The sequence below is a fragment of the Trichogramma pretiosum genome, unplaced genomic scaffold (assembly GCF_000599845.2).
Source record: "Trichogramma pretiosum strain Unisexual culture from Peru unplaced genomic scaffold, Tpre_2.0 scaffold20, whole genome shotgun sequence".
Classification (NCBI taxonomy): Eukaryota; Metazoa; Arthropoda; class Insecta; order Hymenoptera; family Trichogrammatidae; genus Trichogramma; species Trichogramma pretiosum.
Window position 1 is genome coordinate 1668671 of NW_019641696.1, and position 144179 is coordinate 1812849.

The 144179-nt window shown below is 40.4% G+C and overlaps 5 protein-coding genes across 11 annotated transcripts in view; 1 reads left to right on the forward strand and 4 right to left on the reverse strand.

Annotated features, from left to right (window-relative positions):
• The first annotated feature begins 1676 nt into the window (after positions 1–1676).
• LOC106656540 (potassium voltage-gated channel protein Shal) lies at positions 1677–109055 on the forward strand. 5 transcript variants are annotated; one of them, XM_023462136.1, is made up of 7 exons: positions 1677–2823; positions 46683–46845; positions 79024–79212; positions 91182–91343; positions 97541–97651; positions 105016–105469; positions 108382–109055. In XM_023462136.1, the coding sequence occupies exons 1-6, from the start codon at positions 1709–1711 to the stop codon at positions 105235–105237; spliced, it is 1962 nt and encodes a 653-aa protein (XP_023317904.1). In that variant the 5' UTR covers positions 1677–1708; the 3' UTR covers positions 105238–105469; positions 108382–109055. The 5 variants fall into 5 exon arrangements, with proteins under 5 accessions (XP_023317904.1, XP_014233058.1, XP_014233055.1 ...); XM_014377572.2 differs by lacking the exon at positions 97541–97651 and adding an exon at positions 102260–102346; XM_014377569.2 differs by lacking the exon at positions 97541–97651.
• Positions 55418–58917, reverse strand: LOC111694340. The gene is made up of 2 exons (XM_023462139.1): positions 57975–58917; positions 55418–57903 (listed from the first exon to the last, which is right to left on the reverse strand). The coding sequence occupies exons 1-2, from the start codon at positions 58663–58665 to the stop codon at positions 57302–57304; spliced, it is 1293 nt and encodes a 430-aa protein (XP_023317907.1). The 5' UTR covers positions 58666–58917; the 3' UTR covers positions 55418–57301.
• LOC106656542 lies at positions 62659–71880 on the reverse strand. Of its 3 annotated transcripts, none has more exons than XM_014377574.1 (3): positions 71835–71880; positions 64064–64780; positions 62659–63997 (listed from the first exon to the last, which is right to left on the reverse strand). In XM_014377574.1, exons 2-3 carry the CDS (start codon positions 64743–64745, stop codon positions 63378–63380), a joined length of 1302 nt encoding a protein of 433 aa, XP_014233060.1. In that variant the 5' UTR covers positions 64746–64780; positions 71835–71880; the 3' UTR covers positions 62659–63377. The 3 variants fall into 3 exon arrangements, with proteins under 3 accessions (XP_014233060.1, XP_014233059.1, XP_014233061.1); XM_014377573.1 differs by lacking the exon at positions 71835–71880 and adding an exon at positions 64963–65049; XM_014377575.1 differs by lacking the exon at positions 71835–71880 and adding an exon at positions 64850–64929.
• Positions 109056–115557: 6502 nt separating the features above from the next.
• Positions 115558–121374, reverse strand: LOC106656466 (glycine receptor subunit alpha-4). Its single transcript, XM_014377465.2, has 8 exons — positions 121301–121374; positions 120950–121081; positions 119417–119591; positions 119095–119321; positions 118932–119014; positions 118522–118833; positions 117402–117607; positions 115558–115984 (listed from the first exon to the last, which is right to left on the reverse strand). The coding sequence occupies exons 1-8, from the start codon at positions 121372–121374 to the stop codon at positions 115796–115798; spliced, it is 1398 nt and encodes a 465-aa protein (XP_014232951.1). The 3' UTR covers positions 115558–115795.
• Positions 121375–128360: 6986 nt separating this feature from the next.
• The window catches only part of LOC106656465, a 187788-nt gene continuing 171969 nt past the window's right edge, over positions 128361–144179 (reverse strand). The window contains exons 12-16 of the mRNA XM_023462110.1: positions 143802–143869; positions 142313–142520; positions 141927–142072; positions 141386–141520; positions 128361–128942 (exon numbers count right to left, since the gene is read on the reverse strand). Coding sequence (XP_023317878.1) covers positions 128709–128942; positions 141386–141520; positions 141927–142072; positions 142313–142520; positions 143802–143869 — 791 coding nt within the window. The 3' untranslated portion in view covers positions 128361–128708. The remainder of the gene's footprint in view (positions 128943–141385; positions 141521–141926; positions 142073–142312; positions 142521–143801; positions 143870–144179) is intronic.

Sequence of the window (144179 nt, forward strand, 5' to 3'; positions counted from 1 at the left end):
GGGAACGACTTTACGCGCGTATATGTATACATAAAAAAAAAAGCTCGATTGTATACGCGGTGTGGTGTTGATAGTAGTAGGTGTCTGTGCGGTGGTGGTGTGTGTTTTTGGTGTCGATACATATACGGCGCGAGACACGCTCGTAAAAAAGAAAAATAAATAAAATATCATAATATATCGCCTCACTTTTTAGAGAAGCTGTGTTTTCCGGGGAGAAAAAGAGTCCTCCTTTTAACCCCTCCTCGACTAAAAAGAGTGCGCGCGTGGTCAAATGCCCCGTCGTCGTTCGTGTCTATATAGACAACTGCACCCCGTCGTCGACTGCACACACCACTGAAAGCCTCGCGCGTTCTTGTGCTGGCTACTGGTGCTGCTGAACCCACCAACGCCGCCGCTGCAGCCGCTCTGACACCACCCTCCTTCTGCCGTCCTCTGTCTGTCTGTCTGTCTGTTTCTCGAGTGATCAAAAAGTAAAAAAATTAAAAATGAAAAAAAAAGAATTTCCAATCCTCGATTACCATAATAATATAAATAAATAAATGTGAAAAAAAAATTTATCGATAGCATATCTGTGAGTGAGCTTACACCTGTCTCTCTGTTCCGTGTGTTGCATCGACCTTTCCCGCGCCTCGTTGTTGTAAACGTGTGCGTGTAGTAAAAATACAAAACAAACGTACGCATCTCTCCATCTCTCGCACACGCAGAGCAGAAAGCAGCAGCAGAAGAAGCAACGGCCGCAGAGAGCAGCCAGAAGCCAGCAGAGCAGCACACAACCAGCAGCAGAGCTCTTTCTGCTACATATCGATCCGCGCGTGCGGCTGCAAGCTCTCGCTCCTCTATAGCGTCCCGCAGAGGCAGCAGCAGCAGCAGCAGCATCAGTGTCAGAGGCTGTGGTGTACGGCTCCGCTGCTCACGACCTCTCGGAGTCAGATATATATACACACACACAGACATCGGAGTGCGAATAGAGCAAAATAAATTATATATTTAAAGTAGATAAAAATTTTTAGAAAATCAAGAGCGCCATGATACGACGTCGTCGTCGGCGTGTGGCTGTAAAAATCGCCAGATAGCCAGTTGTGTGTCTGTGTATGTTAACTACTTCTGTATAGAAGGTGTGTGTGTGTGAGAAAATAAAGCAAAGCCAACAGGCTGTTGGAGAGCCGAGGCATGCAAGATAAAGGTTAGGGTCAGTGGTCTATATTCTCTACTATCGGCTGACTCTCGAGCTGTTGCTGCAGTTTAATAATAAGTAAAAAAAAAAAAAAAAGGGTACACAACATACCGCACCAGAGACAGAGAGAAAGAGTTCAATCGCATCCGAGATGCTGCCGAAGACTGGCGGTAAAATCGGTGGAAGGAGGCAATGTTACTGGCTGCTCAGAGTGAGACGAAGACACCCCGCTCCGGTAAAGTTTACCACAACGACGTGTCCTCGTCCCGAATGACCCAAGTGTTATGAAAATCGTTGCGATCGGTGTGTAAATCGTATGATAAAAAGTATACATAAATTTGTATCGTTATAATTGTTGGGTGCGCGAGTGCCGAATTAATACAAAAGAAATGTGCGACGTGCGTGACATAAAGATCAATTAAAAAAAAAAAAAAAACAAAGTAGCATGCGGCGGGACAGCCACCATCTGTAATAATACTCGAGTGNTCCAAAAAAAAAAAAAAAAAAAAAACTAAGTAAGCCAGCAGCGCGGCCATGGCATCGGTAGCGGCCTGGCTGCCGTTCGCTCGGGCCGCGGCGATCGGCTGGGTGCCGATCGCCACTCATCCCCTGCCGCCGCCGCCCATCCCCAAGGATCGTCGCAAGGCCGACGACGAGAAGCTCCTGATCAACGTGTCGGGCCGGCGCTTCGAGACCTGGCGCAACACCCTCGAGAAGTATCCGGACACGCTGCTGGGCTCGAACGAGCGCGAGTTCTTCTACGACGACGAGACGCGCGAGTACTTCTTCGATCGCGACCCCGACATATTCCGCCACATACTCAATTATTATCGCACGGGCAAGCTGCACTATCCGAAGCACGAGTGCCTGACCTCGTACGACGAGGAGCTGGCGTTCTTCGGCATACTGCCGGACGTGATCGGCGACTGCTGCTACGAGGACTATCGGGATCGCAAGCGCGAGAACGCCGAGCGCCTCATGGACGACAAGCTGTCGGAGAACGGCGAGCAGAATCTCCAGCAGCTCACGGACATGCGCGAGAAGATGTGGCGCGCCTTCCAGAATCCGCACATATCCACGGCCGCGCTCGTCTTCTACTACGTCACGGGCTTCTTCATCGCCGTCTCGGTGCTGGCCAACGTCGTGGAGACGGTGCCGTGCGGCAATCGGCCGGGCCGCGCCGGCACTCTGAGCTGCGGCGAGCGCTACAAGATCGTCTTCTTCTGCCTGGACACGGCGTGCGTGATGATCTTCACGGCCGAGTATCTGCTGCGACTGTTCGCGGCCCCGAGCCGCTGCAAGTTCGCCAGATCGGTCATGTCCATCATCGACGTCGTGGCCATTCTGCCCTATTACATCGGGCTCGGTATCACGGACAACGACGACGTGTCGGGGGCCTTCGTCACCCTCCGGGTGTTTCGCGTGTTTCGCATCTTCAAGTTCTCGCGCCACTCGCAGGGATTGAGGATCCTCGGCTACACGCTCAAGAGCTGCGCCAGCGAGCTCGGCTTTCTCGTGTTCTCGCTGGCCATGGCGATCATCATATTCGCCACGGTGATGTTTTACGCGGAGAAGAACGTCGACGGGACGAACTTCACCTCGATACCGGCGGCCTTCTGGTACACCATCGTCACCATGACCACGCTCGGGTGAGTATATAGAGTAAAATCTATCAGGCTATAATGAATATCCGAATCAAATTTTGCGGCTAATACGCGGAGGGGTCAAAGCTTGCAAGCTCGACGACGACGACGAATACATAAAAGAAAAAAAAACGAAGGAAATAAGCGAGTAGTCGGTTTATATAGAGAGCTGCTGCTGTTGGTACATAAATGTCTGACGTCAGTCGTGTTATAAGCTCTCTTGCGCTTCAAACACATTCAGCACACTCACACACACGCACACACATATATACGGACTGCACCATGTGCCGCAGCCAGGACAGGTCCAAGCCAAGCTTTAAAGCGCGCAGCAATTCAAGGAGTGTAGTATATATAGCGATGCGATGCGCGCACGCACTCGTCGTCGTCGTTCACTTTTCTCTATACATATACACGACGAGCGAGAGACGCGAGACGCTTTCTCGCTGGCTCGCTCTTGCGTGTACGTGTATGCGTGTGTGTGTGCTATATATCGCTATTACTACTGCCACCTACTATACATACTATTTTACACAAAGTCGGTCAAGTTCGCGCGCGCACTCCAAGCAGCAGCAGGCGAGGAACTGCTGCTTCTCTCTCTCTCTCTCTCTCCATATATACAACGTTATACGTATACGCGCGCGGCACTTTATGAACTACGTATATGTACTTTTTATTCTTGAAAGGAGCTTTTTTTTTGCATCGAGTCGCGCTCGTCCTCCCCCTTTTTTTTACGTAAAAAAAAAGCAGAGATTCGATTCCGCGCATGCAGCAGCAGCAGCATCAGCGTTCGTTGGCCGGGCGCGCATTCATTATCGCGCATCGTTATTTATATTTATTTTTGACTTTTCGATTCCTACAGAATGGATAAATCTTATATATACCGAGCGGGTGAAAAACGTATTAAATCCGCGAGCTTTTCCTCTCTTATATATGCGAGCTCTCTTCTTCTAGCTATATAAGCTCATAGATAAGCGCGCGCGCGCGCGCGAGATTTAATTAAAAATCGGAGTCGAGCACAGAAAGCTCCACCGGGGGTGCGTTTGTCCGTACGTGTCTGTGTATACGTATGTGTGTGTGCGCGTGGTGCAGAGAGAGAGAGAGAGAGCAAGCATGCATAATTAATGCGGATTTCGTAAAATATATGTGCGTATGTGTGTGCGTGTGTTCGTTGAATCGAGGCTATTTGTCACTCGCGCCATATATGTGCACGTAAACCTAGAGCGCCGTTTAATGCTATTATACACCACCATGGCCCAGGCTAATTGTTTTTCCAGACATACATCGTATCGATTAACGAATCTTTTTCACCCTTTGACACGATAAAATTTCTTTATCGGAATAAAAGATTCGCGTATACGACGAATAAATAAATGTAATAAGTTCAGAAAATATATAGGAGAAAGGAGGGATAGAGAAAGTCGGTAGTGTGCAGAATATAGCGTATATATAGCGTACACACACGGCTCTTACCTCTCTTCAAGTAATTGGCTCCATGTAAAGCGCCTCGAGCTCAGCCGCCGCCGTCGTCTTCTTCTTCTTCTCTACTCTACACATCCATACGTATACACAAACATACACGTACATACGTATTATAGCTGCTGTTCTGCTCCGCTTGGTGTATTTTTAACCCTTTTGCACCTTATATATCTCACTATCTCTATCTCTCTCTTTTTTGCATGTGCTACAAAGCTCGTCATAAAAAAAAACACACACATATCATACGATAATGATCCATATGTTGTCATATGCGTATCTTGTTTTTCATACCCTTGAATAATACACATTATTATTTGTACTTTGATGCCGCACTTTGTGGGTGTGTGTGTGTGTGTGTGTGTGTTCAAAGTCAAATCCGAGAACGAAACGGATCTTATTATCAAAAGCTCGATGTAATGCAATACGCGCGCTGCTGCAGCTCCAAGTTTCGTTTTGCTAAAGGACTGCGCCGCCGCCGCCAGTAGTAGAGTTGATCTTGCCCTTCAACAACACAAAGTCCTTATCAACAATTTTGTAGGGCTTCCGTTACAATCATCGTAGCGCACTCGACGCAGCGCGTTGCTCGAGTTTTCACTTTTTCATATCGATATATTATTCGAACTTGACATTCCCCGAGCCCTTGAAAACAAAAGATTCGCTCGCTCGCGCGCACGCAGCAGCTGTGTGTACTACTTATCATCAACAATTTTTATGGCTTTCGTTGGCAATCAGCCGCTCGCTCGTCTAGCGAAGTTTATCGTTTTCCATATTAAATTATCCGAGCAAGAGAAGTATAATTTGAACTTAACATTGGCGCCCTTGAAAACGCGCGTCAAGGTAGACGCAAAGACGGTAGGTATCTGTCTGTGGGCTCCTCTGGCTCTCGTGATCGACAGACGTAGCTACTTCTGGCTTTTCCAGGGGCAAAAGTACATAATTGCAATTATAATCGAGTTGCGAGAAGCGAGTTTGTAAACGGGAAAGCCGTTGTAACGCTTCCCCGCACGAGCGATGTATACACATACGTATAGGCAAATTATAATATGGAACTGGAATCGAAGAAGTACATTTGATATCTGTCTTGACCTTTATCGCTAGCTGGCTCAAAGGTGCGCCACGTGTGGCTCGATACAACGTCATCAACTCGTCGTCGTCGTCGTCGTCGTCGTCGCAGTACGCAAATGAATATTTTCGAAACTTCTTTCGCTGCTGCTGCGCAGGGGTTTCGCTTGATATATAACACGGGCTCGAGTTAAAATTGAAAGTCGTATATGCGCGTACCTCAATCTATCTCTCTAGAGCTCTAGATTTTTCCCCCATATACACCTACTTTTCGATGCTCGCTGCTGCTGCTGCTACTGCTGCTGTGGCGCGCGGATGAGAGAGTGTCAAAGTGCGGATTATCCAGGCGAAATGAGCGACACGGGGCGAGGGATTAAGAACGAGCTAGCTGCGCCAGCGCGAAAAATGAATCGAGTACAATAGTGTGCCGCCCGAAATCTCGAGTACAAACAAAACTCCCCCGAAGCTGCATGCGCGAATGCTTCGAGCGAGCTTTTTGCAAGCTCTCGCGTAGCGTCGAGTCAATTGCTGCGCGCGCGCGCCAAGTATTTCAATAATGGAAAGATTTTTTAATGAACTATTCGCGCGAGCAGACCCGCGAGTTTCATAACTTTCTGTATTACAAAAATTGCGTATCGAAATTTTTGAAATCGTCGGCGTCATCGATTTCATTGATCGACGCGCTGCAGATATAAGTACGTATAGTAATTAGCACCTCGCGCTTTTTTTGACTCGGGCAGGAATGCAGTATGAAAATTTAATGCACGAGCTGCAAAATTTACAAAATATGCGCACCTCGCGCTTGGCTCGTTTAATTGCGTAGATGTATTATATAACTACTCCATACTTCGTGCTGCAGGGAAAAACACACAAGGGCTCGGCGGGACGCTCGCGCGAAATTCCTCAAGAGAGTTGAGCAAAAGATACATGTATTATATATATATATATATATATATATATATATATATACGCGCAGCGGACTTTTCGTACTGGTGTACGAACCGTATAGTACACACACGTATATACGTGTGTATGTATGCGTGCGCGGTGTATTATATACATAAAAGACCAAGCAGCTGCTATACCGCTCGGCTGGGCGGTTGGTGTGCTTTTAACGCGGTTAGCGTGATTAGTAAACTCGGTGACCAGTTTCGGGGAGGGCTCCTTTGCTGCCATCGTCGGTTTTGCAACGGCACACAACACACAAACACACATACGAGGCACATAAATACGATCAAGCGAGCGAGGTAAACTTTATTTCAAAGAAATTACACATCTATGTGGTTTATACGTTGTTGCCTCGACTATTTTTCTTTTTGTTCGTAGAAAACAGCTTCGAGCTTGCAGTCGCAGCCCTTTCGCTGCTTAATTATTCACCAATCGTCGTTCGCGTTCTCATTCCTTATTCTGCTGCTCCCTGCTACCACCGAGCAGCGAACGTTTTGGCATTAACGCAGAACTCGTGTTTATGTCTAATTCGCCCTTTGCTCGGTAAGCGTTTAAGTTCGCGTCGTCGTGCGGTGACGATCTACCCGCGCGCGATATTACCACCGCGTGCTGAACTGCTACCAGAGCTAGCTATATAGCTATAGCTAGCTACTACCAAGCTGCCAAATGGCCCTTGGCACTGGCTTTCGGCCTCTAGCTGAGGGTTTATTGCGATTACATCCCTTTAAAAAATTTGTCTCCCTCCGCAAAGATGCTTCAGCTCTCTGCCGAAAACGAATGCGTATAAATAGGAAAAAAGCTCGAAAAGCGTAACCGCGCGCGCGTTTAAATGGAAATAAATCCGTGCGCGCGGCGCCGAAAGTTGCTACACATGAAAAACGAGGTATTACGACGTAATACATCGATATGTAAGCGAGCGATCGCCGTGTGCAAGCTCTATGAATTTTAATGAATGGCTCGCTCTCGCTCGAGCGATCGATTTATGCTCGGGTCTGTGCCGTACAAAAAAAAGCTCAGCCCGAGGTACGCACGCGGGCATATCACATACGCATTTGGGTTTTGGCGAAAAATACATTATATTTTTTTTATTTTTTTTTCTCGACCACTGCGCGCAATTCACATACTGCAGGCGCGTTACATTACATACGTACGCGCTCGCAAGCTCGCTCGCGTTGGCTCGCATCCAAACTGATGCACTTAAAGCCGAGCTAGACACGAGACGCGAGCTGCACGAGACGTCTTCTAGTATAGCGGCCAGCGACGGCGGCGGCGGAGGCCGACGAGTTGATGTATGCGCGCACACAATTTCCCGCCGCCACCCGCGAGCTTGGAGCGAGAGAGAGGGAGAGAGAATATCGACACGATCATCCACGCGCAATGGCAAAAACGAGCTTCGAGATATTTTATCACACGCACACCCAGAAACCCATATTACATATCGTCGGCGCGTGTGCATAAATGGCATGTATAACGAGAGGTTGAAATCGTACTGCTGCGCGAAAGTTTAAACACGTGCGGCGCGGCGAGCTTTCAAAGGAGGTTTCGAGTTACATAAGATTACTTGTATGTACGTGCGTGTGTACGTGTATGTGTGGGATGAAAGCTGCTGCATAACATGAGGAAGAGACGGGGAGGGGGGCACAACAGGTGCACACATCCGAGGCACACGAAGTACATGGCAGCAGAGACCATGATGCCGAGCGCTGATGACGACGAGCCGTATAGGTGTTACCCACACACACACACATACGCCCACCTACTCGATGCACATGCACAGAAACGCGCATATTACATAATAATACACGTAAATATCCGCCGCGTGTAAACCTCCGAGCTCTTTCGCGTATTATATTACTCGCCGCGAGGGGTATTATATGTTATTTTTCGGGGGGATATGTAAATGCGACGGGATACGACGACGACTGCTGCTGCGATTGCCTTAATTACGCGTTTCGCGGTTATTTTATCCCTTCGTGTTTATAATACAATGCGCACAGCGAGGGTTTATCGCATCTCTCTCTCTCTCTTGGATGATCGCGTTCTATAACATTGATTAAAGTGTTGCTCCATTATAATTTAATACGATCGTCGATGATTATTTTATTTTACAATTCAATTTTTCGTCGAATAAAACGAATGCCCTCGAAGCTTACCGACGCAATTTCCAGCTGAAAAACTCGTGAACACTTTTTTTTAATTTTATTTTTGCAGTATCGAGTATCAATTTTTGCACTCTAGGTGACGACTATTTTTAGTTTTTATTTTCGGCGCGGTATACAACATTTTATTTTATAGCCCTCGCCCACCCCGAAAAAGAAAAAGGAGAGGAACGTACGCGTATGGAGCGCCGTTGAAGGGTAGGCGAAAACTTTTTTGTTGTACGCATGGTTCGCGAGCACTCGTCACGTTTTGAAAAACGTAATTCAATTTACCATACCGTTGGTCGATATGGCTGGCAAAAATATACACGTACACAATAATGCACTCATGTTTCGAAAAACATTTAGCCCCCCCTTTCAACGTTGGAGATGCGCGCTTGTCGAGCAGCAGGATATGAAAAGTTTTATAAAAAGATGCCTTAAATTTGATTTAATAATTCAATAATTCAACATAGAAGTGTATCCTCGAGTCATATAACGATTAATTAAAAAAGAAAAGCAGTAGTAGCAGAAGTATTCGTGAAAAAACTATTTAAAGAAAACGAGCCCGCGTGCATACGCGGCTCTCTTTTTTATAATCAAAACGTTTCCTCGAGCAGACATTTACTCTCTTTCTCTCTCTCTCTCTCTCGTCGGTTGTGAATTTATACTCCGCCGACCTGTTTGCGAACGAAGAATAATAGCGAACTCTACAAGCTATTTATGTACATCATTTTTTCTTCTTTTCCTTTTTCTCTCTCTCTCTCTCTCTCTCAATCTCGACGTCACGTGTACTCTTCTACTATACCCCGGCTCGGTGGTGCGCTTCATGTAAATGTACACACGTTTTTCTCTCTTTGCAACTCATCGAGAGAATATTTTTTCCCCAGCTCGTTCGCAAATAACATACATGTCTCTGCACTTTTAACCGCGCGTATGACCACACCAACGCACATCATATACGTGTGAGTGTGTGTGTGAGTGTATCGTTCGACGAGAGCCGAGCATCGAGCTTTTGTGCGCGCAAAACTACAGATATAAAAGTGAGATACGTCGTACAGATACTTCAAGTGGGGGCGCGTTTGAACTTTGAAACAGCTACCATGTAGGACTCGCCGAGCACTGTATCTAATGTAAATAGTATAGTTTTCAAGAGCACAGTGCGTACTTATACCTCCTTTTTTCCCCCTATCTCTCGCGAATGCATAAAGTTTATTTTCTATTGTTTTCTTTCCGAAACTCGATACTCTCTCGAACGAACGAACGTACGAAACGTAACGTGCAGCATGTTTATGAATTTCGAAGTTTGCATTCGCTGCTGCAACTAATAAATACATATACGCGCGGCTGGAACGTGGACGACGCGAGACGACGACGACGACGACGACGACGACGACGTGGCTCGTGTGTATTATACGGAGCTTGTAACTTTGTGTTACTGCTGCTGCTGCTACTGCAGCCGAGAGAGAGAGAAACGAGTATAGTAACTGCAATACAAAGATTAGGAAAGATAACGCAGGTGGTGGTGGAGGCAGCAGACATCCTTGTTTGTCCTAGTTTCTACTTATGTAGAAAGGCGAGCTATATACACGCACACAAAGCGTAGTAGTATACATACGAATATACAAACGATGGTTTTGAACTCGTCACACTCGCGCGGCGCGCAATTCTCGTCTTACTTGCCGTATAATACAATAGGCAGACGTATCTACTACGCTTCGTTTTGACATTTTACGAGGCACATTTTGTTTTGTATATGTACGCAAGATGCTGCGTGTTGCTTTAATCGATAAGTTTTTATTAGTTCATAGAGAGAAAAAAAAGCTCGACGCTATTAGCAGGATACGCTTTCTTTTTATAAATATAACGCGAGAAGAAATTGCATATGTGTACGAGAGTCGGAGGCACCTTGAAAATTGCATTATTATACACCTTACTTTCCATCGCACCATCCCTTGTCATTATCATATCCGTACATAGTATGTGTATGCGTGTCCCTGTCAGTGTGTGTGTGTGTGTGTGTGTGTGTGTATGCGTGCGTGTGAGCATAGTATGCGATTAGACTCTCCGGCGATGTGATGCAATTACCGATATCAAGCCTTTCTCTCTCAACGGCGTGGCAGCGGCGGCTCTCGAAATAGCCTTCTCTATAAGGGAAGAGGATGTGCTTATATTTATAACAGTTTCACCTTGTCAGCTCGTTATAATAATATATATCCACCGTCGACGACGACGACGACGACGACGGCCAGGCGCGCGCAAACGATGGCTGCGTGATTTTTCAAAATGATAGTGCGATCTTTTAACGTCGATAAATTGATGTTGTTTGTTTTTTAGTATATTCAATTTATTTTAATCTTTTTTTTATCTTCGATTTTGGCTGAGATGAGTGGATTATCACTCTCTCTCCGTAAAACGTGTAAAGAGCCCAAGAATGCGGCACCAAGAAAAGAACGAGGAAAGTCAAGTTAAATCGTATAAAAGCTTTGTGCTGCATCAAGAAAAAGAAGCGGCTCTGTTAAAAAAAAAAAAAAAGGAACACAGCGATCATTTGTTCCGCCGCCGTTGCTATTCGCTATACTACCTACCTACCTACTACGTACTACGTACCGAGGAAAAAACCTCCAGGCTATCAAAGGTTAGAAAAGGATATGAGCTCGTGGGTATATATAGCATCGAGGGAAGGATAAGGAGAAAGGGGGGGTGGGGCGGGGGAGAGCTACATACAAACTTGCGGCTTTCTGCAGCTTTTCTATCTAAGTGCGCTTAATTTTACAGAGAAGAGAGAGAGAGAGGGGAATTTTCGCAGAACCCGAAGAGAAAATAGCTGAGTAACTGCTTACTCTTTTGAGAGATTTTCATTTTATTTAACCTTTTTTCGTGCTCTCATCTCTACCTTCCTTGCCGAGAGAGTACGAGTTCGTTTGTCGATGTTTGATGTTTAATCATATCGATTGCTGCTCCTGCTGCTGCTGCGGGAGCTCCGCATCGATCGAAAGCAAAGAAAAATAAAAAAAAGCTTAACTTTCATTAATTTTCAGTTCAAGGCGCTGCTGGCTAGATTAGAGACGGAATATATATAAATTCATCTCCCCGACTCGCAAGAAATAAGTATAATTCAAATCTTTTCTCGCTCCTTAGAGTGGGTATAAGAATGGGCGGGATATAAGGAAAAAAACCGCAGGAGCGCGCGCGCGCGAGCTAGCTGCTAGGAATATAAAATCCAATTAGAGCCCCACACGCAGAGAGGCGGCGCTTTAAGTCCTTTAAAAATTCATGTTCACGCCGGGGCGAGAGAGAGAGAGAGAGAGAGAAAGGCTTCTAGCTCCGAATGTTTCCTTGGGATATTACGCGCGGGGTGCATTATTTTTCCTTTCCTTTTTTCTCTTTGCGAGAGCAGTAGTGCAGCAGCAGCTGATACATGGGCGAAACGTGCCGATTTTACGCTTCCACGCATACGCTGACCCAAGCTCAGCTCGCGCAGCTGCAAGCTCCGATCTCGGTTCTCTCTCTCTCTCTCTCTGCCGCCTCAAGTAGTAGTAGTCTCGAGACGGGAAATAAGAATTTGACCTCTCTCGGTTTGTGCGAAAAAAAAAGGAAAAGGAAAAATGATTTGATTAAAAGATTTTCATACGTCGAGGTGTATATACCAAGTCCACGTGTATCCAGAAACGATATTGTTTATTTGTGACACATCGAATCGATATTATGAACGGCGCGAACTTCAGGAAAAATGTAGGATAAGGTATCGTTTGTAAATGTCAAGTAGCTTAAAATAACGGATATCGCGCGTATACTTGTGTTTTATTATTCATCGCTTGCATCTGACCTCGAATGCATACAGCAGCAGCAGCAGCGGCAGCTGTGACTCGAGCTAAAGCTTATTTTCGTATATACGAAGAAACAAAAAATTAATAATAAATAAACAAAATCAGCCGCGTATTTGCTGACCGATAAATCAGCTTCTTATTAAATAAATCATCGATAGTGATATTTTTTATCTCGACTTCGCACCCTCGATGTGCGCGACGAAGAGCCGCGATGATTCGATAATTGGCACAGACTGCCAGAGACGAGAGAGCTTTTACACGTACACGTTTTTCGGTCGCTTTTCTTTGACGTAATTCGAGAGCGCGCGCGCATAACTTGCTGGCTGTATACCCCTCTCTCCGCCGCGTTGACATTGGCTTTGGAACGGTCCATAAGAGAGAGAGAAAGAGTACAATCACCCGCCTCCCTTTCGCGCAACGTACTTTTCCGAACTCAAAAATTGTTTTCCTTTTTTTTTTTTTAATTAATCAAATTCGAGGTATGTATATAGAGATTCAACATATTTTCGAGTGTCGTGATAATTGGCCCAAACGGGCACTGACTGCAAGCTTAGCAAAGAGGCGTGCGTAAATTTCTATAATCCACGCCATTATGAACTTCGCTCTCTTTTTTGCTCGCTCCTGCAACTATAACTCGTGCCTCTAAAAAGCTCTACGAGTTGTAATCAAAAATATAATCAAAAGCTCCGACTCCCCGGGCACTACTACTACTAAAACCTACCACTAGCTGCACTCGATATAATTGGGATTTTCACCGATATATACATTTTTTTTCCTTTCACTAGCTCGCTCGCTCTCGTGATTTGAAACACTGCGAAAAAAAAAGGGAAAATTGTATAAAAAGAAATTTCGAAATTTCATTGAAAACTGGAGAAAGAGAGAGAGAGAGAGAGAGAGACAGGTATATAGTAGCAGTAGCTGGAAAGCGCAGCAGCGAGCATAGAGCACGACACGATCAAAACTCGCCACGTATATACTGCCGTCGGTGTCGCCGTGATACGCGACGAGGCAATTCAGCTGTAAACGTGCCGCACATGCGGTACCTGCAGCAGCACATAGTGCACTTACACACATACACATACGTATAATACCGGTGTAACTGTATAGAAGCGCATATAGCCTGGTACAAAACCAGCAGCAGCTCGTCGGTGCGGTAACGTTGCCTATACGTGATGCCAGTGCCTCGAATTACACGCACACGTAGATCGAGTCCGGACCATGTCCGCCATTGTGTGCGCGATCGCAGTAATAATAACGCTGCGCTCTTTGCGCCATTACATATATACATATGCTGCTGTTGGTATACGCGAAACGCTTTTGAGGAAAGAGAGAGAGAGAGAGATGCTGATGCATGCAGAAATCGATCGCGCGCACGTGATGCGCGCCTTTCGCGCGATATATAACGCGCACCCAGACATTGTGTGCTACATGCACGGACTAGGACGCTTAGAGAGAGAGAGAGAGAGAGAGAGAGAGAGCTTGACCGCTGCTGACACGGAGAGCCCCAAATATTATACCTACGTACAGAGAGAATACAGGTGATTTATTCGCACATCGGAGACAACCTCGTGTTCGTGCCACATATTATATATATATATATGCGAATCTCAATACATGCTGCTGCTAAGCATATATATGCCACTCGCGTCGCGCCGATGATGTATCGGTACTCCCGCGCGCTCCGTATAATAATATAAGCTAGAGAAAACGCCCGAGAGAGCTAGCGAGAGCCGCGCCGTACTCGAATCTATTATTATATCGGCTTGATATGCGCTACATACGCGTATACGTACTCCGGAAAGGGAGGCGCGCGGCGGAAATGATACGATATTACAATACGAGTTACGTAATGCCAGCGGTGCGGCGACGACCCGGAGCTTGACTATCGACTCGTTTTTTTTTTTTATTTATCTATCTTTCTATCTATCTGTAAAAAATCGCTAACGATCTTCCCGACACGAACAATTTCTTTTTACGCTATACTGCACTATATAGGTGGAAGTTTCTTTTTATTTTTCTCGTCGCAGCAGTCCATTCCTATAGCCGCGCGCGCGCGCGCCCATTAACCAAAAGTCCGAGAGCTTTAGACTCTGTCTGTCTCTCTCTCTCTCTCTCACGCTGCGATCATTTGGTTTATAAACACGAAAAGGGTGGTTCTAGTGGGCTCGATTTCGTATACATATACCTTATATACCACCCGATAATATACCTTATTGTTTGATCTGTATATATATCGCTATATTATATATTAAGTTATGCGTGGCACACATGAAGCTCTCTGGATCTGTAAATAATACGTACGAACAGCGTAGTTGCCTTGCAGTTTTTATTTTAACATGCTGCTGCTGCTGGCGTCAACGACAACGACAACGACGACGACGAAAAAGGCAATTTTATTTGCTCCGCGGGGGAAAAAAAAATCTTCTCTTGGTCTCTCTCTCTCTCCTCGAATCGAATTAGGCCAGACAAATAAAGGCTCTCGCTCATATCGATCGATCGCTGCTCGATTCTCTCAGCTGCGCGCTTATTACGACGACGACGACGACGACGCGCGCCAATGCAGAAATAAAAGCAGCGAGCACGCGTATATAGCCCAAGCTGTATACATTGGCAGAGTGGGAAAGAGAGAGAGAGAGAGAAAGAGTGAAGTAACGATGATAACCGTGAATAGATAATAGAAATGAGAAAAAAAAGGAGCTCCGAGAGTTTTCCTCCGCGTCCATAGAGAAGAAGCGTAAGCATACACACACACGCACAAACAACTACCACGACGATGACGACGACGATGACGATAACACGTAAAAAGTATATAAGAGCGCAAGAGAGAGAGAGGGAGAGACTTTTACTAATAATGTGGGTTAAAGAAAATAAATCGCACAGCAGCAGCTTGCGGCTACGACGAGCTTATAATCCAGCGCGCAAGGGGAGAGAGAGAGCGATATTTCCATTGTTATGAAATTTAATAAACGCAAAAAATCGATTTTACATTCACATCTTTTCCCGATGCACAAGAGCCGCGCTCGCTCGCGCATACGTACGTATAGCTATCCTCGGTATTTTTATTTTTATTTTCACATTTTTGTTGCCTTCGACGACGACGACGACGACGACGATGACAACGACAAAAAATCTTATAACGACGCGGAGCCGACCTTATATACACACACACGAACGCAACAAAACAACGTAGCAGCAGCAGCAGTAGCGACGAAGAGACGCGAAGGGGGTATGGAGAGAGCTGGAGGGAAGATGTATCACAGCAGCAGCAACAGTAGCAGCAGCAGCTGTGCGCGAGCTTGCGCGCTGCTGCTGCAAGTCGCTACACATAAAACGACGATAATCCGCGGAAATAGAATTTTTTAACAACCCCCTCGCGGCGCTGCAACGGAACGCGCAGTGGTGGAGTAGTATAGCAGCAGCAGCAGCAGCAGCTCTGTTTATACGTATATATACTGGGTAGAGAGAAAGAGAGACGTGTGCCCTAGCCTGACATATTGTGCGTTATGTGGAATGCGCGTGACATTACCTCCTCCCTCTCACTCACTGCTACCTGCCTCGTATTATATACATACAGTTGCATTTCGAGATGTGTGCAGCAGCAGCAGCAGCAAAAAGAGAGAGATAGAGAGAAAGGGGAGTAAAATTTCAAGCTCGCGAGCGCGCGTGGCAGACGTATTAAATAACTTTTACGTTGCTGCGCGCGACGACGAACTTTTTTGTTCTTGCTGCTCATACGCCGAGCGTATGCTGCTGCTGTCGCGCTTGCTTGGCTCTCGGGTCGTACTCTTTTCTTTCTTTGCTACGCGCGCGCGTATACGGTATTCGAGAAACGAACTTGAAATATCGCTTTCGTATAACTCTGATGGATTTGTTGTTGGTAAAGAATAAAAAATGAAAAAAAAATAAAATAAAAAAATGAGGAACGCGAAATAGCACGTTTCTTTGTGGCTGCGAGCTGCTGCTGCTGCGCGGCACGTGTGCGTTTTTATTTTTATTTTTATTTTTCTCCGTATGTATTACGAGCTCACTGATCTCGAGGAGCCTAGCACCGTTGTAAAATCGACGCACGCGTTTTTCGTTACTTTTGTGACGGAGATTTTCTGAGTTGAGGTTGAATTCGATATAATATTCGAATGAACCTGGCCTCGATACGACGAGTACCTCTAGAGCAGCAGCTCGCAGCAGCAACAGCTACTCGAAGGGAAACGAAGGTATACACTGCTGATGAGATTTTCGCGCGTATCGTTGCAACCTGTGCAGCCGCGTGACACAGAGAGAGATATATACTCGATTCTTTTTTTAGCGCGCGCGAAACGTGATATATATGTGTGTAAAAAAAGGAGGCATACAAGTACGTGTGTGCTCTCGCTCTCTTATGGAGGAGACATTGAAAGCTGAAAATCCTGGGCAAAATTTGAGACCTCAAGGTCGCGACATCACCCCACCCAAGGATGTTTGATCTTCGTACAATACGGAAAAGCTGGCGATTGAATTTTTAATTTCGAATGTTATTCTACACTATTTACATGGTCGTTGGAAATGAAAATTCGAGCCTCCGTTGATCCTTGGCGGTGTCATCTATTTAGAGGTCTATTATTTTTTTGAGATTCTCATTTTTCAATGTACCTATACTCGTTAAGATCGAAGATTGAGTTAGATACCACCGTACCACTTTTTAACCACATAAGCCCATTGGAGCGTGGGCTGAAATATCGAACGCTCGAATTGCTTTTCTCGATTCCGCGCGAGAAATGTAGCGGAAACTTTGGTGCGGTCTTGTTTATTCGTAATATACCGATGTATAAATAAGTTAGGAAACTTTTTTCACGCGTTGTTTTTTTTTTCATGTATACGGTCTATCGACTCACAAATTACTAAGAGATGATGAAAAAAAAAGAATGCGGGCGCTCGCGCATACACACGTCTGCCTATTAGTTGGATAATATAGATCGAATTAGCTCTCGGGCATGCTGCTGTCGAGTTTTCGATTTATACGGTTTAAATTAAAACAAAAAAAAGAAAGAGAGATAGAAAAAAAAAATTTACAGAAAATCCTCGGCTTTGCGAGTGCATCGAACGCGCGGTGGGGTGGCTAGCAGTAGTGGCAAGTGCGTGTGATGCACTGTATATCGGGAGATAAAATAAAGACCATACACAACACAACACAACATACATAGAGTATAGTGTGTCGAACAATTTGCGCGCAGTTTTTTTCCTTCTCCCCGACACGTGTAGTATAGGTACGTGTGCATATATATGAGCTTGCAGTCGCCCGACCTCGTTATAATATTGTCAAACTTTCTTTTTTCGCGCGCGTGTGTGTACATCCAAATTTTTTGCAGGCAGGCGCGTGTGCATCGCATCTTTGTTGGTGAATGTTTTTTTTTTTTTTTTTTTTTTGAGATATATAGGTCGGGTAAAAAACTGTTTTCCTTTAGCGCGCGTGGGAAAAATTACATATCTCCAAGCTAGCTACAGCTAGCTCCGCGTGTAAGGCTCTTTTCACGTTTTCCCGGCGTACGTATAACGCGAGAATAGATACATATATATAAGAGCGTGCGCGCTAGGATTACTTTTTTGCTGACGCTCGCGCAAAATCGCATAATACGCCAGAAGAGAGAATCGTTCGGGGGGTTATACCGTGAGACCACCCCCGCCGGAGTTTAATTGACTTTTTCGCTTTTAATTAAGTGATATTCTCGGGGACGAAGCTGCTGCTGCAGAATGTTTGTGTGTGAGCGCGAGAGCACGTCGTTTTTTTTTTTTTTTTTTTTTTTTTATTTTTTGCGAACCGAACGAATCCTGAGATTTCGACTCGTCTCGCTGCAAGCTCGTGTATACGCACTGGCTCAACGAACGAATAGATTTGAACTCTGTGCTCTGTGCACTCTCGACGCAATGCTTGCCACGCGACGGAGGAGGTCATAACAGTCGTCGTCGTCGTCGTCGTCGAGCGAGCGATCGTAATCTTTTACTTTTCGCCTCGTCTCGAGAGCCGCGCGCGTTTCCTCGCGTCGAATTGCGTAATTTCCTCGCGAGACACAATCAACGAGCGAAATTCTTTACGACGCACTCGAGGAGAGTACGAAACTTTTAGGGGACATAGCTCTCGGCAAAACGGATATAATGTACAAACGAGAGAGAAGAGTTTGTATCGTTTGTACATTTGACGTTTCGCGGTATATATGATACTTTGGCGAATATAATGTTTGAGGATCGCGTAATGACGAGTTAAGCTCTTTACCCAATTGTTTGTTTATGTACGATGACGGCTACGATGACTCGAAAAATCGATCTGTTTGCCCGAGGATTAGTTTACGATTCCACGGTCGCTGATAATATGCGTATACGAGTAAACAAATAAGAGATTCATGCGGAGCGTACGTACGAATTAATACTCTAACGAGGGGGCCGTGCGTAGGGTCACTTCGATTACGCGTGTATTCGATGATTGCTCGCAATCAAGACACAATGATGTCGCAAAGCTTTAAGCTTCTGAATCGTGTGCAAGGGGGCGGGGGGGATCGACGACGAGGCACGCAAGAATTATTATTAAATGTAGGTTAAGTTAATATTGAGAATCATTATGGCTTAGCACAGATTCGACTCTTCTCTCTCTCCACTCTCCCCGTGCGCAGGAGGGGGCGTATTGGTGGGCCAATTGAGCCTCTTATCCGATATACGCCACGCGCAATATATATCGCACGAAGATGAATGAATGGTCTCCTTTCCTTCTTCTCCTTCTTTTCTTTTCTTTTCTTTTTTTTTTTTATTTTTTTGCTCGCTCCCATTCCAGCGAGCTGTGCAGCAGCAGTATAGCAAAGCGGTTGGTTGCGCGCATTGTCGTTTTTCCTCTCTCGCGCCGCTTGCGCTGCACCTACCTATATGCTATACCTACCCGCTTGTGTGTTGCAGCTCGTTTTCCTATATATATGTACAGCACAAGAGAGAGAGAGAGAGAGAGATACAGAAACTCTTGAGCGCAGTGTGCAGCAGTGATTGATAGCGGAAGATTTGCCTGGTGATACCGATTGCTTTCGGGAAGAGAGATATATTCTCTCTTCTTTTTTTTCGCTCTCTCTCTCTCTCGCGGATGAGAATTACGCGTGATTGATTAGCTCGGCTGCTGCTGCTGCTGCTGCTCCCGTATACGTACGTACCTACATTCGAACTGCGCGGATAGTATGAGAATAAGCCTCGAAACGAATGAATCACTTTTTTTTCTAGTTTCTCTTTCACTCTTTCTCCTGGCGAAAATTCAGCAATTCCATCTTTTCCTTTTTTCGTGTGTGTGTGTGTGTGTGTGTGTGTGTCGAGATAAAAATTGTAGTCCCGTGTCCCATCGTTCGTACACGCGCGCTCGCGATATCTCGCGAGTAACATAATCAACTGCTCGCGCGACACAGCAGCAGCAGCACGCAACAGCAGATACACACAGCGAGAGAAGACGTAGTCGTGGTAGTAGTAGCTAGTACACTCGAGAGTTTTAATTAATTTGCTTCATCTCTTCGCCTCGCTTATAAATACATTATGCTACGACACCTTCGCTCGCGCGCGCGCGGTTGCTTTAATTAAATCTACAAGTTATTCCGGCGCGTTGCGTTTCGTGGTTGTATAAGCACAGTTTAGTATTTTCGTCGTCTTCGAGCTATGCGTAAGGTATGCGTAGTCGTGGCGAAAAAAAAAACAAACGCCTCGAGTAATCATTACTTCCGAGCGCGCGCGCGGGGGGGCGCACGCCTTACCCAGTTTTCTCGTGAATAAATTGTAGCATTGCATTGCCGCGTTCGGCGCTTGCGCATCGCGCGCGCGGCTACCTATAGACGTAGAGCGCGTTACGCTTCAAACGGAATTTATCGGGTATAACTCTCCGACAGAGAGAGAGAGAGAGAGAGAGAGAAAAAAGACAACACGCGATAATATTAATATTCAGTTGGAGCGACGTATACAAACGGCAGCTTGAGTTTGTGTCGTCGAAAGCTTTACTCTTGCAGAAGCACATAGGTGCGCCCGCCGCAAGCTCTCTCTCTCTCTCTCTCTCTCTCTCTCTTATATTCGCGAGTTTACAAATGAATACGCTAGATGCGGATTTGCAATTTCTATGAAATTTGTTGCTGAAGTTTCGAGTATCGGCGAATGATAATTTCTCGTGGGAAAGAAATAAAGAAAAAAGTCGACCGGCAGTAAATCTCATTTGTATCGAGAGGAGAGCGAAGCAAAAAAAAAAAAGACAAGCGCGAAATGCGTTATGTATCCGGGTGAGAGAGAAAAAATGTTTACTCGCTGCTACTGCTGCTACTGAAAAACATCGATATCCGAGACTGGGAAAATTTTTTCGTGTTCCCGAATAAATCGCGCGTTCACAGAGACAATTACGATACGCGAAAAGTTACATTTTTAAGGAAAGAAAGTAGTACATAGTAGCTGAGAGAGAAGAAAAAAAATCTCAGCCCAAAAACACTCTCTCGCGCGCCCGTCGTCGTCTGTCGAGTTATCTTTTATTTGCCAGAGCTGCGCAGCGGTAGTAGGGCAATAGACGTGTAAAGGGCACACTGCTATCATATATATCTATATCTATATATATCTAGCTGTTACTATGCTCGTTCAAAAAGTCGCGCAAAACTTCTTACGCCCATCAAGAGCGAAGTTCCACGTCGTCGTCGTCGTCGTCGTCGTCGTTGGCCTCGTTTCGGCTATTCCCCAAAAAGCAGCTAACGACTTTTGGCTTTTTACTCCACCTCCCCCAAGGCGCTACTACTACTACTACTTCGAGGCTACTACTCTGTACTACAGCTGCTGGTGCTGCTGGTCTTTCTCTCGCTCACTCACTCCTCTCGCGCTCGGTCATTCTATGTTAAATGTGTTTTCCTCTAGCTCAAGCGCGCGCGCGCGCCGATGAGGTCAAATTTTCCGCTCTCCTGCGGAAATGATTGCAGTGCTGCCGAGGCTGTGCCGCTGCTTATTTTTTTTCCCTCCCCGACGACGCGCGGTTGCTGCGAAACACAGCAGCAGCAGAAGCAGCAGAGATATGACGCACGTGGAGTACGCGCGACGGGGCGAGGAGAGAGAGAGAGAGAGAGGATGAGAAATCGAAAATCTCTTTCCTCATTATATTCGCGAGCGCGCGCGCGTTCTCCCTTTAGGATGTGCACGTCAACGATTTTAACATGATCAAAGTGCAAAGTCATGCCCATGCAGCCCTGTGAGCCCCCGCTGAACGTGCGCCAGCTTTACATAAGCTTTGTCGTATGTATAGAGAGAGAGAGAGAGAGAAAGAAAGAGACAATAGGACGTCAAAATGCTATTATCGACGGTGAGATTTTTATATAAATTCCTCGTTTTTTTGCCTTTCTTTTATCGCTTTTTATTTTTTATTTATTCGTTTTTCACCGATAATATATATTATTATTATTTTTTTCAATATAACGCACTCCTCTTTCTGGCTCGCGCAAAGGAAACGACAATATCATCGATAAAATAAATCATTCAGTCTCTCTTTCTCTCTCTCTGTATCTTTGTACCGCGCAAAAAGCGTGCTGGATCTTGTTTCGGGTCGGGCACACTTTGTGTATGGAAGACAAGGAAGAAAAAAAAAATAAAGGACGCAAAAAGCTCGCGCGTGGATACATATCTTTTTTGCGCGCGCGAAATGCGATTGTTAAACAGGAATATGATCCGCATGTGTGCGGAGCGCGCGTGCGACTCTGCGGACGCACACGTGTGCAACAGCACAAATATATACACGCACACACACACACCCGAGGCAAAGGTGGCAAAGGGATTGATTTATACATTTTATATTGTACCAATATGGCTGTAGCCGAAGATAAGGATGAGCTTTAGCGCGCTGTATGAAGCCAAAGCTCGGCGTAGATCCTCGGATATAATAACGACACGTGTCGAGAGAGAGAGAGAGAAAGCTTTTGAGAGATAGACGATGATGTATAAATTTTCCATATGCTGCAAGGTCATATTTGTGCGAGCCTTCGATTGGCTTCTTTAAGGATGAATTAAAATACGCATGGAATACGCACACGCGCGGCAGAGGAAACTTGATTCCCGTACGGCACACGGCTCTGATCCGGCATACGTGTGCGCGGCCCGGATTTTTTTTTTCATTGTTATGAATTTTTTTTCAACTCTTACCTTGGCATTTTTACAGTTATATCGCACCTGCGGAGTAAATTAAATTGATACAAACGCGCGCGCGTGAATGACGCACATGTGCGCATTGAACAAAAAAAGTACACGCGTACGCTGCTACGCGCTGATAAATTCCACGGGAGCTTGCGCGGGCGGTGCTTTTCACTCGCTCTGTAGGGAGGGTCACGCATCTACACGTGCGACTGTATAATAATCAAATGCCGCGCAGCACGTCGCGCATTCACGCATTTGGCGTTGATTAATTCGGCCCCCAACGTGTATGCATGCGTGCAGCACCGGTGGCAAAAGCTCCCGCAAGCACATGCATACGTATGTACGGCTTGATCGATGCTATAGCTCTCGAGTGCACATAAAACTTTCACTTTGAATTCGAGCACACTTTTTTCGGGTAAGTATAAAAGCCAAGAGAGAGAGAGAGAGAGAGAGCAGAGAGTAGAGCTGACGTTACTTTTTAATATACAAAGTAACGCGCCATCTAATGTATGGCAAATGCGCGCCGTAGCGAGCGCGAGTTTAGCGTATTGCATTTGTGTGTGCAGCATACAGCCGGCGTCGCATACACACGCATAATACAAGTCAACGATATTCTCTGTGTGTGTCCCAGAATCTTACTTGCCATGCGTATATAATGCGAAAAATAGAGCGTCGCGTGCGTCAGATTAATACTGCGCGGAGAGAGAGCTGCTAGAGGGAGAGGAGAATATGAGCTAATTCTGTGATGGCCGCATTAAATCGGCTACATAAGCATTCGCTGCTGCGCTCGCAGGCGCGAATTCTCGCAATACAGAGAGAGAGAGAGAGAGAGAGAGAGAGAGAGAGAGAGAGAGAAAGCGAGAAATCGATCATCCGCGTCTTCAGGGACAATTAAATCAGCTCTGTGCGTGTGTCTGTCTATCTTCGTCGTGGATGCTCGAGGCTCTCGCAAGCACGTGTATATGGAGTGACGTTTGCAAGCTCGATACAATAATACGCATAGACGTGTTTTGTTTGCGCCGCTGCCCCTTTATCTCGGAATATCGAAGTTTTGCTGCTGCTGCTGCTGCGAGATGACACGTTGATTCTCTCACGCCTTAGACTGCGTGACGTTTGTTGCTCGCAGCAGCAACAGTATCAACTATCTCAATTCATCGACGATAATATGTATAAGAGGATGAAACTGGGCTATCTGATCGATATATATATATATATATATATATACGTGTATACGCCGAGTGCGCGCCCTTCGCGATTCGAAAATAAGTTGGTGTCTATCTCTACGACACGAAAAATGCTTCGTTCATGATCTCGATGTGTGTGTGTGTGTATATTTCGGTGGGTATGCGAGCGCATGTTTGCGGGATATCTCTTACCCGAAAATGGATTCAGCCTGGATCGTATATAGACTACCGCTGTACGTCTCCTGACCCACTATTCGCTCTCACTCTGCTGGCCTGCAGTGTTCTCTTGAGACTCTCTCTCGCTCTCGCAGCAGCAGCACACGGTAGCCTGACTTCGAATATGTACTCGCGCGAATGCTGAATAAAGTAGCTCTCGCATGTTTACCAGTAAAAATAAAAAAAAATAGGAAAAAAGAAAAGAAAAGTAACTTTTTATTTCTCGAGCCCTGCCGCCGCTCCACCGGGGCTGTTTGTTCGTTCGGCCGTTCATCCCGAAAACTTATACGTATCCCATTTCAGGGAGGATTTGAAACTTTCACGAGATATCGCGAGCTTTTCCATTATGTATATTATAATATAGCTTATATATAAATACGGCGCGGTGGGCGAGCCGAACCGTGACGTTTCGTTGTACGAAGAAGAAAATAACGATCCACGCGGAGTAATTGACAGCGTGTATAAACGAAAAGTTCCAGCGGATATAAATTGGAATGAACTCGCGAGAAATGGACTTATCTCTTCCTCTCTTCTATATGCCACGCATCAAAAACGATGAATTATATTCCATAGATCGTGTATCCCCGATAGATCAGCTAATCAGCGATAGCTTATAATAAACCCCGGCAAGAATAACGTCGTCGAGCGTAACTCTCGAAGGGCTATAAAGGGTTAGCAACGAGAGAGAGAGAGATGACAACGTTATTATAACGATCGTAATTGCGCATAGAAGCGTAGAAGGGCAGCAGCAACAACAAAGCAGCAGCAGCAGCTGTTCTTGTCAGGCAGCCCTCTCGACTTATCATGAATATTACAAGTAATATCACAGCAGCAGCAGCAGAGGAAGGAGATCCATAGGAGCTAGTCAAGTGTGCGCGTGGGTCGCGCGTCGCTCGGCAAGAAGTCGAGCTTTTCTTCGCGTTACATATTTTCCATATATATATAAATCTTGAACAGCGTATATATAATATACAAGTGAAACTGCTGGGACACGCTCAAACGCGTACGTTTAATTTTGTAAAAAAGAAATTCCGAGATGAGCTTTAACGACGTTGTAACTATAACTACTGCGTCGAGTGCGCGGAAAAAAAAAGGAAAAGCAGAAAAATGTCACATCGCACATACAGATATATATAACGATTCATTCAGCTCGTTCTTGCAGCTTGGGTATAAGGGTGCACATTATGACTCTATTTGCGTATCCATTATGAAGGTAGCTTTGTTTGTCGTTGGGCTGTTCCAACACAGTGTCTGCTGCTCGCGCGACAAAGGTCTTTGCTGTCTTCCTGTGTATCTGTGTGTGTGTGTGTATGTCAATGTTGGCAGCTTAACAGGTTTTTCGGCTCGCTCGCGCAGTACGATGAACTTGAAATCTTAGTAAATTGTATATACACAGCGGTGTATATCATAAGTATATATAAGACGCTCATCCTGCAGCAGTAATTTGTACGTGTCTGCAAAATTTCGGGCTCCTATATATGTATATAATATAATCGGTATATAACCTCGCGAACGATCGAGCGAATTTACTGCGGCCGTACATAGTATAAGGCATATCTTCTGCTGCGTACGATGCACGACTTTTTAGAAGGACGGACGGCAGCCCCCCCCTCGAACCAGCTGCACTCATAGATTGATTTATATCGTATGTATATGCTGTACGTAGTGGATCGCATGCCACGCGTCGACCGTGATCCTATCAGTGGTCAGTGGCGGCAGCCTTAGTTGGAAAAGTTAATTAAAGCTTCCAAAATCGTGTGCGAATCGTTCGCATAAAGCTCCTATAGGTGGTATAGAGATTTGCAAAAATCTCGTCAGCGATCGCACTGTATGTCTGCATACAGCTTGGATGGGTGTGCGTGTGTGTGATTCTTTTATTATCCTTCTTTTTTTTTCAGCGAACTTTACAAATGAATTGATTGTTTCTTTTTTTTCACACATAAACATAGCACATAGAACCATCCCACCCAAAGAGCCTCGCGATTATTCTTCGCGATTTGATCATGTTGAAAGTACCTTTACCACTGTAATACAAACGCCGCTTGCGCACGTGAGCTTTTGCCCCCCACAATAAAGAAAAAAGGCCTCGCGAAGGTATTATATATATATATATATATAAATGCGCCTTGCGGGCTCGAGCGAGGAGAGGGCCGAGTACTTTAAATTATACTTTTATTTTCACTCTAATGTTTTAATAACACGATGAAGTCTTTTATTAATTTCTCTTTGGCAACGAAAAAAAAAAGAAAAAAATGCAGTTTAAATTTGTAGTTTTAGTTCTTTTTTTTTTATTTTACTCCAGTATATAGTTGCTATCCTGCTGTACGTATATGGTAGCTGGCGAATTCGATACCTTGAGCAGCAGAGGCAGCGCTTGAAACTCGAGCGAGTCACGCGATGGATAATATTGCTGCTGCTCTTACTATATACTTCACAATTTTCGAAATGTCAGAACGGCAAGGCGCGCGTACTGGCTAATTCGTTAAATTAATATATACGTCAAGAAAAAGCTCGTCGCGTCCTGTTGCGCTGGTACTGCTGATGCTCGTTTCTTACTACGCTGAATTGGTACATTTTTGTTTTTTAATAAAAAAAAAAAAATAAAAAAAAAAAAACGATAATATATTAATCTCGTTCATCTACCAGGCTCTCTCCGTCCGATCGATCGTTCCTATATAGATACCGCAATACGCGATAATATATTCGAAATCTTGGCTTATTTTTTCATTCCTTATGTGCAGCTGCTGCGCCAGAGTATAGTGAAAATCTATGCAAACGTTTCGCTTTGTTTATACGTGTAAACGCTGCTGCTGCTTCTGCTGTGCCGTAATAGCTGCAGCTGTATTATACGGCGCATATACCTTACTACTACTGTATGTGCGTGTGTGTGTGTGTGTGTGTGTGTGTGTGTATACGGTCAGAGCCAATGGATGCGACTCACACACGCACACATAACTGCTCTGCTGCGCTATATTATCGATCGAAAAAGTAGCTCTGAACTTATCCGTCCGTATGCGCTCTACGTTACACAAGCTCGATTCTAGCTATTTTTGGTTCTCTCTCGCGTGTGTGCGTTTTCGAATTTATCTGCCTGGCGAAAAGCAAATTCTTTTTATTTACGCATAAATCCTCGGCCGGGCCGAACTATTTTCGCCGGTGTGTTCGAGCGCGCGCGCGCTATACGTACAAAACACGCGGCGATTGGTATTTGTTCTTCGATTTTCTTCCTTTTATTTTTTTGGCTCTTTCGTGGAGCTTTGCGTGTTGTTGCATTTTCCAATATTTTTCGTACGTACGTACGTACACGCGCGCAGGCGTATTTATTGGAAAAAATTATTATTGAAAAAAAAAGGAGCTCGACGAGATAAGGCGTAAAATGCAGCGGTGTACAAATAAAAGTATAAAAAAGAAGTGCCGAAGGATTATCACGCGAGCTCGTAAACATTAAACGCGTTAATTAGTGCGCTTAAGAAAATCAGCAGTCCACCCACCCACGTACGCGTCTTCTTAACTCTCTCTCTCTCTCTCTATCTCTCTTTTTCTTTCTTTCTTTCGTCGTTTAACAACTCGAAAGTAATCCCTCTTCCTCGCAGTGCTGCAGACCGCACACCAGGGGCTGCGCGAGTCTCAAAACGTTTAGCTTAGTCTACTTTTTCTTGTCTTCGTTTCTTTGCTTTTTTTTTGTCACAGACATATGTGGCGCGCGAATTTGAAACATCGGAGCTGTAGCTGTGTTACATAGCCCAAACCACAGCTTGAGACTCGCTGTCATGATTCACGCGTGCTTTTTTTTTTTTTTCAACACATATACTTACTCAGAGGCGCGTGTACTCTCGCGTATCACCCGCCGCCACGTACTAAAGTATATGAATAAGTGGAAAAAAAGAAGAGGAATTTCTTCTGTGCGCCGCGCTGCGCTTGGCGTTATTCTCAAGAACGTCCTTTTACCACTTCTAAGCACCGTCTTTTTGCGTGTGTACAAATTATCAAAGCTACTCAGAGCAGACGCACACGCTCGGCTAGAGCATTTTTTTTTTTAATTTTCCACTTTTTTTTATTTAGGAGGAGAAAATTGTTTTAATTACATCCTCGGCCGTTTACGCGCATACACGTCGTGTCCAAGGATGTTTATAAAGCCGAGAATGGGAAAACGAGGTCGGTACGTACACGACGGTGGTTTGTGTGTGCGGAGGCATGGATTTATAAAAGCTCGCGGCAAGCTCGGCGCGCTGAAAAGTAGCAACGACGCGAAAGGATAATTAGTCAATTTCGTTAGCTTCTTAATTTTACTCAAGGACTTGGATGGAAAATTGTTAAGACTCTCTGCTGAGTAAAAGGCAATGTATTATATAACAGCCGAGTCCTCGGCTGCTAACACACACACACACACACACACATGCCAGTTGAGTAGCATTAACCGCATTACAAGGAATGTAATTTTTCACCCGCAGCTCTGACGTTTTTCTCTCTCTCTCTCTCTCTTTCTTTTCTCTTATACCACTACACGGGCCTTTGGACGTGGCGTTCGCGAGCCCGAGACAAGTTGAAAAAAAGGATTTACCTTAAGACTGATCGATCATAATCCGCTTGGCACGCAAGAGAAAGAGAGAGAGAGACTCGAAATAGCCCGTATATACACCAAACATTTGCGCTCGCACGTATACGTATACTTACATGCGAGTGCACTGCCACATATACATACACAATACTATACGTGCGTTATAAATAATACAAGTTGAATATTCCGCAGTGCGTTTCATAAATAACACTCGTCTCGCGCGAGCCGCCCAGTGCGCCGCGTCGCCTAGTAGTAGTAGTAGTAGTAGTAGCAGCTGTAATATATATATGGTTCGGCCAGTGACTTCGTTGCATTAATCATCGGCCTAATAGCGTATATATAAGCAGAGAGGCGCTTATACTACTATACGTATGTGTGTGTGTTCGTGTGTGTGTGTGCTCGCGCTGGTCGCCGAACTGCAAATTACTTTATTACTCGCGTGCGTATATATATGTATACATAATTATTATACGTATACTATAATATAATTAGCGATAGTCGAGCGATTGTTACGGATAATTAGCCGCCGCTGCTACGCGCGACAAGGCGGTCCTCTCCCCTACCGTGTCTCGCGCTTGTTATTATCGTTATTATTACGCGGACACAATATTTGGTTGAATGATTTTACAATACGTAACCCCTCCATCTCCATGGCAGGTGGATGATCATCATCAAAGTGTATATTACAGCGTGTGCGTGGGTGGCTTAACAGCGAGCGAACGAGGGCCCAACGGAGCGCGACGACGACCGAATTGATATATTTTAGAAAATACAAAATATGGTAGAGACATTTTGCCAAACTTGCGTAACGGCGCGAAATGTAATGGCGATTGCAGCGATGTTTTAACGCTATATTGCGCTTGTTATCACGCGTATTGACCATTGCTCCGAGCGGATCGCTGACTGTCCGGGGGCAGTTTTACTCCGTGCGGATGCGTCCAAGGCAAAGGATGATTGATAATACGTTTTTTTTTTCTCTTCTTCCCCTTTTTCTTCTCTTTCACTCACTCGCTCTCTGTATCTAAAGCTCTTTCTCTCTGTGTGTTGCTGACGTCAAACATTTCACAAACGTATATACGTACACGTACACACGGACGCGTGGCTCGCTCTGGTCTCTCGGTGCAGCTTGCAGCGCAGCTCCCTTTCTCTCTTGTGGGTCATTGAATTGTTTCTTTATCGTAATTTTTTACGTTTGCGAATGCTATGGTAGGTATATAGCGCACGCGTAGACGAGAAATGTTGGTTCATGCGAAAAATTGCTAGGTACGTTGGTTCGTTTGTGCGTGCTTTTTTTTCACCGCGGAGATATGAAGCTTGAAAAAAAACAAGAATTATCGACCCACGTGGATAGTTTTGAGGTTGATTTAATGTAATTACGTTGCATAAATTCGTACTCTTTTTTTTCTCGGGGAATGAATTCTTTTGTAATTTGGGAGTTGTAAATAGTCGAAGAGATAATTTTTTCCATATTTATAATGTGTAAATTATCGTATTTTAATTTTGACCCAAAAATGACAATTGAATATTTTCAAAAAATTCAGACAAGTTTTCAATCAATTTGAATATGATAGTACTGCTTTTAACTGCCACCACTAGGTGTCGAGTACTTTAAAATCTGTAAACCCGCAAGTGGCAAAGTCAAAATAATTATAAATTAAAGCGCGACTTCATATAATATATGCTTGCACTGCTTTTAACTTTCACCACGCAACTTCAATACAAAAAAAAATGACCGGTTCATGTTTCTTCTATCATTAATGGTTATCATACTCAAATTAACTATCTCATTGTAATTGACGTTTTACGTATCAAAAGTGTAAAATTAAAAACAACCATTGAAAGTATGTTTAAATGGTAATTTCAAAATGATCGAAGCAACGAAAACGTGGAGCATCGCAACGTAGCCGTAAAAGATTGAAAATAAAACGTTACACTTTTTTCTTTAGTATATGCCAAGTTCTAATGGCATTTTCATGTTAAAAAAAATTGTTTTCGTTGCCCAAAAGCAAGTCATAAAATGTTGAGAATTCTTAAATTATTCATTCTTTTTTGCTCAATATAAATAACACATTTACTCAATATCGATAAAGCTATCTTAAGCTTTGAGAAGTAAGTGATACGTCAATAATATTTCGTAAAATCATTTCTTCCAAATCACTGAAATTAAATGGGATTTGAGAGCTGCGCACACACGTACATAGATAGAGTAAGTAAAAGAGAGAGAAAAAAAAACAGTTACAAATGCCGCTGACCTAGTTGACTTATATCTACGTGTCTGTGTATATATATCTTACACGTCTCTTATCGCGCGCGAAAAGAGTAGGTATATATACCTCCCGACGACTCGTTCTTTTTTCTCTCAAGAGAGTAAAGAGCGTAATATTAATCGGATCTATCGAGTTCGCATCGTCGTCGTCGTCGTCGTCGTCGTGCGGTGGTGTCGATGACATCTCTCTCTGTCTCTTTTTTAACTCCGTGCACGAGTCTGCAGACGCGCGCAAGTGTGCCAGAGAGCAGATTTTTCATATTATATACGCGGGGCATAATTATACCTTTCGCCCGACCGAGACTGAGAAGCTTCAAGAATGAGATTTTTCTATTTACTTTTTTTTTTATATTTCCACACGCCCGAGACAAAAGAGTAGTTTGCCGAGGCTTTTGTATATAAATTCGTACCAGGCGACAAAAGTTTCGAGTCTTTGCCTTTATGTCCTCGATTTTTTTTTATTTTTTCTGACAATCGTTGCAGCGATGTTTTTTTTCCACTTTATTCTTCATAAAGTGCCTAACTTAGATTCGTGTGATCAGCTACGATTACGATGCCTTATGAGAGGAAAAAAAGTCTCATTTTTTAAAAGCACGAGGCATTTAAGTTGAGTACAATCACTCAACGTTCAATAAATGTTTACTCGGTTAGCTTATCCGAACTTTTTCATTCTTCCCATTCTCCCTACGCACTGCGAAACGTTTCATCTGTTCTCTCATTTAGTATAGTTCACGCTACTCGGTCGGTGTCGCGCGCACAGATCGATCGAAGCTCTCTGCGCGCAAGATGTGTTATTCCCGTTCCCATTCACTGTCTCTGCTCGATGTGCTATCCACGCGCAGCGGCAGCAGCAGCAGCAGCAGCAGTGTCAATGGGATCACTTCGCATTGAAAAACTCCGACGTTCAAAATTCAAGCTCGAAGAGCTTTGCTTCGGAAAATTTGCTCTATCGCGCTAGCGTCGATCGTTATCCAAGATAATCACAATGAACGCACATCGATGCTACGCATTGGATTTTTTTTCAACATTAATAATTCGGTAATGATCAACAAATAATTTTTCAAATTTTTTTAATTTCGTTACCAATTGAATGGCTTTTTTGTCGATTTTGCCGTTGAAATTATGCAAAAAATATTAAGTGCACTTTGCATGACTTGAATGAAAATTTCATTCTTTCAAAACATAAGCCACTTTTGACTTGAAGCCCGCTAGATGGCGAGTGCATTTAGATGTAAATCATCAAGTGACAAAGTAAAAATATTCATATAAATATTCCAAATTATTCGTCAAAATTGATGACAGTTTATTCGAAGTCGTAGCCTATTTCTTATTGTATTTTATTGCACAATCCAATACAAATATTATTCTAAAAGCCATAAAAATTATAAATACTACTATATCTATCGCTGTGAAAGTTAGTTTTGATTGTTTGCTCTAAGATCTCTTGGCTGTACTAGTCTTTTTTGCGGAATTGTGGATATTTTTGTATACATGTAAAACAAATTCTACGCTCGTATTCTCGTGTATAATTGTTTGGCAATATTATATAGAGGCTTGAGTGGGGATGAGAATGATGTAAATAATATAGTTATAAGGTAGATTAAGGGAACAGTTAGCAAAAGTATACTAGAAGAGAAACATCGTGATAGAGACATTAAATGTTGTTTCTTATATTATTACTAGTATTGATAGTACATAAGTAGTTTTTAGTTTGAAAAAAGGAAAAATAATTATAATTTCTTATATTATTACAGAAAAACATGTATGTTTCTATCATTTAAACCCTTCAAGTTACTCACACTATTATATACATTTTTTCGGGAATTAGTGCGTAACGTGTGAATGATCTATGAATCTGTCGAGAACCTAGAGATTGATTTTTACACTCGAACGGTTGTAAACAGAGAAGATACATCAGAGGCATATTTTTAGAAAATTTTTGTAATGATCGCATGTGGTTCTCATCTTTTTTTGCGGAACTGTGAACAGGTACTAAAATCGTTCTTTGACTTTTACAATTTTTTTTTCTGATACTTGCAGATTTATACATGAATGCACTCGTCATCTAGCAAGGAAGATTTTAACCAGTAAAAATTTTATAAAAAAATAATAAGGTTCAAACCTTCACCGCAAGATGACGAGTTTCTTAATTTGTAAATCTGCAAGTAGCATAGTAAAACTAGTGATACAAGTCAAGGTAAAAAACTTTACAATTTTTGTAAATACAAAGTCCAATGACATTGACAGATTAAACAAAAGATAGCCATATAACATTGAGCATTTTTACCAGGAGCTAAAATAATCAGATATTTTGTAAGGAATTCATGCAGCTTGCGATCGCGTCAACTTCAATTACCGTCTAACTCCTTGATTCGAGGCTCTCGCAAATACATATAAAAGCGCTGACCCCTTTGCAAGCACACGAATACAACGTCACCGATTCGATTTTCTCGATAATTTTTCTCAGCTCACATAATTTCGTCGAACTCATCCGTGATCAGCGATTCCTTGTTCCCCTCTCTCGCCGAATACATAACAGCCCGGGATGAATTAAGCAGCAGCTATTCATCATCGCGTGCGCCTCGTGGATTTTCAATCAAAACTTTGGCCCAAGGCTGAACTCGCGCGCGCATTTTCCGCCCAATTCTTGTCACGTGGTACGGTATAGTACGTATAGTGGACTGAAGCACGCCGCGCGCGAAACAATTATATGCCCGCGTACACACACACACACACACAAACAGGCCGAATTGCGACGACCCGCTGTCAGTTCGCGAGATATTACTATTAAATCGACTTGACGTGCATCAGAAAAGCGGGGATGGGGGACGATAAATTTTGTTGCTATGTGTACCGGTCGGAATCGGTTTCTTTCAATTCCGCGAGCGGTCGAATGAGCGAGAGAGAAGTTTTAATCTATTTTTCGACTTGACTTGAATGGAAATGTGTTATTTTATTTGACGAACGCGACTCGTGTGTTTATGAAATTTTTATTTATATATAGTCGGTTATAGTGGTGGAAAAGCAAATAAAATATTATAAAAGCTTCTATCAAATGAAAAGAGAAGGATAAAAACGTTGTGGAAATTAAAATATTCAAATTTTACGAGCTCCTGGGTACACTTCAAAATTATTTTTTGCGCGTACGTGAGAACGCAAGTTTCTCATTATATTTTTGACGAAATTTAAAAAAAAAGCCTTAATTGAGTAACATTGGCATCGTAAAATACACGCGTTGCAGTAGAGATTTTTTTTTACCCCAAGCGCGCGCGTTAAAAGTAAGTCTCGATCTTTTAATACGCGAAACAGCCATTTTCTTTTATTTTTTTAGAAATAATCCTCGCGCGCGCCCGAGAAATAAGAAAAAGCCATTAAAAGCGTTACGGGGGAAAGTAAAGGTAAAACAAAAAGAAAAAAGAAAAATCCAGCTAATTTTTCAGTCACAAAATAGATAATTCCTCTTTAAAATTCGCTCATGTAATATGTAAGACTTGGCCTTGCGAGTTTTTAATAATCAAGCCTCAATTAGCAGCGTAAAACGCGCGCGCGCACAAAAGTCCAGGGCAAAAGCAGGCAGTCGTCGCTGCTTTTCATTTTAACGTACGATTTATATATAATTTTTCTCCTCGCTCGGCGCTCGTTGAGCGGGGGGGGAAGAGAGAAAAAAAGTTTTTGACGCGGGGTCGACTTCTCTTTTTATTTCTCTCTCTCTCTCTCTCTCTCATTTTCCTTCAAAGTACAGGTCATAATACAACGTTAAGTCCGTAATATTAATTTGATTAAAAACTTATTTGAAAGCAATTAATTTTTCTCCTCGGACGCGCGCAGCGATTTTTGCGTCAGTCCGAATGTCGAGGGATTAATTAAAACAAACAGTTATGCTATACCGCTGCGTATATTTATCGATTTTCACGTCAAAAACTGTATATACAATCGGAAATGATAACACTCCTAAAAAGGAGGAAAAAACGCCATTTAATAGCTGCGCAGTGAGTACGTTACGTAATCCACTTTTCGTATACAGCGCGTCGTCGTCGTCGTAAGGCGGCCGATATAACGACTACGACCTCTCTCTCCCTGCGGAGTGAGCAGCACAGCGTCATGTGCTGCTGCTCTGCGTTAGCTCCCACGAGAGAGAGAGAGAGGGAGAAAAGGAAGGAGATCCTCGGTAGCTGATCGGGCGCAATTGTGGCGCGCCCGAATATAGCCTCAAAAGAATGATAACCATCTGGCCGATGGTAGCAAGTGCAGTGCGCACGGGACAGGAAGCTCCGAGACACCACCAACTCGTGCGGGGGGTTTATCTTTTATCGCTTTTAGGGGGTGGAGGCGAGGGAAGGAAGATCCTAATTTTTTTACTCCTCGTCGGCTCGTTCGCGTAGCATTATACGGTTACCAACTGCTCAATTTGGATACAAGATTTATGATATATATATAAATATGGCCACGAATTTTTCGATATAAATTTCTTGCTATATTATACTACCAGGTATATATAAGAATGCGTATAAAAACAAATCTGCAACGCGCCTCGAAGCGCAACTATATTATGCGATTAACCACTTGTCACCTTTATCGCTCGGCGTATATCACCTTCTCTTTTATACATCAAAACGTATACGTATAAAAGCTGCAAGCTCGCTGCATATAAAAGAGAAATGAGAGGTAGCTACTGGTGGGAGCTAAAGGATAGTCGTTAGAAATTCCAAGTCGAGCGTCGCGCTCTCTCTCTGCGTTTCGTTTGTCTGCTCCCATGATATAATAGGATTTCATCCGTTGATTTTGAAAGGATAATATATTAGAAGTGTCATAATCGCTATATATGTATATTATTATATTAAAGCTCGGCTCTCTCAAGCTCTCGAAACTTTCCTAGATAATTCATCCAAGAATCTTCCTCGTCGTCGTCGTCATCGTAGTCGCGTGTCCTTCGTTTGTTAACGATAAGAATGAAGAATGGCTATTCTCTCTCTACACTTCTGCGAGAAGCAAAGATCAATATTTAGCCATATCTTCAAAAGTCAAGATTATTACGCGTATCGTGTGCATAAGGCCGATTAGTCGCGTTCAACGCGCGTCTCGAGCTCGACAGCTCGTCTCACTCGTATTGCGCGGCTCGTGTGTGGCCGATGTGTATATAAATATAGAATATGTTGGCGTAGTGGATAAATACTTATGCAGATGAGTCTCTCTTCGTTGGGATTCTTTTGACTGGGCGATGATATACGCGTTTGGACGGGGCTTCGGATATTTTTATGTAAATATATATCGTCTGTCTCTCGACGAGCGTACACCCCGACGACGTATGTTTTTATTTCTTCTGTCACTCGGTAGAGAGATAATATAATGTATGACGTCGAGCCAAAAAGAAGCGCGGCTAATTTTTGCCTCGACGATCAATTAACCACGTCGAGTTTTTTCCAATTACAAAAGAATCGTTTTGTATTTTTTACACACGCAACAAGTTTCGTAGCTGCTCTCGAAACTTTTTGGCCGCGCGAAGCTACAAAAAAGCAACGCAGCCCTGAATAAGATTCGGTCTATCGATAAGTTTGTGCACGAGCAAAACCACTCGATCGGTGTTACATCATCGCGTGCGGCGCGGCACGCTGGTGGCATTTGTGAAATAGTTTTGTACACGCGACATAATCCCGAATGTATAACAAGAGCCTAGTTGCCGCGAGTATTTCGTAATCTTGTTTCGCGCGTGAAACGGCTACACTACGCGGTGCAGCGGTCTTTTTGTCATTATCATATATTCGCATGAAGATCGAGGCCTGTTAATCCGACGTGGACGGCTGCAGCCGCGCGGCAAAAAGAAAGCCGTACTAGTGTCGCCGCGCACTTGGCCCATTAAGCTTAAAGAGAGAAAAGAGAAAGAGAGAGAACATAAAATAAAATAAATTGTACGAGTGTGTGTCAATGATGGAGATTTGTCTCTCTATTTCTCGCTCTTTAACTAGATTTACGCGCAGCGGCTGAAATGTACGCAGTGGCAGGCAGACGTTTTGCACGGGCAGCAGCTGCTGCCGCTGCTGCTGGCCCGACCTTGACGCGCGCAAACAAATTTCCGCCGAGCTATTTTCTCGAATCGACGCAGCCATGATCGACGATTTTTCTCCTCCTTTTCTTCTCGCTTCTTCTAAATAACGCGAAATAAAATGTCCTCTCTGCTACTGTGAGCGAGCCGCGCTGAGCGGTAATTTTTAAGATTAAATTTTAACTGCCGCGGCTGCTGCGCCGTTTATTAGACGGAAAACATGTTTCGCTCTTTGCCGCGCCCCGAGGGTACGCTTTGAATTTTTCATCGTCATCGATAGTTAAAAGCGCTAAGGTCGTGAAATTTTCATCGGAAACGATGCTGCGCGCGAGCAATAAAAGTTTATGCTTCATTTTTTTCTTATTCTTCTGGTGTTGGTGAGCTTAAGATAGATACATCGATCAACGCGTGCGCGCGCGCGCATATTTGCGAGAAAAGTGAAATGGACGTGTGGCGCCGCGCGCACCCGAGGTATTATGTATTTTTATTTATATTTCAGCGAAACAAAACATTTATAAGCATTTATATAATCATCCATTATAATAACGGCCAAGAATTAACCCAGTCCAAAAAGCTCGCATACGTAAATTAAAGCTCCAATAGCATCGTCAAAAGCGAGCCCGAGTTTTAATCCTCGCGGATCTTGCAGCTGCAACGTGCATGCTTCTGTAAGCTTACAGCAAAATCAGCAGTGCTCGGCCCGGAAAAAACTTTTGTATATATTGACCGCCCGCTTGGATAAATGATAAATCTTCTCTCTGCTGTGAAGCTTGCAGCATAGAGAAAGAGAGAGAGAGACGAGAGAAGAGAGAAAATGCAAAGTAGACAGAGAGAGAGAGTGAAAAAAGCATACACGAGGCATAATACAAAGCTCGACTGGTGGCGCTGGTGGTGGGGAGAAATCAGGTGGCTGTTGATGGTGCTCAGTAGTACGCGCGTCATCAATGGATTCTAAATATAGATGAACGCGCGCGCGCGCGGCGTTGAGCTTTTACCGTCGGTGCCGCGTGTGCATGTGTGCATATCATACATTTATACTGCACTGCACACACAGACTGCTGCAAGCTCGGTGTGCACTTTGAAAGCTTGTTTTGAAACTTTGCTCCATGATCTCTTTCTCTCTCTCTCTCTCTTTCGAGTGTACTATTCTCTTGTGCGCAGCGGTATGGATATTTTTTCTTTCGCATTTTTTCGGGCGTACGAGTACGTGTAACGATTGATGTTTTGCACTCGAACACGATGTAAACAGAGAGAAGATGCGCAAAAGCAGCAAGCACGTATTTTTGGAAAATTTATCAATCGATTAACAATCGCTCGTCTCGTCTCGCGCGTATGTTTTTCATTTTTTCACGGCTCGACGCGCACCGCTGCTGAAAACATTTTACATATACAAGCCATTGTTTACGGCATTATAAACAACAAAATCCGGCGATTACAAAGCTAGTCAATTTCAAGAGTGAAAGATGCCGATTGTTTTTTCGCGCGTCCGGCAGCAGCAACATCGGCAGCGAAGCACGCCGAGAAATAACAAAGACGTTAAACGAGCCGGGGGGATATTAAAATGTTTATTTGGCTGCTGCAGCCGCGCGCGGGACGAAAGACGATTTTCAGCACCGCGGGCCGGCTAGTGAATTATACCCGTGGGGGCTGCGCGCAAAAGTTAAATCAACCGCTCGAAATTTACACATTGTCTGCTGCGCAGCAAAAATATATCGCGACGAAAATCCCGTGTCATCGCTCGTTGCAAAGCACACGGAAATAAATTCATTTTTGCGGAGAATCTAGGATTCGCGTCGAGCACGTGTGCAGTGCGCTATGCCTACGTATGATCGGAATCTTGGACGCGGGAGCGAAAATGCAATCAGGCAATAATTGAACGTTTAAGCCGCGAGTGAAGATGTTCTCCCTCATACATACGCTATACGAGCTTGCTCCGCTGGCATGTGCCAAAAATCAGAGTTTAAGAACGATAGACGAATAAGAAGACGAAGAAGAAGAGCAGTACGCGCGCACCTCGTGTGTATTCAGTGTGTAATATGCAAGTGTGTATAGTGCAGCGCGTCTGAGAGAGAGCGAGCTTTTCTGATATACATGCAGCAACAGCAGCACACAAACGAATAGAGAAAGAGCGAAACGGTCGAAAATTGGGTCGAGGTGAGAGTCACGCTCACACACACACACACACACACATACGCTCTTATAGTCTGTCTGCCTATACTATACACATCGCAGAGCTCCCCGTTCGTGTGTGTGTGTGTGTATGCGCGCTTGCAAAGTAAATATATTAAGCTCTTTCACTCTCGACTCGTGCTGTAGCCGCTGTTGCTGCTGTTGCTGTTGCCTGTATATTTTCGATCTGTATCATTTATATATATAGATAGATAGATAGATGGATGGATGGATGGATGAATGTATTCTAGCTACATCAATTCCTGGCTGCTGCTGCTGCTGCTGCTGTGACGATTATTGTTCGATTGGCCGAGCCCCCCCTTCAGCTTTTGATGTGCTTGCCGGCGCACGGGCCATTAATAACAATCGATGACTGACTGACTGCAGCGAGTCTTTTTTTTTATTTTTTTATTTTTTGCTTCTAATCAATTTTCGTACGTACATATAGTTGTCTAATAATTTCGTACCCGAGCCTCGCTTAAAATTTTCTCTCGGGCGCGCGCGTATGCGAGAAGAGAGACGATTAAATTAGCCAAGCGCCTCGGACCAAAACAATCTCTCCTTTCTATTCTTCCTGGCATCCAATCAGAGGAGGCTGCTGGCCTTTCTCTCTCTCGGCTTATATTATACCCGAAAACTATCAAAACTTTCGGGACACGCTCTCGCACGCCACGTGTGTTTCAAGTCCGGCTCGCGGCTACATAACAAGCGTTATATCTCCCTCTCTCTCGCTTCCTCGTTTAATTGCAGACGTATGTGTGTGTGTGTGTGTGCGTGCGTAACTTTCCTCATTGAATTTTGCACCGAATAAATCACTTCTACTCTATCGTTAGGAAAAAGAAGTAGAAGGGAGAAAAAAGCAACTCTCTCTCTCCCCCTCTTACTGTCGCAGAGTATTATCTATAACAAGCGCTAAAGTTCGATTCGTACGTATACTGCACTACGATTCGATCCGCAGCAATCGTTCGCCCACAGAGAGAGAGAGAGAGAGAGAGCACAGAGAACGGATAATTGTCGTCAAATGCCCCGTTTTGTTCCTCGCGTCGTTACGCGCGTAATGGCGGGAAAAGCTATTAACAAGCTTTGGACGTTGCAGTGCGCGGCAGCAATGTTGGGAGCGAGGAAACATTTCTGTCGTATAGTACTAGCGCAGCGACTCGATGCAGGAGAAAAAAGTACTCCATGCGAGCGAGCTTTTTCTTTTTTTTTTCTTTTTTTTTATTATTATTATTTTTATTATTAGGCTGAAATAAATTTCAAACGTTTGATTAATCACTCTTTATGAAAAAAAAAATAATAATAATAATAAGCGCGGAAGGGCAGGACCTACATTTATTCGTCGTTGCGCTTCGAAATTCCTTGCATGACGATGACTATTCGATTCAACGAGCCGAATCTTGGGCATTTTTTTCGCTTGATAATCCGCGCGAAAAAAAAACAATATTTTTATTCGACGCATATTTAAGAGGCCAAAGTTCGGAATTTTTCTCGTCTCTCTCTCTCACTCTAGAACAACACCGACTAGACTCCTAATCTCATATTGGCGTTTAAGACAATGCATAAATTCATGCTCGGTAGAAAGAATAACTCAGCTGATGCAGTTTTTTATTTCTCTGCGCTATTCTTCCTTAAATTTTTTTGTTCCGCTCATCTTTCTAAATTATTCACTTTCCTACATACACAACTCGCGCACACACACGCAGTCAACAAATATTTAGAAAATGGATTCCTTTTTTTTACTCATCAGCTAACTAGCGCGATTTATACTTTTCTACTACTACTGCTGCTACCGTTGCGTCCCGGCGGAGCAGCAGCAGCAGCAAGAAAAAAAACTCGCAGCGCAGAGGCGAACAATTACTCCGGAGGTTTTTTCTTTCGTTAATCTACCGAAGCATGTCAGTTGTATGTACGGTATACATTTGGTAAAAATATAAGAGAGAGAGAGAGAGAGAGAGGGAGCAAAAAAGTGTACCCCAAAGTCGGTCAATAGCACGGCTTGTCATTTTGCTTTTTTTTTTTTTTTGCTCCGTTATAACTACGTCGACGGTGGCGTCGGAGGGCGGTGTGTGCAGGAGAATTCGGCGCGACGAGAATGTAGTTAATTTACAATAAACGCCTCCTTGACCTGCATTCTCTTATATCACAAACTCCCGCGCGAGCCCCTGTGTATATCTCTATCCGACTTTGACTTTTCTCTCTCTTCTTCCATTCGATTATCGAGTTTATTTCCATCGAGTGGCAGCGGCGGCGGTGGCGCATGGGCTGCAATTATAAATAGCAGTAACACATATTTTTTTCTTCTCAAAACGGATTCCGGTCTTTTCGATCAATGTGATAAAAAAAAAAAAAATTAATCTGTCTCGCTCGTTTAAAAATTATTCATCGATCTTCTCCACCTCTGTCAAATTGGATGCGCAAAATACACCCTCAAGACATCATCGGGCGCCTTGACTCTTTGAACGCGGACGGGGCTATATCGCCGAAGGTACTATCTTCTTTATCGCAAAACAGTTATCGAGTACGCGGTACTTAGCTCGAATTAAGAATTTTAAATTGCGAATCGCGCGTCAAATTTAATTAAAAGTGCGTACTGCTACTCGTTTTACGTTTAATACGGCTTTCGTCGTCGTAGCTGTTGTTTTTTGCCGTCATCAAAGTTCTCGATTTTCTTGCGCACGCGTATATAGCACACGGCACAGAGTAAAGCTTCCATTTCATCATTTTTTTTCTCTATATAGTATGAGGCTTGTGCAGAGTTAAAAGCAAGCCTATTATTGTCGAACGGTGTATATTCATTCCTTTGCTCGTATAATAAAAGCCTCTCTTTCTCTCTATCTCGCCCCTCTCGTCGTTCGCTCGATTTTATGGGCTTGTCGCACGAGCTGGCATAATCGTTAGTTAGCTTTATTCTGTCTGTATGTGTGTACGTGTGTATGTGTTAGTGTGTGTGTGTGGGTGTGCTGCAGCAACTGCCTAATTGATTAATTAATTCATTCCTTTGCGCGAGGTGCACTGCAACGACGACGACGACGACGACGACGGAATTGTGTTCGCAATTGTCTTTGATAAGAATTCAGGCAATTCTCCCGAGGATTTTAAGTAGGTCTAGCTCACTTTCATTCTTTCTCTCTCTCTCTCTCTCTCTCTCTCTGTCTCTATTCAATAAGCTCGGCGGAGAAAAATCAATGACTTTTGTGATCGAGTTTTCCGGGCGCTTTGTCTCTCTCTCTCTCTCTCTCTCTCATGGCGCACGGGCCAACAAGTTTCGTCGAAGCTCGTCGTCGTCATCGTCGTCGTCGTCGTTCGGCAATTATTATTATCATTATTTTTTTTACGTTGTTTATCGGAAAGCAGCAGCAACATCCCCGGGAAATATAAAAGCATCGCAATCACAAATAAGAGAGGACAATGGCGCGTGCGAGAATCGAGGATAACTCGTGAGATATGTGCCGCGTCGTGCGCTCAGCGTGTCCGAATGACTAAAAAATTCACGCTCTACATGAATTGCACAACGATTGTTATTCGCAATGAAAAATAGTAGTTTTACACGCTTACGTAGTCCTTAAAGAGGCGCGCGCGCACACAAAAGTATCGTCATCGCTCATCACTCAATGAGCACATATATTTGTTCTATAACGTCGCTTCAAACGGCACAGAAAATAGAGAGAAAAAAAACGAGAGAAGGAGGAAAGAAAAGGAAAGTTTGACTGGTATATATAAGTTTATGGATAGTTGGGTGCAAAAAAAAAAAAGGGAAAAAAAGAAAGAGAGAAAGAAAGAGCGACGATCCCCTACTCGCCGTTCGTAATTACTTTTTGTCCTACTTTTCGAAGGTTTATATAAGAAAATAAGCGGCTCTCTCTTATATTTTCGCGCCCCTGCACTGCCGCGCGCGGACTTTCGGGGTGTGGTATAAGGAGCTACTGCTGCTGCTGCTGCTGCTGCACGTAGCAGATAAAGTATAATATCCATCGATCTCTCTATATACCTTCGATTTTCCATTAGAAACTGCTTCTGCTGCTGTCTCGAATTTGCCTCGCGGAAACTAGTCTTATCTATAAAGTTGATCTAAACCACCACACACACGGACACACGAACTGGTGTGCAGCTGCCACACGTGGCCTCACTACTCTGCCTATGTATAACAATGTTGGAAGCGCGCGTCTTTAGCAATAGCCCGCAGGAGCAGCTGAGCTGATATCTTGTCATCTCTGGCGCCCAAGAGAGCTTCGAGCTCATAGTGGCATATACCTTATATATACAGAGTCTCGAGTTTCAATCGGAAATTCCTCGTGGGCTCCGTAAAACGCCTCGATGAGGGCAGCGGCAAAGTTTATAACGAGTGCGGCGAATCGCGAAGATTATAATATAAATCTACGTACTTTTGCTCGTTACACGCGATGTTTTCGCGTCGTGTACGCTGTCTGCGCTACGTACTCGTTCTCTCTTTTTTACTTTCGCACACATGATGAATGGAAATCGTAGCGGACACTTGAGTACAGTTGCATAATAATAACTGTGGGGTCGGAGGAAAGGTCGAAAATTGGGTACGACGGCCATGATTCATGCTCAGTAGTGGGTACAACAACGTATATATTATACGTGTGTATATATATATATATGTAACGCGTTTTAAAGTCAGCGCAAGCGAAGAACGCATAAGGCCAACATAAATCATTCGGCTGCTGTGTGTGTGTGTGTGTACGTACGTACGTCGGAGCTGCCGCCGCTGCTGCTACTGCTGCCCCCTTGAACTGTAACTGTAGTCTCGTGGTTTTGAGAGAGAGAGAAAGAATGAAAGGAAATCACGTGGCGATCAAGCTCTCTCTCTCTCTCTCGTATAAACTATAATATTTATAACGTCGTGAACTTTTTGACTCCTTTGAACAAGTCGACAAAAAATAGTTCGCTTTAAGGCCGGATACGTATGTATATTCTAGCTCTCTTCCTCGAAGTGCCTCGAAAGCTAGAGAGAGAGAGAGAGAATCGATTTCAATGCAAATTGAATTTCTCGAAATTTATTTCGCTCTCTCGGCTCTCGGGCGTATAGTCGTGTGTGGCTCTCTCTGGATGCGCGGCGACCATATCCGCACACCACCACCACCACCACCACCATCACTATTTTGTGTACGCGTAGGGTCGAGAAACCCGCGTATAATGTCGTATACGTATATTAGACCTATTTTCAATTCTAAAACGTCTCTCTCGTGGGGTACGACGATCCGCGCGTTGTGACCTTTCAAAAAGTGATATTGGGCCAAAAGAGCACGATATTTATATTTCTCTCCGGCTGACGCGATCTCGAGCATTTCTACTTGATATTGCGTATACAACATAGGATAGCGTATGAACACGCGGCGGCCAGCACACTTGATCATTATAATTTACGCTTTATACAATGTATATCGCGCATACACACACAAATACACAATGTTTGTTATGTTGCGCATCGCTTATCGGCTGTGTCTCTCTGTGAGTTTATATTTGCGTTTATGTTCTTTTTTTTCAATTATCATAATTACTTTTATACGTCGCTTTCCCACGGTTTTATGATTTCGGCGTTTTCCACCAGAGAGATAAAAAGAGAGAGATAAAAATTCTCTACTGTCTTCGTACATACATTGGTGCGCTATACGTAGGTACCTACACGTGGCCTACATTTTCACGGTTTCTCTTTTCGTGCATTGCAGCATCGCTGCGCCGGTCTAGCACAACCCGCCGCGTTCTTTCGCTCTCCCTCTCTCGTAACGTGTATAATAATATACGAATGTGTATATGTGCTTCTCGCTCGACTCGACTCGCTTTCGCTCGCGTATATGCTTGGTACTTTGTATTAATGTACAGCCCAAGTTTTACACCGAGATTATGAATAAATAATCATAACCTACGCGTGCATGTGTACGAGAGTAGCCGAGAGATAGAGGTAATAATACACGGCGCGAGCATTTCTTTCTCCTCTCCTTACTCCCTTTTCGCTCTTTTCATAATATTCTATATTTAATTTCTACGCGCCGTGGTTTTTGCCAGTATGGCAGCTCCGATATATTTGCAGCGCGTTCACAAACTTATTTATTATTCAAGTCGCTGCAGCTGCAACAATTTTCCGAAACTTTCGCCAGCTCGAGCAAGAGCTTAAGGCTTCATTAGCTTAATCAAGGCGCTTATGAAGTACCGTATGTATTATAATATATAACAGCTTGAAATCGGCCCAAAAGTTTTTCGTTTGCTTAGTGCGCGCGCGCGCAAATAGGTGTACACGATAACACGTAGCAGCAAAATCGGTCGAACTGCAGCAGTGCCTTTGTCGTCGCATTTTACGGACCCAAGGCAAGAATACACATCCCCTTAAAATTGTCACGTACTCTATCTCTCTCTCTCTCTCTCTCTCTCTCTCTCTCTCTCTCTCTCTCTCTCTCTCTCACCGAAACGCTCCGTACTACACGATATAACAAAACGTCGCGTACAGTACACGTACGCTATATAACGGACGTGTATCAGTGCCGTAGCAGTAGCAGCATCGAACAAAAATTACGGTTGGTACCTACAACGTGGAGTCTCCATCAGGCGTCTTCATAAACATCGTTAGTTTTTGCTCGAAGATCGTTTGACCGGCCACACACGTACATAGCCAAGCGACGACCTATTGTGTGTGCGCGCGCGCACGAACTCGAACGTTCATATAGTATAGTGAGTTTTTTCCTACCCTCGCGTGTGCGTGACGTGCACACACTTATACAGTACAGCAAGTTTTCAAAATGCCTTGACTAGTTTCTGGCTCGGCCGTACTATTAATCGTCGGGTGTGGGGAGGCCTTGAAACATAATAATTCTATAATACACGCACACACAGTACACCGCAACGATTCCTCGGACTAACGATGAAAGCGCAATGAAAACTTAAAAAGTATGTACATAGGCGTGGGTGTAGATCGGCATTTCACCGCAAAAAAGCCTACATGCAGCTGGCATAAACACACACACACACATCGACTGCGCTACAAATTGTTGTATAGTGCGGTATACAAACTTTTTAACCACGCGGGACGCGGTGCATTGTTTTTCTCGCTGATCAATATAATAACAAAACGATTGCCGCGCGCGTGTGCGTGGTTGATATTAATAAAACACCTTTGTATAAATGCGCCACTGTACGCGCGCGCTCGCTCAGCAACAGCAGTAGCACAGCGAATGGTGGAGAGAATTAATGTCAAGGTAAGGCACCGAAGAGTCATTGCCTACATGCGGCGCTATACACGTGAAAGTAAAATTATATAGAGACAGAGTAAGAGAGAGAGAAAGTCGACGCGTACATACACGTTACATGCGGGCATCGATCGACGTCGAGCAGACCCTTTTTTTTTCGTTGTTTCATACAAGAACACATCGATGCTCTTCCTCGAGCTTCGAGCGAAAAAGTTTTCTTAACGAAGGAGAGGCGGCGTACAAAAAAAATGTAATTGTAAAAAGTGAAGAAAGAGAGAAAAAAAAATGCGAGAAACCCCGCACGCGAAAATACCGCGGAAACACTGAAAAGGTTTCTATAATGATTTCTGTTAGTAGTCAGCGCGCTAGCAGGCGGCAGTCAGTCAGACAGTCAGTCGCTGCTTTAATAATAATCGGATTTACGTTTGTGTTTCATTGCGACAAAAAGAGGCAGCGAGAAACAGTCGCGACAAAGAAAGCAAAAAAAAAAGGGGGGGGGGGAAAGAAAAGACGAATTACCGAAAGGGACGAATTTGCGTCGAGCGAGAAAAAAAATGAATAAATAAGCGTTTTACCAACCGATGGATAAATGAATTTTGACGCACACTTTTAACCCTCGTTCTTTCTGTTCCCACGCAGATACGGCGACATGGTGCCGGAGACAATAGCCGGCAAGATCGTCGGCGGCGTGTGCTCGTTGAGCGGAGTGCTGGTGATCGCCCTGCCGGTACCAGTCATCGTCAGCAATTTCAGTCGCATCTATCATCAGAATCAGAGGGCGGACAAGAGAAAGGCGCAGAGGGTGAGTATACACGGTGCACAATCACGCACTCGACGTTATATGCGTGACATAGTATATAGCGCGCGATCGAGACATCTATATATGCGCGCTAAAAGTATTCATCTTCGACGAGAGGAATTTTCGCCAGCTGCCGATACGCGGCATTTTTTTCCTATTCGACCATTAACCCTCGACTCTCGAGTAAGTACAGCCGAGTTATGCAGCAGCAGCAAGAGAGAGTTCGTCGGCACGTGAGAGAGCGGCCGCTAACGTTATACAGGCGAATTAATGAAAATCCGAATATTCTCTCGTGCTGCTCTTATATACACTCGATGTGCTTCTATAGAACGCAGCAGCACATACACCACTCGCATTTTCCAAATTCGTGAGCTTTCTCCCTCTCTCTCTCTTCGGGGGCAGAGCAAGGGAATGTGCTGCTGCTACGCGGGCGCGACGACGACGACGAGCTTTGTAGTACGCGAGTAAACCAAGTTAAAAGGACAGTGTGCCGTCGCCGCCGCTGCTGCTTAGGCATCTGTGCTGTGCTGGCATGTGTGAGTGCGCGGCAGCAGCGCAGGGGCGTGATTTACGAGCCACCGGCCGACACACGACACAAGACGACGATGTTGCTGCCTGCCTGCCTGCCTGCCTGCCTGGCTATGCTTGCAAGCTCTGCTGCTGCTGCTGCTGCTGCACCGGGTCGATTTTAGAGGCGCACGCGCATATATACCCTCGCGTAGCAGCAGCAGCAGCAGCAGCAGTAACAGCAGCAGTAGCAGCTCGGTATAGCTGCGAACCTCCAACTGTCGATGTTGTTTATGTGTACACGTATAATTTAACTCGATCCAGCTTGTGCGTTATACATGTGTGCACACGATGCATCGTATCAGGCTGTGCGTGTGCATTATAGCGTGTGGTACACACACACATGCATAGTATCGCGGTATGCCTCGTGCTCATACATCCATCGAGAGAGTATAGTTCGAGCTCTGCACTGCTGCAGTGGTACACTGCACTCTTGCATTCGCGCACGCGTTTTTGGCCTCGTTAGTCGTTGTGCGGCGTGCACACAAACACACACACACACATACATACATAACATAAGCGTATATTTGAGGGTATAGGTCGTCGCTCGATGGAATTTCAAAGAGAGAGCATTACCGAATACGTATACGCTCGAATACTAGTCGTACTTTTGTTGTTGTTGTTGTTGCTTTTGCGTACATTCGTCGCTACAAAACGATGCACATGCACACGGAGCTCTGCACAGATCATCATCGGGGAATTAACGAGTCCCATGGGAATTTTTTCAAAACCGAAGGATTCGTGCAAAAAAAAAGAGCCCTGAAAATGATCAAGCTCTTTGAAAGTTCATGCATGATTTCAATTTCACAAGCTAATACCGTTCTAGCGGTTGAGCGGATTAAGCGATAGAAAATATATTTCGTCAACGGTAATACAGATCCGCAACAAAAAAGTGCATTAATAATACCGTTTTATTTATAAAGTCTCGATCTCGAAGTGCTTTTTTGATTGCCTATTAACGAGCAGCTTGACAAGCTTATATTATTAGTTGCAGTTGCAACTTCTCGATAATTACGGACGCTGCACGACGCACAACAGCACACAACCGACGCGAGTGATTCTCTTTATAATCCCGCGTAAAACCGATGAAAAGAACGAGACGAGACGTTTGTTATTTCTTTCATCGTGCATTGGTACTCGAAACGGATCGAATTTAGATTATTTGCCTTTCATCGATTCGCGCGCGTGTATAATCTTCCAATTTTCGATAGTAAAATAAGCTTTTGTGCTGATTTTTCTTTTCACCGCAAATAATACATATGTGTATCGGTGAAAAAGCTGCCGGTTCATTTGAGAACGAGATCGCGGAGCAGTGGCGGCGGCAGCTGCACTAGTTCTTATTTTATGTTTCGGTTCGCGTACATACGCGAGCGCGCGCGCGCTATCTTACGATATATTTTCGATATTCGCGTGTATTATATTACATTTTCTTTTATTACCCGCGCGCAGCAGCAGCAGCAGCAGCATTCACCTCGTACATACTGCATAGAGATTTATATTTTATTTTTTTGCGTTTTCCGTCTTTATATCTTTGGCAGTGGCGTAGGGAAGTCGAGTACTATTTCCAATTTTTTTTGTCTACCCCCGCTGTTACAGTAGCTATTGTTTCTGGAATATAAAGATTGGGTTATTACGATGTAAAGAATATAATATCGACAAGGGAAAGTTTTAACCCCGCGTTGCACGGATATGTAATAATTGACGGTTCGCTGAATTTTTTTTCACTCCAATTTTGCGTAGAAAGCATTGGATTATTCTTTTGAGCTCGATGCATCGTTTATTTTTATAATTATCAAACTCATTAATTTGGAATATCGAAAACAATACGACGGGTTCAAACAAACTTTATCCTCCCTTTTTTCTCCGCCCCCCCCCTTCAAAATTTAACGAATATTATCTCTCGGTTTAATTTAACTTCATGTAAAGTAGGTCATTCAGTCAGTATCGGCACGTTGTATTATATACGGAGAGAGAGAGAGAGTAAAGTACAAAATCTCGATTTTTATATGTATTCTACGTACATACGATATAAATACGCTGACGTATACCCACACGCGAGCTTTTTTTAATTGAATATTTTCAGCAACGGACAAGCGCAATCAATGCTCATAGATTTCCCGAGTTATTGCTATCGATTAGCCCAGGGGTCTGTGTGAAAATTCCATGTATAATGAAAGAAGCGTCTTTTATACCTTTTATTTCTGCATTGGAACAAAATCGTCGGCACTAGTTTTCAATGACGATAATAAATGTAACCCACACAAATCGAATAGTTTATTAAAGGCCTTTTTCTTTCGCTTCTCGAGCTCTTGTTGGGGGGCGAGGAAAAACAATATAATAAAAGGAAAATAGCACAACTCGTTTCTCACAGATGTCGGCTTGCTGTATACTATGCGCCTCATTCTTCACAGACATTTCTTTCACACGTAGCTCAGTTAAGAGCTCATTACTTATCGTTTACATTCCACTGGCGTTCGTTCTCGAGAGAGGCTCGTAAATTTCTATTTTACAAATTGTTAAACGATTAAAAAAAAAAAGAAACACATGCTTATGGAGCATAACGCGCGCGCGAGCACAATATGAAATAGCTCAATCTGTAAATTACTCAGTCGAGCGAGATTGAAGTTTCAATCGGTTAAAGCCCCCTGCGCGTCCGGGAAAATCACAAAGAATAATAGCAACTTTCGGTACCTTTCCGCCAGCGAGTAGTAGTAGAGAAGCGAGAGGGTAGATATAGAGGGAGAATAAGAGAGAAAAAATAGTACTAGTAGTAGTAGTAGTAGTAGTAGTAGTAGTAGTAGTAGTAGTAGAGACTCGGTCGCTGGCCGGCTGGGTAGAGAATCATTATGCTAAAGAGCCCGCGAGGTTCCGCACAAGCCATTAAAATGCATATTATTTCAAAGCTAGAATATAGCATGAGGTTTGAAACAAAACGAAGAACGGAAAAGTAGTAGTAGTAGAAGAGGAAGAAGAGAGAGAGAGAGAACCAGAAAAAAATTCACAAAGTCTTTTCTCTGGTCTTGTGCGTTATAAACTGCGTGAGTGCGCGCGTATATAGCGTATATATACACGTCAAAAGATTTATGTATAAGTTGAAAAAAGTTGCCTTCGTGCGCTTTAAAGCGCGCGTAATTATATGCGTACGCGATTTCCTTTGCTTCGGGCGCGTGGCGGGCGGATGAAAGTACCATTATCTGAATTATACGACTCGCGGCGCGGGCGATAATGCCGTTAAAATTGAATTAAATCGTGGAACAAGACTCGCGTTGTTTCCGCAAATCGGAATGGATTAGCTGTATCACTTTTGTTTTTTACATTGTTTCGACAATTTTTGAACGGATTCGATCTATGTTATGGGGAGAATAGAGTAGGTATGGCAGTCGCGCATCACTAATGATTTACTGTTGATAGTTCTAAACTGAGTAGTCACCATTGTCCGTAGAATTTTTTTCGGGGTTCAGCTATTCACCGCTGAATGGCGAATCCCTTCATCTGTGAATCTGCAAGTGGCAAAGTTAAAATAATTGTATAAGTCAAAATATGGATTCAATCATATCTAATCCTTCCTCATTCGTCGTCATGGCAACCATCTTTTTTTTTAAAACTTTCTTGGAAAAGGGGTAACAATGAGGGCTTACAATTTTCAAAATATTGCAAACACATCTGTGAAACAATGCACAATAATTCCATTACTTCAACTTGAAAAAAATCGTATCGCATTGATCATTTTGATTTCACAGGAAATTATCCACCTACACTTTATAAGTTTAACGCGCGCACGGATTATCGTTGGCTCTTACCCGGGGCCCCCGCACTTGCACGAACGATATACCTATAGGCAATATTCGTAAACACAATGCCGATAATAGAGCTCGATATTTATTAGTATACGCTTCGAATGAGATAAGCTTAGCGTTTGATTTTGCCGCCGTCGCCGAGCGCGATCGAGTCAACTAAAATTTTACGACGTACCGAGCGCGTTAAGTAGCGCGTGCATCCAGTCAATTATTTTTTTCTCGCGTCGATTCACCGCGCGATGCATCGTTGTTCGCATATACTCGGTCAGTCGTGAGCGTGGCCCATTACGTTCGCTACGTACGTTTTTTCTAATTAAAATTGACCGTATGTAAATTCGCGGGGATTAAACGTATATTATATTATGAATATAAATTTCGCGCTCGACGAAGAAAATGAGCCGTGAGCGTGCACCTCGTGCTGTATACTTTTGTTGAAAATGAAAGGTAAATATTTTCTTAACCTCGTTCTCTCCCTCTCTCTCTGCGACGCAAGCAACAACAGAAGCAACAACAACAATGAGGAGCCAAGCGCGATATATAACCGTTTTGGCTGTGCGCAACTTATTTGCCTGGGCTTTTAATTAAGTTGCTTTGATAAATAAATAAATAAATAAATATCACAAATTAACGGTGCGGAGTCAACGATCAAAGCTAAATCTAAAGCCAAGTGATCAAACATTTTGCGCTTTGTTCGCAGACGCAACAATATCCCAGGGTTTACTCTATAAAATAACTCGGTACCCGTCGAAGTTATCGTATCTCGTTGTTGAAAGCTTCGGCGCGGAGGAGGAAAGAAAAAATATCGAGACTCTTTGACTTAATTTGCATACATCGAAGAGAACGAGTTCGCGCGAGTTTCACCGACTATGTACTAAATGGTGTACGTCCTTGACTACGTGTACTCCCGTACGCGACGCACGTGGGGTCGCGCTCGCTGCACAAGTTTTTCCAAGCTTTTTGTTACTGCTGCTGCTGCCTCGCGGAAAACGACCCGTAGAAACTTTTTCCATTTTAACATGCTCTTCGCGCGCAACGTTGGAAATTAATAAGAAAGATCAATTCAATCGGCAGAAAGAGTCGTAAAAATATATATACGTGACGGAAAATCAATCGAGGGTAGTATACGTATGTAGGGTATTAGGTAGCAGTCGCGGTAGTTCGAGTAACTGCAGTAAAATCACATGCACGCGTGGGTGGCTTACGGGAGAGAGGAAAGGTTTCAGGGTTCACGCGCGTATATAATAGCAACAACGAACTACTAACAGAGTAACCTCGATCGTTAACCTCCCCGCGTGCAGTTCCGTAGTTCGATCCAATTATCTTTTTTTCAATGGATTTTGTGTTTTTTTTTTTACCGTGACGGCAGACGATTGTATAGGTACTCGTAATTACGTTACATTGCTCTAAAAATAATCCCCCGTTTTAAAGCTCGTCGGTGTAATTCGACGATTCTCTTTTTTTTTCTATTCGTCTGGATTTTTACATTTCATCGTGCGGGGTGGAAAATGTTGAAAAATCGGCGGATTGATTGATGTCTGGACCGTCGGTCGGCCGTCGCGGGTAAAGTCAAAATACAACGCGCGTCCCGTGGATCATCCCGCGTGGCAGCAGTGCTGCTCTCGTGCGGATCGCAGTATGTGCTGCAATTAGGTCAGAATGGCTGGTAAACACATATACACACACGTACACGCACACACACATGGACACTGCAGTAGTCGGCGTAAAACACAACTATATATATAATATATACGCTATGTATTTTCGCGCAGTGTACGTACGAGTAAAATCGTGTACATCATCACGTGAAGCGCGCTCGACACGGAATATAAAGAACTGTGCAGAGAGAGAGAGAGAGAGAGAGAGAGAGAGAGAGAGTAAAAGCGATTTGTAAATACTATATATCGCGCGTCCAGGCGAAGATGTACATGCTTTGGTATGACCCAAATTACACACGTAGGTAGGTAGTACGTACGCGAACGTTAATCGAGTTAAAAAAAAAAAAAAAAAGAAGAGAAGAGAGAAGAAAAAAAATGTTTCCGTTTCTCTCTCTCTCTCTCTCTCTCTTTCTCTCGTGCGCTGACTAGTTTATATTATTACGCGATTATATCCACTGTAGTGCAAAATGCTTAGAGAAATAATACGCGATGCACGCGATGACGAGATCGATGACGATGCCACGCAGCGCGCGGAAAAAAAGAGGCTCGCGATGGAGACAGAAAGAGAAAGAGAGAGAGAGAGAGAGAGAGAGAGAGAGAGAGAGAGAGAGAGAGAGAGAGAGAGAGAGAGAGATTAGATCGCGCGCACTTGTGTAGTCACGCAGATAGCAGAGCAGTTATATAAGAGTGTCAATGATCCTGTCGTCGTTTCTGTCCTACACAAACCGAAGCTGTTATCCGCGGCTTCAAGGAGTTATAAGCGACTCTTTGTCTCTCTCTTTCACTCACCCTCGCGCGCCCCGAGTCAAACAAAGTGAGTATATATAAGCGCGTGTGTGTGTGTGCGAGCGCGAGTTCATTTGGCTGTGGGTGCAGCAACAGCAGCAGAGGCAGTAGTTGTCGTCCGGCTTGGCGCACACAGATCGGGTAAGAGGGATATTCTCTCTCTCTCTCTGTCCTTGGCTAGAAGCCAAGCTCCGAGCTTTCGTGCGCCCACACCCGACTAACGACGACGACGACGACGACGACGACTCGAGCTGTGCCGTTCAACGGAAGCTTCATTAAGCTTCACTTCATTGAAGCTTCTATACACCACACGCTTGCGTCGCTTCCGTGTAATAATATTCCGTGCAAAAAGAGTCGAAAAATACAGGATCCCTCGGCACGCTGTCAAAATACTTACTGTGATGCGTGGAAAATTTTTTCTGTCTCTCTCTCTCTCTCTCTCTCTCTCTCTCTCTCTCTCTCTCTCTCTCTCTCTCTCTTGACTCTCGTTTATCAATCGCGTGGAAAAAGGCTTAATTATATGACCGGAGACGTCACGAGAAGCGATGTTTAATCGTCCGCTCGACAGAGAGAGCTCGTTACTACACGATGGATATATAGTTTGGAATTTTTTGGACCGCTCGTGTGCTCTGCTTTTTCTCTTTTTTTTTTTTTTGTTGGTAGTCTGAGAATTTTTCAGCGTCATAATGAGCTAGTGATGTGACAAACGTGACAGTTGCTAGTGCTACTGCTGCTGCTGCTGCTGCTGTTGGTTGATACGTGAGTCATTGACGACAGGTGTCAGTTTTTTTCTTTCTTTCTTTCTTTCTTTCTTTCTCTCTGTTCCACGAGCCATTAGGGTCAGAGCCAAAAAGATAAAAAAAAAAAAAAGAACGAGATGAAGGCAAGAAAAAAAATGAATGTTGAGCGATTCTCAAGGATCCTCATCTAGGCCATCTGTAACACGTCAGATGTAAAGATGTGAGCTCGCTCGCCTCTGCGCTGTGCAGCGCGAGCGCGATATCAAAGCTTTGATAAAAAACAAAAAAAAAAAAAAACAGCATAAGAGAGAAAATCTCGGTAATTTGCTTCTTCATCGTCGTGTTTTTCCTTGTGCTGCCACCGCTGCTGCTGCTCGCTCACCTTCTCTCTCGAAAACGTTTACTTCTTGAACGCGAAGTCCCGAATTGAAGTTTCCTTCAAGCGTCGTGTATAGTACGGGGGTCGTTGGGTTGGGAGAGATAAACGAAAAAGGCAAAAAAAAAAAAAAGAAAAAGAAAATGCCAGGCAAGTAAGATAAAGCTCTCTCGAGAGAGAAAGCGTGCGTTCTGTCGACGAGGAGAAGGAGAAGGAGAAGGAGCAAGAGAGTAAAAAAAAGTATATACGCCTTCGTAAATCGCAGGTAGAGGAAAAAAGCAGTGCTTTTGCCATATATACCCTCTACTACTCCTTTCCTCTTTCTATCGTTTTTTTTTCTTTCTTTTTTCGCTCGTTCTCCTAAAGAGACTATTCTTCCGTGCGCGCGGCGCAATGACAGCATATTACGCGCTATGGGCGATAGTGAAAAGCTGCAGTTGCAGCAGCACGAGGCTCGTTTCAGAGATAGAATGAAAGAAAAAGCCTCTAACGCCTCTTTATCTTTCTTCCTTTCTCTCCGTTGTCTATATATTGTACATGCGTTAGGGCGATTCATCGACCGGTACAATACGCACAATGGGTGTAAAAAGCACTGCGGGTTGCACACACACACACACACACACACCCACAGTACATTAGAGTACACGTTTTTTTCGGTGCTGCTACTCCGCGTATGATAAAAAACGAAATGGTCAATATATATAATATTAGATCTATATATTCCTGAATAGCTTCGCTGTTCTTGCCCGATCGGCGGAGTAGGCGGCTGCACTCGAGCGCCATGCACAGCTATGAAATCTTAATCGACGTTACATTATATATATCCGAAGGGTTTTCACGAGGCAGACTGCTTCACCTACATTATCTCTCTTCGAGTTTCCGTTCACTATACTACAACGATGTGGCGAGGCGCTACTATATAGCTGCTGCTGATGCAGCGTAGTACAGTCCACGATACACACTACTAAAAAGGGTAAATGGGTTAAGGATCAAATTAGCAATTTCGATGCTGTCTATAGACGTGTTTCGCGCGCGTACAAGTGTATAGATATTTTGTGTGTGTGCATCGGACGCGTCGTACACATAATACAATATACAGCTTTGCTCAGCACTGACGTGTATTATGTAAGACCACGCTAGACCCCTCGAGAGGAGGAGTCAGGAGGAGGATAGAGATATCTCGGTGGATTTCCGTACATTTGCGTACGAGATGCCCTTAACAATGTCCTTCCTACTTGCGGCTCGAAGCTCCTCTCTATCGCATGCGATGGCCCGGGCACACAGACAGAAACACACGACAAAGCGACGACGACGACGAGAGTCTTGGGCAATTAGTTTAATCTTATACGATCGCGATAGCCGCAGTCGAGCCATAGCCACACTTGTACCATCTTCCACTGGCATCTTCGAGTGTGTGTGTGTGTGTGTGTGTGTGTGTGTGTGCTGCTGCTGCACTGCAGTCGCACGCGTTTATCTCTCAGCTGCTGCTCTCCAACATTAATTATAGCTTCTGAGTGTCTGTCTGTGTGTGTATTGACTTGACTTCGTGTGTTACTGCCAAACGCACGTACCCAGCCGGGTGTATATAGATCTATAATGTAAATATTCGTCGTTGTCCTCCTCCTCCTCTTCCTCTTCTCGGCTAAACTTAAAGTCGAAATATTATTCGCTCGACGTTTGTCGCGCAGAGGACTCGTGGAACGCGTAGAGACTTTGATGCTGCTGCTGCTGCTGCTTGGATATGCGTGAAATTTTCAAGTTTTCATATCTGCGCGACTCGGCCTATATACGTTTACACACACGAGATGTGCGTTACGTTATATAATGTGTTATATGTGCGGGTGCGCGGCTATGCCACGCGATACCTTCACGTATAGCATATACATGCGTGTGTATACGGAGCCGAGATGCCGTTCGTTCCCCTAATTTGAATATTTGTGGCCACCGACAGTCTTCAAAGTTTGCATAAACGTGTAGAATGTGTATACTCCACATACACCGTGTGTATGTGTGTGTGTGTCCTGTATATATAAGGATCCCTTATATCCTTCCGCAGCTACTACTACCACTACTACTAGCCCCCGTATCTGGTTTATGCAGCTAAGTTAGTCTCGGAGCCGCTGAGCGCGACTGTTTCGTATAATCCAGATTTAGTCGTATACGTATGCGTTATATGCATTTCTGTATGTGTGTCTCTGACCTGACGGTGTGTACACGAGCGAGGAATAGATTTATTCAACGAGCGGCCAATTATTTATCGTGTTTTGCTCGCGTATACGCAGATCGTGTGTGATTATAAGCGTCGGCGGATACATTTCGTTGGGTCCACGAAATTATCATCAGGTTTTCAAGATTTGACTTTTGCTTGCGTTGCTTATTATGCTCAATTAACAGAGAATTATATTTTATGACTAAAATGTTATAAATCATATTGGTAAATATTTTAATTGAAAAATTTTCTAATAAGTTCTTTTATCATTGCGCTAACCCGCTTATGATAAAAATATATTACCCGATACTTTATTATTTCAGGATTCTTCATGGTTTTTCTTTCGATTGTTTTCTCTTCACAGGTACCACGTGCGATTTCGTTAGATCCATCGTTTTAAAATTTAAAAACTTCTCAATTTCACCCAGTCCCAGTAGCTTCTCATTTTTTCGATAAAAATCCTTCAAACCGCAGCAATACATTCGACCGTATTTTATTACACTGTGATCAGGAAAAATCTGATTACACTCTTCCAATTCCTTGCATTTTTTGTAATTAACTCCACTTGTGAATTCTCCTTCTTTCAAATAAGGATTGTTGACGACTAAGAAGCAGATGGATTCTTCTGCTTTTTTGTCTACTACACACTTGTACAATATTTTTGGCACGGGTAATTTGTTATCACCGCCCAAAAAGATTGGTTTGTCTTCGAGCTCCATGACATCGAAACCACCGGTCCAGGTGTGCAGAGGATGTTTCTTTTCATTCGACAAAATTCGAATGTAATCTTCTATGATAAACCAATTTCCTTCGTTTACTGTATTCCACATGGGGACGGTATTTGCGTAAAAATAAGTGGCTTCTCTTTCAGTTTTAAAAATTTTATCGCCTCGTGCGACTAAATGCCCGCGTGACAAGTACATCTGTTTTCCTAAAACACAATTGTAAAATATTTAAAAAATTTTTTAAACAAATTAAATTAAAATTGAAATAAACACATACCTTTTCTCTTAAAAACGTATTTTTTACCATTACTGTTACCCAGAATACGATTCAAACTGGCAACTTGAATCGGTACTGCATAGGGACTTCTCTTTTCCTTAGTCATCGACAGTCCATTATAGAGCGTACCAGACTTGAATTTAAACGTTTGGCTGCAAGACTGACAAAAAACGTCCGTAGACGAGCGCGACTGTGTCGGTTGGATGACGCTGTGCGACCAGAGCGTCTCCGCGGCCAGCTCGTCGTGACAGAGATCCATGATTTTCAAAAATTTATCTTTACCCAGCTCGTGTCCGATGGCATACTTGTGGCCTCGCGAACATCTACCCTCGATCTTCTTCAGCACTGGACTATTGCTTTGGTCAGGTTTCAGTGCGCACGAGAGAGTTTTAAAAGTCACGATTTCGCTGTCGAATTGGACTTCGTTGCTTTTCAGGCATTTGACGCTCTTCACGCTCTTGACTATATTGTCCGGGCTCGATGTTTCTTTTCTGGCGTGTTTTTTCGAATTTTTAGGTTTGAAATCTTTATTATTGTTAGGTTTTCCTTGCGATCCTAGACCAGGACATAATAAGAACATTTTTTCTCCCTCGTTGAAATGAAGGTGAGATGCATCGCCTGCAGTTGGATATACGAGTTTCGGACGTCCATTCGATTCTGTGAAAACCAGTGGCGATTTGTCAACATCCATATCTTTTTGAATGTGTATGCGGCATTTTGTTGCATCTGAAATTGAGTGATCCACGACAATATATCAATTTAACATTCAGTGGATTGAACATCTCGATTTCAGAATAGTTTCATCATCGAACGATGCAATCATGAAATTCGTGTAAAATTTTCTATTGAATGATTGCGTGTACTTACACGTCACAGCAGCGAAATATATTGTTAAAATGTAAATGAAAAAAAATGTTGAAAAAAACGTCATTAGACCGCTCGTGTTACTTCGCTAAATAACTACTGAGTCGATAACTAAAAACTCGTGTATAAATAAGCTCGATAAAAAAGTCTTTCCAACAATAAGTATGAAAAAGGTCATTAGAACGTTTTACTGGATAATGATATTTATTTTACTATTCCAATTCAAATGTTTTTTTGAAAATTCCATTCAAACTATAGTTTCTTATATTTCTGCTTCATATTCTTAGAATTATTGATTTTTTTGGCAGAATTTTTTTTATATGTTTCTTTTTTAATAGTTTGGTTGTCATTTTTGTTTTTATTGTTTCGTTCGATTGGTTTTTTGGTCAGTTTAGTTGGTTCTTTTCTTGGTTTGGTTGATTTTGTTGATTTTGTTGGTTTGGTTGGTTTTGTTGCTTCGGTTTGTTTTTTTGTTGGTTTGGTTGATTTTGTTGGTTCGATTGGTTTCGTTGTTGTCTTTCTTTTTTGTGTTTTTGTTGATTTTCTTGGTAGTTTGATTACATTTTCGTAATCTTCAATTTTTCCAATTTGTTGAACGTCTAGTCCTAAAAAATCTTTATTCTTGTTGTAAAAATCGCTTAGACTGCAACAATATAATTGTCCTTTTGTTTTATCATCATGGGTTTCAAAAAGATCATCACACTCAGAGAGTCGATTGCATTTCTCTTCTTCCTCTCCTTGCAAATAAGGATTATTGATGACTATAAAACAGATAGCCTCTTTTCCAACTTTATCCACAACACACTTGTACAAAATTTTTGGAACGGGTAATTGTTCTTTATCTTCAATCAAAAATATTGGTTTCTTTTTATTATTGACTTCAAGTTCTAAGACTTCGAAACCTCCAGTCCAGACATGCAAAAGTCGTTGTTTTTCGTCTGCTAAGTTTCTAACCTTTTCTTCCATTCTTTTCCAATTTCCATTATTTATTACGCTCCACATAGGGACTGTATTTATATAAAAATTAGTGGCTTCTTGTTCAAAACCAAAAATCATGTCAGAATTTGGAGTTAAGTGTCCTCTTTGAAAACACACATCGCAACGAATTACTGAAAAAGAAGAAAAAAAAATTTTTAGAGATTTATTAAAATTGAATTTTAAATGAAATATTGCTCGTACTTCCGTTTGAGTCCGGTTTCTCAGTATAGTAAATGTGCGTTCGATCAGACAAAACTTTTTTTTGGTTTGGCTTATCGTAAGGGCTTTTTTTACTTGTTATTCCAAGTTTTTCATAGAGATTACGTTTAAATGACGATAATTTCGATGTGCTTTGATAAGAAACGCCTTTTTCCCTCTCTTTAACTATCTTAGCTGGATGTACGACATGGTGCGACCAGAATGTATCTACATTATCTTGGTTATGACAAAGATCGATTATATCAAAAGATTTATATTTTCCTTTGTTGATTTCCACGTTGTATTGAATGACGTATTTTTGGCCATAACTTGTTTTTCGTCGTTTATTTGTACCCACGATCTCTCGGGAACACAGCTTACCAGAGATTTCCATTAGGACTACTTTTTCGCTTTTTTTTGGGAGGTCGGCGCAAAGAATATTTGCGAATTCAATTTCTATGCCATCGAATTGAACCATGCTGCCTTTCACGCATTCTACAGTTACTATGCTTCGGTCAATCTTATCAAATCGTGTCTTGTTGCCCGTAAATTTCCACCCCGGGCAAAATAAAGAGATTTTTTCTCCTTTGTTAAAATGAAGGTTACCGTGCACGTCATCTGGGTAAGCAAATTCTAAAACACCCTCCACTTCTTTAAAAACTATCGGTGATCTTTTAACCATATGCTTATCAATGTGTATAAGACATTGTGGAACTTTCGTGGCATCTGTTCTCTCTGGAATTTAATGAAAATATAATAATCGCAAGCTTTAAGATAAAATTGATCTAATTTACTTAGAAATAATTAAATACTTAAATAATTGTGGAAACTCACCTGACAGATCAGCCAAATACGTTGTTAAAATAAAAAAATATATTAAAATAAACGTCATTCCAACACTCGTGATAACTCGTAAAGTAACTACTAAATTGGTTGATAATATCCTGTAGTTTTATAATCACGGTAAAAACCGCCATTTTGAATAATAAGTATGAATTATAAGTAATAAAATTTATTCGCTATGACGTTTGACACTTAAATTTTATGTTTTTATCTAAAATTGTTATCGAACGGACGAGTAGTCGATTAAAACTGTTTTACGCCAAAAATGAAGCTTTAACGAATACGGATTTTCTTGAATTGTTCTTTTAATCTAGACCTAATGATTAAGCACTATTTATAATTTTTTTAAAAATCTTTTATTATTTATAATTACATTAATACTAGTTAATTGGTACTAATGTTTATCGTTCATTCTTTACTTTACAGAAAAGGCTTTATTTTAATAATGATTGTACGAAAATCTTTTAATCAATACCAAAATAATTATGTGTACTTCGTAGATGTTGAGATTTAGCGCAGACCAGTCTTTAACTTTTCGGGTAATTAGTTTTTTGTATTAGTTTTTAATCATTATCAACACTGGAGAATCTGAATCTCTGAATCAGCCGCAAAAGTTTTATGTAAGAAATAGTTCTAGTGAGCAGTAAATGGTAACTAAAATGATATTTTTTAATAGAAATAGCGAATATCTTTAATATTCTTAGATATCTTTAGATTCTAATCAAAATGCAATTATTCGAATAAATTTTTTTTATTTTAAATAATAGTTAGCATTGTGTTTTCATGTAAAATTGAAATAATTTATAACATTTTTCTGTGATTCGAGCAATTCTAATCAATATCTTGAGATTTAAATTGAAACCATATGTGGGGCGAAATTTCTCAAAACTCCTAGCGCCCCGCGCAACAGCGTTTTTAAGCGAAATTGTTCAATTTCTAAACCGCTCTAAAAGTACCTAAACGAACCTGGAAAAATGAACCATCCAGTGATTTCGATAGGAAATTTGCTCAGCTTTCCGATGGTGAGGTTCAATTTTCCGGAATTTTCCATTTTCACCTCGGAAAATGCAAGTAAACTTTCAAACTTGAATATCTCAAAATGCGTAAAATATATTTTGCGTTTTTTATTATTTCAATGGAAAGCTGAGGTCTTTATACATAAAAAAGTTGTTTTCAAAGTGTAATATTCATAATTTTTATGAGAGATATGAGCAAACATATTCGGTTCTCGGCCATGCGACCGCCTAGACACGCGACTCACGGCTCGCTGTAATCGCAACTCGCAGAAATGACTATGTAATTCAACTAGAAAAATTCACAATATGGTTTTTATGCATTTTTTCCTCAGCTTTCTCGTAGTGCAGTCGAATTTTTCGATAATTTACATGTTCACGAGGAAATATAGGAAATAAACGTTCAAGTCCATTTTTCCTTATGAAAATGAAAAGAATCGAAAAATCGGACTGCACCTCGAGAAAGATGAGGAAAAAACGCATAAAAACCATATTTTTATTTATTTTTCTAGTTGTCTCTCATAGAAATTATGTGTTTTACACTTTGAGAACAACTATTTTTTATATAAAAAGTCCTCAGCTTTCCATTAAAACAATAAAAGACGCAAAAAAATGAGGCATTTTGAGATATTCGAGTTTGAAAGTTTACTTGCATTTTCCGAGGTGAAAATGAAAAATTCCGGAAAATTGGACCTCACCATCGTAAAGCTGAGCAAATTTCCTATCGAAACCACTGGTTGGTTATTTTTCCAGGTTCGTTTAGGTACTTTTAGAGCGAGTTAAAAAATTGAGCAATATTCGCCCCATATCTGAATGAGGAAGATATGTAAAGATATGTAATTTCCATTTTTTATTCTTTTTCTTGTATTTAGTAATATAATACGTAAAAATCTTAAAAATCGTTGCAACAAGGAAGTCGATTTTACTACTCTTCGTAAAAAGCGTCAATATAATAATAATACCCCTTCTTTTTTTTACTGCGACTGTTGCGTCATGCTCATTGTTTCAAATGTCATACCTTTGTAAAGAATTAATCATTCGATGATTTAAAAAAATTCTACATTGCGTGCGATCCCAATAGTTTTTTTTGTGAGATATGCAAAATTTCCTTTCATCTTTGCTGCACTATACATGTAAATATGCAAAAACCAGCCAAATTTCTATAAGAAACTAACCTAACAAAGATTATTTACCGTTTAAATACATCACATTACGCCATGTGTGGCATTGCAGAATTAAATGCAGCGCCTGCTGTATGCTAACACACGTGTACAAGGTTTCGTGGGATCAGTACTGATAACAAATACTGAAGTTACACGATTCGAAAAATAAATTTGTATACGTGAGAGTCAAAAATAGTAGCAAATGTTGAGTTCAGAGGATTGTAAAATATTTAGTCTATTAATTCAATCAATTATTGCAGGGAAAAATAAATAAAATTTAAAATCACAAGTCTCCGTGTCATTGAAATACTTTCGGAGTATTTACGAATAAAGCCATCATTTTATTATCCTTTAACGGTCTTTCTCGTAGTCTTTCTCAATGCCTTCTTGGCTCTCACGACCGGTGGCAACTTCATGACCTTGTAATTCAAGAACTTCTCGACTTCGTCCAATCCCAGCAGCTGCCTGTTCCTTCGATAAAAGTCGTTCAGACTGCAGCAATACATAAGTCCGCGTTCCAGATCGTTGTGATTCGGAAAGATGGCGTTGCACGCCTTGAGTTTCTCGCATCTGTCGTACTTGTCTCCGTTCGCCGCGTACTCCTTCTTGCTCAGATACGGATTGTTGACGACCACGAAGCAGACGGATTCCTTGGCCTCCCGGTCGACCACGCACTTGTACAGCAGCCTCGGCACGGGTATCTGCTTCTTGGTCGTCAAGAAGATCGGCTTGTTTTCCAGCTCGAGAATTCCGAAGCCACCGGCCCAGGCGTCCAGGGGTCGTCTCTTCGCGAACGCCAGCTCGCGCACGTAATCCTCCACCAGGTACCAATTTCCGGGATTCTCGTTGATCGATTGCCACATGGGCACGGCGTTGGCGTAGAAGAAGGTGGCTTCCTGCTCGGTCTTGTAGATCTCGTCGGCGTTGGCGGTCAGGTGTCCTCTTGCCAAGAATTTCGTGTCGCCTGCAATAGAAGACGTTCGACTAAAAATGTAACCGATAAGTTCCACAAATCATCGCATGCACTTACGCAGCTCGGTGGACACGTATTTTTCGCCGTTATTTTTACCAAGAATATGATTCAGCGTCTCGAGCTGATTCGTTATCTTGTAAGGACACTTTGCGGACATGGATATGTTTTTGTAAAGCAAACCAGCCCGGAAATTCGGCCTCTTGGGATTTTTCTGTCTAAAGCCGTGCACGTTCGTGGGCAGCACGACGTTGTGCGACCACAGCGTCTCCGACACCTGCTCGTCGTGGCACAGGTGTATCGTCTCCAAGAATCGCCCGTCGGCCATCTCGAAGCCGATCGCGTATTTCCGACCCCTCGAGCATCTCTCGTTGGTCTCCTTCATGACCGGGCCGTGGCTCGCCTTCTCGGTCCAGTTGCAAGACAGAGTCTTGAAGTCCACGATTTTGCCGTCGAATTTGATCTTGTTGCCTTGGACGCATCTGACGGTCTCCACGTCCTCGTCGATACGGTTGGATCTTTGTGATTTTTTCTTTCCACCGACACCGGCGGCAGAGTGTTGCAAGTGTCCGGACTCCGTGACGCGTATGCCACGGAAATCCTGACCCGGACAGAACACGGATATCTCCTCGCCCTCGTCGAAGCGAAGATTGGCCGGGTCGTCCGGGGTAGGGTACACGAAATTCGGCCGATCGTTTTTCTCATCCTGGGTAACGACCATCGGCGAATTCTTGATATCCATGTCGTCTATAATACTTATTCGACATTCTCCTGCGTCTGCAAAAAAAAAAAAGCAAATCAGTCATAAATGTTTGGTGTACTCGAACATCAAACGATCCGATATACGCCACTATTAACTTCCGCAACAACGTGAAATTGTTTCCCGTTCAACGCGACGAATGTGATTTGTAATATTTGAATAATTGCCCGTCCGTATGTGCGAGTGTACGTGTACTTACATGTCAGCGCAGCGCAATAGGCCGTTATAATGCAAATGAAAACATATGTCAAAGCGAGCGACATTATTATATAGCGACGCTCGCGAGGCAAAAGTATGAACTGCGACGCCGAGCGGCAGCCGATCGCTCGCCGTCATGTTTAGCAGCATTGAAAATTTGCACATAAAATACACTTACACACATCGCGCTATATAACGAGCACGATCTCGACTAATAATTCGTTTTATCGTTTTGTTGGAAAAAAAGTACGATCGTTTTTAACGTTTTCGAGTGTATGGAAACGATGTTTATTATTTAAACTTCGTCGTATTGTTTCGAGCGCTTTATTCGCTCGGGGATAATATTAGTTCGTATCGCAGGCAATTTAAACTCGATCGACGATCAAATATTTTTTAATACTTATAATGATTCTTGTTTTTTTGCACAATATCGCTCCTCGTGCGATCAAACGTGCCTAACACGTATTCTACATGAAAAAAGATTTAATTTAACCAAATCACGTACATAGAAATTAATCTAAATCGGTTATCTCGAATTATTTCGATTGACATATTAATAATGGCGCTCCGCGAATAACCCGCGCACATGACCATGAAAACGAAAGAAACGCGACAGCTGTTGATAAGGCAATTACTCGGCGCGTATTACAGTTCACGATCGCTGCACAATAATCGATTTATTTATGTTTTTTGTTAATTTGTCAACACGCCGTTAAATATATCGACCGATAACGATCGACACGCGCGCGCATCAATAACTAATTCAATGTCCGCAGAGAGAGAGAGAGAGAAGAGCTTCGCGTACGTACGAATTCCAATCGGCCGAGATCAGTACAGATATATATCACGGCATATAGTACGTGAAAGTCATTGCGTATGGCCTGCAAATATTTGTTGTAACAACGTTATACGCGTTTCGCCTAGGAGTGTGTGTGTGTGTATATAAATTAAATTTAAATAAACCGCGAGCTCGAGTTTATACAAGCGCAAAACTTGGTCCGCGCGATCAGCAGTACCCTTTGATAAATTCTAAATACACACGCGAACACATTAACAATCGATTTAACGCCGACATAATGCGCGCGCGGGAATGACGATTGACCCTCTCTTTCTCTCTCTCTCTCTCTCTATATGCTGTGAATAGCGACACGAGTATAAACATTATACAGCTATATACATCTCGCAATGTTTTGCGTGGGCGCTTTGCGTTTGCTAGTTATTATTATCATTATTATTATTCTCATCGACGACGAATTAAAATACTTAACGGGTCACTGCGCCTCTGCTGTGGCCGCTGCCGCTGCTGCGCTCCTCTAACTCTTTGTGTGTGCACGCGAGTGTTTGCTCAATATAATGGTGCAGCAGCGGCACAAGCTGCGGATACTATGATTAATGGAACTTTGGTGTGAGCTTGTGTACGTGTGTGTGTGTGTGTGTGTGTGTGTATGTGTGTGCGGCACCGCACGAAATTGCGTCGTTCAAAAACGGGCGCATCACTGATTTATCGAGTCACTGGTGTTTCACAACTAACACGATACATCTCGCCCGTGCGGGTATAAAATGTGCATTGTATGTATTATACACAGAGTGAGCATCGGGGATGGTAATCTCGGTGTATGTGTATGTGTGCAGCGATGCGCCCTTCGTTTTAGACGCCCGCAAATAAAAAACCGCGCATCGAATAATGGCATGCGACGACGACGACGGCGACGACGACGACGACGACGATAGAGATGTTTCGGGGGAGGGTTAATACGACATACCGTGACGCGACATTATATAATATATGTAAGATATTTAGTCTCATCAATCACGACACATGTGCGGCAAAGTTGATCATATTTATTACCCATACGTTGCATAAAAGGATCATAAGGATGCGAAGAGCTCGTGATTATAATTCTTTTTTTTTTCGATATTGCATATAAAATGCCTATCCAGAGAGGTACATAATCATCAGTCAGATTTTATCGCCCTCCCCCTTGTGCACGAGCCTATAAGTATAATGTGAATGAAGCGGAGGAGGAGAAGAAGGAGGCAAAAAAAAAATCGTATCTATGCTGCAGCTTCCTATATGCTCTCGTATACGCACGTACATTCGCGGGAGAGAGAAGCGGATGGAAAGTCGATTTAAGCGCATAATACATGGGTAATGGGAGGAGGAAGTAGTTGCGAGCTTGAATTTTTACAACCGAGGCGTTTAACTCGTCGTTTGGAATAAAATGCAACGCGCGCACGGCTATACGCGCGAGGCGGCAGATATTTCGCGATCGAGTGAAAAAATTTGCCGTTATTATTATTGTATCGTCACGCGAAAAGATGTATAAATGCGATTCATTCGAGGCTGGCACACGTCACGAATTATGTATATTTTTTTTCTCCTCGTTTAATATCTTTTGGTCGCATCGAATGCACGACATTATAGAAGGGTCCGCAGAGCTATACAGAGCCCGGCCTTTGAAGGACTGATGAGCAAAATTTAATTCAATGCGAGAGTGGATTCTCGAAACCGCACCCAGGCACACGTACATATATATAATATATGTCATATACATATAAATGGCTAAAGGCTCAAAGCGCCATTTCAAATGTGCATGTTCATTTTACTGTGGGACAGAGAGAGAGAGAGAGAGAGAGAGAGATAGGGGGAGAGAGTCACGCAGCAAGTTAGATCTCATGATTTATTCCATCTGTTTCGATGCTCCCGCGCGCGCGCGCTGCAAGCTCCAAAACTTTGCTACAAGAAATTCCTCGTGTAGGACTCGTAAGTTGCACCTTGTGCATCGTATTATGCGCGCGGAGCAGCTCGGCGCTTGTTTATTCCAGCTTTATAGTATAGTATATATAGTTTTGAGACGCTGCTGCTACTGTGCTCGCGCGTATCTATGTACGAGGGAGCAACAAAACTTTCGTTCGCGAGAGAGATAGAGAGGGAGAATTCTCGGAGGCTTGTAGCGCCTCGAGACGCAATTATATACCCTAATTCGAGTGCAATCAACTACTACCGTGAGAGTAAAAAGCGAGTACTTATTGCCAACGACGCGAGTGCGTGCGAGTATCGTTGAGCTTTTCGAAAGTATGTATAGAAAATGATTGCCGAGGTCCATGGCGGTGCTTATGAATTTTTCATCCACGTTCATTCCATCTAAATTGATTCGCCATATACATATACGTACACGAGGCGTTGATTATCTTACCTGCGGCAATGAGCGCGTGGGAGTTTATACATAAAGCCCCGTGATTTCCATGTATGCAAGCTCGATAAAGAGCTTCTTTTCGTGTACGTTTTATTTCGCTGTTTTTGTATTTCTTTATTTTTTAGCATAAACAAATCGAGTTGATTGCGATTTGTTTGTGCACGTATCGATGGCGCGTGTGGGGGAGATTTAACGATCAACCAGCTTTTTTTTTTTTAACGAACGTGGCTTCTCCTTTTTTTTTGCGCGTATAACGATAAAAGACACCGCCCAAAAAAAAAATTCAACGAAGCGCTTCTTTCGACGAAAACAAAGGGCTTACAGTGCGCGTTTTCGGGACGTGGTATCGAGACGTTAATTCACACCTATACTCGAAGCTGCGCGCGATATCCGCCAAACTGCGGTGGCGCGTGCGTAATATTTTTACGCGCGCACGACGACGGCCGTGGCGGTAACCCGCGCGCGGCGGCGGCGCATCCGCGTACGAGAATTTTAAACGAAGAATTAAAATAACAAATAAAAAGTGAGTGACCGTGTCGATGCGTGAAATTTTAAAATAACACCAGCATCGATCACACGGTAGTTGTGGCGTAGGCGGTGCGAACGTATGTACTACCTGTGTATAATATGGGTGTGCGTGAATAGATATACGTATGTATACGATGCAATTTTACACGCCTGCCTCTAATGAATAATTCAAGCTCGGGCTGACCCACCAAAAGCTTATACAGCTCTGCACACGTATTAACTAGATATATATATATTTCTGAAATTTCTATCATTCTCGAGACTTCCCGGCGTGTTTGCTTTGCGTGCGATCTTTTACCTTTACTTCTTTTCTCTTTTTTTATGGGTGTTTGTTTACGAATTTCGACATTTCGGACGATCATATCCATAATTTGAAAAATTTTTAAAACGACTCATACTTTTATTTCACTTTGCCACTTGTAGATTTACAGATGAAGGTGTACTCGCCATTTGGTAGCAGAAGCAGGCATTAATTATGATATTCAAAACACATTTGACGCACAGTGAAAACATTTCAAAATAATTCATACGATTGCATTCTCGTGGGTATTTTATGCAATTTATATAAGAAAATAAATCAGTACCCATAAATCAATTTTCAACAAAAATCCCTCGTAAAATTACGTCAAATGAATTTCAGTATCGTGTGCTGATTCCATATTACATCTGAATTAAATTTAAGGTTTTTAACACAGTACACGTAGCTTTTTTTTACACTCAACAGCTAGAACATCTCTTCGCAAAGTCTCATTGAGTTTCGAACAATTAACAAAAAGACCGAAAGGCAAACGTGTATTTAGCAAAAGTATACAAGCGCGCCAATCTATCCCGCGCGTCCGTGCGTATGCGTACATATATATCGGTGTACGTACACGTGAACATACGCGCGCGCAAAAAGCAGCAGTTGGGTTTTCATAATTAATTAGAGACTAAAAGCACACGAACACACGCAACACACACACACTCGGAGCTTGCAGAAAATTCGATCAATCAAGCTCGGGATTGATCGTATTATATGTATGAGAGTACAGAGCCTCGCTTCGCATACACGTACATACAGGGATATGTGCGGCTTTACTCGTACTGCCACTACTACTACTACTATCTCGCTTATGACATATCCGCGCGACGACGATTTGACGCCACGCGTATATGTGTGTGTGTAGCTTAGATCGTCGAAGCAAATACATAAAAAAGGATTTTTTTTTTTTTTACATTCTGATGTCGACGTCGAAAAAAATGTCTGATTGAATATTTAACGTACGAAGCGTTGGGTACCTTTCCTCCCTTTTTTCCTCGAGTACGCGCGCAAACATATTTTTCAATCACTCTGACGGTAGTATAGTGCGTTATAACGCATTCAAATAAGGGATACAAAGGATATGCTTTTACGCGTGTTGTCATCGTCGTCCTCGTCGTCGTAACGTCAACGCGAAAATCCAGAATCTAGCTCTCTCTCTCTCTCTCCCTCTCTTGGGCTCTCTCTGCAGCACATTTCGCTCTCTGCGTATGCTGCTGCACAACCTATGTACCAACACCACCACTACTACTACTACTACTACTACTACTACTACTACTAGCCCAGCTGCTGCAGCTGCAGCAGAGCTCTCATAATTGAATTATTTTTCAATTGCTTTTGATGGAAAATTTTCAGTCATTGTTTGTCGTCGTCGACGTCGTCGTCGTTAATGCACATCCATTCGACATACATAAATCTGTCTTTCGGCAGCGTCGTGCATTTGTATGTGTGCATACGCGAGGCGCGCTTCAATTCGTTCATTTACTGACTCCGGTCCGCATGTATAAGAGCAAGGAACACACACACACACACACGCAGCAGTGCACATAATCCTGCGAGCTGGATAAAAGATAGAAAATGAGTAAAATGAGTGAATTCAATTTCAAAGAGATTGCCATGTAGCGTGCGCTTTGTGCATACGCATATGTGTGTGTGTGTTTGTGTGTGTGTGCGTGTGTGTGCAGTTGCTGCTCTCCTCTGTGGCGCCCGGTGGGTATATGAATGTATATGATCTGACGTCATTGTATGCACAACAGCAGCAGCAGCAGCACGTGTGACACACATTTTCACGCCAAGCACAATACGTACGTGAGCACACGCGTACAGCTCGAGCACACATGGACAACATAGTCCGCGTCTCCTTGCGCGATGTGTGTACTCGCACGTATATAGGTATATTTAAGGGTCCTTATTACATATAAACTTGGGTCGCTATTATTGTGCTTTTGCGCCGCGAAAGCTCCGCGTTTTACCCCCCCCCCCCCCCCCCCNCCCCCCCCCCCCCCCAGCTGCGCGCAGCCGAACATTTGTGCATAAGTACATCACACATGGATGCGATTGTCCTTTCGCTGTGCAGCACGCGCGTGTCTTATTCTCGACTGGAGAGAGCTTTTAATTTAATCACGAGATTAGGTTTGGTCTTTTGACTCGTGTACCGTCCCCGTCCATTGTTGGATATATACGGAGCTCGCGGCTGTACTGCTTGACCAGCAAAAATTTCATAGATAAATCAAAGTTTATCCCCCTGAAAATGTCTCGAATCTTGTTTACATCGTTTACCCTTTTTTTCACTGCTACACGTTCGCGCGTGCAACGCCCAACCAAAAGTGCCAGTTAATTTTTGTCTTCCTGGCATTATGATGCCACACACACACACACACACACACACAATTCAAAAAATTCAAGTTTACCTCCGTGCATACATACCATGCATATTATATACTTTATACTACTTACACAGCCCGCGCGCAGCTCGCTGCACTTTGAGCGCGGCGCACGATACGTACACGTACCGTCGTCCGAATGTTGTTTTGGGCTCGTTAACCTCGTCTTTACATTTGTCGGTGGAAAATAATTCAACTTGAATTTTCAGGGGCATATACGTGTAAGCCATTAGGCATATAGTGTATACACATGTAGCCCTCTACGCGTTGGTGTAATTTATTTATCGTCAAAGCAAAAAACGCACATATGAGTGTGTGTATGTATACGTACTATGCATGAATCAGTAAAAAGCAGAGGATATATGTACTCGTCGTCGTCGTCGTCGTCGTCGCGAAAGCAGAGCAGCAAAAAAAAACGAAGCAGAGTAAAAAAAAAAAAAAAGAAAAAAAGAAATAGTTTACTCACGTATGGCTGAAGGCTACTACTCTTCGCTTCAATTTTTCAATCTCCCCGCTCGTTCGTTCGTCTCCTTTGTGCAGCAGCAGCAGCAGCAGCAGCGGTGGCGGCGGCAGCGAAAAAAAAAGTTGTGCGCCAGTAATTTTCATCACTCGGCAAAGCGGACGTTTTCCATTCGATGTTTCGCTATATATGTGTCATATACGTATATGCATCGTGCTCGTTGTCACGGATAAGCATCGCGTATGCACACATCCATCCTTCCACACACACACACACATGCGCGCGGCTTATATGTATCGGAACGGAGAAGCGAGCGAGCGAAAGAAACAGAGAGAAAAAAGAAAAGCATAATTTTACCTCTTCCTCTGTGCGCCGTGTGAACAGTGAGGCGTGCTGCGCGCGCGCGCGGGCAAAGTAGCCTCTTTGGCTCCGAGACACGTGCCGGAGCGCAGTAGCGGCAGCAGCTTGGTATGTATATAACGCGTTCGGTATACTACCCAAGACAATATGCCGCTCATAATGAGAAGAGCAATTGTTGTACACAGAAGGCAGCGCGTGGCTATTAATGCTCGAGGAAAGCCTGAAATGTGTATTGACGCGTGTCCCTCCCACGTCGTCGTCTCGTCGTTGAAAGTCGATTACACGAACAACATCGATGATAAAAAAAAAAAAAAAAAAAAAAAAAAAAAAAAAAAAAAAAAAAAAAAAAAAAAAAAAAAAAAAAAAAAAAAAAAAAAAAAAAAAAAAAAAAAAAAAAAAAAAAAAAAAAAAAAAAAAAAAAAAAAAAAAAAAAAAAAAAAAAAAAAAAAAAAAAAAAAAAAAAAAAAAAAAAAAAAAAAAAAAAAAAAAAAAAAAAAAAAAAAAAAAAAAAAAAAAAAAAAAAAAAAAAAAAAAAAAAAAAAAAAAAAAAAAAAAAAAAAAAAAAAAAAAAAAAAAAAAAAAAAAAAAAAAAAAAAAAAAAAAAAAAAAAAAAAAAAAAAAAAAAAAAAAAAAAAAAAAAAAAAAAAAAAAAAAAAAAAAAAAAAAAAAAAAAAAAAAAAAAAAAAAAAAAAAAAAAAAAAAAAAAAAAAAAAAAAAAAAAAAAAAAAAAAAAAAAAAAAAAAAAAAAAAAAAAGAAAAAAAAAACAGGAGCGTAACTAATTTCTCGATTATGTACCACAAACTTATCGCGGCCCGAGGTCCTTGAAAATTTTCGGGGGGTATGGGTGAATATTGTATTTCGCTCACGCGAGCACCGACCACGTGTATCATGTAGTACAGTACGAAAGAAAAAACACAAGAGGAAATATTAACCACGAGCTAAACACATCACGGCCGGGGCAATACGCGAAACTTTACGCGAATTTTCACGTGCTTGCGAACGAGCTTTATAACTACGGCGTTGATGAATTAACGCTTCGTGGCAGCTCTAGCTCTCTACTGTACTAAAAACTTTGCTTTATTAATACTATATTGTGTGCGTACATATGTGACTGCTGCTGCTACGATTATATATATCGCGAGGAAGTTCCAAGCGCGTTGAAAAAAAGAGAGAGAGAGAGGAAGAGATTATTCAAGCTGGCGTTGGACCAGCAGCAGCAGCAGCGGCAGCGGCAGCTATGTGTATAATGGCACAGTGCAGCGCGCCCAAAAACATATGCGAGCGTGGAAAGTTAAACAAGTGGCATTGTTGTCGTGGATTATTCAATACTAAATCCTTCACGGGCTTTTACGCGCTCGTAAATTCCCCGGTGATTTGTCGCGCTCGGATAAAATCGTTAATTGCTGCTGCTGCTGCTGCCGCGAGAGAGAGAGAGGGAGAGGCAACTTTTAACGATGCGCAAAAACTTCCGAGCAGTGCACCGTCGATGATAAAGTCTTGGCTGTATCGTGTATATAAACGCGCGTATATATAGCGCAACGGATTCAAAAAAGGGGGGCTCCTTTGTTGTTCTTTCTCCGTGTATACGCGCGTGCGTGTACCAGATCGTGTATAATGAACAGATTGGTACTTTTATCTTGTGCGCGCAAAATTTACTCACGCTCGGCGGCCTGCTGCTGCAGCGAACTTCCTCGACGAGATGATTATAAAATTTTACGCATAAATCAGCGCGTATAAAAGGAAAGCGGCTGCTGCTCTGCTCTTCTATGTGCGTGTGTTCGAGGGTCGAGAACGCGCCCTCCTTTGCAAAAATAACGAAGCTATATAAGAGAGCAAGAGCGTACTCGCGCTTAATCTCGTATTATACAGTTTTTTATGGCGAAATTTTTGGTCGGTACGCGCGTAAAACTCTTCCCTTTTATGTATTCAAAAGTTTCGAATGAAAATTTTAACGCGCCCGTCAAAGGGTATCTCCTTTTTTTCCTTCTTTTTTAACATTGGTCAACACTGGATGTGTTTTCATCGACTCAAACGAATTCTTTTAAGAGCGATATAACGATCAATTTGGTATTTAAAAAAATTATTATGCATGACATTTTAATTAACCTGGAAGAGAAGGAATATGTATCCAATTTCTTAATCTTTACTTAATCTCAAAATTTGTTGTTTCTCTTTCGGTTGAAATAGAATTCGGTCATACACCATCTAGCGGTGACCTGTGAACTATTGTGAATATATCTGATAAAAAGACGAGAAACACGGGAAATTTTCAACATGCTTATCTTAATTCTCCATACTTTTCAAACGTTTCTTTTAATGCATCGAAATCAAATCTCACAAAATAACAGCAGTACTAAAATTTTCATTTAAAAATTCACCCATTGGTCAAGTAAATAAGCAGAATATTTACATTAATTTTAATGCTAGTAGTACCACTCTATTTGTTTTCATATTGGCACTTCACTTTTCACTTTTGTTATTTTTAAGTAAACGTAACATAAAAGGTCATGCCCGCTTGAATATTCCGGTACGAACGTCCCTCAAAAGTACTTGAAATTTACAAATATTTTTTGTATCGTAGATTGCTCTTTTAGGATTTGCTTTGAAAACGATTTGTAACGACGAAGCAACGACAAGTAAACTTTTTTATCGCTAACATTTTTGGTATTCAATCTAAAATTCCTGTACAAACCAAGAGAATTTCATTTTAAAAAAATGTTCCTCTCCACATAGCACCACGAAAACCAAGTAGCCTATTAACGTCATTTCTACGCAAAAATTAATCATAGAAAAAGGTATCATTCTCTCATTAATATGAATTATACATGCTTTCGAAAAATTTCAACCGTGAGCTATCGCACGTAGTTTCGTACTCGTCGAGATATGCAATATTAAATACACGACGCCCTCTTTGCTCTGAGCGCGAGAGTAGCGCGTATAATATTTTCACGCTGCCGCGTTAAAATTTACAGAAAAAGTTTTCTGGTATGGAATTGTTCATCCTCCTCCTTCTCCTTCGCGATACCTTAGCCCGCCGCGCTGAAATTGAACATTACTTATTCACTTTGGTATCGCGGGGCGCGGGGCTCCTCTCTCTTTTTCGATCCTCTCTTACCCTCTCTTTCTCTCTCTCGTGTGCAAATGTACCATTACGAACGGGAGCATATGTGCGTCGCGCGTCGTCGTCGTCGCCGTCGATCTTCGTGTGCAACGCCTACTAGGCTAATAAAATTGCCGCGACGATGTGTTAATAATCACCTTCACCTTGCTGCTGCCGCTGCTGCCTCGACTACTACTCAATCGCGTTACACGCACCCAGCCGCGAGACTCGCAGTCGCCTTGAACAGCTCTCTATTTTAGCCCGTTCATCATTTCCTGTATATATATATATATGCGTTTGCGTGTGTGTGCGATCGCAATATAATAATACGCACACGCGCCATATTACGATTCGCGCTTCGCTCGAATGTCCAGTCCCGCGTTAAATTGTTCATTAATCATTCGCAGGGATCCGTACCGTGAGATCATCCTCTCCTCGTGTCCTTTGTGGTTTTAGCGGTATCCAGCGCGCAGAGAAGACCTCGATTCCGCACGGACGACGCGTAATTACAAATGCCTCGAGCGACGAATTAAAAATCACGATATTAAAAATATCAAAATGACAATTCGTACTTATAGACCTTTCGATCATTCGTGTGAAATCGAATGTGCACAATTAGCAGCTGCAGAGCTCTCATTATGCGTGCACCGGCACATGCATACGGCATATACGCACAATGGCGTCGATGATCCAAAATGGGTTAATTATTAAATTTGGATTAATTAGGATGCGCGCGCGATTCTCAATCGAAGCCTCGCTGCAAGCCCGATGATGCATCGTCATCGTAGCTGTATATGCGGAGCTTCGAATGTCACTTTATTATTGTCATTGATATATGCGTGGCGCTAAATTAAGCCTCGACCCGCAGCAGTCGTTGTAAAATTCATTCGCACGAAAGAAAAAAAGCTCGCTGGTCCGCAAGCTCGTGAATGAACAATGATCTTCAAATGCGTATTCTTCAAAGTTATATTACAGCTTCGCAGCAGTAATGTTTGGTAAATTGGTAAATTAATTTCGCTCTGTTAATCTCCTGCAAATATAATTGCATTCTCTGTTCTCTCTCTCTCTCTCTCTCGGACAAGGCAGGCACGTGACCGAGGCCTCCAATACTATATATAACGACTACGCACGCACCTAGATTGTCGGTGCTCCTTGTAAACGCAGTACGGAACGTATAGTAGCTGGCAGCATTCAAATTAACCTTCGCTGCCTACATCGGCACGAAATAACTTTCATTTTCTATGGTATTATATACACACGCTGCTGCTGCTCTTGATATTGACCTTCGCGTTGTTGCTGCCGGTGCTATTTTTCGGTACATAAGCAGAAATTGAAAATCGAAGCTTGTTCAGCAGCAGCAGCATCCGATGATGATGGTTAATTAACGCACGTAGCCGTGTAACTATTGCGCGATTGATTGGATTTTAATGTAATAATAAATCCAATTTATGCTAGTTTGTACGTCAATGACGCAATCGGTGTGTGTGTGTGTGTGTGTGTGTGTGCGTATAATATTTTAGCAGCCGAGACCCGGCACGTGCGTGGCCCGGGAAAATCGTACACGTTGTAACACACCGTCCGCGAAAAATAAGCCGAAACTACGTAGTTTTCTGAATTATTGAAATGATTTCGGCGCGGGTACGCACTTCAATCTCCGCGCGAGCTGCTTATCAAAACCGCGCACACATATTGTAATGAGCTTATCGTAAGCTTCCGCGCAAAATTTCCAATTTGAGAAATGATTTCGCCCGAGTAATCACCGTATAAATAATTTTCGCGTTTTGGTATTGCGCAGTAGTTTCGCTGTTTTCACTTTCGCGAACTCGCCACGTGTGTGTGTGCAGCTGGACCAACTACGCATCAGTCCATAAGTAATCGAGATCAATCTTACGTCAGCCGTGACCGGCGGCGCGTGGCAGAGCACGCGCGCGCGCGATAATATTAAAATTTTCGATACGCGCCGTTTGATTATGCCCGTGCACGACGCGTTATTCCACGTTTTGACATTGAATAATTTAATGGGCCGCGATCGGGCTTACCGCTGCCTCGAAAAAGAGCAATCTCGGCGTCGGCCACATAATGCACAGGCCGCGAACTCGTAAATTTTTTGATACGTCGAGCTGGTATATTACAGGAAATCAAGCTCGGGTGATACTTTTCGCAGAAAAAAAGATTTAATTGTTCTTTTCGCTCTGATAGTCGAGACGAGCTCGTTGCGCAAAATTTTTTCTCTCTGCCTTCGTACCATATATAGACACACAATTGCGACGCGAGGGTAAAAAAAGGGAGAGAGAGAGAGATAGGAAAATATATCTAACGCGTTTTTGCTCTAGAATAGTAGTAAAAACGACGACGACGACCAAGTCGTTGCATTCATTCGGCAAAATTTTTCCATATTACGTGGGCTGAATTTTAAGCTCTTCTCTCTCTCTCTCTCTCTCTCTCTCTCTCTCTCTCTCTATCCCCGATGTACAATGTTCGCGGACATAAACGGGTAATTTTTCTCTCTCTGTCGGAGTGTCTGTTATCGTTTTTTATTCCCTCCTCTCTCTCTTTTTTTCTCATTCTTCTCTTTAGGCAACAGAGGAGCTTTTATTGATACTTACATACTTACAAATCGATGGTTATTATTTGGCTACAGCAGGGGATGGGTGAGAGGAATTGCGAGTAATTCAACGATAGGGTCAATTTTCATGAATAATAATTTTTAGTTTGTATTATTGCCGATTCTTCCCTTTTTTCCCCCTATATTTATATAACGACCCACTCTGGTAAAACGAAGATATTGCAACGTGCGCACAATTTATACACCGTTCTGGCTACGAATACAAGATTGACCTAAGAGAAAAGTTATTTAATCGTAACGTCACTTCTCTTGGGTACACATGCCAGCTGTGAATCCTCCTGAAATATATTCAAAAGTCAACACACTCGAAGAAATCGCGCCAAGTTGGGTGGGCTCTGGCTAGAAGTATGACAATCGATATAACGTTTCGCGGGAATCGAGCGAGCGCGACTTGGTCTTTACAATTCAAACTCCAGCTCCATCTTGGCCGTTGTACGGCGCTTGGTTAGGCTCCGGTTAAAACCTATGCTCGCTGCGCGCACGTATTATTATTCATACGTACGACGACGACGACGACTTTTCCTAACTGTTCCTCGGAATCGATTCATTATTTAATTTCGCAACCTTCCTCGCGCATAAGCGAGCTTTAATTCGTGTTTATTACGACGCGCGCGGAATCAGGGAAAACAATTAAGTTTCTGCACATCTGCACGCGCGTCGTGCGACTCTTGCAGCGTGTGGGTATTATATGAAAATCATCATTATATTAAACGCGAGTATTTGCGTTCGCTGGGTAGTAGTAGCTTCGAGAGCCGTAAGCTAGGCCGTGAGAGAGAGAGAGAGAGAAAGCTGCTGCCTGGGAAAGAGGAGGAGGGCAAAGGAACATTATATACATATTCAAATTGAAATGGAAATTCAAGGATTAGAGCGTGCGCGGCGAGGGCCATGCATGCCGAGCTTCTGCTGCTGCTCCAGCCTAGGCCAATGTATTCATGGATATATCATAAGGCCTATATATAGCCACACGCGGGGCTCTCAGCAGAGAGCTCTCGCTCTGCATTATATCATATCTAATAATCATAGCGTAATAAATATCAAGTACATATGCGCGATAATTGCTTCGAGGGTTAACAAATATAATAATTAATGATTTATTTTCTGCGTGCAGAAAGCCCGACTGGCCCGCATCCGTATCGCCAAGGCGTCGAGCGGCGCGGCCTTCGTCAGCAAGAAGAAGGCGGCCGAGGCCCGGCTGGCGGCCCAGGAGTCCGGCCTCGAGCTCGACGACAGCTTCAAGCAGGAAGACATTTTCGAGCTGCAGCATCATCATCTGCTGAGGTGCCTTGAGAAGACGACGGTAAGTTGCGATGAACAAATCTCATGATATATATATATAATGTATAAACCGCTTTTTGTATGATATCTGTTCTTGAATAATATATCGTAGTGCCATTAGATCGGCGTTCTTCTCTTTACAAAAGAGATAGAAAGAGATGCCGATGTCTCGCTCGACTATAGAGGAGAGAAAAGAGCCTTACATAGCGACGACAGTCACTTTGATCAAGTCGACAAGTTGGCTTGGCTTGGCTGCTGCTGCATGTTATATATATCTAGGCCCACGACGACTACGCGACGGTCGATATAAACTGAAATTCTCGCTCTCTTCGCGTATACGTATAAGCTTCTTACGTACGCTCTACCGGGCGACTCTCTCTCTCGTCATTGTACTGCGACGAGGCGCGCACCCAAACCTATATCTTCTTCTTTGTTACACGTATATGGGCTATATCACGTGAACTGTCTTTCCCTTCTTGGATCACAGTTGGAAATTGATTTTTCATATTTTATTCTGCTTTCCAAGGTTGAGTATGAAAAAATTATTGAAACATGATTTTTTATGTAAAATTTGATGAGGAATTTGCCATCCAAAATCATATTCATAACCACCAAATCCCTAAATTATTAACAATCAGTCTCAAAGCCAAAAATAAACATGTTCGTATCCAGCGATACGGCCAATATTGTAATATGTTCATCGACACTACCAAAGCTCCATTCCCTTCAATTTTGGTCATCGGCAGACAAACAGACTTCATTATTGAGCATCATATGTGTCAATAAAACATGGGGTTTCTATAATTTTCCTTGATTCTTGACTTTTATCATGCTCAATAACGAAGTCAGTTTGTCTGCCGATGACCAAAATTTATCAGAAGTGGTATTTTGATGTATTGATGAACAGATTAGAATATTGGCCATATTGCTGGATACGAACATGTTTATTTTTACCACTGAGGCTGAATTTTAGAAATTAAGGTATTTGGAGGTTGTGAATATGATTTTTCATAACAAATTTCTCATCAAATTTTACATAAAAAATCATGTTTCAACAATTTTCTCATATTCACCCTTGGGAAGCAGAATAAAATATGAAAAATCAAATTCCAACTCTGAGCCAAGAGGCGAGGACAGTTGACGCGATATAGCCCATATATAAACAGCAACGGTACATGGAGATGTATAGATGTACATACTTGCGAAAGCCGGATGAATTTAAAGATACCCATTCGTTTGTTAGAAAGTATATATACATCTATACCATACTACTATACCACACGCGTAGGATACATAACGAAATTAAATACCTTAGGCTATATACGAGCGAGAAGAGCCCACCCGGAAATTAATCTCCACCGCCGCCGCCGCGACTTCGCGCTCGCAGATATATATACATAATATCGATGTATTATATAACGCAGTGGCAGTGGCTGCTGTATCGATCGCGAATCGATTCTCTCTTTCTCTCGCCCACGTATATATAGATACCCCAGCCACACTAGCCAGTAGTAGCTTATTCGCGGCCCGGGCTTAACCTTAGCCCCGGCTCTCGCGGATACAGCAGCGGTGCTTATCGCCCTCGCGCTATACTGCTACCTTATAAGCGTAAAACGCGTATACGGTACAGTACAGTCGGGATCCATCATCCTTCGACTGCTGTGCTGCTGTGTTTATTCGTCGCTAAGTACACACAACGGCTGCAGCAGGGCAGGACAGGGCCACTCCGCTGTAGCAGCAGCAGCAGCAGCTCGAGTATAATAATACTTGCGCCCAGCTCCGGCGTGTAGGCGTGTGCTGCTGCTGTACTTTACTCCTCGATGTATCTCAATCATTCGTCGCTGGGGTATATATGTATAAATGTGGATCTGTATGCGTCTGTACCCATATCACTCGACGTTGCAGATATACGTTAATAATATTATACGATAGTGTATACGACGCATGCCATATATATCGTTTATTAACGCGCGTTAGCGGAAAATTTATATATGGGGCAAATTTCCTGAAGTGTCCTAGCGCTCTGCCGCACGGCATTTTTTGGCCGAATCTCTCAATTTCTAACTCGCTGTAAAAGTATCAAAACGCCCCTCAAAAAAATAACTAACTAATGATTTTGATAGGAAATTTCCTCAGCTTTCTGATGGTGAGGTCCGATTTTCCAGAATTTTCCATTTTCCCCTCGGAAAATGCAAGTAAACATTCAAACTCGAATATCTCGAAAAACGCCACTTTTTTTGCATTTTTTATTGTTTTAATCGAAAGATGAGGTCTTTTTACATCGGATATGGTAGTTTTCAGAGTGTATTTTTGATGAAAACTAAGGAAAATACGGGAGGCTTTAATTAGCGCTCGGCCGCTCAGCGCGATTTCGAGCCTTGCGCGGCTCGCTGTAACTTGTAACTCGCTCTTATGACATTGTGATTTGGCTGGAAAAATTATTAAACATATACTTTCGATAGGAAATTTTGTCAGCTTTCTCATGGTGCAGTCGAATTTTCCGATAATTTACATTTTCATTAGAAAAAGTAGAAAATAGATCTTCAAGTTCATTTTTTTTGGTGGAAATGTAAATTATCGGAAAATCCAAAAACACCATAAGAAAGCTGAGAAAATTTCCTATCGAAACCATATGTTTAATAATTTTTCCAGCCAAATCACAATGTCATAAGAGCGAGTTACAAGTTACAGCGAGCCGCGCAAGGCTGGAAATCGCGTCGAGCGGCCGAGCGCTAACTAAAACCTCCCGTATTTTCCTTCGTTTTTATCAAAAATACACTCTGAAAACGACCATGCCGATGTAAAAAGACCTCATCTTTCGATTGAAACAATAAAAAACGCAAAAAAAATGGCGTTTTTCGAGATATTCGAGTTTGAATATTTACTTGCATTTTCCGAGGGGAAAATGGAAAATTCCCGAAAATCGGACCTCACCATCAGAAAGCTGAGAAAATTTCCTATCAAAATCATTAGTTAGTTATTTTTTTGAGGGGCGTTTTGATACTTTTACAGCGAGTTAGAAATTGAGTGATTCGGCCAAAAAATGCCGTGCGGCAGAGCGCTAGGACACTTCAGGAAATTTGCCCCATATATATTAGTGCTATACGAGTCGGGACTTGATTATAATTGCATCCAGACATAAACGCATAATATATATGTCCGAATTCGATCACCTGCCGTGCATCGCAATCTTTTTTTCGCGCAGGGGGAGGGGAAACATTTCCCGGGGATGCACACTTCGGTAATAAACCAGAATTTCTGCGAGCTGGCGCGCGTGCGACGAAACGACCATACGCAACGTAGGGCCGGGGAGGAGGTGGCGATAAACAAAGCTCTGCGTTTCGACGCAGCTGAGCGATCACTGCCTGCCACCACGACGAGAGGTTCGATGTGTATAAACGTGGTGGAATATGCAAAAAGTCGACATTCTCGCGCAAGCTCGAACTCGACTCTCTCTCATTCTCTCTCTGCCTGAAGCGCAGTATTTCGGTAATTAATTCAGCCACTCTTCGACAATTTCATTTCACTCTTGCACCCGGTTTCATTACCATTTTCGCCTCGGCTTCCTGCTGCTGCAGTCGTTTTTCCACTATGTCAAGAGATATGTGTGTGTGTATATGCGCGTCCTATGCTAATGATTGTTTACGATGGAGAAACATGCTGCAGGGGATGGGCGCATGCATTTTATTACAACGACGCACTGCTCTCTCTCTCTCTCTCTCTCTCTGCATTCACAGTGTCTTATACTACGCGTAAAATTTAGTCCGGGATAAATCGTCCAGAAGTTTTTACTCTTTTAACTTCTCTACATGGAGGAAAAGAAAGTAAAATATATGGTTCCCAAAATTTCCTCGATGAAATTCGGACGCGTTTCTCGAAATTCATGCTGGATACTTAACTATCCTGCGGTTGCGCAACTTTGGCGATAATAAAGATATAATATTCCGCCGAGAGAGAAAGCGAGACAAGTGTGACGCGCGCGCGCGAGAGAGCAAGTTCCTTTGATCTTGAAAATGTTCTTTTTTTATTTCAAAGTCTCGCGTTTCGCGCCGGAGTCAAATAAGACGACGACGACGACGGCTGCTGGCGCGTGCGCGCGCGCGTGGGAATTTACGACTTGGCCGTGTGTCGCGCGGCGCGTTTTGAACTTTTTTTTTCTCTCGTACTTTTCTCTACTACTCGGATCAAGTTCAATTTCTTACTCTTTCATCGCGCGTAGTTATCGCGTGTACTGTCACTGGCTTTTCACATTTTTTTTCTCTCTTTCGTCGTCTCGTCGTCGTTTCGTGTACCGAGCTCAGTTCTGTGCCCTCATTATATTTTCTCAAGTTTTTACTTCCGAGCGAAGCCGTTTTCTCGGATACGTTGTACGATGTATATATAACTCGAGAAACGAGACATGTATCTCTTTTGCGACAAAGGCTTAATCGTATAATCAGTTTAGCTAGACTTTATTATAATAAAGCTATACTGCAAGTAGATTCGTGAAGTGTGTATTTCGGGCGCGTCTTCCAATACGTCCTATGAGCTATTTTACTGGTTTAACGGAAGTGTTGAATATTTTGACGCTGTTTTATGACCATCGAAAAAGAATAGAATTTTTAGAAGAGTAACTTTTTTCAAAACCTTGCTTCGGCTTATACATTTATTTTGAATTTGCCACTTGCAGATATACAGATTTAAAGGTATTCGCCATCTAACGGTAGGCACGTAAAGTTCTATTTTCATTTTTTTGAATAAAGTGGTTGAGAAATGGTCGAAGTCGTGTTTGAAACGGCTAAATAGTCAGTTTTAGGTCCGTATAGAGAGACTGCGCATTGCAATGGTAAAAAAAACTTACTTCAACTTATATAATTATTTTGAATTTGTCACTTGCAGATTTGCAGATGAAGGTACTCGCCATATATAGGGACTTTAGGTTCTATAATCATTGTTTTTGATAAAGTGGTTGAGAAATAGTCGAAGTAGTGTTTGAAACGGCTTGATGGTCAGTTTTAAGAAATTAGCAATGGTTGAAGCACACAGAGCTGTACCACAAAAAAACTTACTTCAACTTATGAAATTATTATGAATTGGTCACTTGCACATTTGCAGGTAAAAGTAGTTGCGATTTATCGGTAGCGACTTAACTTATCTTATTCATATTGCTTGTAAAATGGTCTAAATAGTTTGAAAGGGCTAAATAATTCTAAATAGAATTTGTGTCAAAAAAAACATTTGTGGCAAAAACATAATTATACCAAAAATCAAATAAAAACCAGTCAATCAATCTTGATTTATTCTAAAACATTTCAAACTATTATTTTTTGATCATCGTGCAATTGTTAATGTTGACCATTTCCATCAATGCAGAATTTTTCCAAAGGAGACATAAGAAAAAAAAATTAAAAACAAATAAATGAAAGAGGAAGCAAACGAGTGGGAAATATATATACGTTCATATACGTACGAATCTGCGCGCATACAGCGCGAGAGAAATAGCAGTACAACGACGTGATATAAGTCGAAAAGTCGTCGTTGTCGTCGGTGCGCTACACAGCTATAGCCCGAAAGAAGTGTCTAGCGCGCATATATCAGTGTCTCGAGTGTGTATACGTGTGAGTGTGCGGGGGGGGGGGGGGGGGCGNGGGGGGGGGGGGGGGGGGGCATCGCAGCTCACACAGTCGTCGTCGCTCGGGTCCCTCAACTCTCCCTCCTATATCATATATATTCTCTCTTTTGGTCTCTCTGCCTGTAGCATTGCAACACACACACACACACACACACATCTGTGCAACTGCTCGACAACGGTCGATCTCATTGTGCGCGCATCTTGCCGCCGTCGCCGCTGCCGCGCGCGCTTCTAAGCTTCCACCTAGTCGTCGTCGTTCGTCGACACACTTAACCCAGATAGCGCGCGCGCCAACTTTGACTTCCGCCCTGATAGTGCAGTGGCTTTCCATCCTCGCCGACGACGACGCTCGACGCTCTATGCGATATGTGTGTGTGTGTGTGTGTGTGTGTGTGTGTGAGAAACGCGCAGCTAGACATTGGGCAGGCAAGCGAGCGAGGCGATGGGCGGCGAGCTTTAAAGGGTACTATATACGATCTTCGGTGTGCAATGCACTTGTGCAGTCGAATTCCTCGATATCTCTCGCTCCATAGTGTATTAGTAGTAATATATATGATGCAGAGACTGCTGCTGCTGCTGCTGCTGCTGGGGTAGTTGATGCGCGCACGATTGGTTCGTTATAATAATGCGCTCGCCCCCCCCCCCCCCGTCGGTTAAACGGAAGTTATTTTACATCGATCCGTATTATTACAGGCGATCGATCTTCTTCCTTTTTTCACGCGTATCTAAAAGTCCACGTGCGTATATCAGGCATACATATATACACGAATTTGTTGTACTCGTGCGCGTTGTATCGTATATCGCAGACGGAATCCACTTTGAGAAACTGCCTATGCAGCTGTCTATTGTTTCGCTTCCTTTACTCCGTGTGTGTGTGTATTTTTTTTTTCATCCTTTTGCCTTCTCTTCTTTTAAACTGCGCTGCAGCGGCGCACGCCAGAGAGATATATTGGAAAAGTTTTTTCTACATAGACACAAGAGCGCGCGTATAGAGTATATTTTCTCACGCTCGAGTTCTTGCTAAGAAACTTGTATATATGTATATGAATGACCGGTCTCGAGAAGTTCGTACGTATGCGCTGCTGCTGTCCTGCAGCGCGATAATATTCATACGTATATACTTTTCTCTCGCGCACTTGGCGATACGCGAGACGACGACGACGACGCGTGTCGGCAATTTCGAATGCGATCACCGGTGGTGCGCGCGTGCGACTTCTATCGCGACAAACGATATTTACAATAGTTTGGCAGCCGATAGGAAGCATATGGAGGAAAAAAAGAAAAATAAAAGAAAAGGATGACGCGGGTGAAAATGTCGACGTATCGAAATGGCGCCATGCACGTAAATATATTATGTACATACGCAATTCGGTATTCCCTCGGGAATTATTATATACGGAGATGTGCGATCGTCAATGGCGTTTTATCGTCGCATACATCTAAACGTATCTCGCGCTAATAATAATAATTTGCCACTCCGCCTGGCCGCGCGTATATGGCTCTTTTTAAATCGATTTACGGCCTCGCTCACACACACACACTAACACATATGCATGCGCGCACATGTACGGCAGTTATAACGGCTGCTCCGTACTATTTAACTGTATATAGATAGATAGATATGGGTCTGCTGCTGCAGCGTACGTGTGCATTGCGAGTCATTGCCACAAGGCATAAATTCTGCTTAGCCGAGCGTGCACGCGGCGGCAGCGACGACCACTGCCATAGGCCACCCCCGACCCCTCTACCATATATATGTGTGTGTGTGTGTACCATTAGTGTCGCAGCCGGAAAGAAACTGGTATAGTACTTTTGATAGCCAGTAGTAGCGGCGGCGGCGGCGGTAATGGGGCGCTACTGCGAGAAAAATCTTAATCGCGAATCACTGCTGTGTGGCCTATCTTGGCCGCGCTCTCCGCTTTATCATCATGCGATTCACGTTTCTCTCTCGCTCGCAGCGCTGCAGCAGAGCTGTATGAATTAGTCGCGGGCGACAGGGAGCTTTATCGTCATCGTCGTGATTATTATTTTCTTTTATTTTCTTTCTCGTTTCGAAATTTCAATAAGCTATAAAAATTTTCAACTTCATATATATATTTTTATTTTTTATTTTTTTTATTTTTTAAGAGAAAAAGAGAGAGGCAGTTGCAATCAGGTGCGCAGCTACGCAGCTCGACGCGCGTGCATACACACACCCGAAAGCGTTTGAGCATTATTCCCCCGCCCGCGCGCCGACGAGCTGTGACGACGATTGCAATTTAGCCACTGAAAACTTGCACAGCAGCAGCAGCAGCGGTGGTGGCGGCTGCTGCTTTAATCCGAATTCACTTGTGGCCTAGTTCGGCGAGCTCTGCTACTGCTGCTGCTGATGCGAGAGAACACCCTCTCTCGTTGCGCGCTGTTCGTATCATACATTCATTCGGCAAATACATACGGCAGCCGCACACCGTCGTGTGTGCAGCTGCGAGCGGCGGGAGCGGAGAGAGGCCAAATGTATGGCTGATAGATTGGGTCTTGGTAGTTTTTTTTTGCCTTCTCTCTCTCGCTTCTATTTCGTCAATTGAAAAGAGTTTTTCTTTCCTCGAGCTTCGACGTGTGTGCATCTATGTGTGTATGTGGGTGAGCGTGTGTTTGTGTAAAAAAACTTCAAACGATTCTTCTCAGGGATGACTTTCTCCCTCTCTTTTGCTACACTTTAAAACTTTTTCCAGCTAGCTGAAATGCAATTATAGTTCTCTCGGGCCTTCTCTCTCTCTCTCTCTCTCTTTCTGTATATATACAGACCCTGGGCGAAGCTCGCTTATTTTTTTTTTCTCCTTTTTTTTTTTTCGTTTGTGATTCCAACGCCGGTAAGCCCTTTGCGCCTCCGCCCCGTGCTGCAGTTGTTAGCTTTAATTCTTTGCATTTTTTCAACAGCTGTTATTTACGCGGAGAACGGATACTGTATATAGTGTATTATTCGAAAGCTCAAAAAAGCGCCTTACCGTTGCATTTAATTACGAGCCCATTATAATCGTCCTGAATGCGCACGTAGATAAAGTCTTTCAACCTTTTTTTCGTGTATCGCACACGCGTCTATCCCACGTCACAAGCGCATCGTCGAAAAATCTCTCCAGCTCGTGACTGAACGTCGATCGCGTGGAAAAAATTGCAAAAAATATTTTTGAAACAGAAGAACCCCCCACGTCAAAAGCAGCGAACTCACCAAAAACAATTAACTCAACTTAGAGTTCCCTTTGTTGCATTCGCTGTTTAGTAGTAATTTGCTCGACATGTGCGTCAACTTTTGCTTATTTATTTTGTACGCGAAACTCTAAAAATTAATCTCGATCTCAAAAGAAACTCATATTAATTACCTCTTCAGCGATATCGGACGATTATCAGACGTGGAGCACGAGCGACAACCTGCGCATAACGCGTTAAATAACGTGTCGAGCTGGGTATGAAGATTTTGCGCTTTTTTCCTGCGTATGACAGCTGTAGTTCAAAGCGAGAGTGAAAAAAAATGAAGTTCGCTCGCCTATATCTGGTTCAAATTTCCACCTGTTATATATATATGTGTGCGTGTGTGTTTTTTTTTTTTTTTTTTTTTTTTTTTTTTTTTTTTTTTTTTTTTTTTTTTTTTTTTTTTTTTTTTTTTTTTTTTTTTTTTTTTTTTTTTTTTTTTTTTTTTTTTTTTTTTTTTTTTTTTTTTTTTTTTTTTTTTTTTTTTTTTTTTTTTTTTTTTTTTTTTTTTTTTTTTTTTTTTTTTTTTTTTTTTTTTTTTTTTTTTTTTTTTTTTTTTTTTTTTTTTTTTTTTTTTTTTTTTTTTTTTTTTTTTTTTTTTTTTTTTTTTTTTTTTTTTTTTTTTTTTTTTTTTTTTTTTTTTTTTTTTTTTTTTTTTTTTTTTTTTTTTTTTTTTTTTTTTTTTTTTTTTTTTTTTTTTTTTTTTTTTTTTTTTTTTTTTTTTTTTTTTTTTTTTTTTTTTTTTTTTTTTTTTTTTTTTTTTTTTTTTTTTTTTTTTTTTTTTTTTTTTTTTTTTTTTTTTTTTTTTTTTTTTTTTTTTTTTTTTTTTTTTTTTTTTTTTTTTTTTTTTTTTTTTTTTTTTTTTTTTTTTTTTTTTTTTTTTTTTTTTTTTTTTTTTTTTTTTTTTTTTTTTTTTTTTTTTTTTTTTTTTTTTTTTTTTTTTTTTTTTTTTTTTTTTTTTTTTTTTTTTTTTTTTTTTTTTTTTTTTTTTTTTTTTTTTTTTTTTTTTTTTTTTTTTTTTTTTTTTTTTTTTTTTTTTTTTTTTTTTTTTTTTTTTTTTTTTTTTTTTTTTTTTTTTTTTTTTTTTTTTTTTTTTTTTTTTTTTTTTTTTTTTTTTTTTTTTTTTTTTTTTTTTTTTTTTTTTTTTTTTTTTTTTTTTTTTTTTTTTTTTTTTTTTTTTTTTTTTTTTTTTNTGTGTGTGTGTGTGTGTGTGTGTGTGTGTGTGTGTGTGTGTGTGTGTTGCTCTGACGTAGGTTGAAATTTTTGTTTGCCATATGTATACATACACTCGCACAAAACACGGCCCAGGTAAAGGGCGGTGCGATGAAACATATAGAAAATTAATTTCCATGTTTCCACTGCGCAGCACGACTGTATTATATATAGCACACACACACACACACACACATACACACAAGGCGTGTAAATTCTGGTTAATTGAAACGAAGTTAGGGAGAAACTTGGTCTCGTGCCAGAGGACTCGGCGGCAGGCAAAGCCGAGAGAAGATTTGGGCTTTCTCTCGCTTTATATATATTCTCGCTGTTGAATCTATTTATTTCTCTCCCTCTCACCTTTTCTCTCTCTCTCTCTCTCTATTTATCTCGCGCAGATTTTCATCGCGTACTCGCAAAAGAAGTTATATATTCACATTGATTTCACCTCTTGTACGATATTACTCTGCTGAACGTATACATACTGCAATCTCGTAAAGTCCCCTCCCCACATTTAATACCCAGCTTGATCTTTTATACTCCCTAGCTCCATTGTACAAATAAAAAATATATTATATCTATCATTTTAATAACGCGGGCTTAAACATATACTATATTGATAAATTTTTTTCCCCTATTTTACGCTCGCGCGCATAGACCAGCAGCAGAAGCTTACAGTGCAGATGATGAATGTAAATTGCTCGCTCCCTGCTACTGCATTGCAGATGTGCAGCGGGTATTTTTTTTTTTTTTTTTTTTTTTTTTCAAAAAGAAATTTACTCTTTCGGAATCGTACGTATAGCCACGACAGCTTTCGCCAACTGTGCTCCTCCTGCACCAGAGCAGCAATAGCGGCAGCACAGACTCGACACGAAATGTGTTCGAAAAATAGTTTCTCTAGCAGCTCTGCGCGTTTTTTTCGCCCTGGACATCCCAAAAATCGTAATAATAATAATAATAATAATAATAATAATAATAATAATAATAATGCGGCCCTTATGTAATATATTTTTGAACCAGACATTCGACCGACGCGTATTATATAATTCTCAAATCGCACCCTCCACCCCCTCGTCGTTTGTAAACACCCTTCAAAACTTCCATAACCATCTCTATGCGGATCGGGCGCGCGCGAAACCACTTCAAAGCTGCTGCTGCTGCTGCCAGTTAAACGAGCGTATAAACCTGATTGTAATATGTGTTTTCCCGAAATATATACACACAAACACTCTGTCGGGATTTGCAAACGCAGCTCTCCCAAGTTTATGTATAAACACACATACACCTATAAAATACCCAAAGTCCAGCAGCACCTGGTCAGTGTGTTTGTGTGTGTGAATGCTCGGCGCGTAAAAAGGACACGAGCAGCAGCAGCAGCAGCAGCGCAGAAAAAGCTCCTACTATACGAGTTGGTGAAAAGCGAGCTGAAAATTTTTGCGTTGTGAGTTTACTCGACTGACTGTGCCACTATACTGACTGTGTGTGCAAGCCAAGGTAGCCGAAAGAGAGAGAGAGAGAGAGAGAGAGATGAAATACTCCCGAGCGTACGTACACACATACACATCACACCAGGGTTCGCGCGCTCCTCTCCTCTCGAGGAATAGCTCGATTTACTCTCGAGGCTTTTTGTTTTACTGCTAGAGCTAGTTCGCTCGTTTCTATATATATACACACACACGTACGTACTTACATTGTGCGCCAGTGGGCGAAGAATAATGTAGCTCAATCGAGGAAGTAGAGCAGAAGACATTTTTACGCCTTGACACGACGACGAGCTAGGAGGAGAGAGCCATGAAAGTCTTCGTCGCTCGAAAAAACGGACGACGGAAATGAAATTTATCGGTGGCCGGACCTTATATATATATATATATACACTATACATATAACTCGTATCTTATATAATGACCGAAATTCAATAGATTTTTCTCTCTTTCTGTCCGCAGGATCGAGAATTCGTCGAGATGGAGGTGCCGTTCAACGGGGCGCCCAAGCGGCCCGGCTCGCCGTCGCCGCTCACCTCGCCGGCGCACAGCACCGCGTCGCGGGGCGTCGCCACGGGCCTGCTGCAGTCCTGCTGCGGTCGCTGCTATCCCCAACGTTACCAGGTACGCGGTCGCCGCGGCATACTAGCCTCCACGGGCTCGATAAGCGAGTCGGCCCAGCAGCAGAGCAAGGCCCTGCTGGGCGGCACCTCCTCGGGCCACGACGGTGGCGGCGGTGGACACGGCTCCGGAGCCGAGGACGATCCGGCGCAGGTGCCCAGCGTCGCTTTTCGCGGTCTGAGCGCGTCGGGGGACCAAGCTGGGACCGGCGGAGGCGGACCGAGCACGAGCTCGGCGGCTCACGGCTTGACGGCCAGCGCCTCCGCGTCCTCCAAGCTTGCCTCGTCGAGCTCGTTCAACGAGACGCGCGTCTAACGTGCTTATGTATTAAAATATTTGCGCTTTAATACGTCGAACGCATCACTCGCGCGTGTACACGTTGTATTATTATTGTAACGTGCGCGCCTTGATGTGTTTGGCGATGTTGGTGGTGGCATACGTGAAATGCTTCGCTACTGCTAACGACACGAAGTATTCCACGTATTTATCTTCTTCGCTTCTCCGTCGTCGTCGTCGTCGTCGAGCGTATTTGCCTCCCGTTATATTATGTATCACGTATAATATATAAACGACGATGATAAGCTCCGAAACGTGTCGCGTACGCGAGTTATAAGGTGCACGCATACAGAGACGGTGCCAAATAATCTCTTCTCTTCCTTGAACCCCCCGCCTCGTTTTTATCCAAATGTAAAAACATTCAACGCGAAAAAAAGAAAGAAAATTTTTGTATATCGATAGGTGCTCGACTGAAATACACACACACAGCGCGTTAATGAAAATAATAGTAATTATCGATTAAAATTAGGCATTTATAAATAGAGAGAGACTTGTACATAAATGATAAATAAACGAGTATAAATAAACGAACGGAATGTTAAAATAATCGATTAATCTTTGTAGATTTTACGCGCAAACGACAACAACTCGAATCTTATACAGTTTTAGATTTTTCATTTATATTCGAGTCGTAGATTCGAGGGAAAAATCGTCGTATGATATAATTAGTTGAAAGTCCATATTGTATTGCGCACAATCGAGATATTTTTCGAATTCTTTGGTTTTACTATTTTTTCAGGGCTCTTCTTATATGATCGAAACTACTCTAGACAAAATGATATATATATCATATATTTTCTGTATATAAAGTTACTCATTATTACCTCGTGATCTTGGAACTTAACTCTTGTAATAGAGCCATAGTTAATTGGTTTTCAATAATTAAAAGGCCCCACCCCCTCCCGCATTACACTTTTTTATCTTTGTTACAGCGCTGAAATAATTTCTAAAAGACTTTTTAATCGAGACTAAAAGTTTCGCAAACTATATTACAGTGCCAAAGGGTATACTCGATTTAGTTTGCCCTTTTTTTATTATCTTCTTCATCGCAGGGCACCTCTCGCATGTACGAGGAACCCGACTACGAATAAATTACATATTTACGAACGTAGTGGTAGTAGTAGTAGTAGTAGTACGTCAGTAGGGCAACGAGAGAAAATCAATGCATCGCAGGTGTAAATATCGGGTACGAACTTTTTAATTTCTTTTTTATTTTTTATCTACGGAAATTCATCAACGTAGAGATTTCGAATGACTCTCGTGTACCGAGAGCGAAAGCGCGCGGGGGGAACATTCGTCATTTCCCGTGCAACATTCGATCGACGTATACACGTAGCTGCAGCGCGAAAACAATTTTAAAAAGCTCGAGCCTCGGTCGCTGCTCTCACTCACTCACTGTATCAAAAGAGGCTTAACTATCTCGCCCAGCGGCAGTGGCGGTGGCAGCACTTCCCACCCCCCCTCCAACATAGCAGTAGAGTCTATTATTTAGGCGGCCGAGAACAAAATTGCTTACGATGCTAAGCTGATATAATCGATAGATCAAACCTGACAAATTGTGACCTCAAATCGATTAAGTGCTCTGGCGAAATTCGTAATATTTTTTGACATTTCAGCGCGACCCAACGACATCGAATAGAGAAAATTCTTTACTTCGTTCCTTTCTTTTTGTCTTCAACCCCCTCAGCTTCGTCAATGCGCGTGGATTGATTGTTCACTTGCGAAATGTTCGGCGAATTCAATTCCAAAGTAATTTCAATTTCTCTCTCTCTCTCTTCTCCTTTCTTTAATTGAACCACTCGTTAAAAAAGTTTTTTTCGTGAATCGCCTGTATATAGTTTCTTTTCGTCGCCGCTGCGAGTCTGGAAATATTAAAATTTCATTGACGAGCTAATTTGATGTCATAGCTCCGCTGTATACCGTATCGGCGAGCGAGAGAGAGGAGAGGGTATTTTATGCAAAATTTCAAAGCTTTGAAGCGCGCGAGCGGGCACAAGAGCACGTCATCGATAAAACTCTCCCTCTTTCTCTTCTCTACTCTTCTCTCGCCTTTATATGTATATCACTTTTTCTCCGGAGCGGAGCGAGCGTGGCACGACCAAGTTTTACTAGGGTAAGCTTGAGTTGTAGATGTTGTCATAAATCCTATTAATATACAACCGGTGAATCGTTCGAATTTTTCGTAATTAGGTCATATTTGTGTAGATATTTTGTGTCGGGGAGAGCTCTGCTTTTCATATATATAGATAGCACAAGCAGCGAAATGAATGGTCTGCATTTATTGCACAAATGGATATTCTTTGCCACTTTTTGAAACGAAATAATGAAGTAGTTCCAAGATCACGAAGGCTCTTCAAATATAGTATTTATAATACTATGAATCTACCTCTATTAAACCTTTTACTGTTAATTAATAGAGAAAATTTTATTGATCAATCGTGTTTTGTGATACGAATACGAACGTAAAATGTATAAATAGATTTTATAATAGGTATATGGAAATTAAGAGCACAAAAAATTTATATTATGACGGATCATTAAATACAAATAAAAAATAATTCGTAAATAGAAGGGTAAAAAAAAGTGAATAGGACACTCGTGTGTGCGTGTAAGTATATTAGTAAGTTCGTAGGATTAGAAGTAAAAAAAACAGTGAAAATACTGTATAAATTCCCATCTGCCCTTTGTCTTCCATTGAAAAAGAAAAAAAATCTTACAAGCTACTTGAATTTCTCTCATCCCTTTGATTACCAAACGCGAGGATACTTCCTTCCTATAAAAATTTATTTTTTAGAAGATTAATTTTTATCGTATAAATATTACTCTATATCTTATTCTTCCAAAAAAAAAGTTAGCCGAGTAAGCGATTCGCGCGTCTCGTTGAAAGCGTTAAATAAATAAAAAAAAAAAAACATTTCGCCGAAAGAAATGATGAAAACATATGAAATCGTTTGGCACCTGCGCTATATCGTCGATCCACCGATATTAATAAATTTATTGAAACAAAAAAAAAGAAATGTTTGATTGAAATTGCAAGCTCGTGAAATGTTTTTTTCTCTCTCAATATTTCATACACCCAGAAATATTGATTTAAAATTATAGAACTAACAGAATATGTGATTGTAGAGTGAAAATTAACAAAAAAAACATTCATTGAACTTCTCTTCGATGTATAGTTTCAAGTTGATTTAGCATTTGTAAAAAATGCTTCGCTTGAAAGTTATTGGTGTCAAGTATCAACTATGTGGATAATTGGTCGAAAAAAAAGAAAGAAAAAAAAAACAAATTGTCCAAAAACTTGACGGTGAATCGATGGTCAACACCAATATGATTTCTTCATCTATCTCTCGCCTAATCAATCGATCATCAGAATCTTAACGAAACAAAAAGAAACTAACTAAAATGAATACATGTATCATCTTAAGCCATCGTCTTGAGCATCAATTTCCCATAGGTGCTGTCGAGCGAAAATGATTTAAAAAAAAGGGTAATTAAAACAAGTGATCGTTGATTTAAAAATTTTAAAATAAATTTTAATCATTTAGATTTATTGAGAAATAAAGTAAAAATCAGAGGTATACAGTGTCGTGCGCGTAGCGCTATGACGATAAATTTTGTAAATAAAATAAAAAAAAATTAGGTACTTTATTTATAATGTATATTCGACGACTGAAAATGTAATTTAAAAAGAAAAATATGAAGTAAATCAGCATATTAATTACGTTTAAGGAAGAATCTCAGTATCGAATCATGCGTAAATTTTGCTCAAACGAAAATCTAATTAAAAAAAATATCGATCATTTTTCCTGTATATTTCTGGGCTCGAAAGTATATTTATTTCACACGCCTTGATAGATTTAACAAATTTTCCTTCTCGCGTGCGTAACATGGCTCGCGTTTTTTCACCTCCCACATTACTCAATGTAATTTTTCAATTTCTTCCAAATATCCAATTTATTTTTTCGGTGACTGCCATGCGTTATTGCTCTGTAAAAAAGATGTATAGAGATCGATACGACGTTGTTAAAGACAAACATACAAAATCTATATCGCCAAAGTTGTAAGGATAAAGAAGGAAATACGCTCATTATATTATACGGCCTATACGATAGAGATTCTTGTAAAAGAAATGTGTTCAAAGAAGTCGCGGAGTTTACGCGCTTAGAAAAGTTGCGAATAAAAAAAATGAAAAAATAAAACGCAGCCGTGGGAAATGTAAAGAAAAATTGTTTATTATGTTGATATAAATAAACACAATCTCTCGAGAAGGATCCAACTAAAGGCCATAGCAAAACTTTAAAAAAAATCGTATACTTCTTGTGTGCACTTCTCTTTGATATTTAAGCATCATCGTAAATAACTGTTACAAACAATCTTTTCTTTTTTTGAGCTTTAAAACTTTTTTACGTGCTCTCCTATAAATTCTAAATTTCTGAAAACGTTGCGTGAATTTTCCAGGCAAAGAGAACGAATTTTGCCAAAATTGTTTTAACTTTCACAAAGAGTTTTGGCTATATATTTTTAATTTCAAAATAGAAAGTATTCCGAGTGTCTTAAATAAATGAGCTATGCAAAAAACTGAAATATAATGAAAGAGAAAACCCGATGAGATAGTGCATCCTTCGTAATTACTCAAACGTTAAACTTTCACATCGGTTTTCATTATAATTTTCGGGGAATTTAACAACTTTTCTTCCTTTCTGAAAGGATGCCGAAAGCCAAGATTAAAATGAAAATTTTCAAACGCGTTTTCCGAGATTAATACTGATTGTTTTCAACAAAAAAAACTACGCGAATTTCTACTAAATCACAAAATAAAAAAGTAATTTTTTTCGAAAGATATCCGGTGTAAATCGAGGACAAGGTGTTCGAAAATTTTGATTTCCATCTTGTGTACGGTATCTCTAATCCACTCGATATGACACTACTTTTCGAAATCGAAATATAAATGCAGTCACGGTATTTTCATACTATGCAGGGTTATATTTTCCAACCACTTGCATGTATAGGGCAGTATATTTAGTGTACATATTACGATTACGATAAAACAAAAAAAAAAGAATGAAAATAAAAAATAACTGCAACTAAAACCACACATCTAGTAAAATAATATCACTCTATCTCTGTGGACGTGTACGTGTTTGTGAAGTTTAATGTGCTTGCATGCCTCAACATTTCAACAAAAATAAAAATTTGGTTACACTCGGTAATATAATGAAAAGAATAATCACATCGTTCTGGAAATTCAACATTTTTTACACGATTCAAATAAATGTTTTTCTAAATGTTGAATATATAATTGAATCTCGTTTCGTATCATGCACATATTATAATATATGTGGAAATATGAACTTTCATTGCTATCGTTGACTATTATTGTCTATATGGGTGTTTATGTGTAAAGTCTATGAAAAGCTGTGTTTTAAAATCAAAATCAATCCATCGATATCACTCTTTGTAAAATTTCTCATGCATCAATGTTCAAAAATCCATGGAATAAAAATAATTTTTCGCATGGGTAAATGAACTGCTATGAACGGAGTGTTTGTAATCATATCATTCAAAATCCATCTTTACGAATCATCATGTTCAAAGTAGGGGTAAATACAGACGGATCGATGAAACGAGTCACCCCCACGTGCACACGCTTACACGTCCGCGGGGATTTTGATGAAAAGTAAAAATGAGCAGCGAAATTACCCTTTGTCGAATGAACACACGGCTCGAGGATTATCGGCAGAATTTATTTTTATTTAAAAAAACAACTATAAGAAAGTAACTGTTGTATGGAAAATTGAACCAATTAAATCAAGCTATGATATTTTGAAACAAATGATGAAAATTTCGAATTTGCCCACGCGCAGAAACGATCAGCAAGAGTGGCGGAGGGCGGCGGCGGTGGCGGCGCTATTAGTAGTACTAGCGGCGTCGTTGTCGTTACAGACTCGGTGCATCCACTTCAATCGAGAAGCCAGGCAAGAGACAGAATCGAATCTTAAATGTAACTTTGATCCCCCTCTACTTCTTCTCAGCTCTACTCTTCATTCTATTGTCTGTCATTCCTGTCGACCCCCCTCAGTACCCCCNCCCCCCCCCCCCCCCCAATCTTCTTTAGCCTCCCACCTGTATCGTAAACCTTATTATACACTAGTAGTGGTTCTGAAAGCTCTAGAGATTTTTCAATGCTCCGTGAGTGTCTCCGAAGCTATACAACCCAACTACCCCTTGTGTTATAGCTTCTGTTGTTCCTCTCTCTCTCTCTCTCTCTCTCTTCGGTGTACTTTCCTAACTTCCTTTCTGAATGACTTTTTTTACTCCATTACCTTCTCCCTAATCGGATAGATTAGCTGGATTTTTTTCTCTTCCACTGTTTATTTTTCACTTAAAATTTCCTTTATCTTTCAAATTTTAGCCGGACAATCACCGAGAGCACTAGAGTTTTCAGATTACCACCTGGAAAAAAGTAAATTGTTCAATGCAGTTATACTACATTTAAAAACCTTGTTAATTAATGTGTCGTAAAAATCGTTGAATCTTATAATAATAATGTCCCTGTAAATAACAAAAAGTAACAAGATCATCCCCCACTGTAATCCCATAAACAAAACTGTTGAAATTTTTTAATGTAACTTGTAAATAAATAAAAGTACCTGGCTAAAAATTGATCTGCTTATCCCATCGTCGATTCAAAGTAAACGTTTAGTATAAAAATTCTCCCCTTTGATCTCTCGATAGATTTGATTTTCGCTTTAGTCCAGCACCGACTTTACGGAACGGTTTTTTTTCCATCACTTTGCCCGAATCAAAGAAGAAAAATGTTTAACCGTTGCAACGAAAAAAAAAAAGAGATAAAGAAAAAAATACCCCCACACACAGCGCGAATAGTAGTGGATGCGTTGATTTGAATAATGGAACTATAGAGGCGCGAGATTTCGCGTGTAAAAGTGCAGTGCTGCAAATGCGCCCTAGTGGTCCACGTACCTCTCTCTAGCTGTACGTAGTGGAGGGGTGGGTGAAAAGATAGAGAGCGAGAAAAAAAACTGCAGAAGGCATTCAATTGCTGCTGCTGCAGCACGAGGCCTCGACTGCCGTTGCTGCCGCTGCTGCTGCTCTATATAGCCCGAGCTTGAATTGAATTGAATTATGAGTCAGTGAAAAAAAAAAATCGTCCTAGTCGTCGTACGTAATTCATCTAGAGCCGTGCAGTTCTTTTCTTTTTTTCTCTCTTCTTTCATCCTCGATGGATGTATCTCTGCGTGCGCGGATGGATACGTGTTTTGTACGATAATATTTTTTCATTAACATCGTCGGGGAGAAAAAATAATCGAGGACGAAACTTTTCTCGATTGCGTATACCGTAGACGCACGATGGACAACCTGTGGAATCGCGCTTCATTTTCTCGCGCGCGCATTTATCTTTTGTTCCTCGCGCGACACATGAATTTCCCGCAACTTTTACGATTCGAACTAAATATTAAACGCGCTCCGAAACTACCTATATAACTATACAGCGAGCTGCTACCGCTGCTGCTGCTGCTACTGTGCCAGTGCTGTGCATCGCAGTAAATGCCAAGATAATACAACTCACGCTTTGACGCGCAAGCCGAATGATTGTGTAGCCGCACGCTCTATGAATATTGCAACGGGCGGCGCTCGCGAGTGTCGGGGAGCTGCGCTGCTACCAACTGTACGATATATATATTCGGGACAATTAGAGCATGAAGCAACAGAGCTAGAGCTATATGTATAATAGATAGATATATACGATGACGATGATGATGTAGGGTGGGCTGAAGCGGCAGCAGCAGCAGCAGCAACAGCGACGTGGCGGGGCGCGTCGGCAGACGTCAAATTAGGAAACTGCCAATTAGGCAAAGGATTTAGTCGCGGTCAATTGGCGAGCCACAAGGCTTAAAATCGCATTTAATATTACTCTCCTCTCGCGTGCGTGCGTATGTGCTATATATTTGCTGGCGCGCGAAAATTGCTGCATCGCGAGGAGGATAATCGTGATATCGGGGGTGTGGCGGGGAATTATGTATGGTCGGTTGAAGCTCGATCCGGGATCGTTGCCATTTTTCTGGGGGGGGAGTTTTAATTGAACGATTCATTGACTTTTTACTGACGCATGGACGAATTGATTATTTGAAACACGACGACAGTTACATCTATAGATATGAAAAGAACGAGAGCTAATGACGTTTCTATTATAGTTTATAGACTATAGAAAATAGTCGTTAGACAAATATTAACCGTAGTTTTGGTCATGTATACGCTAATATTTAGTGTTAGATAATTCGAAGGAAGGGCCATTACTTTAGAATATTAATTACTAAAAATTAAATAGAACAAATCAAAGAAAAAATACTGTTGAATATATAGCGTTGAGTCTTTTTGGTAGTTATTAATTTATCTACAACCTCACGTATAAATATCTACATCCAATACAACAACGTAGATAATTCTGATCGATCCTGCTTTGTAAAATAACGAAAAATTTTAATTAAAAAATCCAACTAACGATCAACTCTCGGGTTGGTCCCCCGATAACCAGCTTGGACATAATATAAAATGCTGTATACGCTTTTGTATTGTTATTATTCATTCACACATGTAAACAAAAATTTTTTAAATGGCTGTAAAAAAGGATCCGCAAATTTGTAGCGAGTGTAAAGGTTCGTTTGCCTCATATGATCACAGTAAAGTACCGTCTCACTTGCTTATCTCTCTCTTTCTCTCTCATATCATATACCATTATTTATATAAATAGTCGATTCGGTCGTACGTTTACGTTTAAAAATGCGTGACACTGTTTTTTGATAAAAAAAAAACGAAACGTACGACTGAATTTTCAGCGTAACCTATATCATGCATATAAATAAGAAAAAAGAACCTAAAGAAATAGTAATTAACAATGATAACTATCATTAGAGCATCGATTGATTAATTCAAAAAACATAAAAAGATATAAATTTTAGTTGAAAAACTGTAGTTTTGAAGCCTTGTAGTAAGGCAGTAGATACTATTTAGTACATTGATATATATTATAGTATAATAATTAATAATCGCTACATCATACAAAAAAACAACAAACATCGACAAAATTATAATTAATGCAGAGAGCAACAAAAAACAAAAAAAAACAAACAAAATTTATATCTATCATCAAGTGTATACGAGCGTGTGCTTGTTTTTGTGGTTGTGGTGTTTTCAGCAGGCGTACAATCAATACATCCCGGCCACGAGATCCTCGCGGCAGGCCTCGTTGCAGGGCCAGTCCTCGCAATCCGGCTTAGCTGGCCAATCTCAGGGGGCCGGTGGCTCGTCGGGCGCTAACGCCGGCAACGACGACACCTATCTCGTCGAGGCTTCGTTTTGAATGCGCTAATAAATAAAAGCAGCCAAAAAAATTACCGCACTTTAATACAACAACATCAACTACAACAACAACAACAACAACAACAACAACAACAACTACATCGACAACAAAGACAAAAATCACTGTTGTAGAGCCACTGTTATTGTTGTGCACGTGTCACACACGACGGCGTACGATAAAGACGACTCGTCGACACCATCGCTTCGAAAATAAATTTTAGTATTAACAAAAAAAAACACCACGCTTGACACTCTCACGCTTTCCAATGCCAATTTCACTCACGATATAGAAAAAAAAGCGAAAGGAGTAAGCGAGAGAGAAAATACCATTATATAAAAGCTGTATACACACTACACCACCAATACCACATATAGTGCACCATCAGCTGATATAAAATATACCTTCACTCCAGGCAATGAGAGACTCTTTGTTAGCGCGAGAAAATATAGCTTATTCATCTAGATATATTATAAAATGCAATCATTACGATATAGAAAAAAGAAAGAGATACACATACCACAGTCAGAGAATGAGATTATAATTATGATAATATTTAATTATATTAACGAACAGAGCTCCGTTCCAAATAACTCAGTGCTGCTAAATTTTAATTAAAATTTGGCAATACCATCGCACTCATAATACATAATTGACGACTGACTGCGACAAAATAGATAATTATTGTATACACCAGCAGGTGTGTGATGATTATAATCGTGCATGCAGATAAACAGACGTGACATTTTTATAATATATAACGTGCCGTCGTGTTTGAAAGAAAAAAAACAAACTTTAATTAAGTAATTTAAAAATACAAAAAAAATACTACGAAGCAGAAAGTGAAAAGCAGCTTGAAAAAAAATCAATGAAAAAAAATATTCTCTTCTATATTTTGCTCCAAATCTCAACCAACCCACGTCGTCGTGTGTGTGCGACACGATGCGATGACAACGATGCTGCTGCTGCTGCTGCATTGGGACTACTACCACGACCAATCGTTATCAACTGCCGGCCTATCTCTCTCACTCGGCTGCGATGAATGTGTGTCTGGGGGGGCGTGACTTGACGACGACACACGCATTGCACTGACGACGACGACAACTACGACAACGATGCTGTTGAATAAACAAAATGAAAAAATAAAATGACGACGACGGCGAAAATAAAACACATTTTCACAAAAATGCCGATATGGCGTACACAGAGTATGTCTCACCAACTGACCGCCACGGCTGAAAACAAGGATAGAGTGGTGCTCGTTTACGGCGACCGTATCGAAGTCAGATCAAAGGTAATAAGGCAAAAAAGCAGACATAAAAAAAACAACTTCTATTGCTACCAATACTACTACTACTACTACTACCGCTACGAAAGATTATATTCAGCATCATATGTTTATGATTTACTGTTGTCCTTATATTATTAATTAGGCTGAGCAAGAATTTTGTATTTTTTTCACAACACGCATATTACACAAGATCGACTCAGTGTTAGAAACGCTATATCATATAATACAACTTATACACCGCAACATCACTGACCAACAGCATATAATTTTGCGAGCACGATGTGTGTGTCGATTTTGCAGCTACACACACGCGCACACACATCAATATAGAAACGAACAATGATGAATATAGGTTTATATGAAAAAAAAATCTCTGTGTGTAATGGCACTGCTTTTATTTACAACGAATGTCTTCTATTCGATAAACGCTGTGTTTTTCACTGTTTTTTATGTGTGTGGTAATGTGCTTTCGATAAATAAAAAAGCATATATAGAAAACATCATCAACCTGCAACTGACTTTGAAACTTAGAGCTCTCGAAAAATACGCTGGACATACCATAGTGCGTAGCATAAGATGTTTATTAGACAAAAAAGAGCAAAGAGAAGACGCACGCATAGTTCTAGAATATTATACGAGAGTAAATATTATAAAACACGAGATGCGGAGACAACGAAGCTCTAAAAAGGAAGTCTCTCTCGAAGTGTACGTGAATTATGAATAAGTATGCATACCTACAATAGTGCGAGATTTGCGAATATTATATTATTGTCTTACACAGAATCTCATTATGGACAAGGTGAAATTCTCGCATTCCGAGTTTAAAGCACAATTTTAAGCTTGAAATTATTTCTGCGTGTTTTTTACGTATAAAGTAATAATAATTATACTGATTCGAGAGTGCTTTTTTTTTAAAGATAACAAGAATTTAGCCATTATTTTACATTTGGTAGAGAAAAAAGTGCTAAATAAAGGATACTTTTAGAGGCAAATCCTCATCCTTTTACGCGAATGCGAGGATTCGACCGTGTCTATAATACAAACACACGCCTCTTATCCCATAAACTTATTTCACAATGAAATATAATGTGAAAGCCGCTTTTTCACTTGCAGCCTATGCCTGCGCTTACATTCATTATCAATATATATCTACGTTCCTACTACTATTATTGTTACAAAAAAATTATCAAGGACACTAAGAGAAAAAAAAGGATGTATTCTTGTGAATATAGTTTTACTGTTATCTTAGAAAGTATTTTCATCATGTATTAGTTACGAACTAGATACTTTTCTGTATAACCAAGCTTGTGCACCGATTTTACGATAATGCGCTATCAGGGCATCTCGTCATTTTGAGCCAACATTTCCTCATGTTTGCTCTAGTTCATCAATGCATATTACTTACGTATATAACATTAGTGCTTTACTCATCAAAAAACATCATTCCATCTGAGCTCTCTCACCGATTCATGTAGGTCAAAATTAGATTTTGTATTTTTATCTTTTGCTAGGGCTGAAGTTCTGAGTATTTTGATAATTATATTAAAAATCTACAGCATATTGTGATATTAATATGAACCTATAAAAAGATGAAAATTGGATTGAATTCGTTTCAGCTCATATCATAAGTATTACTACATCATTCATTATTTAATTTCATCATTCAGTATTTATACATTTTACGCTTTTAATGTTGCATTTTATGTATTATTGTGTAGATTGGTAATCAATTATCGTAGAAGTATATCATAGAGTAGTTCATTTCAAATTAAATAATAAAACACCGACTCTTGAATATATAAATGTTTCGCATGACTTAACAATTAGTAGATAAACTTGATAGTTAAAATTTAACTCCCTTATTAATTAAATAGTATAACTATTATTACAAATTATAAAGATCATTTTTTTTTTTTTGAATATTACTTACGACTTATCTATTTTGCAATGACATTATGGACCTCACTTGAATTTAAATTATGCATTTAATGCAATACAGTGAAATCCTTTTGTCCTTGCGAATTATTTCCGATTACATTTTTAAATTAATTTTAATATATTTTTAGAGGGTTGATTAATTAAATGAATGCATAGTGAAAAACTAGTGAATGAATATGATGTATGAATGATTACTCGATCAATTTGAAAATTGAAACGAATACAGTATTTCAGATGTAAAATTGATTATGAATTCGGTCAAATCAAAAGTTAATTTTTCGAAATTCATCGCTATTTTTTTCAATAAATTTTTTTATCGGGTACGAAAAAAGCACATAGTTTTACCGTTTTTAGATTACTCAAGTCTAGAATACGTTTCATGCTACTACTGCACTGCTATTGGCATGGTTTATCTCTGATTATGAAAAATTCCTTTCAAAATTTTCTAGATAGGTAAAAATTGTTGACACAGAATTTTATTACGCTTTTACAATGTAAAATCAAAAAGGGTAAAACTATGCTTTGCAGCGGATTTAGTTTTTAATTTTGTCGGAAACAAGTATGCGAGCAAAGAACTCATATATTACGCATTATAAAACTTTGATTCGTCAAAAATGAGTTACGAATGGGCGAAAAATTCGACTGTGTGATTGAGAGCAAAAAAAAAGATTGAAAAGAAGAGGTAATTTTACGTATACGACACAATATTTCCACAATGCCCAAAATTGTTTCAGGATCTAAAGAAGCGCGGCTCGCACGCCTGCGACATGCAGGCCCTGAGACCGCTCCCGATACCAGTCAGTAACAGCTCGATGATGGGCCAGGTGACGACCGCCACCACGACCATGGCCGGCACGACGTCTCAGGACGGAGCTTCCTCGGCTGGGCAGGGTCAACAGCAGCATCAGCAGCAGCAGTTGCAACCGGTGTCGGTCACCGTGACGGAGAGCGCTTAAAAAAACTGTTCATTACTTACGCACCAGTGACCAATTACTACTACTGCTACTACTACGACTACGAGAGCCATCGCCTACGAAAAATTTCATATTTATGAGAAAGAAAAAAATTAAAAAAAAAAAAAAAACCTTAAAAAATAGTAACAATTCTTCAACCACTGGTTACGACTTGGATCTCCCCCGACTCTCGACAAAATGTGTGGAGGTGTATTTAACATCCACTTAGACAATGGTGAGCATTGAAAATTATTCAAATATATCTCATTGACATAATTTTGGGGGAATCTGCCTTCGCACACGAGACACTACTTCTCTGTGTGCTCTTAAATTTCGACTTAACCATAAGTATATTATCTGGAATGCTCCATGGTGTAAGGTCAGTAATTTTTATATGAATGATTATATCATGGATAACACGTGTAATTATTATATGAAGTAGTTTAGCTTGTTGCATTGAATTATTATTTATGAACGAATATAGAGGATCCTTGTAACTTTACACCATATTGCACCTCAGTATTATAAAAATATGATAATGTCACTGGTCCCACTGGATTTTTGAATCGTGGGTTAGCTCGCAAATGAACGAGAACTTATATTTTTTATTTTTTAGAGAAATTGAATGAAAATATTTTGAATTTTGTGCATCGTGTCGAACTTAGTGACTATAATGACAGTAAGTCTGATGTGTGTGTATAATGATTATGAGAAAATAATTATCATTGATTTGAAGAATGTTTTTATCCTATTCATTAATCAAAGATTTTTTTTATTGATAGTCTTGATCAGAAATAATTTGCATGATCTAATTATTAAAAATTATAAATTTTGCACCTGTCTGTTTGAATTTTTTTTTGTTGTAATATTTTTTAATTACTGCTGTACTATAATTTATTTCATCACTTTAAATAGTTTTTGAACTTATGAAAATCATCTTGACTACGTATAAATCAGCTCAGCAAAATGAAAGAATCACTGATTGAAAATTGTCGACGAGATTACTGTCAGTATGTCAAAAAATAAGAGTTTCAGAGACGTCGAGAGTAATGCGAAGGCAGCGTCTTCTGTATTATTAAGCTTATTTATTTTTCCTTTAAAAAAATCGCTCGAACTCAGATGCTACTGGTGATTTGATGATAAACAAAAACGAAAAATATATGGTTAACAACTCGTCGCGACGTTTTGTATTTTTACAACCCTAAAACCCGTTTATTTGCTCACTTCCACGCGGTGCAAGAGAAGTATTCTCCCCTTTTCTCCTCTTTCGTGAAAGAGCAAAAGATACACACACACACGTACGAAAAATAACACGACTTTGGAAAAGCTCGAAGAGAGACAATGTCTCTAGCTAGCTGCTGCTAAAGGCGTGAGCAGAGAGAGAGAGAGAGAGAGAGAGAGAGAGAGAGCTACGTGTACGAGATCCAGGGTTGAGAGTTAAGCCCCGGGATTAAGCTCTTTTTGCATCGGCTGCCGGATCGATTTTGCCTCTCGCTACTATATATCGAGGCCTGAAATAGCTATATGGTCGTCTCGTCGCTGCTGCTGCTCAGCACGGAGACTGCAAAATTCTAGTTTATCTTTTCCTTGGAGGTCGCCTCTCATTTTCTCTCTCTTTCTCTCTCGAGCGCAGTTATTTTCCTATGTACCTTAGCATAAATTTTGCGTTAAATGAGTTTTTCTTTTCTTTGCCAACGAAGTGACATACGTAGTTTTTTTTTTTTATTTTGTTCTAAATTCTTTTTAATGTGATGTGAATTTTACACGATGAATCGAACAAGTGAATAAATGAACGATAGCTGCCAATAAGTAGGCGCTTATCCTTTTATCAAGTTCTACCAAACTTGGGCTCAAGCTTCTTCCCCAAAACCTTCTGTATTGGTTGGAGGTAACTTCTAATTTTCCGCAACTCTCATACGCAGCAAAGACGACTTGGGGCACACGATCGATTGATGTTCCGAACTTTCGATATATAAATGCACGTCACACCACCGCCACCGCGTATATGCAACGCGCCAAAATTAAATTTCACTGATTAATTTTGCCTCTTTAACGGCGCACGCGTTGAGCTGGGGCTACGTGCGTTCAAAAGAGAGAGTTGGGAGGCTGTTACATAATGTATGTAGAGCAGCGCACACGCGGCGGGTTGTAAGTTACTCTGAAAAATGTTGTGAGCTTTTTTTTTTTCATTTTCTTCGTCGTCGCGCCGCATTTAAATTTAAATGCCTTAATTATTTAAAATGACCGTGCACGCGCGTGGTCTCACTATTTTTTCTCCTCGCGAGCTTGCGCGCACGTGAAATTTAATTGCAAAAAAGCGTAGTGAAAAGGGAGCGAAAAATAATCTGTACTCCTTAAAAATTGATAGATTTTTTTTCGCAAACTCTGACATACTAAACAGAAATAGAAGCTCTTAATTGAACCGAACTGGAGTAGAACTATAACGACGCGATGTCTTAATCGCATATACGAAGAATAGTATGATGGATTGACGAAAGTAAAAAAGAAAAAAACGAGGGTAGCAGCAGGCGATAAGAGCAAATCGAAGGAAATCATTTTTAGCCAACACCTTTTCTCTGTGATTGAGAGTTCCCAAAGTCGTGTGTCGCGGGAGAGCCAAAAAAAGATCTCTCCAGCAGCGAAATGAAAATTATTGATGAGAAAATTTCTCTATCGTGTTGAACGCGTAGCTTTCTCGTTTGTTTTTTTTTTTCGAAAAAAAGAGGGCAAAGAATTTCTTACGAGCTACTGGTTAGAAGGTCAAGCGGTTTTACAGAGTGAAGAAGCCTACGTGTCTCTTTTTTTCCCCCGTATCATTCATCGAATTTCGGTCTTTTTTTGCTGTAGCGCGTGCGCGCGGACGAGCAAACACTCGATTATATATTTTAAATAATGCTTCGAGCACTCGGAGAGAGAGAGAGAGAGAGAGAGAGAGAGAGAGAGAGAGAGAGTTGATTGTCACTTATGCTATATAGAAAAACTGCTGATATCGCTCGAGAACGAGAAAGTCGAGTTTTCGTCGAGGAGATGTGAGCCTATCTGATACAAAAAATATCGAGGCTCCTTTTCACTCGCGTAAAGCAGAAAAGAAAAAAAAAACAAAAATGTGCGTATTATTTTTTTCTTCTTCTGTTTGTATATTTACAGCTGCGATGACAGATACCGTAGATACAAGTGTGTGCGCAGAAAAAAAGCACACGCACACCCAACTCTAACCCACGAGCAGAGCAAAACACGAGCGAGCGAGACGCACACTTGAATCGTGTATAGCATGGTGGTATATCGTGCACAATACCCCTGAGTGCCAAGAATAATTAAGGATTTTCAGCGGTTGCAGCGCGACGCATACTCGCGTTTCTGCGCAAACACACCCACACTTGCATAGGGAAAAAAAATACAACAACGCGTCTCGTTGTCGTGTGTATACATAGTCGTTGTTGCGCTTTGTTAAGATCAAAACAAAAGAGTCGAAGAGAAAATTAATTAGACAGGAGACGGAGAGAGAGAGAGAGAAAAAAGAGTATATAAGGAAACGGAAAATTTGAGATCGTATACATTGTTTACGATGGTTGCTCTGTATAGACGTCGAAAACAAAATTCGTATGATGTACAGTACGCGTCGAATTATTAAGTACGTAAAGGTTCAAAGGATACTAAATATGAGCACCAAAGTTGAGTGTGTAAAAGTTGAACAAAATAATAATGATGATAATAAACATCGATAAAAGAAAATTTGAAACGAAATATCTAAACTTATCATCATTATTGTTATAATTGATTGCGATTATTATACTATAATATTCATGATCCACAAAAAAAAATAATGTACTATTTCGCCTTGTAAAATGAACAAACGGAACAAAAAATAATAAAATCCTATTCTTCTCCCTTGATCATTGTGTGTAAATGAAAAAAACTATAGAATATAGAATTATGGATCTGAGTGTACTTTTTAAAAATTGTACGCATGTCCAATACAACAAAACTAAAAATATCTAAGTGTTATGTAAAACTATGAATACAGATAAATAAAATATATATTTAATTAGCTCGTTATAAAAGTAAGCGACCGTAACAGGAACAAATAGAGTGTGAAAGAGAGACAATTTTTCAATAGTTTGATGTAGATAAATAAGAATAAATGAAATTGAGTATAAAATAGTGGCCTTCCACAGTAATTTCTCAGCGTCGATGGAAGTTGTTTTAATTGTTATTTCAAAGCAAAAAAAAGAACATTGTTTTGACCTTTCCGATTTTTTGAATAAAGAAAAAAGATCGTGTGAACCATTCCACTCGCTTGTAATTACATATGTCGAAACCAAAATTATTTTCTAAGAAGAGCTGAGATGTTTCAGCTCGACTAATGTGACTCTATCCTTAAAAATTTTTAATTTTCTTTCTTACTGTTCTTTCTTGAACGAACAAGAAATTTTTTTTTCCTTCCAAGACTCTGTGCCCGATGTGAAATGAAAATTTAATCTTGCCTGATTTCATTCTGCGGACGAGCAACTTTTTTCAAACAAGAATGAATATAATTTTTCTGAGGATAGAGAAAATATGTAAAAAAAAATTGTGTACGAATGAATGATAGTATATATAATTACATATACGTGTACATATATTTGTAAATGTATATGAACATGTATGTGTAGACACATATGTAAACCTTTGTAAATTGAGTAAGATGCCCTCGTTCTTTCAAACTTCGCGCTTGCGCGGAGTTGTACTACATTATAAGTGTGTCAAGCCGCCAGATGCAGCAGTCGTATAGGGGTCGTTATTTTGATGTGCACACATATGGCAGGGGATATTTTTTTAAGGTCTCGCGTGAGAGGAGATATCATGTTTTCAGAAATTTATCCCAATTTTTAATGTTTAAGTTCAATAATCTCGAAAAGTTGTCGATTTTTCGGCCAATCAATGGATTAATTTGTCAATTAATGACACCTGAAAAATTCATTTGTAACGTGAATCGTGGCCGAGCAAGTAAATCTGTGAAACGTGTATAAATTAATAACGACTAAAAAGACGATTTTCATTAGAAACGATGAAATTGAGAGAAGTGTAAATAAAAGTAACGTAGCTGAATAAGATAAACGAAATTGTCCAAAACATTTACGTAGGAAAACTCGATCTGACGATCTGGTAAATAAATGTAAACAGTGTATTAAAGGAAGATTTTATTTTCGCTAGCTCTGAGTAAACGACTCATGGTAATTGTAAAATAGAATCGTTTCAAAGTAAAAATATAAAAAAGTGTGTTTGTAGATAGGGTCGAAACAGGGAGAGGTACGTATTAGCGTATATACTTCTTAATTTGTACATATAATTATTACAAACATGTATAAAATCGCGATAAATGGTTAAAACGTTATGTAAAGCAGAAGGTAATCAAGTTATTTAGAAAAAAAACCGTGCAATAAATACTTAGATAAAATGAGTAATACGAGATACGAGTTTAACGTAAATGTGTACAGAGTAAATATATAAATTCTAAAGCATTCTGAAGATTGAGAGAGGATATATATATATATATGTATTTATACAGAAAATACGTACATATTATACATATAAAAGAAAAATACAAAAAAGTAAAGACTAAATAAATGATAAACTCATCGTGATTGCACGAGGTTGCTTTGAAAACGTTATCAAATACTATTTACGTGGAATATTACGAGCGAGAGAGAGTTTTATACTTGTGGATTTTCAATTTGTTCTTTGCCTATATCCCCATCTCTCACTCATGGTATATTTTGAAAGAAAAAAGATGTTTAATAAATTTTTATCTCTATACTTGTTGCGGATTAGTTCTCTATATATATCGACGAATGTTCAAACACATCTGCCAATTACGAAAGAAAAAAAAATTATATTAATGTTTTCATTCGTTCATAGCTTACGAAAAAAACAGCACTTAATCACTCGATGATCTTAAATATTGCATGATAGCAGTCTGAAAGCAGGCCAGGACATTATAAAAAAGCTCTAACGAATCAAATGTGAAAAAAACTTGTTTCCTGTTTCAACATTCCTATACATAAACGATACAAATGAGTTAGAAAACGATTAAATATTAACGTATAACAGTGCCATCGTCAATTTAAAATAAAAAAAAATAAATAAAACCTCTTTTAAACTCCTTATGGAAAATAAAAAAAAACGTGTCTCGTCAACGATTTTCTGCTGTCACCACCTGTTACGATTAAGTGTATTTCAAATCACTAGAAGAAATTCGGTAAACAAATATTAAACAATAAATCCTGATTATCGTTAAAATAAACGATACGAACTGAAATACATACATAGAGCAGACAAAAATTTATTGCTATCTCACGTAATTATTTTAAAAAGACAGATAAAAAAATTAAAGTTCAAAGATATGAACTACAGTCGATATTTTAAATGAATCCGTAGTAATTTACTATAATTATCTATAATTACAAAGTTATAACAATAAAATTTCACGAGAATCGACAATTATCTTAAGTATATAAAGTTACAATGTGGTCAAACTTACAATGAATTTTGTAAAGAGAACAAAAAAATGAGGATCGAACTACGTTTTATCTTAAATGATCTATAAGAAAAATATGAGTCTTTCAACTTAACTACCGCAAACTGCCAATTTTTTTGAAAGAAGGAAAGCGTTTAACTATTTCACGCTCGCGTTTGAAAGGTAAGAGCATTTGTCGAATTAAAAAGAATGAATAAATAACCGAAACAAAGATGTTTTGCAAAGGTTACTATTGCAGTAGGGTTATTTTAAAAAATGTCATACTTCAAATTTCATTGCTTTTTAGATACGATCATACATTTTTGAGCATGACATGATATCTTGGAAACTACGGGATAAATTATTTTCGAAACACCGAATTTAATAATGTACATGAAAAAATATGTAGCTTATTTATTTATAAAAATTTAAGTCTGAAGAAAAAAAAACTAATAAATTTGAGGGACAAAATTGACCAGCCGTCCGTAATTCAACTAAATTTTTATAACATCTTGAGAAATTTCTTCAGATCACGAATCGAACTTCTTATGAAATAAATTCACAAATTCAAACGACTCTGCTTAATATTAGCACTTTACCTCTTTGAGTGTATTAAATATACAAATAAATGAAGATAATAGACATTAAAAGTACGCAGAAAACCGTAAAATTTCGTTAAATACAATTCTCATTTAATAAAAATCTTACAAACAGAATGTGTAATTATTAAGGAAATGGCATTGAAACGACAATGTCGCAAAATAAAATATTCCTTCAATTTCCTTTTAGACTACTGACCTGCACATTAAACAGTTTTTCAACTCCTCGCTAATTATTTTTCATGAAAACGCGACGTAATTAAATGGCATATTACATAATTGCATAATACCGAGCTTGAAATGTGTTAATTTATGAGCTGTGTTCCATTGGACCAAAATTATATTGAGACAAAAAGTCGGGAAAAATTACTCGTACGTGAAATAAAATTAGAACATGCAATACAGGAGTTTAGTTTTGCTCTTTGTACTCTTATTTTCGATCATTTGAAAATGTCAATTATAAATGGCAAATAGTTCAAGTTTAAGAAACGAAGTAACCTCCACTCACTTATGTTTCATCAAAATATACGGATATAAAGTAAGATGCTTTCTTTTGATACCATGATAAAAGCATGAAAATGGAAATGTTTATATTTTTTTTCAACGCTCACGATAAATCCCGTATATAAGGAACAATTTTCCGTTGACAATAAACTGCATTACTTCAGTGTAAGATTGCGTTGTCTCATTTCAACTTTGAATATGAAGTATATCGAAAATAATAGCATTTCATAAAAACGAGCATAATGTAAACTCAAGAAAAATGTAGAATTTGATGAAGACAAACGTTTTGATTAATTTTACTTACGATTTACTTCGCGCAAAAAAGGCAAAAACAACATCTTAATAATGCAATATCAAGAATGCGTCCAAACGATTGTAAAGAAACGTTGAAAAGAGATAAAACAACAACAACAACAAAAAAAACTGATTCTTTTAAAAAATTTTGAAAGGGTACACTACATTTAATTCTACGGATTATTAATAAATATCGATGTATAATAGAGCGCGTGATGTTATCTGCGAATTTACTAAGCCGTGAGTTATAAGAAAGATAAACATTTGACAAAGATCCTCTAAAACATATTGACTATTATATATGTATCAGTGCGTGGGCGAACGCGTATGGGTGCGTATCATAATAATAATATTTTTTTTTAATAAATGGGTGTTAGATAATGAAAAAAAAATTGAATAATAATAATTGTAGGATAGTAGTCATATATGAGAATATACACAGAAAGATATATGCATGACTGAATAACGGTTTATAAATATATATATGCATATTGTATTGTATATTTCATCGATTTCGACGAATAAGTGTCATATAAATATTTTTAGTTGTCAATCGTTATACGTCAAAGATTCTAACTTTCGTTAAATTCTCAATTACATCCTTCGGGTAGTTTTTTGTCTCGATCGTCTATCGTTCACTCGGACCAAAAACACACATATATACACAAAATATGCAAAGCTACGAAGAGAAAGAAAAACTTATATTTTCGATGTTTACTAAAAAAAAAAGGAAATGAAAAAATATATATACATATAATCGATTCTCTGTTACATTGAATAGATCAAAAAATTATTTAAAAACTAGTATTTTCATTTCTCTTGATACTTAATAAAGTATGCAGCCAGAGCTAATATGTTCAGTCAATGAAATTATTTTTATAAAAAAATTATATCCTTTCTCGTTACACTTTTGAGATATGAAAATAATATTAGTAAAAATAACAATAATATTACGTGTTACGTCGCCATTTGATTCAGGAACCTAATGAATATTTTTTTATTTCCCGCAAATAAAATTTTCGGTCCATCCAATTTTACAGAGCATCGATCTTATACAAAGATGTATCGAGGGCTGTATTGCAAAACATGTAATATTTATGTATTTGCATTTTTCTAGTCATTTTTTCACTTTATAGAAAGTTACGATTTGGAAATCGAAAAAAAAATTTTTTACAGTTGCCAATTTAAAGAGCGGTAATAACTTTATTTATGCACGATAAGTCGTACACGAACTTTTTTTAAAATTATGTATTTATGATTTTTCTAAACATGAATGAAATTCAATTTAAATTTAAAGATTACACAGCAAGTTTTCGTTTATCTATAAAAATGTTTATAATTCATTTTTTTAGTCGTGCATCGCAATACAGCCTTTGTACACGAATCGTACTTACATATAGAAATATGTATATGTATTTATATACGAAATTAAAATAAGTGTGCGGGTTGATTCAATATAGGCATATACGATCGTCGATCGACATGAAAGTTTTATTAATAAAAAAAATAAATAAATAATAATTTAATATATACTCATTCAATGAGACACTTGGATTACTGAGACATTATTGTATACTCGGTTGCATAAAACCAAAAATGAACATTCATGGAAATAGCGCACGTTGGCTAATAATAGTTTTAAATCATGTATTATCAAAAAGATTACGAATAAAAGAGGAAAAAACGAGAAAATCGAAAAACATTTATTTCACCAAATCGATCGTAGATCGATCATTGTTAAAAGAAATCTAAAAGATAGATGAAAGAAGCAGATGGTAACAGCTCAGAGAGTTAATTATGAGAGAAAAAAAATTTAAATCGTACGAAAGTTTCAAGAATGAATAATTGTAAAATGGTATTGTAAGCGATCATAATTGTCGTCGAAAACAAATACACTCACGAGTGTCAAAAATAATTTAAAAAAGGTATATTTATTATTAATGCATATATGAACCGATGAGATGAAATATATGAATGAAAGATATAAATAAAATGATCTATTGTCTTTATTTACGTTCCTACTTCGTATTAACTGTCCTCGAGTATCCTCTGATTCCTTTCTCTTAATTTCAATATTTTCTCATATTAATAATTTTAAATTATAAAATTTGAATCATTTTATTATTTTTTTTTTAACTTTTATTTATTTATATATCAAATAATATTGATTTTTAAAATATTTTCAAAAAAAAAGATAAATTTGATTATAATTCATTCTTATAATGATTGTTTACAGCGTACTTGTTTTGTGTTATACATTAACGCAGTAATTTTAAAGTTTAGTTTTTACATGAGCTATTGATGCATAAATCTTAAACAATTAAAGCTAATTTACGTAAATATAAAAGGTTTTCATAATTTGCTGAAATTATAAATAATTAATTTTTTAGTTAATTCAGTTAGCATTAAATCACAAGAAATGATGTACCATGTCCCATGATTTTATTTGAAAGTATTTTACTCAAGTGTCTAAAATCATCGAGAAAGCCATTCATTCGTCGCAGTAACAAATCATTCATTCATTCTAATTACTAAAACATTACATTTCGCCACCTCAAGTCATTCAATGACCCACGATCATCATTACCGGCAGAAATATTTATTATTAACTTTAACAACTTTTCAGGTGAGTATTTTATCCTTATATTAAATTTTTTATATGAATAATTTAGCCTAGAAAAGTGCTCCAATAAACGACATTTAGAATGAAAAATGCAAACGGGAAAAGAAAGCGTGAAACTTTGTCGATGTAGATGGCAGTTGCGCGACCCTCACAGCAGGTGTCGTATTGCACTACGGGCTCGGGCCGACGAAGAGGACTCCTACCTCGGTCGGCTGATTCTGACCTCATCGGCGTCTGCAATCGGGTTCAAATTAATTATGCTAAATAGTACTCTTTTCCAATCAATATTAGTTTTTATTTTTATAAATATATACTAATAATTCACTATTCAGAATGAAGTTCATGAAAAAGCAATTTTTGTAATTTTACTTAAAAATGAGATGAAACGAAATATAACTTCCGACATTTTTGACTAAAAGATGCCTCGTGTTATAACAAATACATTTCTTGTAGAAATGGTCAACATTTTATGAATGGTTTTTGTTTAACGTAAAATTTTTTTTAATTATAAAACGGTCATTTTTTGACCAAATACAATTTTTGATTTGCAAAATTCACACTTATTACCATTTGAACATACTTTCAATGGCTAATTTTAATTTTCTAAATTTCAAAAGTAAAACAAACTTTGAATTGAATTTGTTAATTTGAATTTTATAACATTACTTTTATAACATTACTTTAATTGTACACAAAAACTTGTACTTGGAAATGAGTCGCATTCATTACCAATAATGGTAATGATTTCCGAAAATTTGCTTCAAAGTTCAAACATTTCAGTTGAAGTTCACAGAAGATACTGTCAAACTTCTTATGCAATTTTTGTACCACATTTCACTCGAGGCCGTATGGGGTTTATACCCCACGGTTCCAATAATAAGCTAATTATAATAATAAAAATTGACGAAATGATAAAGTTACCGTGCTTTGACTTATAAAATCAGTTTTATTTTTCACTTGTGGTTTTACGGATAAAAGTACTCCCCATCTAGTAGTGGAGACTCAAAGTGTTATATTGCATTAAAAGTGGTTGAAACCTGGTGTAAATTTTACGATACTTCCCACATCAATCAAAAGAAATGATTATTCATATCATTTGAATTTAAATAAAAATGATCTGCAATGAGTTAGATGTCATGATATTTATTCAAGGAAAATATAACCTTCAATTAGCACTTTTCCTCTTACAGATTTACATCGTAAGACACTCGCCAACTAGCGGACTTAAATTTATATTATTAAATATTATTAAATATTAATTTATATTATTATATATTCCAAAGTGGTTGGAAACTGGTCTAAATTTTGATACTTGGGTAATTTAAAATGCACTCAGTACGTGCAACATATTTGTAACAAAAAAATCGCCGAAAACAAGCCAATTAATGATAATGTATTTTCAAACATTTTAAATGGTCAAATTTTAATTATTAGGCTATTATCAATGTTGATAATTTCTATTAGGGATGGTGAAAAGGTCATATGATAAATTTTAATAATTTAATATAATTTTTTGTATACTGTACGTGCACAATTTTTTATAATGTTAAATTTTCTTTTAAAATTCATAACTCTATCTCATGGAAACCAAAATTGTACTAAAACAATCATTCTAGTCCCCTTTTGAGAATTTATTAGCAAATACACTCACCTTGATCTCGTCTATTGCCTCGTGCAAATCCTCGTCAGAGTAGCCCTTCATGGCTTTGGTCGCCACGGGTCCCATGTAATTGTTGACAACGGCGAACTCCATCAGCGATAGGAAGACGAAAACGCTGCAAGACGACATCCACACGTCGATAGCTTTTACGTAAGATACAGGTGGCAAAGATTGCTGGGATTGAGTGTTTTGGGTCGCTGTGAGAGTAATAAAAAACGACAGGTTAAGACATTGAACGTGATTATATTATACATTTTACTGGAAATAATCTGCCGTTACATATAGTAAAGCAGTAAAAAATCTTAGCTCATACTTTTAGTCGAGGTTTTTTCGATTATGGACATTTCTATCTCCGGCCGATACATTCGAGTGAGAAATCTGCGGGTACGATATCCCATATGATTGCGCTGATTCTACCGATGTATTCATTTATACGCACATCCTCCCCGCGTATTACACAGATATTCGCACTCCAACAATACGATTTTTATATTTGTTTTATCTATATAGCCGCTCATTCCCGGTGGGTGCGATATCGTAAGCTTTTTTAAGGCTTCCCGGGAACGTGTTCTCTTCACGGGCGACTCGCTCACGCGATTCTCTCTTTCTAACGCAAAAAAATATATATGGTATGCATACGATTATTCGTGTCATGTACTACGAGTATGTGCGCGCGCGCGCTTGTGTGTGTGTGTGTGTGTGCGCGCAGGTGTACACGACGATGGGCATCCAACACCATTTTTTTTATCGCTCGCGAGAAAAAGTGAGTGATAATTTCTAGGGCAGAGTTTTATTAAATTTAATCGGATCATATAATTTAGCCCGAAGCAAGTTTTCAGTTATAGCCTGAGATAAGGAGGATATATTATAACATGCTATACTCCCATTCGAGTGTGGTTGGGGGGGGGGGGGGNGGGGGGGGGGGGGGGAGTGTGAATGGTATTTACGCGTACACTATATAGTTTTTAATAATAATCCGCATATCGGGGATGAGATGTTAATGCGAAAAAGTTCGCAAAGAAAGGAAAGACGAAAGGAGAAGAAGGAGAGAGGGGAGTCATAACTGCGATTATAATTGTGTCGTTAGCAGCAGCAGCAGCAGCAGCAGTACCTAGAGTTAGCAGAGACGTGACACCGAGGGTAACTCGAGCCGGTATGGCCTCGGGTTTGATCCAGAAGGCAATCCAAGACATGACGACGATAAGCGCCGACGGTATGTAGGTGTGAAACAGATGATAGCCAAGGCGCCGGCGCAAATTGAAGACGATCTGAATGCAAGTGAAATTGCCCGTCGAATATTCGATGGTACAGTCGGTCGTGTAATTGTTGGCGATATCGAGTTGCGGCAACTCGATTTCCGGATTGACCACTAGCGGATCGGTCAAGTTCCAGATAAATACCAGGTCCTGCGTCGTGTGCGACACTGCGCGAGACAGAACGGAGGAATCGTATAATAGTTAATTGTTTGAATTGTTTTGGAATAACAGAGCAATCTCGGGTTGGTGGTGGTGCAATACTCACGACTTTCGATCATCATTGAGCATATTTGAGTGTCGTGGGGATAGGACTCGAATTTCATGGCGCACGACAGCACCAACGTTAATCTAGAGAGAACAATACATTCAATTAAATCTCTCTATCTCGGTAAAATTGGATCGTTTATCGTGGCCAATCTAATACTCACTTGGACATGTAGAGTAACGTTTTGTCGTGATAGAGCCAGAGGTAATGATTGGGTATCGACATCTCGTGGAACGTAACTTTTTTGGCATTCTTGAAGAAGCAGTCGGGCCTCCAAATATTGTGCAGCCAGTCGACGTCGAGGATGCGATACTCCTCCGACATGTTTTCCGGTAGCCTGAGCCGCGAGTCGCGCCAACTTTGAGCGAGAAATATGTCCGCTACGTAGGTCTGAGGACAGAGAAAAGAATTAATTTTTTTTTCCTCGTTCTTACATCGATCTCGAGAGAGGATAAAAATGGAAAATTGTTTGCCCCGCATCTTACCATGGATTCCTCGTTAATGGAGTCTATGCTGAGAACCGTAACATGAAAATAAACGATAGTTGGCTGTCCCAGGTACTTGGGTGCTCTGTGCTTGTCATAATTTTTCGGATTCTTCGGCAGAATGTCCCTCAGGGAGAGCGAGACCTCCTTCCTGCCGTAGTCCTCGCTTTCTTCTCTGCGTAATTCCGCAGCAAATCAGTTGTGAGGAAAAATTTTACCAATTATTATTAATGATGATTTTTTGTGCGTGATTAGATTATTGCAGTGGTGCGATTAAGTTAAAAATTCTCATTTCGTTCGAAAAATTAATTCAATTTTTAATCATATTTAATTCTGAAAATAAACGTGCAACCCTGAATAAAATAAAGTTACTACGCATTCGAACGAACGATGAAAAAACTTCATTACAACTTTTCATCCGTTCCACATTTTATATACACAGCAATCGATACTCTATATTGCAACTCAATTCTTCACTTGAGATTGAAAGATGTGCGAATGAGAGAGCAGATAGAATATAGGCGCTAAATCGGAATAGTCGCACTAATATATTTACACACACACACACACACTCCAGCGATACAATTGAGCATGTGTACGTAAGATATGTATATATGTGAAAAAAAAAACTGGTGAATATTGCCGATTCCGCACAATGGCAGAGCAAAAACATCAGTGAGTGTGTGTGTGTGTGTGTGTGTGTGTGTGTGTGTGTGTGTGTGTGTGTGTGTGTGTGTGTGTGTGTGTGTGATGTATGTATATCGCAAAAGGGAGAAGCCATAAGATGTGTTCGTGCTGTGCATACCCTTAAGTTAATCTGACAACGTTCTTTGCCGTTTTTTACCTCCCACACACACGCGGCGTACACCTCTATATATGCATTGTTCTTGGCATGTATTTTATTCAAAGCGACGATGGATAAAAAGAGAATCCATCAATAAATTTCAATCATAATAAAGTAATTTCACTCGTGACAGATATAACTGGCTGAACGTTTGAAATTCTTTCGTGCAAAGTACGGTGCAAAATATCATAGTATTGTTCGGTGCTTCGAGGGTGGTATGTTAACTTCACAAAAAATGTTTTTATAGAGTTATTGGAATTATTATCTCTCTATTCAATTTGAAAAAAATATATTTGATTCAAAAACTACCGTTTGCACCATCAAATTCGACCTTCTTACGAAAAAACGCGTGATATATCAATTTCAGTTCAGTGCGCAAAAAAATCCAATCAAAACTGTTTACTTTTGGACAGATACTTATTTCGTTAAGCATTGATTGCTCAAAATCGTGCAATTTATCTATTATACATGCAATATGAGATGTGCTTTTGTGTCTGAAAGCAACTTGATTTTTTCAAAGTACTCACATGTGAAATCGATCAACTAACTAAAATTGCTCAAGTTAATTTTTCTAAAATATAAGTTTATAATTCGAAAGAGTACATTTCACAGAACTATTATTAGCTCAATTCGTTATAAATCTGAATGATCGTGAAAAATAATATGAAATAGTCGATAGAGTATTTTACCTCATGATTTTTGGAAAAAAGCGATATCCGCGTTTTCTCGCTGAAAGTCGAATAGTACGAGAGATTCGGCTATTGACCTTAAAATTCCAACCCTCTACTTCTGAGGAGAGGACAGCTTCACACACTCCATCTCTAAAGGGGACATTACGTGTACGTGTTTTTTTTTTTACTACTATCCCTTGTCATTCAAAATTAAAGGAATCCCGAAGCCAGGGTGAAAATTTACAAATTTTTCTTGGTTGATACTGAATGATTTACGTGTTCAATTATTGGGAAAATATACAATTAAAAAACGTCATTCTACCCCAGCCTCGGCATCATCTCTAGTAAAAAAACCATTCAAATACTCACGGATAATGCAAGGCTGCCATTTCAAAGAGGGTATAAAGATAGCAGCATAGGAGTACTAGAGAATGACTCCTCATACCTGTAAATAATTACATGATAGCTAGTCAGCATAAAAAATTGCAGCGCCCCAGAAACTAGTTTTTTTTGCCACTAATTTGCAATACCGATCAGCTGGTCATTCTACTCGGTTGTTTCTTCGTCGAGTGTATCGTCTTCGCCACTTATCATAATAATAGCTCAATGATGAACATCGTTTTGTTGAACTATCACTGATTCAATTCACAGAAAAAAAAATCACACCGATCCACATACGGTCGAGATCGTACACACCACCGATTCACAGATTGAAGAAATTCAGACCTAGCCGGTTGGTCGGCACAAACGTTGACCTATTTTACTGAAAAATATGGATAACAATAACAAAAAACAGATGAGAAAAAACTAGCGTACTCGGCACATCGTAATTACTCCGGCGGTTCGTACGACGTGTGTTTTTATAAAGAGGAGTGGAATGTGCCAATATTCGAGTGATAGATCGAGACGGTAGCAGCGGCATCGGCGGCCAATGGCTTCAAGAAACAAGGGAGAGAGAGGAAGAGTGGACTATAAGCCAATTTCCCTATCGACTAACTGATTAAGCCCCTACTCTTTCATTGAATACTGATATGTGTGTATATATACATGCATGAGTACATGGCAGCTATATGCGTGTGAGTAATAGCGATAGTGTAAATTATTGTATCGAGTACAAAGATGCGTAAATTAAACAAACTTTACAATTATTACTTCAACAATTACTCACCATTATTTTGAATCAGAGCAGAGTTTTGTTTGCAAAAATTTATAAGAAAGGAGTCCAGTCATTTTTATAATAACTTCATTATGTCAATGATTTTTCATTAAATAAATATGAAATAACAAAAATTCAATTTTTTGAAGTTTAAATGAAACATTTTTTGGCATTTAAATAAAGTTAACTACTCAATCTGACATTTGAGTACAGAAAATAATTACACGATCTTCATTTCTTAAAATACCACTCACAAAATTAGAACATCAAATTTTTTAATAAATAACGATGACTAGGTCATAAATTAAACAAACCTTAGAAAGTTCATGAAAATGGAAAAAATTTAGATTTTTGAATTTTTACAATTAAGAGACGAAATTATGCAGGCTTTTGATAATCACTTTGAATACAAAAAAAACCTTTATAATTTTTCATAAAATTAATTTTTAATATTTAATTAATGATCAACCAAAGTAAAATTTAATTCTCAGTTATAATAGATAAATCAAAAAGACATAAAATAACAAAGGTTACAATCATCAAAAATCATTGAAAATGACATCGGGTGAAGGTTCTCATACGATAATGCTCCCTCGAGAACATATACATTTCCAAACCCTTCATGATATACCAGATGAGAGGTGACAGGTAGGGGCCACTCCGAAGAGGATGAACTTAAGCTGACGTTGTTGCAAGTACGCAGCTGAGCATTAAACACGATCGTAAATACAAAGAGATAGTTCGTTTCTACGACTTAAAAATTGTGTCGTGGTGTCTGCATTACGTTATGAATCTTATCAGATTCTATTCAATGAAAAAAATATTCATTTCAAAGTTGGATCATTAATATTTTCAATTATTGGATGAGTATTATATTAAAAATTTACAAAAAATCTTTGGTTGAGTACTATCGATTATTGTTACATATTTTATTTCGAATCTTGATTACAAAAGTTATCGTAGAGATACTCGATTAAAAAAGTACTTTATCGAGTTATATACTTACAAAGTACTTTTAAGTATTTGATCTGATTCTTAGCTCTCATAAAATATCAATGTTTTAAAAATTAGCTGATAAATTTTAAAGGTAATAGAGAGTTTCCATTTTACCGATAGTAACCATTGTCGACAGCTTCTTTGTTTTCGAATGTATATATTGATTATATTTACCAGTTATAGATAAGGTAGGTATCAGATTATGATAAGAGAGAAGATATTTACTTGAATCGAGCCGAAATCCTGTATTTAGAAGTAAATCTTTGTATAAAAACCTTTGGTTATGAAGAATCATGTTCATGAACGATGAAACTGTGTTACTTTTTACGCAATAAAAGCCTCTGACGAATATGAATTATCGTATCAGTGATTTTGACTATTTTCGTAGTATGGAATGAAATATATTCAATTATGAGTGATCAAATTGCCCATGAATGAAAACCCTTTTAATTTTTACATTAGTTGAAATTAGATCCACGGATTTAGGGATGCGTTTAATCGCCAAGGTGCATATATTTGAGGTGGTTATTTTTACCTTCTGGATAACTTACCTTCGAATGATTAAGTTCTTTTCAACGTTTGCAACCATCGTTATACAAAGGAAATATCGCAAGAGCGGTAAAGTAGGATTGCATCGAGAAAATCCATTCCGTTGTATCAAGAGAGAAAATCAATTTCTTTATAAAATTTCAAGATTTTTGAATGCATTCGTGAGAAAAGAATAGCTCTTTATTATCTCCTTTTTTATTTTCATCTATTAAGTCTCTGGTAGAAAAACTTAATACTAATGATGCGACCTTATAATAAAAAAATCTTTATTGAAAATGTTGAAAAATATATTACCTTTAATTTGCTTGCCTTGGACATTCTGCTGTTGCAATTATATTAGAAATACTAAGGGCATTTTAAATGGCAAAAAAAATAACAATTTAATCTCTTCAAAAAATCTACCATTTCAAATACAATAATACCACTTCACACCTCCACCACTAGATGGCGAGTACCCTTTTATCAGTAAATCTGAAAGTGGCAAAGTGTTTATTAAATGCTATATAATGCGTGAAATAGTAGAGATAAGTTCGATGAATACAAAAATTATGATCAAGTCTAAATGAAAGAAAAGAAAGAAAATTTCGTTGATAACATACTACTAATTTACGAATTACTAATCTTATTTTATTTTGATTCCGATTATAATAACTGTGTAAATTTGAAAAAAAAATGTTAAAATACAAGCGTAGGAGTGAATAAAATTAAGGTACGAGTTATTGATAATGATATAAATCATTTTATTTCCATTCTGTCTTTTATGTGATTATAAACGAATAAATGTTAAGTGGTAGTGAGCTTCACTCAAATTATCAGCTGCATTAATTTACGATATGAATTCAGTAACAGAGGATATGTATCTCTAGAATTGGAATAAATTCATGACAGTTGATTTTTCGTTTCTTTTTTTATTATTACGATTCAGATATGTTTTGTGTTTGCATTGTTTTTGCGTCACATGCAATTTTTATTTCAAAATAATATGATAACACCAAACAATAAAACTTTTTTTAGATTGATGTGGAAAGCATCGTATTATTATGCATTTTTAACGCATCATTCGCAAAAATATATGTAAAAAATCGTAATATATGCACTTTCTTATCTGTACATACATTACACATAATTATATGACTTTTCTCTTACATTTATTATAATATGCATCATATTCTGTTATTAGTTTTCATCATCATGGTCACGACAAACGTAAACGATCATGTTTTTAATAATACAAAACAATTCGCCACATAAGCATACGTCATATATATATTTTTCTTTAATATACTATCTTTTATTGAAAAACAAGCTCTAGTCGTTTTCCTCTCATGTTGATTATGGAAAATATCATATCGACGGTTTCTGTCATTATACAATACATTTATAATTATGCTTTTTATCATACACCTGAAGTGTTTATACAAGTTTTTTTGTTCATTTCAACTAAACGTTAAATTGTTACGTAGACAACAGCGTGTGGTCGTTTCATTCTTTAGTTTTTTTCCTTTTCTAAAACTGTCATCTTAATTACGTACGCAATAATAAATCTATAGCGATTAATAATTCGATATGTCTTTTTAAATATTATACATGCATTTTTTGATTAATCTTTGGTCAGACATCGCAACCAATCACGTAAGTATGCACATAAATGATATATTAATTTTCCGTTCCTCATGAAATGGGCAAAATTCAAACTAATTTTTTTCTATAGTGATATGGATCAGGAGATGTATTTTTTTCATCAATCAATCTTACACAGGCGCTCGTGTCATTCACGACGAATACATGATACCACAATACTGTATGATATATATTTTTTATGCTTAAAGCTCTTTCGCAAAACGATCAACGTATTTTTATTTATACACACATTATGATACATGCAACATATGTATATTTTCATCGACCTATATTTAGTACATTATTTTTATTTATACTTTTATTTGCTAACAATCAGTTCCTATGTAACTATGTAACTACGCAGCGGCGATGACGTTTTTACTAGTGAAGTACGCGGGACCGTAGAGAAAACAAATCAGACCAGAAGTTAGTACGAGAGAGAGATAGAGGATATATAGGACGAAAGAGAGAGAAAAAACAAGCTCGAGGTTAAAAATGAACGACACGCAAACGATTCAAACGCTATTTCGAAGGAGAGAAAGCGAAAAAGACAGGAGAGACGCAAGATCAATCGTTTGTGGATTTACGTGAGGTCATCTGTATAAAAGAAAGAGAGGCGTCCTTTTTTCTCCGTGGCTTCACGATTTTTACGTGACGCGACTGTCTTATAAGAAGCCTTCGAAAAGAAGATCGATTTCTGACTTAATATGCGTGCTTTCGTTTTGCTTCATCCTCGGGGCAGAGGATTGCTCGTGGAATTTGGAAGAAGGAATAAAATCAATTTCATGCGTAATTATTCCAAATTTTTACGACTCGTCGTAACAATAAAAGTTCGTTTTAATATTTACATATTACGAGTTTTGTTAGAAAAATTGTTGATCGAAAAATTGAGTGTCGAAAAATAAATTGCAAAATTTGTACTGCACAACTTTAACGCGAAGCAAAATAGGTTGATGAGTGTAACAAAAATTTAATAAATAGAACAAAGTCGGTTTTAGAATGATCGAAGCGTGCATAATATTCATGTTTCGTATCGCCAAGTATGAATGATTGATTTTGCACGACATTGCTGCATTTAAATGTATTCCTCCGTGTTTGCCGTATTTTAGTTATATAGGTCGAGATAATCATGCTTAGGGTGAAAACGATATGATTTTTCATTTTATATCTCATAAATAGGAATAATTTAGTATTCAAAGGTTTATTTAGTTTTAAAAAAGTAGAATTTCGGAGTCGAATTACTGAGTTTTAATTTTTTTTTTTTTGGGAAAGTACAGCGGAATAAAACGGATCGTTTGGAAAATGGAAGAATCCAGAAAATTTTTCATTATAACGAGTATACATTTAATCAGTGGAACGTCAACAATTGGTCCACCTTAAATCCATACGTATCAGGTTTTTTTTTAAGTCATGTCCGTATAACATGTATTTCGTTGCATCGTTTATCGAATATTTGCTTCATGATAATTCAAGCACACTTTTTTGTTTGTTAATGCTAAGCACTCTTGTTTATATACTTTTTTACCAATCGAATTTCTCAATGCGGTTACAATTGATAGAAAATGTTTTTTTTTTTGCTCTTTCGAACAGCTAATTTATAGTAAATAACTTTTGACATAAAATCTTTCTTAAACTTGTCAAAAACCCCGACAAACAAAAACACAACGCATAACAAATGGTCCAATGTACGAGTATATTATGCGCACGCTCGTCTCTCTCGAAAAAAAGCGGCAAAATAAGACAAAAAATTATTTGACTTTGTCTCTTGCGCGTATATGTAATAGCTACGACGACGTATTTTTTCTCCCTTGCTTTTTTTTACGTGCGTTGTTTTCCTCGAGCCTTGACTGCATGATGCAGGTGACATGCACATTTTTTTCTGGAGCAGAGCAGCAGTAGCATGTGTGTGCGTTTATGTACATTCAAAGTTACGCACTGGGACCACCCTTTGCTCTCTTCCTCCTTACGCGCGGGTATATTTATATACAATTATATATGATACAAACAACGTCGAGGAGGATCTGTAATTTTTCAGCTCGCGTATGATTGCTGATGCAGTTGCCAATTTATCTAGTCACTTAAAACCTGATATAGTTTTCAAGTCATACACATGTTACTTTTTGTATGCTCATGTGGTTAACGATACTCATATCGTTAAAAATAAGCTGCTGATAATAATTCAGAAATCGTATTATCGTCATCGTAGCTATCGAGTAAAAACAACGCTCAAATACACTCGCAGTAATTGGTTAATTGTTTAAGTTTTTCATCTCGACGTTCGCATTCAAAGAGCTTGTGCTTTCCTTCTTTTTTATTCATTCAAAAAGGAACTTTAATACTGACACAATAATGGATTATAACTTTTTATCTATTCTCAAAACGTACTAATTTTTTCTTTTTATTTATTCAAACTTCATCAGTCAAATTTGTACCTTTCAGTAATTAGGCATCGAATACAATAAGTTTTCGGAAATTGTCAAATTTCAACGCAAGCACGCACACTTACACCGTTCGTATACACATATTATCTTGATGCTACTTATATTTTATATCCCTTAAGTTCAACAATTATGTTCATATGTACACTTTTTCTTTTCACGTTAACGATCAAACTACTCCATATAATATATATTTATTTATACTTTTTAGGCTCCTGAACTCGATCATATCTAATAATATTTTTTTTATTATATTTACAGATCTAAGGCTGAAACAGTCGCTTAGTATTGCTATGTTATTTTTCGCTTCGATGAGCCTACATCATGTGTGGTACATTTATAATGGGGGAGATACATTCGAGAACACAATTCGCGTAAAAACATTTATATATTCACACGTATTTCGAACAGTGGAGGCGCCTATTTTATTACACGATATCGCGATACAAGTGGTATATACATTGTGTATTTATAATATCATAATAATTTCACGCAAGCGAAACACAATTTTCTCCTCAACCGTAGTCACGTGTGTATGCAAACGCGTCGATCCTTTCGGTACCTTTTTCTGTATTCATTTTTTTTTCGAGGAAGCCCAATAACTCTATATAAATAAATATATTTTGTATTATTTATATATTTATATATCATATTCTTTTTTGTTTTCGTGTTTTTATAATTACAACAGTTAATTTACGCGTAGCATATATATTTATTATAATACATATAGAAAAAGTTCGTACACACAATCTCAACCTCAGCTGTGCTACATACGGCACGCGTATGTATCGATTCGAGAAACGTTTCAAACGCAGAGAACGGAAAATAAAAAAAGGAATCTCAATTGAACACGCGAGGCGCGTGCTCTTTCCGTCGCTTTTTTAGGCGATGCAACGCGCGATTGTGCGAAAAAAGTTTGCGGCGGTCACTGCTCGACGACGGAGGAAAAAAGTCTGTCTCAGCTGCTGCTGCTGCTGCTGCTTCGTTAATCGCACCGCGACGAGGCCACGAGCAGCGGTCACGACGACGCGGAGGTGGAGGTGCAGAGCAGCAGAGCCACCGCGCAGCCGAGCATCGACGAGTACCACCAGGAAGTATCGACGACGGGCGACGCTGATCCGCTGCTCGTGCGAGGCAGCTTGATCTCGACCTCGGCCATCTTGAAGATCGAGAGCAGAGGATGGCTGTGCACCTCCTGATGGCGATTGTTGATCTTCTCGCTCAATTCTTGAAGCATAGTGGCGCACTCCTCCTGCAAAGAGAAAAGGTAGAAGAACATTTATCATTTTGTCGCTCGTGCTGTCTAACAAGAGAAATTAATGGTGCGCGAGGGTCGAATATAGAGCCTTGACCTTCACGCACGTTTGCATTCGTGTACTGGTAACGGAAATTAAAGTTTCAACGGGGCAAGTCTGCCCCCATTCATTTTATTTCGAGATTTTTCTGATGTGTGGAGGGGCTGAAGATTGTATCCAGGAAGCTATGTCCAAAGTTGTAACTAGGACTGAATAATAGATGTCGGGAAATGACGAATTAATAGTAAAAAAAAGATAGAGTCTCAATTCATTAGTTGAAACGGAGATTGCCCCCTTAAAGGACGAAAGAAGTGCTTTTTTCTCGATGCTTTTTACTTTTTTATAATTTTATTTTTGCATTTTCAAATTTATTCTAGGTGAATTTTGCGTTTGTGAACAAATTGACCGTGTGCTGCTGCTACTTCGTTACGATTCATTACGGTGGAAAATTATGAATCAAAGACGCAGGACGGGCTTTGATGAGCTTTTAGAGTGCGCACGCGGGGGAAACTATTAGTTCCGTTAAAGGCCTTTTGCGGCTTTAAGTAATTATTGCCAAATGGCTCGTTCGGATGCTTGTGTGTGTGTGTGTGTGTGCGTGTCACGCATTCGAAAAGGACTTAAAAAATGCACTACGTAAAGCATATTATGTAACGACCAACATGCGAATTTTGGGAGCAGAAGAAAATGAGCGCGGGTCGAGTTGCAGAAAAAAAAAGGAAGAGTAGTTTGAGAGGAGGGGAAGGTTCTTTAATTTCAGCGGAAAGCAGTACGTTACATTGCGTTGCCGCGTCGGTGCGGTGCAAGAATCCGGGAGTGATAAACAACTCGCGCTTTATTATTCGACTCTCTCCCCGCGAGCGATCGCACGCGCGAGGGCTGCAGTACAGCAGATTAATAACGATCAGGCCGAGAAATAAAAAAACTGATCTTGAGCTTGAGCTTGTTCGATGAGTTTTAATGTAGTTGAATCATTTTTCCTGACTAGTAAACTTTTTGACCCACAGAATTTCGATTCTTTCGGGACTTTTCATTAATAAAAAAAAAGGATGCTTTTATCCTTTTCATCTCATGGACGGATCGTTCGATAAAGAAACTTACTCAAAGTATATTTGTATAGTAAAAATAATAACATAACATAACATAACATAATTGTTTGAAAAAATGTAAGCTAATTTTTTAATCTCTTTAAATACGATGGTACCACTTTGAGCCTCTGCCGCTAGATGGCGAATACCTACATAAGTGGTAAAGTAAAATTATTATATAAGTCAAAGCACGATTATAAGACATCGTGTAAATATTTTTCGTGTGTCGTTAAACCATGATGTGCATCGTAGAAGAGAATCAAGCATCATAGGATCAAGCAATGCAAACGAGCAGTTATTTAACGTCCCTTTTTGACAGACTATGTACAGGCTTTTCCACGTGCTTTTAATTGTATTCCTTACTTTTTTTCTAGTTGCCAAGTTTTTTCAGTATCTCGATAGACACACACGCACACACTCGAACGCGACGATAATCCAGGGGGCTAATGAGAGAGAGAAAGAGAGAGGAGCTCGCGCGCGAAAGGCAAAAAATCAAGTCTTTGCAAAAGACTTAGGATGTTAAGAGAGGAAGCGAGAGTTGTAGAAGGGAAATTGGCTTTGCACGGATTGCCTCCAAAAGAGAGCGAGATAGATCGAGAGTGAGAGAAAGAGAGAGAAAAGAAGGATTGATAGGATCTCGCTGGCAGAGTCCTGCACATCATCGAACTTGTACACGTATACAGGTTGCAGCAGTAGCAGCGAGTGTATACAGATATATACATCGGATGTGTACGCTGCCGCTGTTCTCTTGTTTTTGCCGTTGCCTCCTCTTCTTTTTTTTTTTTTTATCTCCGAAGCGCGTCGTACTTCGGGAGGATTTTGTATATCGAGTAGAGATTGAACATTTATGTCGACATCCCGTAGTCGTTTTCGATGATCGTCAAAATCTGCTTTGCTAGGTGACATTTTTTTAAAAAAATAATCTCCATCCTACGATAAGCAGGTCGTTTATGGAACCTCTCTTACTCTTTCGAGTGGGTAAATAAAATTAATCAAAGCCTTCCCCCTTACAGATGGTAAACATCGCGTCTTTTGTGCACGGAAAAATCCCTTCAAATATGATGTACGAGTCGTGCTGGTCGTCGTAATTCACGAATCGCATGTCGTAACGCAAACGACTCTCTCTCTCTACCGCCGCCCACACATTCATCCTCGCATAACCCACACGGCTTTACAATGAAGTTTGCTTTAATTCGAGTACACTATTTTTTTTCTTTTTTTTTTCATTGATGATTTTTCTATTGACTCTCTCTCCTGCACCGTCGACGTGCTGCAGTACAACACGCTGTCCCCGATATAAAAAACGGCGTGTTCCCGCGGCGACGCGATCAATCACCTTTACCGTCCCTTGTTTTCGTTCACTCATTGTTTCGTCGCGTCGCGTACTAGAAAGGGGGTGGGGGTGAGCTTCGATAACCGCTGCTGCATGCCGCACCACCACCACCGCCGGATTTCTGCGCAGGGGAATATTTAAGCGCGCAAACACACGATTTCATTCATATAATAATGGTCGTTCTTTCAGTGGCGCCCTGTGTCTGTGTTATACAAGTTGTATTACTACTACACATTATCGCTCGCGCCTGGCACACTCGTTGCCAGCTGCAGTCGAATGTGAGCAAATATAACGTTCATTTAAGTACCCACACACACACACACACACACACATTACACAACCACACTTGGGAGGTTACCGCGCCTTATGGACTTTTGTGTATTTTTCAACGTCTGGTGCGCGCACGCTCGGGCCCGAGCTATAATCAGCTCTACTACTGTAGGCATCGATCAGCGCAGCGCTGCTCGCCACGTAACACATCTAGTCGTCGGCGATGTAATGTATGTAAAATGCAATATGTTTGTCGATACGTATGCACGCGTAACTCTTGAGAAAGTGAGATTATGGTAGCGGCGTGCGAAATTCAAATGTTATACGCAATTTTGTTTGCGCGACATAACGCGCTTGGTTACGAATTAATTTGCATTTCTAACGATCGAAAAATAGCCAATTTAAATGTTCGAAAATGACATTCGAAATTTCTACAAAGAATTTCGATTATACTTTAAGCATTTACCGCTAGATGGCGAGTACTTTGAAATCTGTGTATCTGCAAGTGGCAAAGTCAAATTAACTGCACAAGTAAAGTACAATACTGTACAAGTATTTATCAAAATACGATTTTTTATCAAATTACATGTAGACATCATCTCTAATAAGCAAAAAAATAGCTATTTTAAACGTTTGTAAATGGATCAATATTGATTGGCTTGTTTTTGAGGATGTTGAGAGCATTTGAAATGACTTGAAAATGACAATTTAATTTCTACAAAGAATTTCGATCACCTTAAACCTTCCCCGCTAGATGGCGAGTATTTTTAAATCTGTGTATCTGCAAGTGGCAAAGTCAAAATAACTGTATGAGTCAAAGCGATCATTTGTTATCGATCATTGTTGCCGAGAGTAGTGAAAAAAATATCATAGTAGTAGCAAATAATCAAGGCGCTCGACTGACTAAATTAAAAGGCTGAGCTTGCTGTTATATATATCTGGCAGACAGTACGAACACACTTCGAGTATTTAAACGACATTTCTTTCTCGGTGTGCAGTGCGGGGGTAAGCGTACTCGAAGGGTCAGTTCCTCTCTCTCTCTCTCTCTCTCTCTCTCAGGCGCAGTATTTGCATAGTACTCAAATGGACCGATAACCTTTGGTCCCCGACAAAATGTTTGTGTATACGATATAACACTCAAAGTGCCGTACTTGGGGGCTGTGTGTGGGTATGAGAGAGTGAGTTTTTGACTTTCACCCCCCGGTGTGCAGTACAGCAGCAGCAGCAGCACTTTGTTTGTTTCGGTTTCTCTCTCTATATACGTGTGTGTGTAAGTGCGGCTTGGAAATTCAAATGTTTTTAGTTTATATACCAGTCTCCACGCGAGACTTGGACTTTACAAAGTTTTCAGCGTAAACAAGCGATGATGCACTTACCACCCAACACACACATACGTATACGTATGCTGTTAGAATGGATTCATTCGAGAATGGCTCTATGCCATTCTTGTGCACAAACACCCACGTTCATTGTTATAATCATTATATATTCGTCATAATCGTTATAATCATTGTATATACTTTGTACGCGTGTGTACGTTTGTGTACGCTACCAATTGGAATTGATTATTAATGTCAATCGATTTTATTTACATTTCATTCAATTGCGCAGCACACGCGCCTATACACACACACGCAAGCAAGCAAAGAATCGCCGCTGCTGATGCTTCTACTGCTGCCTGTATGTATAATCGAAAAATAATATACAAGCACTCGAAAACGCGATGAAAGGCATATTCGCCAGAGCGACAGAGATAATAACAAGCAATCTCACCCCATGTCGGAGCTCTGCGCATTCAAAATCGATACACGAACCGATAATTATTATTTTCCAACGAATCTGCTGCTCTCACCGAGTGAGAGCTCGCGCACCGGCTCGAGATTAAAGTTTTCAATGAATGTCATTTCGTAAATTGTACTTGTTTTCTGTGTGTGTGCGCGCACAAGGAAAGATGTGGAAGGACAAGCACGTGGATGAAAATATCAACTCTCGCGATATTTATTAATGTGTATAATATTCTATAGCGCGCTGAGCAATTGCCGATAGAGTTGTTGAAAAATATAAACTCTTCGGGTTGGATTATCGGTTATTGGTAAACAATAAAAGAAATTTAATTTGATGCCCGCGCGAGTATTTTGTAATTTGCAATTTTGTCGAGAGGATGCGAAAGGGACGCAAAAAGTTTTGTAAAAATGTAGAAATTTAAGTAGTATTGGTCGACGGATTCGATCGTGTTTACACTCTGTTAAAATTTAAATCAACTTTCGAGAAAAAAAACGTATCGTCGCGCTTTCGCGAAAATTTTCCCCCAGAAAATTGATTACGGCGAAGCTCCCCAAGAGCCAAGAAAATCCATCGAATTGAAAATCCAAAAGAACATTATAACAGAAAGAGAGCCTGAAATCGAGGTAAACACAGTCGCACGCGCTGCAACTCGCGCGTCGAAAAACTTTTCTCGTCTGTGTAGATAGTACAGTATATATTCGCTGCATCGTTGTGAAACGCGAAAAAGGAAAGAAGGAAACAAATAACCGAGAGAGAGAGAGAGAGAGAGAGAGAAAACCGAGGCACATGCCAAGCTCGACGGAAAGTTTATTAAGGACGAGCTTAATTAACTTAACCACGTCGCCACGATTATCCACGTGAGAGCTGCAAAATCTACCTGACAATCCCTCTCTCTCTCGAAATGCAAAGTGTCCGAGAGCATTAACTTTGCTCGCTCGCTATATAGCTTTCTCCGAGCGGCCTTTGCTTCAAAATAAAACACACACACACACAGTTGAAATACGATTTATATAGTTGACGAGCGAAAAAGAAATGTTTTTTCTCTATATACCCGTGAGATATAAAAAAAAGAAGAGTTGAGGCTTGGGAGTCGAACACGACAAGACCCGAAACGGAAAATCCTCGCATGGATAGAGTAAGGGACAATCGCATCTGCATGATCTCTCGAAAAAATTTGGGAGTTAAATTCCACACACACAAATCGTATACTCCTAAGAGGGAAGAGTAGCAGTATAGTAGTAGTAGTTGTTGTACCAGATCGTAACAGTTGTTGAGCTATAATACTCGTACTAAGCTCGTTAAAGGATCGCCAAGGAGAAACTGTGGGATATTATCTATCCCGCGAGTATTTGCGTGTGTCCAGAGAGGCCATCTTACGTATATACACGTCTCTTATTAGAATCTTAAATTATACTCTTCATTTCGAGGACGACGAAGAAACGCACTGACATCAGCTGCTGCTGCTCGAGCTTAATTTTTGTTATCGGCGCTCAAACGAAAACAGACACTTGAGAAAAACAATCTTTTTTCAGCGCGATGAAAAAGTTTTTTCCGAGCGCAACTATACCGGCGAGCTGGTCTTCAGCCTCCGTACGTATACTAGTCGATAGAATTTCTTTCTCTGGACGCAGTTGTTTTTCCTGCTGCTGCTGCGCATCAACGGGCAACTTTTCAAATTGCAACTCTTTCTCGCTCTTTCATGAGAGACCAGCGGCAGCAGCCATGTGTACGAGAGAGAGAGAGAGAGACGGACAGAAAGAAGAGAGCGAAATTTTCGCGAGCCATCGCACGGATTTCACATTTTTCACTGCCCCTTTTTATATATATCTGCAGTATGTTATCACTGTGAAGCGCATTTTTCAATTATCCCCCTCAGTCTTTTCTACTTTTGCCTCCTCTCTCTCTCTCTCTCTCTCTCTCTCTCTCTCTCTCGTAAGCGCACGTATGAGAGAGAGAGAGAGAGAAAGAGAAATCGAAATGAACGTTAAAAATTCTATGCATCTATTTCATATCCAATTTCCTCGGCCTCTTTCCGCCCATCCAATAAAAACCATTTCCCAACTATGAAAATCCAAAATATCATTTTTCATCCATCGCGCGTCATTCGAAGCTGCTGCTGCGGTCGGAGTAAGCTAGGATCCAGAGAAAAAATTCAGTGCGCGCTTGTGCGCGCGGCGCGACAGATAAACTAGAAGCAAGTGTTTGGATCTTCTCTCTCTCTCTCTACGGTAAACGGGCACGTGAAATGAGTAAGCGAGTGCGGGAGAGCACGAAGGGGGGCTGAGGGAAGGAACTAAGAAGGAGCTTGGGAAAGTCGTTAGTGGTACCGTGAATTCGCTCAATCGCGTACGCTCACTCTGTCTCTCGAACCTCCCGCCGTTGCCGCCGCACGGAGAACGTACTGCTGCATTACTGCACTACTACTAGTACTACCCACCCACATGCTCTCCTTACCGTTCTTAACGTGGGAGCAGATGAAACTTCGTGACTTTAAGTTTCTCAGCTCTACGCGGCGGCAACGGTAATTGCTCAGCCAAGGAGAGATACCGATCTTAAGGGTCTCTCTCTCTCTCTAGCTATGCTTTATGTGAAACAGCATTGTAACGACGTGTGTATGTGTGTGCTGCAGTACTCGGGGTAGATGCAGCGCGTAGTCTATAATGGCATTTTCGCTTTCGAATGTTTTATTTTTTATTTTTTTATATAATTTGTCGTTCACCCGTGGAATTCGCACGTCTCGTTTGACAATCGCATATTTTTGCGTTTATTGCGAATTTAAATTTTTGGAAAAACAGGAAATAATAAAAAGCAGCGCGCGCGTGGTTAACTGACGAGACGATAAGAGGATACGCGATTGTTTGTTTTCTTTCTTTCATTTATATTTTTGAGTACGGTACTTGAAAATTTTTCATTGTACGTACGTCGTCGTATCGCATTGCGCGAATCGCGCGACCGACTATTTTCGAATCATTGTTCGGAAAAGCAGGGTACTTTTTATATCCCAACAAAGAAACGTCGAAAAAAAAAAGAAGATAATTTATCTCAATAGAAAAGCAATACAATGCACAAATGCAGATCAGCGATGCGAGCTTCTATGAATTTTTATCGCGATTCAAAATAAAAAAAAAAACTTATACAGCTCGGGTGTAACATAATTTGCTCGCGAGACTCGTCGATGCACACACGCACACACACACACACACACACACACACACACACACACTTCTGCCAATACCTATCTAGCTAGCTCCTGAAGCATTCATAGTTGCATTAATCTCGAAGGAGAAAAAAAAGAGAGTAAGCTCGGTCTTGTGTGTGTGTGTGTGTGTGTGTGTGTACTTACACTTACACGGGTGTGTAAGAGTTGCCAAGCCACCGAGGGCTATTCTCTCTATAAATCCAACTCCCTCCCTTCCTCCTGCCATAGCCTCTTCGTCGCCTTATATATGTATTCTATATACACACAGACACGCGTAGCTGCCGCACGCTCGAGAAGATGGCAAAGCGTCAAACGTTTCTCGCCACGCCGCGCGCGCGCGATATGCGAGAAAGGGCAGAGGCAGGTGCTCCACATACACATACACTTGCCTGCAAAGAGGTGGGAAGAGGTAGCTTGCTATACTATGCTGCAAAACCCAACTCTTTCTCTCTAGCTTTGGCTAGCTAGCTGGTTGGATGGTGCCGCTCTGGCTTCGTGCCAGCTAAGGTGCCGCTCGTATTATAAGCTATATATCAGCTTATAAAGCTCACCGCGCCAATATCGATCCCTCTTATATTTACTAACGAAATTTTCCCCAATTCCACGTGTACAGTTCAAACGTTTTTCGGTGCAGTTGGTAATTATAACGCACAGTAAAGTCACATTACAATCAATAATGAATAACAACAATCTCTTGCAAGTAGTAGTAGTAGTAGTAGTAGTAGTAGTGGTACGTAGGCGAACAATCTCGAGCCACAATCGAATTCCCTCGAGTAGCGCTGAGCTTTCCCTCTTTACGACGTTACGTATGTGTGTGCGAGCGTGTACGTCTCGTGTATATAACGACCGAACGCGGATTAACGTCTCCGCGCGTATATAGTATAGCAGTATAGTATATATACGCCTCTGCACTATGCATTATACACGCGTAATCTCGAAGCGTTACATGGCCTCGCAAGTGCGCGCGCGTATCATTTGGGAAAAGCAGCAGCAGCAGCAGCAGCAGAGCTTGCAGCTCTGAGCTAGAAATTCCGACGCGCGGACGACGCGTGTGTACGTCGTGTGCCGCTGCTGCTGCCCCTCGATCGGCTCTTCGAGATATTGCCCACCCAGTAAAAGCAGTTGTATATCGTGTGTGGAGGAGTCGATTTTTGCTGCTGCTGCTGCTGCTGCTGTGTAGTATACACTGACCTGCGCGAGAAAATCCAGCTCTGGTAGTACGTACACCTGAGCATTTTTCGGTTATCCTCGAATGCTGCTCTATAGATATATATCTACTACTACTACAGCCTTTGATTTATTTTCTCCCGCGCGCACGAGTACAGAGTGTAGGTAACCTTTGACTTTGCGTCTACTAGCAAGAGCTTTATCTCTCTCCCTTTTTTCTCGTCTACCTTATTTTTTCTCTCTCTCTCTCTCTCTCTCTTATCTCGTGCGCACGAAAGAGATGGATGTTCATTATTTTACAAGCTGACCATCAAATTTCACTATGCACATCTCGCCCCTTCGGTATATGATTATTTAATTTATAAATTGATCGATACGCCGAAGATGCTCGTATATATACCTCGTAAATATCTGTGTGTGTATGTAAACTTTCGACGCGCAGTCACGAAAAGTTTTGCATATAAGTGAAGGTCCCTCGAGGTACCCAGTCCAGCAGCAGTAGCCCACACACGTGCGCGCAATACCCGAACGCGCCACGGCTTCGACGAGGCCAGAAATGTACATTTGAGAATTTTCTTATATACTTGCGCAAGTTTCCAGACGTTGAAGAGGTTTTTTGCGAATGTTTTTTTTTTTGTTCCTAATGATATATCCGCTCTCGCGAGGATTTAGACAGTTTCTTTTTTGCTCCGACATCTTCGGGGATCGAGAGTTCTGGACCGAAGGATACAAACTTGTATATATTTTGCATGCAATTATATGTCGGGTGATTGCGACGCATGGAGAGTCAATTATAAACTTTTGCGTCAACTTGAAAAATAAAACTATGTCTCATTTTACAATTGCCATTCCGATAATTGGTTTTATAACTCGGCCAAACAACGAAAAAAGGAGCTTTGTAAAATTATCTATCTTCTGTCGTCGTCATCGTCGTCGTCGCCGCCATGTAAGAAAAATATCGATGCCACCGCATTGAAAGTCTTCAGTCTTTCAACGGGTTGTAGACTGGTAGTGGTGAGCCGCCATAGCGATACATCGTCGAAAACGTGATAACCCCTCGGGCCTGGCAGAGCTCGGAAATCGACGTCGCACCCACCACTACGCAGACACTCGTTTATCTCTTTCTGTGCTCTTGCTGCTCTCGTGACTCCACACACACATACTCGGGCACGCTTGCGGAGGATTACTCGCGAACTACCCAGCCGACATAGTCCGACGTATACTGCAGCTGTTATTCTCGTTTCTCGATTGCCTCGCCGCGATACGTATATACTTCATATATAGACGTTTTCTAATCGCAGAGCTCGTTCTTTTGATAAAATAATGCGCGCGGATAAAGTTCGGGTATTGCTAATGGCAGTAGGAAACAATTTTTTTCTTCTCGTTCACGCCGCAACAATAAATGTTGAGAAAAGGAAGTCCGCGCGGCACTAACTCGAGGAGAGTCTTAACGTGCGAAGGGCTGCAGTGTGCATGCGTAATTGCGTTATCAAAAAGTCATTAGCCCGAGGTTTGGTGCTAGAGAGTAACGCCGAGTCCATGGGCTATGCATACACACACACACACACACACACACACACACACACACACACTCGAGTCCAACTTTATGCGACGTCAACGACCTCGCGCGTTACGTACGCGGCACTCTGATACACGCAGAGTCTAGTGTATTCAATTGACGCGACTTAATCTCTGCGACGATATATGTATAAGCGATGAAAAGCACGACACGACAAAAAAAAGAAGAAGAAGAGTTAATCGATTGATCACGTTTTCAAGCGCGTAATTCGATCGGTCGCGCTTCCTCTCGTGCTGCCGGCGCAAAACTTTGAAATTACTTTTGAAGAGCGACGACGACGGCGGGAGGGCCCGAAAACTTTCTTATGTGGAATAGAAAATTAGCCAAAGCTCTGCTCGTCGACAAAATAGCATAAAAAACTTCGTGTACAACGAGTACCGGCTAATGCGTACAGTAGCCTAGCTTCGCTCGAGCATTTGTAAATTGACAATCCTCTTATAGATCAACGACAAAACTTGAAAATTTTATAGCGAGTCTTGTATACGTAATGAGCGGAGAGTCTATGAGAGAGAGAGAGTGAGTGCATTGCTAAATAAAAGCCGAAAACTTTGCTTTAAACGTGTATAGCTTGAGCATCGATATCCGATGGTAAAATTGTTGATATTTTAGGCGAATTAGACGCAGCTTTCAGGAGACTCGAAGAAAACAAAAAAATTAGCTCATCGGTTTCGATTTCATTTCATTTGTCTTGCCTGCTGCAAGCCCAAGTGCGAGCGTCTCTTTGTGCTTTCTTCCTCTTCCCTTTTTCTTTTTTGTTTTAAGTGGGTTAGGGCTGCGTGTAGAGAGAGAGAGAGAGAGAGAGAGAGAGAGATAAAGAAAAAGAAGCAAAAAAAAAGCATCCAGTAGTACCTCTGCTGCTACTGCTGCTGCTACGTAGCGTGTACCAATTACAGCAAGTCCATGAGTTGGAAAAACCTCGAGATTTTCGCTTTTATCATTCGCCGTATTATACACGTGTACAATGCGAGTGTGTAGACACGAGCGAATGAAAAATACACACAACAGAGACAGAGAGAACAGTGGCCTCGTGTATAGAGACATACGCCCACGCACACGACGACGACGACGACGAAAAAAAGTGGATAATAAAAACAACGTCAAAAAAAAAGTAAAAAAAAAAAAGCGGGGGGGAAAAAATTTATAAATGCAGACGCGTGTGAGCTATATACAGATGGGCGCGCGTACACACATACGCAACATATATTGAAATATTTTTCCAGATCCGGGGACGTATACGTACATCCATACGTATATATAATGCCTCTCGTCGAGCGCGCGCAATGCGATTTTATCGCGATATTACGAGCGATGAAAAATTCCGTCTCTCTCTCTCTCTCTCTGTTTTGTGTGTAGTGGCACACGCACACACACTTTTTTGTCCAGTTTTACACACACACACACACACACACACACACACACACACACACACACACACACACACACGTATATATGCAGTGGTCGTGCATGCGTGTACCCACCTACATAGCGCCCGGTGACTTTCTTTCTCCATCTCTCTTTTTTTACGATCAACATCGCGCGCGCTCGTGCCGACTCTCTCTCTCTCTATATATATATACGATGCTCGTTGCGTGGATGTATGTTGAATGAATAGAGATAGCACAGAGCGATAAAAGCGATATCACTATTTTTTTTTTGCTCTTTGCTTTCTTTTTTTAAATATGTATATCCATGGTTCTCGTGTGTATAGATAAAACGATGAAATCTCTTTTGTTTCCTGCACTCCCTGGGATATAACAAGAGAGAGAGAGAACGAGAGAGATGTATACGGGACTAATTTTGCGCGTCCTGCAGCACAATTCGAGGACGCGCTTATATTTCGCGGGCAATTAATCGATATATTTGTGTATGTGTACTCGGCAGGCTTTGGTTTATTTATCTGAGGGACGGGCGAAACACAAAAAAAAATCACTCCGCCCATCTCGGACTCAATTAATGATAATGAAAATGCAATTACTCACCTTGACGCGCATCAGATGCCGCAAATTTTCCTCCTCCGACACGTTGGCCTGCTGCAGCGCGTTGTCGTTGGTCAGTCGAGCCGCGGCTATGACGTTCTCCTTCGTTATATTGTACAGGAAGAGAGTACAGATAGTCTGGAGACGAAAAGAAAAAAATCATTTTATTTCGGTTTAAGGCTAGTTTCTTTCCAAAGAATAAGTTTTTGAATTGTCCTATCAAATGAAAGATTCCAATAAAATAGACCAAATACAATAAAAAACTATGTAGCGTGCTTCGATTTATATAAAATTATTGTGACTTTGCCACTTGCAGATTTACAAAATTTAAGGTACTCGCCATCTAGCCGGGGAAATTGATACTATCATAATTAAAGTGGTAAATTTATCGAAGCGATCACATTGTCATTTAAAGGTAATTTAATATTCACATCATAATTGTATCAGAAAATGGTAATGTATTTTTTGGACATTTGATGAAAGTCGAGCATTTTAACCATGTCATCGATTTTAATATTATGGTTTTTTTGAGTACATAGCGTACCTGATTATTGACCTCCTCTCGCATGAAATTGTCGAGCGAGACGACGGCATCTACCACCGTCAAATTATTCAAAGGTTTGAGCAAGTTTTCATCGGTCTCGCTGTACCCGAGGAACATGAAGACTCCGTGCGGTATATTGTAGGTATCTGCGAACGAGATATGGTAGGAAATAATTATTATTATTACAGTTTATATCCTTTACGCTTTTCAGTAGAATTAATTCGTATAATAATCTCGATTCTCGTTTGTTAATCGTAAGTCACATCTTAAACATGTAAATTATTCGAATCACTCAATAACGAATACACCTCTTATAAACATTTAAAAATGAAAATAGCTTCTTGTCTCGTTGTTATTCTCAAGTTGCAGCTGGGTGCGGTACTCACCGGGAGACGGCCGCATGCATATGAAGCGACCGCTGTAGCAGAGGCAGCGGCCCCGGTAAGCCTGATAGGCCGGCGCCGCGTGATTGTAAAAGGCGAAGTCGGTCTTGCAGGGCGACGATTTCACGCAGATGACGTTGCAGGTCAGCCGCTCGCCCTCGCCGCACTGGCACAGCTCCGAGCACTCGTCCGGCTCGCTGTCTTTGTAAAACTGGACAGATGCAAGGAACACGCACGATTCGTCGGTTTATCAAGTACAGATGGAAATGCAATTGGACAATTAAAATTCAAAATGAAACTAAAAGGAGCAAAGGATGCATTGCCGCGTGAAAGTATATCTTTCATCGATTCGAGTAAAAAAAAAAGAACGAACAATTAGTTGGTAAATTTTTGCTCTTGAAATGGAGATGGGTTAAATGGCGTGAATAGTTGTAAGCATACTGATTGGTTTTATGAAGTGGCACAGTGGAATGCTATAGTTTTAGTCTGTTCGTTGCATGCTACACATTCTGTTTCAGCTTTTTGATATGGGACGCGTAAATGTATCACGAAACCGAACAGTATCAGAATTGAAAGTATGCGCAATAATTTAAAAAATTGATATCGTTCCTTTACTTTAAACGTTCTATGAATTTTTATTTTCTACTCGCGAAACGAACTCGTACATATGATCAAGTTATATAGTTTCGGTTTCGATATATAAATTTGCGAGAAACGGAATAACTCGCGTCCACGCGTTACGACGCTATTTATACATTACAAAGTCGGATAAATATTCTTGCCGAGGTCTAGCGCAACTACGACGACGACGACGACGAAGACGAAAAATTACACGTAACGCGCCTGCCATAAGAATCAACGCGTAGGGCAGGGTCGGCGGCAGGCACCACCACCAACGCTGCGCGTCATAAACATTTCAAAGTCCGCCCGTGTGTCGCATATGGGCGAGCTTGTGTGTCAAAAATTGAAGAAAAAAAAAAAAAAAAGAAGCGAGCAAAGAATGAAAAAAAAAGTCGCAGCGGCATAACGCCCGCCTCTTGCATCCTGTCAGACGACGACGTTGCGCGCAAGCTCCCTTCGTTCCATTTTTTTCACTCTCTCTATACAGCTCTTCTCTTTTGCGTTACACGTATGTATAAGAATTTCACGAGCCGGTGGTGGTAGTCGTCTAGGCCATGGTCTGGCCCTACATATATGTATGGTAGGTACACGCGCTGTCTCATACAAGTGTTGCTTTACATACAAGCGCACGAGGAAAAGGAGAAGAAAGGTTGAAGTCTCAGGGTAACGTATATATAGCAACAGCCGGGACACGACGACGACGACGACGATCGTCGTCGCTGGTGGTGGTGAAGGCGGCCTCGCGGCGCGTTGCGAAAAGGCTCTTTTATACATATATACGAACGCGTGTGTGTATAGGTATATAATACTAACAGGCAGCGTGCAGAGAGGTAGAGGTAGACTAGTAGAGAGAGAGAGGTAATGTACTCACCCTTTTGCCTTTACCCTCGCGTATGTACTGCTGGTGCGACTGGCTTGGCCTTTGATAAACGCAAAAACCTGCGATAGAGAAAGAGAGAGAATAAAGACTATGTGAGAGAGCAACGTATACGTATATAGATATATAGTTAGTAGTATGTATGCTATGTCTCTCTATGTATGTATAAACGCGCGAGGGTGAGAAAAGTTTACACTGTTTCGCGCCATGGAGTCGTATTTTTTCGCCTGCCTGCTCTTTTTTCTTCATCTTTTCCTTCTTACTCATTTTTTTTCCTCTCCTTTTTTTTTTTTAAATTTCGCCTCTCACTCGTCTATTTCAAAGATGCGTGTATGTGTGTGAGTGTACGTTGTGCTACGTACGCGCGCACAA

Coding starts and splice junctions, on each gene's coding strand:
- LOC106656540 (XM_023462136.1), top strand. CDS start 1,709: ATGGCATCGGTAGCGGCCTGGCTGCCGTTCGCTCGGGCCGCGGCGATC. Junction 46,846..79,023: donor ACAAGAGAAAGGCGCAGAGG/GTGAGTATACAC, acceptor TTCTGCGTGCAG/AAAGCCCGACTGGCCCGCAT. Junction 91,344..97,540: donor GCTATCCCCAACGTTACCAG/GTACGCGGTCGC, acceptor GCCCACGCGCAG/AAACGATCAGCAAGAGTGGC.
- LOC111694340 (XM_023462139.1), bottom strand. CDS start 58,665: ATGGATGTTGACAAATCGCCACTGGTTTTCACAGAATCGAATGGACGT. Junction 57,904..57,974: donor ATACGTTTTTAAGAGAAAAG/GTATGTGTTTAT, acceptor ATTGTGTTTTAG/GAAAACAGATGTACTTGTCA.
- LOC106656542 (XM_014377573.1), bottom strand. CDS start 65,026: ATGTCGCTCGCTTTGACATATGTTTTCATTTGCATTATAACGGCCTAT. Junction 64,781..64,962: donor CTATTGCGCTGCGCTGACAT/GTAAGTACACGT, acceptor TTTTTTTTGCAG/ACGCAGGAGAATGTCGAATA. Junction 63,998..64,063: donor ATACGTGTCCACCGAGCTGC/GTAAGTGCATGC, acceptor CTTCTATTGCAG/GCGACACGAAATTCTTGGCA.
- LOC106656466 (XM_014377465.2), bottom strand. CDS start 121,374: ATGAGGAGTCATTCTCTAGTACTCCTATGCTGCTATCTTTATACCCTC. Junction 119,015..119,094: donor ACGTTACTCTACATGTCCAA/GTGAGTATTAGA, acceptor TGTTCTCTCTAG/ATTAACGTTGGTGCTGTCGT. Junction 118,834..118,931: donor CTCAATGATGATCGAAAGTC/GTGAGTATTGCA, acceptor TGTCTCGCGCAG/TGTCGCACACGACGCAGGAC.